Source organism: Miscanthus floridulus, chromosome 11, assembly GCF_019320115.1.
Source record: "Miscanthus floridulus cultivar M001 chromosome 11, ASM1932011v1, whole genome shotgun sequence".
In the NCBI taxonomy this organism is placed as follows: domain Eukaryota; kingdom Viridiplantae; phylum Streptophyta; class Magnoliopsida; order Poales; family Poaceae; genus Miscanthus; species Miscanthus floridulus.
The window spans coordinates 83494950-83635214 of NC_089590.1; the positions used below are offsets into that span (position 1 = coordinate 83494950).

The 140265-nt window shown below is 46.2% G+C and overlaps 11 protein-coding genes, 1 long non-coding RNA gene and 2 pseudogenes across 18 annotated transcripts; 11 read left to right on the plus strand and 3 right to left on the minus strand.

The window, feature by feature from the left end:
* The first annotated feature begins 15965 nt into the window (after window positions 1-15965).
* On the plus strand, window positions 15966-16970 carry LOC136494438 (protein SMALL AUXIN UP-REGULATED RNA 51-like). Its single transcript, XM_066490605.1, has one exon. The coding sequence runs from the start codon at window positions 16045-16047 to the stop codon at window positions 16549-16551; it is 507 nt and encodes a 168-aa protein (XP_066346702.1). The 5' UTR covers window positions 15966-16044; the 3' UTR covers window positions 16552-16970.
* A 6441-nt stretch (window positions 16971-23411) lies between these two features.
* On the minus strand, window positions 23412-25717 carry LOC136492898 (uncharacterized; annotated as a pseudogene).
* Window positions 25718-34003: 8286 nt separating this feature from the next.
* LOC136492321 (uncharacterized) lies at window positions 34004-37277 on the plus strand. Its single transcript, XM_066488380.1, has 2 exons — window positions 34004-34049; window positions 36742-37277. The coding sequence occupies exons 1-2, from the start codon at window positions 34004-34006 to the stop codon at window positions 37275-37277; spliced, it is 582 nt and encodes a 193-aa protein (XP_066344477.1).
* A 4274-nt stretch (window positions 37278-41551) lies between these two features.
* Window positions 41552-42437, plus strand: LOC136491319 (uncharacterized). Its single transcript, XR_010768022.1, has 2 exons — window positions 41552-41739; window positions 41827-42437. It is a non-coding gene; the product is annotated as an uncharacterized lncRNA (long non-coding RNA).
* Window positions 42438-42521: 84 nt separating this feature from the next.
* On the plus strand, window positions 42522-49107 carry LOC136493631 (nuclear pore complex protein NUP88). Of its 2 annotated transcripts, none has more exons than XM_066489730.1 (9): window positions 42522-42975; window positions 44096-44247; window positions 44511-44633; window positions 44779-44923; window positions 45491-45552; window positions 45809-46022; window positions 46776-47687; window positions 47918-48167; window positions 48255-49107. In XM_066489730.1, exons 1-9 carry the CDS (start codon window positions 42568-42570, stop codon window positions 48521-48523), a joined length of 2535 nt encoding a protein of 844 aa, XP_066345827.1. In that variant the 5' UTR covers window positions 42522-42567; the 3' UTR covers window positions 48524-49107. The 2 variants fall into 2 exon arrangements, with proteins under 2 accessions (XP_066345827.1, XP_066345828.1); XM_066489731.1 differs by lacking the exon at window positions 42522-42975 and adding an exon at window positions 43222-43316.
* A 1041-nt stretch (window positions 49108-50148) lies between these two features.
* Window positions 50149-54278, plus strand: LOC136491404 (probable nucleoredoxin 3). The gene is made up of 3 exons (XM_066487686.1): window positions 50149-50743; window positions 52058-52549; window positions 53514-54278. The coding sequence occupies exons 1-3, from the start codon at window positions 50660-50662 to the stop codon at window positions 54117-54119; spliced, it is 1182 nt and encodes a 393-aa protein (XP_066343783.1). The 5' UTR covers window positions 50149-50659; the 3' UTR covers window positions 54120-54278.
* Window positions 54279-59443: 5165 nt separating this feature from the next.
* LOC136491405 (26S proteasome non-ATPase regulatory subunit 1 homolog A-like) lies at window positions 59444-65360 on the plus strand. The gene is made up of 13 exons (XM_066487687.1): window positions 59444-59703; window positions 60770-60833; window positions 60927-61032; window positions 61127-61238; window positions 61303-61471; window positions 61604-61738; window positions 61819-62165; window positions 62262-62397; window positions 62474-62722; window positions 62806-63026; window positions 63107-63365; window positions 63522-64265; window positions 64895-65360. The coding sequence occupies exons 1-13, from the start codon at window positions 59555-59557 to the stop codon at window positions 65228-65230; spliced, it is 3027 nt and encodes a 1008-aa protein (XP_066343784.1). The 5' UTR covers window positions 59444-59554; the 3' UTR covers window positions 65231-65360.
* A 236-nt stretch (window positions 65361-65596) lies between these two features.
* On the plus strand, window positions 65597-69967 carry LOC136491406 (uncharacterized). 4 transcript variants are annotated; one of them, XM_066487691.1, is made up of 6 exons: window positions 65597-68096; window positions 68186-68332; window positions 68407-68481; window positions 68568-68635; window positions 68719-69478; window positions 69639-69967. In XM_066487691.1, the coding sequence occupies exons 2-6, from the start codon at window positions 68251-68253 to the stop codon at window positions 69650-69652; spliced, it is 999 nt and encodes a 332-aa protein (XP_066343788.1). In that variant the 5' UTR covers window positions 65597-68096; window positions 68186-68250; the 3' UTR covers window positions 69653-69967. The 4 variants fall into 4 exon arrangements, with proteins under 4 accessions (XP_066343788.1, XP_066343785.1, XP_066343786.1 ...); XM_066487688.1 differs by having other exon boundaries at window positions 68719-69967; XM_066487689.1 differs by having other exon boundaries at window positions 65597-68332; window positions 68719-69967.
* Window positions 69968-71708: 1741 nt separating this feature from the next.
* LOC136491407 (YTH domain-containing protein ECT4-like) lies at window positions 71709-75674 on the plus strand (annotated as a pseudogene).
* A 15-nt stretch (window positions 75675-75689) lies between these two features.
* On the minus strand, window positions 75690-79169 carry LOC136491408 (serine/threonine-protein kinase STY13-like). Its single transcript, XM_066487692.1, has 3 exons — window positions 78915-79169; window positions 77408-78400; window positions 75690-76360 (listed from the first exon to the last, which is right to left on the minus strand). Exons 2-3 carry the CDS (start codon window positions 78313-78315, stop codon window positions 76021-76023), a joined length of 1248 nt encoding a protein of 415 aa, XP_066343789.1. The 5' UTR covers window positions 78316-78400; window positions 78915-79169; the 3' UTR covers window positions 75690-76020.
* Window positions 79170-89114: 9945 nt separating this feature from the next.
* On the plus strand, window positions 89115-92455 carry LOC136493632 (coniferyl alcohol acyltransferase-like). 2 transcript variants are annotated; one of them, XM_066489732.1, is made up of 2 exons: window positions 89115-89639; window positions 91246-92455. In XM_066489732.1, the coding sequence occupies exons 1-2, from the start codon at window positions 89199-89201 to the stop codon at window positions 92182-92184; spliced, it is 1380 nt and encodes a 459-aa protein (XP_066345829.1). In that variant the 5' UTR covers window positions 89115-89198; the 3' UTR covers window positions 92185-92455. The 2 variants fall into 2 exon arrangements, with proteins under 2 accessions (XP_066345829.1, XP_066345830.1); XM_066489733.1 differs by lacking the exon at window positions 89115-89639 and adding an exon at window positions 89703-90551.
* Window positions 92456-102726: 10271 nt separating this feature from the next.
* On the plus strand, window positions 102727-105402 carry LOC136492322 (uncharacterized). Its single transcript, XM_066488381.1, has 7 exons — window positions 102727-102916; window positions 103048-103229; window positions 103450-103522; window positions 103879-104014; window positions 104277-104634; window positions 104863-104950; window positions 105047-105402. The coding sequence occupies exons 1-7, from the start codon at window positions 102727-102729 to the stop codon at window positions 105400-105402; spliced, it is 1383 nt and encodes a 460-aa protein (XP_066344478.1).
* Window positions 105403-107689: 2287 nt separating this feature from the next.
* LOC136494056 (coniferyl alcohol acyltransferase-like) lies at window positions 107690-109577 on the plus strand. 2 transcript variants are annotated; one of them, XM_066490196.1, is made up of 2 exons: window positions 107690-108223; window positions 108353-109577. In XM_066490196.1, exons 1-2 carry the CDS (start codon window positions 107777-107779, stop codon window positions 109295-109297), a joined length of 1392 nt encoding a protein of 463 aa, XP_066346293.1. In that variant the 5' UTR covers window positions 107690-107776; the 3' UTR covers window positions 109298-109577. The 2 variants fall into 2 exon arrangements, with proteins under 2 accessions (XP_066346293.1, XP_066346294.1); XM_066490197.1 differs by having other exon boundaries at window positions 107690-108184; window positions 108353-109576.
* A 1704-nt stretch (window positions 109578-111281) lies between these two features.
* Window positions 111282-115263, minus strand: LOC136491409 (probable protein phosphatase 2C 44). The gene is made up of 5 exons (XM_066487693.1): window positions 114760-115263; window positions 112878-113129; window positions 112488-112770; window positions 112223-112377; window positions 111282-111870 (listed from the first exon to the last, which is right to left on the minus strand). Exons 1-5 carry the CDS (start codon window positions 114883-114885, stop codon window positions 111730-111732), a joined length of 957 nt encoding a protein of 318 aa, XP_066343790.1. The 5' UTR covers window positions 114886-115263; the 3' UTR covers window positions 111282-111729.
* Window positions 115264-140265: the final 25002 nt, after the last annotated feature.

Genomic DNA, 140265 nt, shown 5'->3' on the forward strand with positions numbered 1-140265 from the left:
TTTAAAATCAGGCAACGGAAAAAAGCTTTCAAGCACTCACTAGCACATAATGCAACAACATGCTCGTTCAAGACCTGCATATGTACTCTTGTCTCCTCTCTTACCTCCTTCCTTGCCCTCTCCTCCTCTAACATCTCCCGTCTCTCCAATCCCCATTTGTCAAGCCCAACATCGATCAAGTTACGAATACCGCACCGTCTAACAAACTCACGCATCTTATTTTGTGATGTTTAACGAATAGGTTGACGTAGTCAGGTCCATATCCCCTCTTCCGTACAATTACTTACCTTCCCTTCAGTTCATCCAAGAACTTAGCTTGACCCTCATAACATTCCCACCTGTATTTCCTAGTGCTCTGTTCAAACAAAAAATTATATCATATATGTCTTAGCAAAAGAAACAAAATACGATTTCATATTTACCACAAAAATAATCAACCTCATCATAGTCAACCATATGGCCGCAATAATATCCTATTCCAAGCTCTGAAGGGACTAGACCGTAGTTGGATTTAACACCACATTCGCACTTGACTGGAGGTGCTTTGTAAATTAACCTTTCTTTTTTCTTTTCCTTTGCCTTTGGTGGCTCCGGCCATTGATTCTTAGGACTGTACAACCACTTCTTGAAATGACACTTCGCAAATCCATAACGCTACAAGAGAATACATTAGTACACACACACCTATAGAGATAAACATTTAAACAGATACACTTTCCACTTACTTCGTGTTTGTTCGGACACATAAACTCCAACGTATTCTCAGGGTTTATCACAGCTCGATCTCCGCATTCGCACAGAGGAGGTTCCTCGAGTCATCTAACTATGGCTAGGTGCTTCTCCTTAACCGTCATTGGTGGGGGGTTAGGGGGTGGAACCCACCGCTTGAAGTGCTCACGTGGATGTCTTCCTCTGCACCAATCATCGAAAAGGAGATACCTAGGGTCAAACGTGTCTGCACCATCGATCCACTAAAAGAAAAAGCACCTCTCATGATCCTACACAACAAGATTCCAACAAAATATTTATAGCCTACTTATACAAATGAAGAAAAAAAAAGATAGTGGAAATAATTACTTACATTAAAATGACTGCATGTGTAGAAGCAACGCGCCGCTGTGTCTGGATGTCTCGATTGAAACACGTCGGTTGGGAAACCACAGTCACAGTTAGGGACAGGAAGGTCCAGAGGGACGGGGGCATCTTTGCTAGACGTGTTGGGGGTATAATTCTCGAGGACGACCCCGCTTTCGCCAAAACTCCTCCCGATACATTTCTTGCATCTAACAAAACGGTTGTAATTTAACAAACAAAAATCAAAACATCACAAATTAATGTCAATGAGAACCATAACTACAATACAGCCAATTTTGTTCTAAGAACCGAAAGCAATTAACATTAAACCCTAAACATAGGGTTTCCCATTTGATGCACAATAATGAACCCATAACATAACAACATGCGCTGCGATTACCTAGGTTTGCTAGCTTTTTTACGACTTGGCATCATCCTATGGTTGTATAATACAAATATTAAAAATTGCATGAAACCCTAAGTAATGACAATTCTTAGGTTAAAAAATCCCACTAATATATACCGAATCGATGTAAAAAAACTAAGAGGGAAGCGATGATACCTTGCTCTCGAAGATCTATGGATCAAATCAAAGTTTTTAAAGTTCAATATGCCGATTCGTGAGGTAGGGCAAAGTGGGAAGAGAAAAAACCCGAGAGGGAGGAGAAAGAAGAGGAAGAAGGCTCGGGTCGGAAGGTTGGGGCCGGGGTTAAAACACCACCTCGGCACCATAGATCATGACGCCAAGCTCGGCACCAAAATCTACGGCGCCGAGCTTGGCACCAAGATCTACGGCGCCAAGCTTGGCGCTAGGATCTATGGCGCCGAGCTGTCTGCCAAGTCACCGCCACGTCTGCGTCGAGCCTAAGAGTTCGTTGCCAGCAACGATGGCGCCGAGCAGTGTAAGTTCGGCGCCAGCAACGATGACGCCGAGCTAGGGGTCTAGATTTTAAAATCTTACCTCCAGGGACATATTTGTGAAAAATTTTCAAAAAAAAGGCTAAAAATAAAAAAAATGGTTGTGTTGATGTGCCCGTGACATGGAAAGCCACTCAGAAAAAAGAAGCAACATAGGGGAGAAATTGTGGGGGCCATAAGTCATTCTCACATTGTCTTCTTCCTTCTTGTCTCCGATCTGAAACAATGAAAATTTATGCACGTGAAAATTCTAATCGATATATATATATGACCTTGTGGTTTATAACTTTTTTGCTAGCCAAAATAATCGATACAATATTCAGATCTACAAATACATAACCGAGCATTATCAACGTCAAGATGGCTTCAGGCTTCAAATGGAAAGGTTATAGACTATAAAGCTGAAGATTTGGTCAAGCTCTATATAGTTTTTATAAATTATATTCACACGCGATCATATATGATAAAAGATATAATTTTTTAGAGATGTATTGTGCGAGTGGATAAATCAGAGACTTTTTATTAGATACACCCTACATAGCAAATTTTCAAGAAAATCATAACTTTTTTTATGTGACCTTGTACAAAGATAAAATTTATATAAAAATTAAAAACATCCGATGAGATCTACAACTTATCACCTTTTTGTTTCAATCTATTTTGCTGGCCAAATAATTGATATAATTTTCAGAGTTTCAAACATATATATATATATATATATATATATATATATATATATATATATATATATATATATATATATATATATATATATATATATATGAATATGAATATGAATATGAATATCAAGGTGACTCCTAATAAAAAAGGTTGTATGGTAGAAAAGTATAGATTCACAATTTTCATACCCATTTTATCTCTATCTGAATTTACATGAAAAAGTTACGGTTTCTTTAAGATAAGATGCCGTGCAAAAACGAGAAATTATGCCCATTGAATTGGCAAAAATTGACATTCCGCCAATTTAACTGGTGCAATTAAAATATCGCCAGTTCAAATGGACGACATGAGTATATATCATATACTCTTATAAAGCAAAACCCCACTTGCAATTTTTCTCAATCCACAGCCCTTCACGTCATCATTGCCTCCTGGCCCACGCATCCACCTCCACCCATGTGTCACTAACTCAAGCATATGTACGTAGTATTGTTTTCTTACACTGCTACATGCGTGACCTTGGTTAAATATCCTCTCCATTCCTCCTCCACTTCCTTCACTCACGCATGCATGGCCACAATGCCTTTTAGTGCTTTAAGTTTGATCCTTTCTCATTCCACTATTACATGCATGCAACATGCAAAACATGCAACTCCATCCTAATTACCTTCATAAATAGCCTCTCCGCTCCTCTACTTCCTCCTCTCACGGCACGCTGGCCATTGTGCCTTGTTGTTTCTACCATATTACTACTCATTCACTTCCTTGCTCTCTCTATATAGTGCTCCACACACACTAAACGAACAGAGACAAACCGCAGGCAAGTGCTCAGATCTTATGCTTCTTCTTTCGATCAACCTATTCTTTTGCTTGATGATTACTTTATCCACTGTTGTTTCCTAGGAGCAAAGTTAACGTATGGAGAAGTACCATGTTCTCACATGTTGCAGCACATCAAGGAGACTATGGTGTTCCTTTTACACCATTTTCCATACCAATCCCGTTGGAAAATGCCACATTTTATCCTTCTAGGGGATTAATTGACATTGATCTTCTTGTATACTACTCCTTCCGTTCCAAATCATAAGGTGCTTTGACTTTTTTTATGCATCCATTTTACTATGTATCTAAATATAATAATATGTCTAGATACATAGCAAAATTGATGAACCAAAAAAATCAAAGCGAAGAGGGAGTACTTTTTTCGATGGCGCAACTCACTTTGTAATACCATATTTTAATTTTACTTTTGTGCAAGTTTGTGCTTCTTGCATAATCAATTTATTTGTCATTTACAAGATATCACTTTCTAAAATCCCGCAGCAACGCGCGGGGTATTCACCTAGTTTCTATATTTTTTATTCAGACAATTAGTTTTTAATATAAGGGAATGGATTGATTTTTTTTAGCAAAATAAGGGAATGGATTGATGAAAAGAAAATAAAAAGGCCATTCGTTGTGTGGGCGTCTTTTATGTACAACCCAACAAAGAGGCAGGCAAGCGGACCCGCGAACACAAACAAGAGCGGCTGTGGCGTCCATCCAATCCGCATCTCCTCCTAGGCCGAAGGCAGCCCACGGCCCAGCTTGACCCAAAGCGGACGTTCCGTTTCCAGGTCAATACAAGCGTCATCACTCATCAGAAACACCGGAAGTCTCTCGGCGGCGGAGTCGGACGTTCTGCGCACGGGCAAACTGCGGCGACTGACTACGACGACGAATGTTTGGCTCTTTGCAGCGGCCCGCGGACGACCGGCCAGTCCCAGGGTTGAACGGCGAATAATGCCGGCGGTAAGAACACGCGCGCGGCCAGCTGGCTGATGTCAACGGACGACATTTCCAAAAGGTCTGAGAAGATGATGATGATGAGCTTGCATGCTAAGCTAGCCACGGATCTGTGGTGTGCATTCCATGTTCATACAATCATGCACCGTGTTCGCTGATGCTAAAACTTAGCTTATGCTAAAATATTATGAGAGAAAATATTGTACCATAACTAAAAAATAGTTTTAAATAAGCTAAAGCGAACAGGACGATGCATTCTACTACCAAGTAACCAGTCTTCGTCCTCGACGTGACGACTGGGTCACTGGTAGCGTTCCAGATGAACCCTTAAAGTTTTGTGCATCGTTGTCCTGCACTGCTTTCTTCGTATAGATAAAAGAATTCCTTGTCACCGACGCTGAAAGCTCGATCGAGCAGCAGTCGGCCGCCAGTGCTGTGCTGTGGTGGACTATTACTAGTACAAGTTTTGAAGGTGACGGTGAAAAGCGAGGGAGGGTAAAAAAGTGCAGAGATGACAAATGAAATGAGTGGCAGCCATTGTTGCCTGCGTGCGCTTTTCCTGTGCTTGTACTAGTCGAAAGCGAACACTACTTCAGTACTGACGGAGAGACGCAGCATGCGGCATGCGCATGCCCGGCCTGCCTGCGGACCAGCGACACACCGCACGCGCGCGCGAGTCGTCGGCTCGTCGCAGCTGTAGCAACTGCATGCATTTTCGACTCGGGACTTCGGGAGAAAGCTCTCGTAGCTCGACAACTTTTGCCCGTAAAATCAAGCGCACATGCTGGACATTGCATTGCATGCATGCTTTTTAGGGGTCGTCGTCGCATGTCGCATCAATTGCCCTCAAAAGCACGAGAAATTTGGTGCTAACGCGCAAGGGTTTTCCGGCCAACAGACGTCGACGACCAGTCGCAGCAGCTAGGCTCGTCCTTCTAATTTTTCTTTTTTTTGAGAACACGACGTACTTCACGTCCTTGATAGCTGTGGTCCGTGGAAATGTGGATTGTGGATGGCTACAACATTTAGTGTTGAAAGAATAATTAGCTATAGCCCAAAAACACGTGCTGGTGATGAGCCAAACACCCAAACTGTATATGGACATGATATGCTATTTATTCAGTTCTCCGTGCCCGGCCCATCGATAATCTCAAGATCAATCTATTCACTCTGCAGTCTGTACATTTGTGCGGTCATAGAGGTGAGTATACGTGCGTGTTTATGAGTGCTTGCATTTGTACTGTGTTTCAAAAGAAACAAAGTTTATAATAGTTATCGTTATACATCTATTTGACAACCTTCTCGAGCACAAATATATTGTCAAACTTATATGCAGCTCTCATGCGTCACCTTTTAGCTAGCATGCAGGCAGATCAACCAATTTGATTCTCACAAGACCCAGAGCTTCTAGAGAACGAGAGATCTACCTCCGATGCTTATGGATGCAAGCATCATGGCTTTGAAAGTAAGTTACGTCGTTACGTGCATGTTTTCTGCTGAAAATTCAGCAGCAAACAAACACATGCACCTCAGCTGAAGAAACTTGCAACAATGACGTCTCGTAGCCGCCCAACATATTCAGCTTTCAGATTTGACACATTATTTTCGCTCGTGCGCAACCATCTCTCGCTGAACGTTGTGTTGGGCCTATATTCCCAGGAGGAGAATAGTATAATTAAAGAGATCTCTTGTATACTAACTCCGTGGAAAAAGATACGTAACACTATAGTTTTGTCCTAAAATCAAACTATTTTAAGTCTAATCAAGTTTACAGATTTTATATAATTAACCAAATAGGTATATCACGGAACTAATAATGCTTGTTTAGCAATATAAATATAAATATTCTTGTATATAAACTTAGTCAAATCTAATATACTCTCTCCGTCCCAAAAAGAATGTCGTTTTTTACTCATATCATTTATTTTGTTATGATTTATTTTATCATTAGAGATACTTTAATAATAATTTATTTATTTTATAATTTACATAATTTTTTTGAATAAGATAAACAATCAAACACGATGTCTAAAAGTAAAAAATATCACTCTTTTTTTTTAACTGAGGCAGTATATCAATGTTCTCAGCGGGAGTACTGCATGGTCGGAGAAAACTATAAAAATGGTTCGTCCGACCAAACAAGGACAAAAACGAACGGGACCCTATGATGTGATGGGTGTCCACGCTTTCAAAGTCCGGTCATCAGATTGACCGTTGGTTGGAGACAATAGACAATCACACTTTCAAAGTTCTCCTACTACTCGTACTACTACTAGCTTGCTAGGGTTTGACTGTGTCAATTAAGGTGGTGTTTAGATTCTGTGGGTAAAATTTCGGTGTGTCCTATCGGATATTATATGGGATGCTGTACGGATACTAATAAAAAAATAAATTACAGAATCCATCAGTAAACTACGAGACGAATTTATTAAACCTAATTAATCTATCATTAGCATATATGTTACTGTAGCACTTTATTGTCAAATCATGAACTAATTAGACTTAAAAAATTCATCTCGTAAAGTAGTCGTGATCTGTATAATTAGTTATTTTTAATATATATTTAATACAGTATCTAAACATGTTAAAGTTTTAGCTAGAAACTAAAGGAGGGCTAATAATTTTTAACCGCCAGCAGTAGAACTGCTGCATGCATGCTCTGCAGTCTCGAATTTCGATGCTTTGACCTGGAGCTCGGCCTTCCTGCTGCGGAAAGTACTGTTGCCTTTGCATGCAGCGTGCAGCGTGCACCGGCCTAGCAGATGAAAAGTCAAACTTAGACCAGGATCTTTTTTAGTTGAGCGAAATTTTTTGGGAAATGGTATTATATTATTTTCATTGTTATTTGATAATTAGTGTTCAATTATAGTCTAATTAGACTTAAAAGATTCGTTTCGTGAATTTCGTCTAAACTATGTAATTAGTTTTATTTTTTATTTATATTTAATGCTTTATGCATGCGTTCAAAGATTCGATGTGACGAGGAATCTTCAAAAATTTTGCAAAATTTTACTAACGCACCAGGTAAAAATCTCAGATAGCGTAGGACGTACTGGCTCATGTTACCTACCGATGCAGGTATGGATCAAATGTAAATTAGCAACGCGGCATTACCAAGTATTCCTTCCGATCCATTCCTGTCTAGGTATAATTAGAAGTTGATTTATTTTGAACTAGCTATTTTAGGTTCGCAGTTGCAGATTATTAGTGATGTCACCAAAATAAGGCACCACCAATTAACCTCCAGAAATATATTGCTAGTAATAGTAGTAAACACTAAACATATGCCGGTCACCGTAAACTTTTTGAGACCTAATCTGAATTCTGATCCTAGGATAGGGCCCGGAGGTCGATGTGGGTTATCACTGGCCACCTTTCATTTGCATTTCCATTGAGGTTTAGGATTTACGGTCTCGGACTGCGTCACTAGTGTTAGTTTTGTCTAGGGCTGGGAATGGGTCAACCTAATTCTGGTACTGTTCTTTATCATGGGAAAAAAATCAAAAGTTTTTTTACTGGGCTGGCACTGTTCCTTTTTCGAGTAAAAAAACTTATCAGGTTGGTACTGTTCATCCGGCACCCGATACTGTTGATCTGCAGTGTTATGGGACTGTGGAAACGTCGGATGAACAGTAACGCGGTGATGTGAAAAGGCCTCAAATTTAAAGTTCTTATATAGATATGAGATGCCAGATTGAAAGGCACTACTACAGAATACTTATCCGTGTCGGGCATTTTGGGTTTCCCGCGGCGGGCAAACCGGTCCGCCACCGCCGAAAGGCCACGGTAAATCGTGGCTTCCCGCGGCGGACAGCTTTGCCCGCCGCGGTTAATCGTTCAGGAAAAACAAAAAAAAAAGAAAAAAAGCCCACACGGGCTTGGATCCGGGCCGCACTGAACCTAGATCCCGCCGCCGCCGTCGATCCACCGCCGTCGATTGGATCCACCGCAGCTCCAACCCGCCGCACCGCCGGAGGGAGAGGAAGGGCCGGGGTGGGCGCCACGCCCACCGGATCTGCGCCGCCGTCGATTGGGTGGGAGGGAGACGACGCCCCTCCGTGGATCCGTGCCGTCGCGGCAGGTTGGGGCCGCCCCTCCGTGGATCCGTGCCGTCGTGGCGGGTTGGCGCCGCCCCGCCGTGGATCCGCGCCGGACGGGCCACGCCGCTGCTTGCCACTGTGCGAGGAGGAGCACCCGTCGCCGCTGCTCGCCACCGTCGTCGGGGATCTGTAAGGGTGCGAGTGTGAGAGGGACAAGATCCACCATTGATCTGAGAGAGAAGAAAGAGGGCTCCACACCTTGCGCCGGATCCGCCGCCGCCGCCGGGGCCTCCATGCTGGCGTCGGGGCCTCCACGCCGGCCGGAGGAGGGAGAGGAAGGGGAGCCGTCGGGGCCTCCACCGCCGGCCGAAGGAGGGAGAGGAAGGGGCGCCATCGGGGCCTCCACCACCGCCGTCGGGGCGGCCTGGCCTGGAGCGCGTGCGGAGGAAGAGAGTGGGGAGGAAGAGAGGCCGGCTGCGCCTAAGTATACCTATATATACGTGTAGACGAATATCGGGCCAGCTTGGGCCTGATGGGCCTAGGCCTTTTCCGTGGCGGGCTTTTAACGTTGTCCGCCACGGTAAATTGATTTACCGTGGCGGACACCTTACCGTGGCGGGCTTTTAACGTTGTCCGCCACGGTAAATTGATTTACCATGGCGAACACCTTACGATGTCCGCCACGGTAAATAGGATATTTACCGCGGCGGACATCTTAATATGTCCGCCATGGTAAATCGATTTACCGTGGCGGACACCTTCGATGTCCGCCACGGTAAATAGGGTATTTACCGTGGCGGACATATTAAGATGCCCGCCACGGTAAATCGATTTACCATGGCGGGCAAAAGTGCCCGCTGCGGTAAATAAAAAATGCCCGCCGCGGTAAATCGTGGGATTTACCGCAGCGGGCAAAAATAGGTGCCCGCCACGGAGTGCAAAAGTGCAACGCTGCGCATATTCGTTTGTGTAGTAGTGAGGTGTCATGATAACACATTAAGGTTATTAGCAAATAGCAACTCGTCAAGTTAAATAAGTTTGCAAATGAACCATGATTTTAACATTATAAATTTTCACTTCAAAATATGATATTCCTCGATCTACTTCCGAGCATAAACGTGCTTACAAGTTATGACCAATCATACTTATTCAGAGAAATGAAGAAGACCGACTAATTAAAAAAGTTGTTATGTGACGATTGTGCTGGCCCATGTTACCTATTGGATCAATAGGTTCTAGCCACATCGGCTCATTTTAGACTTTCATTCCGGCTACGTTGATATATTGACCATGTGTTTGTAGGTCGGTCAACTACCCCAATGGATCAACCCGACACATTTCCATCCCTAGTTTTGTTCACCGATCTACACAGGTTTGCAGAGAGAGTCACGGTGTCCACAAACATAGATTGGCATTTGGGGACATTAGATTAGAAGAAATCCTAGTGAACTATGGCCCTGTTTGATCCACGGGGCTAAACTTTAGCCCAGGGCTAAAAATTAGCTCTAAGAATGAATGGGCTAAAGTTCAGCCCATGAGGCTATTTGGATCCATGGGCTAAAGATTAATTATGTACCCTACTATGACCTATTTGCTCCTAATTAATACTCATGCACGGGACTAAAAGAGTGAGGGTGAGGGTAATATGCGTCTTTTGCCATAAAGGGACCACTTTTAGTCCTCTTTAGCCCACCTTAAAGAGGCTAATGGAAAAATGGTGGGTTAAAGTTTAGCTCTCACTTTTAGCCCTTCTGAATCCAGAGGGCTAAAAGGGAACTAAAAGATGTGAGCTAAACTTTAGCCCTATGGATCCAAACAGGACCTATAGCAGCATGCATGACAGCTGTGACTTGTGACGGTCTGCAAGAGAGAACATATTACAGTACAGGATCCTCGCGCATCACGAGAGAGGTTGTTAATTCTGTTTTCGCTGGATCTCAAAGTTTTAACAGTACTAGTACAGTACTTCTTAAGTAGTGTTGCATTGGCTAGCTATCGGAATACTTCCATGTTCCTTGCTTTGCAAATTGTCGTGTCACGTTTAATTTCCGTTCATAAATATGTCTCGATTAGCAAGGCCGGCAACCAAACGAAGTATAATTCAGAGGAACGTACGGTATTGTACCCGCCAGCAGGGATCATCGTGATGTCAAGGAGGAATCCACATGACCTGCATGTTGTGTCGACCAAGAGAAACTCTCTATTCAGGCTCCCACTGGTTACTTGACTACTAACGGCTTATATATCTTGGTTCACAGGCCGGGTATAGAAGTAGTCCTACTTGAACAACTAGCCATGTTAATGCTATGGCCCGTTCGGTTCGCTGAAAAAACACTGTTTCGGCTGATTTGTTGTGAGGAAAAAAATACTGTTCCGACTAAAAAAACAAACTGAAAAAGACGGATTATAAGAGAAGCGAACATGGCCTATTAATTAGTGTCTTGTTTTTTTCGAGAACGTGCATGGCACATGTTTCTAATTAATATCTCGTCACTCATGTCTTGTTGCTGATATGGTTATGGGTTGAGCTTGTTCGGGTTTATTTCACCCAAATGGCGTGTAAAGAGCTTGTTCATTTTGGTTTATCCGAACAAGCTATAAGGTGGTTAAATGCAATGAGACCAAAAAAGGGACCAGGCAAATTGCCAAAGTGCTTCATTAGGTTGCGATAGTGAGGGCTCCAATGTGGGCTGCACAGCTAGTTGGAACTACCCACTCTCCACTAGCCAGTTTAGACCTTGTTTAGTTCAATTTGTCATGGCAAAAGTTTAAACTTTTGCCGCTAAACTTTAGTCTTGCTTGAGGTGTTTAGATCCATGGCAAAAGTTTAGGCTAAAAGTGCAAAATGAGGTATCCTTCACACCCCCAATGCTTTTCGTCCAGTTTGAGGTGCAAATGGCAAAAGTTTAGCTCCTCCCTTTTGCTCCACCTGTTTAGATCCATTTGCCCAAAACATGAGTTAAAAGTGTTGGGCAAAAGTTTTGCCAAAGAAAATAAACATGGCCTTAGTAAGCCTAAGAGCGAGAGTCCTCTAATAACGATGGTTCATGTTAGAGTAATCAACTATGCAAATTATTGTGCTTTGATCGGATGATGAGTCGCCATTTATGATAATGGTGGTATGTTAGTATTGGGAAAAACACATGAACTTTCTAGGGATGACCAAATCTAAAGAATGATGTTATATATATAGGCATACAGCAGCATTATGAAGTGGAGGTACTTCCACTTGCGCTTGACTAGCGACAACCAACTGTGTTCGCTTAGTTGGTTTAGCGACGAAATATAGATGCTCTCATTAGTGCCGATCTTACTGGAGCTGGAGCATGCGTAAGTCTGTCATCACGTGCCTCACCGCAATTTGCGAGTAATCTAGGACAAAGAACAGCCCGGAAATATAATGGAGCCAAATATGGCTGCACATTGTATTGGCTGGTTGTCACAGTCGTACAAACCATCTCGATCGTCGCCGACGCGCGAGCGCTGATCAGAACACATGACATACAAGCCTGGCCGCCTGGAAGAATACCCTAGTTTAGTAACAGAAGCAGCCACATGTCAACTTGTCAAGGCAGTCAAGTTGCGATCACCCATGCAGGTGTCGATCATGTTACCTCGCTCATCTCTTGGTTCAGGCAAGAAAACGAACGCAGATGCTTTGTTTCATCCGTGTGCTACGGGCCAGAGGGTTATCATTAGGCGTACGTTGGCAGATGAACATGTTGTTTTAATATACTACCAAATTACATCGAGTGTACTCTCTATTTCAAACTATAAGTTGCTTTGTCTTTCATAGGTACATGTCAAGCTATGTACCTAGATATATGTTGTGTTTAGATACATAATAAAATCAATATATCTAAAAAGATAAAACGCCTAAAATTGAGGGAGTAGCTTGTAGCTTATCGATCGACCGATAGCGAGGAAGAGGCCAAATTCTCAGAGCAGACTAATAACAATGAAGAAAGGTGAAAGAGGATCGATCGGAATCTGCCGCTCACTCACTAACTAACTAACCGAACGCGGCAACAAATGATTGGTTTGTTCTGCCTCCCGTCGTGGTCGCAACTCGCAAAGTAATCGACCTTACCAACTAATGCAAATGATGACCTCGATCGCGATCAAAATCCGTCACCACCAGCTAGCAACTCCTAATTGATACAAGAAGAACAAGACGACGACGATGACGACGCAACGAACACGAACCCGTTGGCATTGTGATTTGGGACACACTTGCCGTTGCGCCGGCCCGCGTTTAACCACCAGCCATGGCGGTGTTCAGACTTTGGTTAACCAACCGATCTGAGCAGACAGACAGACTAGAGAGTAGAGAATATATACTCCACCGATCATGATGTGGTACGTTTCGTACGGGACAGCACGCGGTTGCGCCGGTGCACGCAGGACGACGATGGAGAGAAGGGTGGGAAGGACGACTCCGTAGATGCCAAAATCTGATGGGGGAACAAGCCAACTTTTTTTTTTCTTTATCCAAGTCAATGCTGCCATTGCCAACCGCCAAAATGATTAGGGCAAGGCAATTAGTGCTAATTAATTAAGCTTAGGAAATTAGTGCTAGCTAGTAGTATAATGCTTGGCTTGGCTGGTGTTTAGTTGGGTGAATTTTGGAGTTCGTGCTACTGTAGCACTTTTGTTTTTATTTAACAATTAGTGCTCAATCATGGTCTAATTAGGCTCAAAACGTTCGTCTCGCGATTTCTAACCAAACTGTGCAATTAGTTTTTTTTTCGCCTACATTTAATGCTCCATACACGTATCGCAAGTATTTTTTTTAATTTGACCTTGCAACTGAACACAGGCTCAGGAAGAACGAGACGTACAGTACGATGGAGCGACCTCGTAGACACGACGCATGCATGCATATGCAGGTCTCGCTGGATTCCTGGCCGCCCAAACCGCAAGAGGCTCTGACACGCCCGACCTGCTGTAGATCTGTTGCAGTTGCAGCTGAAGCTAGCCAAGGGGGACACTTTTGGTCAACTAGCGGTTTTCGGAGCAAGGCGGCCGGGCTGTTGCTGGTTGGCAAAACGATCTGGAGATCAGCAACGCTTCGTTTGACTGAATATTTCAGTCCAGGTGACGGTAGATTTGCGGTGGTCTTGCATCCATTTTCCCTTCGCTAGATCTGACTGAGCCGCCGTCAGAAAAGCAACGAGTTTTGAATAACTTTTGCACATCCACAGACTGACCCAAAAGCCAGCATTTTGTCCAAGATGGCAATGGCATGGCGCGAGAAATCTATACAGCGTCTCCAACACGTCAACTAGGAGAGAGCACTGCTAGTTCTCGTTCAGAAGTTAACTTTACAAACCATACATATAGGGGTTTATATCTATTCCGTCCGTTCGTTCTAAGACTTATCCAAGTTTGGTTAAGTTTTTTTCTAAAAAAATATGGAGTATATTTTAAAATGAGTCTGTCTACTACACAATCATGAGTTTTATGCAGTTTCAACACATAAATTTTTTTACACCATATGATTAAGATCCACATTTTTTTACTAATTACTAAAACCTTTTTTTCTTTTATCTTGAATCTAATTCTACTTACTTTCTTTTTTCGAATCTTTTTCAAAAAATCGATTTCTGCTTTTTTGGAAACAGCCTCCGCCCTTCTTCTACCTCCAGCCTCCAGCCTTCTTCTACCTCCAGGCTTCTTCTACCTTCAGACAATCATAAATCACAAGATCACAGATCCACAGATCACAGGAAATATTTTTTTTTCTATGGAAGGACAAATCACAGATTCGAAGACGAATACGATGACGAGATGCAACGAACTTCTGAACTTGCCAATCTGCGTTTGGACTTTGGAGTACCGACTCACCGGTAGTGCAGTGCAGTGCAGCGTGAAGTGTGGAGAATGGCGGTGAAGACATCACCGTGGCACCGTGGCATTGCAGTGTATTATTTCCGTCAGCTCTGCCGGTCTCCAACACGCGACCGTCCCGTTCATGCATGCCGACGCTGGACTGGACTAGCACACGGGCACGGGCACGGCCACGGCGGCGGTGACTCCGAGCGCCAGGCCGTTCCACGTTGACTCGGCGGCGCCAGGCCGTTCCACGTTGACTCGACGGCGCCACACCACTCCCGGCCCAAGTACGCCGACCGACCCCGTTGCGTTCCTGGTCCCGTAGTACACCAAAAATCCATATGTTTTTTTGTGCTAAAACACACATGTATTGTATAGCATTTCTGTTTAAAATTTGAAATAAATGCAATGTTAATATATTTTATTTGACTAGTTTGATATTTTAGGCACTCTCAAATTTAAAGCTCCGGAGATAGGTAGAGGCACTTTGTGTGGCTGAATATTTTAGCTCAGTTGACTATAGATTTGTGCTTCCTTCGTTCTAAATTATAAGATGGTTTTGGTTTTTCTAGATGTATAATTTGTACTATACACTTAGATATATACTATGTCTAGATACATAGTAAAACCGATAAATCTAGAGAGCTAAAATGTCTTATAATTTAAAATAGAGAAAGTAGTGGTTTTGGATCCATTTTTCATGGATTTTAGCGAGTGACCGAAAAGCAACAAGTTTTGGGTACCTTTTGTGCATTCACACTGACCCAAAGCTAGCATTTTGTTCGAGATTGCAAGGTCACAACGTTGTAGAAAAATATATCGAGTGTCTTTAGCTAGTGGAGGATTAAAAAAAAAGGACCCAGAAGATTATGACTACATAAAATATTTATTTTGAAAAATGCGTTCCTTTTTTTAAATAAATTCCCTTTGTGCTTAGCCGAGCCTAGGTGGTGATCAAAGGTCGTCGTGCGGTGGATCCACTACCGTCTCCAACACAAACATGGGCAGCTCTTGTTGTTCTATGTAGTAGAAAATGAGGCAATTTAGGATGTCTCTAGTGGTAAAGTCACTATCTATAAGAAACATACACATCAACCGAAGATATAGACAACATATCCAATGGATAAATTGTAACTCGTTCTTGAAAGTTAACATGGGTCCACATGTCATAGAGCTTCATTAATTACTTCTTTAATACTAAAATAAGATATTTTCAGTTATCCTAAGTCAAACCATTTTGAGTTTGACCAAGTTTGTATAAAAAGAACAACAATATTCACTATGAAATGTATTTTCATGATTTATGATTTTGATATAGTAGACATTAATAATCTTCTCTATAAATCTGATTAAATTTAGGACATTATTATCCTCTCTGGGTTTGAAAGATGAAAGGACCGACGAAATCATGCCTAAGAAGATGGAGAGAGAAGATGGAGAGAGAAGAGCTTTCTTGACCGGTTAAACTAATCGACAGTTTGCTTGAATCAGCAGGGAGAAATTCACCAAAAAAAAACTAAAGTGGGACCCACCCGAGAAAGAGCCTAAGCTGGGGCGGTGGGGCCCATCGCTCTCCTGCCTTTAAAACCCCCTCGATGGTCGCGGCAGAGCTCCACCACACCACCACACCATCAAAACAAACTCGTTGAGAGCGCCTCAAAACCAGCAGAAAATTTCCCCAGATCGTCCCCAGCACAAAGAAGAAGAGCAGATGGAGCAGTCCGGCGCCAAGAAGTCGAACAAGATCACCGAGATCGTGCGGATGCAGCAGATGCTGAAGAAGTGGCGCAAGCTCTCGGTCACCCCCAAGGAGCCAAGCTCGCCCACCGCCGGCGGCGGGGGCAATGCCGGCGAGAGCAAGGCCAAGAAGTTCCTGAAGCGGACGCTTTCCTTGACGGACGGTCCGCCCTCGGGCTCCCCTCCGCCGCCGCCCAAGGGCCACCTCGCCGTGTGCGTGGGCTCCGCGATGCAGAGGTTCGTGATCCCGATGGAGTACCTGAAGCACCGCGCCTTCGCGGCGCTGCTGCGGGAGGCCGAGGAGGAGTTCGGCTTCCAGCAGGAGGGCGTGCTCCGCATCCCCTGCGAGGTCCCCGTCTTCGAGTCCATCCTCAAGGGCGTCGAGAAGAACAAGAAGGACGCCGCCTTCTGTTATTGCAGCGTCGAGTACGCCGCCGACGAGGTCGGACCTGGCACGCCCAACAACCCGCTCTGCAGATAGGTGGAGCTCAAGAACAAAACAAAAAGGAATATTTTCTTCCTCTTTTTTTTCCTTGTTCTTTGTAACGTGGTGTGGTGTGGGATGAATCCATAGTATCTCCCCCCGCGGATTAGAATTACTGCCTGATTTCTATCTCTGCTGAACTGAGCTGATCTGGACTGGGTAATGCAGCCCTCAATGGTTGCAACGAATCATGGAAAAATGATGTGGAAACGAAGGGTTTTCTGTGTTCTATTGAAAGGCAATGAGGAGGAGCTACCTCTAAACTGAAAGATTCGATTTTTTAAAAAAAAAACTTTCCGTTTGTCCTTTGTCATCCTTGATTTGCAGTAATTGCTATTCTATCTTTATTTAGTACTTTTTTTTAGAAAGGCTCTTTATGTAGTACATCACTAGTTGTTTATAAAGAATCTTGACTAGTTGGGTATACCATAAAATATGATGTATATTATGTACTTCATCAGTACATTTATGTAGTACTGATATTGTAATGAAATGGTTGCTACTTTAAAATTAATTTGTGCATAGTTTGATGGACTCTGGAATATCAGTTGTTGTTTAAAGTGATAACCGATTGTTGCTGTTTTTTTGTTCGGATGAGAGCTTTTGACTACTGTACTTCACATGAAGGCAAAGTATGAGATATGCATCAGTCAAGACTTACCTGAGCGGAGAAATGATCAATAGCTCTGATACTGGTATGCTGCAAATTTGCAGCAAGTTGTTTGATGTAGAAACGCAGCTTTTGAATTCCTGAAGCATTGTGCTGATAACTGATGTGTACATGTTCCCATGAAACCATGACACAATTAGTATGTTTTCTGAGAAGGGTATGAACACCGAGGTTGCATGAGATTTCATCTCCTCTCTACTAAACCTATTCAATCTCCATATTCCTGATGAATGCATATTTGTTTTTTCAGGATTTCAATCTATTTCTAAAGAAATTCTTGAAAAGATTGAATTCATCCATTTGCTGCTAGAAAAGTTCTTACTCATGCGCCGTCGTTGCTTGACATTTTTCTTCCCTTATATGCCACTGTCCCTATGACGGACTTAATTCCAATAGCACATAGGGGATGACAAAGCTAAATTATTTCCATCCCTTGTGTACCATTGTTATCTATACAATTTGACGTCAGTGGCATTGGCATAGAGGAGAAAGAAAATTGTGGCTAAGAGATGAGAACTTTTCCATTGGTAACCAAGGAATGGTGGATAAGAAATTATCTCAAGATGATTGTCACAATATCTTCACTTTGAAAATGAAAAAAAAACTTTGTAAGCACAAGAGATCTGAGAAAAATCACTCTTGTCAAAGTATGATGGTTTTTTCTTTCTCCAGAACACTCAGGAGATCTGAGTTTGATGTTTCTTTGACCTTCTTTTGTTTCATTTTGCTGTTTTATTTTCTCCTTTTATTAGTGGTGATACTAGTTATCTAATGGTCTATTCCTACTTATCCTTGAGAGTTCTGTGCTAATTCTGCACCTTTTCAGGTCAATGTTTTGTTTTTTGTTCGCTGTTTTCCTCCTTTCTCGTTGGCTTGAACCCAAAGGAAAAGCGACGGTCCTTTTTCTAGATGAAAAGGAACTTAACGGCCCAATGATTTCATCTGTCATCTTACTAGTGCATTTTTCCCATTAAACGTGGTGAGAAAATTAGTCCTTCAAATTATGAAGAGATCTCTATGTTACTGCAAGGAAAGCACTCCACCTTCAAATAATCAAGCTTCTGATCGCTTCTCGTCCTTATATCTTGGCCTCTCAAAAAGGTCCATCCATCAGCTTCGCCTCCCAATGCAAGCGCATGCAGTACCTCACTGGAGGTCTACTACGCCTAGTCACCTACGTTGAAATTTGGGTTAGAAGCACAAGGTCGTTCGCCCCGAGGAACGTAGATGTCGCGATCCCCTGAAGTCCAACCCAATTATATGCAGCTTCTATATTTTGAAAGCTTCAGTCCAACTCAATCATCCAGTGTATACGTTATACGAAATTGTGAACAAATGAGCCGTTTGCCAAAAACTTGCCGCAAATTCTTCGCACGTGCTTCTCAATGAAGAGGATTTCGCCTCCGAAAGGAATGACTTGTACCGGGTCAATTATCTATCATTTGTCAAGACTGAAAGGTGAAGCTGTCAAAGATTTCTGAACCATTCAGATTTGCGACTCAATCGCACTGTGAAATTTCCTCATTTAGACTGTCTTTAACCACCGCCATCTTCGACCGTTACACATCTGGGAAGTGGAAACTAGTTGGATTTCATGCCGATCCCCATGAGCCTTTCGAAACTGCAAGAACCGGCCATGTGAGCGCAGGCGAGCATGTGCTCGGCACGTTGCGAAGTGCCAAGCAAGCAACGGAGAGCGTCCACGTAGGTTGGGGGGCAGGCAGACTTGTGTTTATGGCCATGGATGATGGGTCGCCAGCCAAGCCTAGCCATTGCCCAGCCCAGGTACTGCAAGGACGTACCTGCAGGTGCGGCTCCAGTACTTGCATATGCATTGCGTCTGCGTTGGATCCCACGGATCCATTGAATCACATTTACCAAGGCGCGCAGTGCAGTGCAGTGCAGCACACACATTGCATCCATCCGCAAACTACCCGTACTGGTTGCCGGCTGCCGCTGCTTGTTTTTCGGCAGTCGGGTCGCCGCATGTGGGATTCACCGTTCACGCGACTGTCGATGAGGAGAACCGGCCGGGCCGGCCTATGCAATCATAGACAATAGATAGTACTGTTAGTTTCCGTGGATCGACTAGGGTAGATCTATGCGGATGTACTGTTGAACATGATGAACTAGAACAGACAGAGAGTGGGAGAAAGGAGAGGAGACTGAGGAGTTCACAGACCATCGGATCCCGTGAAGTTGGAGCTCGATCCGGCCATCGCTGGTTCGTTGATGGAGGCAGCACACAGGCAGCGGCGATCGGTGAGGAGAGGTGACGCAGTGGAGACGGTGATGCAGTGCAGCAGCGACGGCGAAGTTAGTGGAGCTTCCCGTCGCTGGCTGCGCGCCCTCTCAGATCGGTCTAGGGTTTGTCGGTGGGGTTTGCAGCTCACGGTGAACCTCGTACCTCGAGCCGTCGGCCCCCCACCTCTTTATATAGCGCAGTGCGACGGGGACCCACCAACCATGTAGGGTTGGGCGCCCCCGATCAGGACGCGTGACCAAGACCCAATAGGCCATTGAGCTTATTGGTTGGGAGATCAATCTAACATTCTCCCCTTTGATCTCACTATTACTTTTATCTTTAAACTTTAAACTTCAATCCTTTTATCCTTACTCATTTCTTCACAGATGATGCATAGAGCATGTTTCATCGTCACGGTCAATCACCGATAGATTTAACAGCTACAATGCACGTCTCTTATCTGAAATAGTTACTTTAACTTTTGGGCCTTTTATAGTCCAGGAATCATAGGCTTTCCCTTAAACCCATGCCGGCTACATGTTCTCTGAACACGTTGGGTGGTAAGCCTTTTGTAAGCGGATCTGCGAATATCTTTTCGGTACTTATATGCTTAAGACTTATCATTTGATCCCGGACTTTATCCTTCACAACATAATACTTTATGTCAATGTGTTTGGCAGCACCACTTGACATATTGTTGTGAGCATACTGTACTGCTGGATTATTATCGCAGTATAACTTCAGTGGTCTATTGATGTCGTCAACCACCTTCAAACCGGGTATGAACTTCTTTAACCAGTTCACCTGTCCCGTTGCCTCATAACACGCTACAAACTCGGCATACATTGTGGACGATGTAGTGACGGTTTGCTTTGAGCTTTTCTATGAAATAGCTCCCTCTGCGAGAGTAAACACATATCCAGATGTGGATTTTCTATTATCTCCCGCATAATCAGAATCTGAATATCCCACTATATGGAGTGAATTAGATCTTCTATACGTCATCATGAGGCCTTTCGTTCCTTGCAAATAACGCAAGACTTTTTTTACCAATTTACAGTGTTCTATTCTAGGATTGCTCTGAAATCTGCCAAGTAACCCGGTAACAAATGCCAAGTCAGGGCGCGTACACACTTAAGCATATTGCAAGCTTCCGACAGCTGAAGCATATGAAACCACTTTTATTTGATCGATCTCATATTGGTTCCTGGGGCATTGAAAATTCCTATATATGTCGCCCTTGACTATCGGAGCAGGTGAGGGACTATATTTGTGCATACTGAATTTCTTTAAGACTTTTTCTATATATGCCTTTTGTGACAGTCCTAATACCCCTTTACTTCTATCTCGGTGAATCTCGATCCCTAGAACGAACGAAACTTCATCAAGATCTTTCATATCAAATTTTGAGGACAAAAACTTCTTTGTTTCCAGTAGTAGACTGACATCACTACTAGCAAGTAAGATATCATCCATATACAGGACAAGGAAGATAAATTTCCCATTCTTAAACTTTGCGTAGACACAATTGTCCTCAACATTATCTTTAAATTCAAAATTCTTTATTGTCTGATCAAACTTTAAGTACCACTTTCTTGAAGCTTGTTTTAATCCATAAATGGATTTCTTTAGGCGGCATCCCAAACGTTCTTTTCCTTCCATGACAAAACATTTCGATTGTGCCATGTAAACATTTTCTTCTAAGTCTCCGTTGAGAAATGCCGTCTTTACATCCATCTGATGTAATTCTAAATCGTAATGTGCCACTAATGTCATTATGATTCTGAAGGAATCCTTACATGAGACTGGAGAAAATATCTCATTGTAATTAATCCCTTCTCTTTGTGTAAAGCCTTTTGCCACAAGTCGAGCTTTATATCTCTCTATATTTCTTTGAGAGTTAAGTTTTGTTTTGTAGACCCATTTACAGCCTACTGTTTTGGCTCCTTTAGGAATTATCTCCAAATCCCAAACTTTATTTGCATTCATTAATCTCATTTCATCTTCCATGGCCTCAAGCCACTTTGATGAATGATCACTTTTCATGGCTTCTTCAAATAAAGTTTGAAATTCTTCAGTGTTGTACACTTCATAATCAGCAGGAATAACTGATTTTCTAACTCTTTGAGACCTTCTAGGGGCCTCCTCATTTGACACATTTTCTGTTTGAGGCTGTTGTTGCTCCCCCTCATGTGTGGCAACAGGTTCTATAGGATCCTGAGGAACAGGTTCCTCATCATCATTCATTGTTGCCACAGGCGGGATAATAACAGGTGCTGGCACCACAGTGTCTTGTACTATCGGTGCAGCAACGACAGGTAGTGAGAAAAATGGCTCATGAATTATTGGAGTGGGTGCATACACCCGCTTCTCTTCAAGGTCAATTTCTCGAGCTACCATGCTCCCCCTAATCATTTCATCCTCTAGGAAGACAGCGTGTCTCGTTTCCACAAACTTTGTATGTCTGTTAGGACAGTAGAAACGAAAACCTTTTGACTTTTTTAGGTAGCCAATGAAATGGCAACTCACTATTTTGGGATCTAGCTTCTCAATGTTTGGGTTAAAAACTTTAGCCTTAGCAGGGCTCCCCCACACACGCAAGTGGTTAAGTGAGGGTACTCTTCCTATCCACAACTCATACGGTGTTTTGGATACTGACTTACTTGGTACTCTATTGAGAATATGAATGGCGGTTTTTAACGCCTCCATCCACAGACTCATCGGTAAAGTGGAGTAACTTATTATACTATGCACCATATCCATCAGGGTACGGTTACGCCTTTCAACTACTCCATTATGCTGAGGTTCACCCGGTGTTGAATATTGGGCGACTATACCATTCTCCTGTAAGAACCTTGCAAAAGGTCCAGGAACTTGTCCATATGGGGTATGCTGACCGTAGTACTCTCCCCTACAGTCAGACCTGACTATCTTAATCTTTAAATCATGCTGATTTTCAACTTCTGCTTTAAATATTTTGAATTTATCCAACGCTTTTGTTCTTTCATTAATTGGATAAATGTAGCCAAAACGAGAGTAATCATCTGTGAATATTATGAATGAATCATAACCATCCACACTTTTCATAGGAAAAGGACCACATATGTCTGTGTGAATAATCTATAGAATTCCTGCGCTTCGTTTGGCATCTTTCTTAATTTTCTTTACATACTTTCTTTTTATGAAATCTCTACATTGTTCTAAATCTGAGAGCTCTAATGGAGGAAGAATATCATTCTTAACTAGTCTTTCTATTCTCCCTCTCGAAATATGACCTAAACGACAGTGCCATAATTTCGACAACGCATTATGAGCTCTCTTTCGTTTTCTGTTTGCATTGTTCGATGAGGATACATTCTCATTCACATCACATATGGAATTCACATTTTCACGAAGTGATAACAAATAAAGCTCGTCTTGTCGGAAGGCAAGACCAATACATTTATTATTAAACAATATCTGACATTTGCCATTTTCAAAATGGCAATTATAACCATCATGGTCCAACTTTGATACACTAATCAAGTTTCTTTGCAAAGAAGGTACATAAAGAACATCTCTGAGAAAAAGTATGAAGCCATCAGCAAGCTCTAGAGGAAGATCTCCAACGGCCTCAACATTTGCTTGTACTCCATTTGCGACTTTAATGAAACTTTCGCTTCTTTGCAAAGTTCTCATCGAACGGAATCCCTGTAATGAATTAGCAACATGAATAGTTGCACCTAAATCAATCCACCAAGTATATTTTAAAAACTTTACATACAAGGATTCATTTACGAATGTAATAATGTTCTCACCTTTATTTTTCATTATCATCTTTAGGAAATCAAGACAATTCTTCTTATAATGTCCCGTCTTCTTACAGTAGATACATTGATCTTTATCCACTGGGAATTGCTTGTTCTGAGACTGTTGCATGGGACCCTTTCCAGATGACTTGGAGGAAGAACTGTTATTATAGTTCTTTTTCTTATCTTTTAGGTAGTTGACAGTACCACCTTTTGAAACTTTTATTCTTTCCTCCTCCTGCACACACATGGCTATGAGCTTTTCTAAATCCCATTTTTCAGGTTGTATGTTGTAATTAACAACAAAGGTGTCAAATTCTTTGGGTAAAGAAGAAAAAATCAAATGAATAAGAAACTCATCCTTGAGTGCCAAATCCATTGGTTTGAGCTTAGATGCTAGATTGCTCATTCTCAGTATGTGCTCTCTAATGCCACTGCCGCTACCAGAGTACCTTTCTGTTACCAGCTGCTTGATTAGCTAGGTTGCATATGTCTTTGAAGAGCCAGTGAACTGACTCTTTATTCTTTCTAGGTACTCTATGACCGTGTCACGGTCTGAAATTGAGCCCACAATAGTAGGCTCAATCGTGTTCTTTATCACTGCCAAACACTTCTTGTTGGCAGTGACCCATTTCCTATGCTCAAGGTCATAGGACATCTTTACGGGAGCAAAATCCTGCTCTCTGTTCTGCCATGCAGCATCAATCTCATCTGTCTCCCTCATCGATGCCACAAGTTCTTTGGGACACGGTGTGGTGACTACCCAGTCCACCTCAACGAGGATGAAAGACATGTCTATCTTTTTCTTCCACTCAATATAGTTATCCCCTTTGAGAGTTGGGATATCTTTGATATAAGCCATCAAGGAGTATCCTCCTGAAAACACAATTTCTCTTTAAAGTGAGAACATAATATATATAAAATAAAACAACAATAATTTGCATGCCTTAGTTTCAATGTTGGTCAAAATTAAAACATACAATTGTTTTATACATTAAATCCACATCACCGTTGGGCAGAAATAGAAATAATGCATAACAAAAAACCATAATTACATCAACATTATAATATTGCTATTAATCAACGTTGGTCAGAATAATAACAACATTATAATCAATTCATATTCATTTCTTGGGTCTTAAAATCAAATTCTTCCGTTGGTTTAAATTTAATTAAAAGTCCATAACAACTTTAAATACGCAGCGGAAACTTTGAATAAAATTCTCATGATGATATTTTCCAGAAGCAACTTTACTATTTACTGAACAAAAATATCATTGGATAAATTTTGTACAGAAATTAACATCAAAACTTAGTTCAAATCATTCGAATATGCATCAAAATTTGCTTCTGGAAAATAAAATTGAATTTTTTGCTCTGTTCAGCGGCGGCCCAGCGAAATGCGGCCCATGGCCTGCTTCACGCGCGCGCGCCAGCGCTCCCGGCCCAGCTGATTTCTCGTGGCCCAGTAGAGCCCACGGCCGGCTCGCGCGGACGCGCGCGACGCCTCCTCCGCGCCCAGGCAGCAACCTAGGGCTGGGCCGCGAGTTCCTTTCCCCACCTGGGCTGAATGTGGCCCGATGTGCTGGTGGCCGTTGATCTCTGACCGACGGTTCTCCTCGCTTTTTGGCCGAATAAAAACTCGCCCCGGCCACACCCCTCTAGAAACCCTAGGTTCATTCTCTCCCTCCCCTTCTCTCTCATCGCGCAGCGCAGCTCGGAGAGACCCGCAGCAGCAGCCGTCCTCAGTGGCCGAGGGAGAAGAAGAGTGGCTCCGTCCAGCGCCCTCTCGCCGGCATGCGTGCTCGCCTGAGGCTGAGCACGCCGCCGTCGAGGGGCCGCATGGTGGTGCCCTGTTGCCATGACCGCGCGTGCGAGGTGCAGTGTGGATCTCGGCTCTATCCCGCGCACCGTTCGGGAGCGACGCCACGGTCTCCTTTCCGCGCGGTGGCGATGCCGCCGGTGGTGGGTAAAAGCCCAGGTAGGCTTCCTTTTTAGGGTTAGGGTTTGCTTCTATTGAATCCGAATCGAGTTCGAATTCACTTTTCTTTTCATTCATTTTTCGTTGCTTTTGATTCGGAAAACCAAGATCTACACCCTAGGCTGACTAACTGCTAGGGTTAGGGTTTCTTTTTTTTTTGTTGAAACCGTGTCCACTTTTCCCGTACCCGATCTGATTTAGGGTTAGGGTTCGATGTTGAGACCATGTCTCAATCTGTTCGCACTTTTCCCGTACCCGATTGAGGGTTAGGGTTTGATTTCTTTCTTTCCTCAATCTAGATCTACCGCTAGAAAGGCTCTGATACCATTGTTAGTTTCTGTGGATTGACTAGGGTAGATCTAGGCGGATGTACTGTTGAACATGATGAACTAGAACAGGCAGAGAGTGGGAGAAAGGAGATGAGAGTGAGGAGTTCACAGACCATCGGATCCCGTGGAGTTGGAGCTCGATCCGGCCATCGCTGGTTCGTTGATGGAGGCAGCACACGGGCAGCGGCGGTCGGTGAGGAGAGGTGATGCAGTAGAGACGGTGATGCAGTGCAGTGGCGACAATGAAGTCAGTGGAGCTTCCCGTCGCTGGCTGCGCGCCCTCTCAGATCGATCTAGGGTTTATCGGTGGGGTTTGCAGCTCACGATGAACCTCGTACCTCAAGCCGCCGGCCCCTGAAACGATCTCGATTTTCCTCGAAGGGAAAATCCACAGATACGATTTATAATGTAGTAGATCACGAAAGCAATCCATCTCATTATCAATTATCAGCTGATATCATAGTCATACATCGCAGATTTACAAGTTTACACAAGCTATACAACACTGGTTAGCACACCCATTACATCGATTAATCTAGAGAAAACGCACACACATCTTCATCAGAGTCGTTGTAGCGCATCAGCGGGTGAAGGCTCCTCCTTTACGGCAGTCATCAGAGTTGGCGTAGAATGTCAGCGGGCGTAGACTCCATCTTCTCAACCACACTTGAGCGTAGGCACGAGACCATCTACTCCTATTCCAAGTCCTCGTGGTCTTAGTAGATTTCGTCCAAACCTGTCCAAAATCTATCAGTACGATTTGTACTGGCCACTGTCTCCCACCCTATGCTTTTGCGTATGCTTTGTGGTAAGTGGAATGCAAGGGTAGATGAAAAAGCCTATATATGGCTGTAGGTTTCCCAATGCATGTTCAACAAGGTTTTATAATAATAGTTCATCAAGTTTTAACCCATCTCATCCACACGTTCACCCATCCCATCACACACATCTCACCACACTCTCACTCTCTAGGCGGCAAGGTCGACTCCCACTCGTACCTTGCCTCAACGGCCAAAGCCGGATCCAACACCAAAACCCAGGGGGGAAGGTAGAAAGGACTCCTCTCGCTAGTCAAGTGAAGCGTAGGTCATAGGAATGTCCATATCCGCGGACGCGGCTATACGTATAGATTGATCGACTCTGCAGAGCGTGTACACCTAGAAATCCACAAGATCACCATCATCGGCGGTGCCCCGCCTAGGCTGATGCCGACTGCCTCCCAACCGGTACGGTACCACCCTACCACTCAGCCCTGGGCCACCCCGGAGTCCACCGAAACGCTGAGACTGTGAGACGTAGTACCGGGCCCCCAGGGTCACTACGCTGTCTTGGGAGGGTGTGGGCCCCCATGCCCGTACCTCCCTACACTATCACCTTCCAACCTAGTAGTAGTGGCACCGCCCTAGTCAGTCGGGTAATCGTCTCCCGCCCATCAGGAGCGAGTGGTGTGCATGAAGGGTCCTATGATTCCGGTTCTCAAGACATACCAGTCCTTAGGGGGACCGGATAGGATATCTTCTCAAGGGGATAACCAACACCCCGTGCCTCGACGGCACCTCCACCGGGGATAACCAACACCCCGTCTGCTCTCACATGCACCCGCCACAGGTACCTCCCACGAGGGATGCCCAGGTCGCACCCCACCGGCATGACTTGCCCCAAAGACTCGTCGTAGGATCCTATCCGATAGACTCAACCCTCACCACACACCCAAGACGCACGCCAAGATCTCCCCAAGTTCATTATCCAATTTTACCAAGTTATCGGCACCACGTGCCTTATCCACTCATGTTATCCCTTCACCAAGCATCACATCACAGGTATAATGCGTAGTGAAAGTAAAGCAGTAAGTAGAATGCGAGCGTCTAGCCTAATAGCGGGTGTGCAGGGGAATAGGTTGCGACAAGGTAATGGCTCACAAGCAATCTACCATGCAACCTATCACAGTTCATTTGCATAAAAGTAAAGCACTAGCATCTACATTGTAGCATGTCTAATAGGTTCTACGAGGTTGGGTGGGACGTGGGACACCTGTTAAAGGTCTTTTCTGAGATCCTCGGTGCACTTGTAGTCATACTCCTCCATGGTACTTCCTCCACCCGCATGTCCTTCCTCTAACGGTCCCGATCCGATCATCGCTATACTTGACGCGACTACCTCGAAACAGCGACAAGCGAAAGAGCTATCAGACCACTAAACCTAGAAAGACTGCGGAAAGAGAGGCAACAAGGCGTAGAAGAACTACACCAGAAGAACACAAAAAGGGGAAATGACTTAGCCCTCTCGGCGGATGTCCGATCCCTGGGCCAAAGAAATGCAAGTGGTGATTTGCTAAGCACAAACTTAGGTCTTAGCCTAGCCAGTACTTCCTGGGTCGATCGTGTCGACCGGTACAACTTAAATAGAAATGGCATAGGCCCTAGCTCATTCCAAGCAAACACCACAGCTCGCGGTCTTCGATTCTTGCGCCATGGAGACTGTCGAGAACCAAAAGGACTACGAGTAGGAGAAGTTCCGTTCTCTCTCAATCCGTACACCATTATACTTGACGAGAACCAAGAGAGGATGGAACGGGGAGAGAAGAGAAGAGAGAGGAGAGGCGGTCTACTTCCAATACACACGCCATGGCAAGAGATGAGGCATTGGAGGGGAGCAACACACAAAGAACACGAGTGTCCAAGTTACTTGTAGGGTACCACGACCTAGGTGCACTAAATGCACTAAGACATCCCTAGGGTTCTTAGCGGTGCGGTTGTCACCGCAAGAACCACAGAAATGCTACGGTCGAAGAAGGTACAAGCATACAAGAGCTTAAGCACGAGAGAACCAAAAGAGGGGAACACAAGATTCACCTTCCTCTGATCCACTCGCCATGGCAACGACGGGAATCGGGGAAGTGGAATCTAAAGAGCAACAAGCACCAAACAAGCCAAAAGCTCAATCCACATCTTACTAGATCGACGGGGATTTAGAACAAGAGAGGAAGAAGAAAGAATGGAACCCGCACTCCTTCGACCATCTTGTCATGGAACGGACGAAAGTTGGACGAAAAGAGGCACGATCCACAACCCAAACCAACTCATAGGGCATCACAACCGTGCAACTAAACGGCACAAGGCTATTCCTGTGGCTCGTAGTGATGTGGTTGTCATCGCTAGACCTGAAGGAACGCCGTGGTAGAGGTGGTACAAACATACGAGGTGGTTAGGACAAGAACGAGAGAAGGAGAGGTAGAGCCCGATGGTCATGGCGAGGTGAACTCGCGGCTACAAGCTGTACCTACACGAGTTGGCTCCCGCTGGTACCACGATTGTCGTCCCCTATCTCATATCCCACTAGATTAGGTCTCACAGGGCTCGAATGGTGCGGATGAGAACCGCATCGATAACGATATCAAGTCCATGGTGACTGCATCCTAGGGACGTAGGTAGGAGCTTTCGATCATGGCACTACGAAGACAACAAAACACAAGGGAACGAGTTATGCTCGGCACCACGGCCACGGCGGGGTAAACCCACGACCGAGATGGACGAACACAACGTTTCCCAACCGGCTCGAAGGCACGGTCCACATAAGACACACGAACAACCCACGAAGGACCACAAGGCACAACAACGAACCACGACTCGACAACCGACCACACACGACGCGACGTGGAGTAGCACTTCTCCATAGCAATCACAAGAAGATAGATAGACCGGCGACGAAGGCACGACACAGGCATAGAATAAATAAAGATCATGATCATGTATAGGCAATGGATATTGATAGATCAAATAACAGTGTAGATAAATGATATTGATGATCAAGGTCAACAAGTACGAAAAGAACATGGAAAAGAAAGGCAAGGGTTATAGGCGTTGGTGGCTCACCGGCTGTTTGGGCAAGGCGCGGATTAGCGGGGAGGTGCTGCGGGACGGCGACCATGTACGCGTCCACGGCTTGAACGAGGAGACAGAGCACAGCGTTGCGGTGGCATGGATTCAGTGAAGACGAGGCATTGCAGTATGCGCTTATGCTTGCCGTGGCCAAGACGGGGTTGAGGCTTGGCGCAGCCATGGCTAGTGGTGGCGCTCCAGCATGGTGTAGCAGGGCAGCAAGGCCAATAAGGTCGAGGTCGCAGCTCCGGTCGTGGTTCCGTGTCGAAGCAGGGGCACGTCGTGGTCGGCTTCATGGTCGAGGACAGCATCGGTGGTCGTGGCCGCGGGCTCTGCTGTGGCCGGTTAGCGCTGTGTCGCGCCCTATCGAAGCCCTCGTGGTGGTGTGCGGTACCATGTAAAGGAGCCCGACGCGGTGCAGCTCCTAGAGATGGGTACTACAGAGGCGGGGCATAGAGGCCAGCGAAGCATGGTTGGCGTGGCTCGGCGAAGGAGAGGAAGGCGACGGTGGCTCATGGCGACGCGGTCGTGGCCGTGGCATGTCGACGCCATGGCCACGCTAGTCATGCAGTCGCACGGCGAGGTCAGGACGGCATAGGCAGGGAGGATGATGGCATCTGCGATGAGAAAAGGCGAGGCTTGACTGCCACGGCGAGGTGCTCGGCGCGGTGGAACACGGCGTGGTGGATCGGCTTGGAGCAGCGACTGGTAGCGAGGCCGTGGCTACTAGCAGGCCGGCGGCTTGGTGCTCGGTGCGTCTGGGAAGGTGAGGCTCAGAGAGCGCGGCATGCACGGGCACTTGGCTGCCATGCGTGTGCGCTCGACCGGCAGCCGTGGCGAGCGGTGGTGCTCTGATGATGGCTTCAGCCATGGGCATGGTGGTGGCTTGTGCTGGTCTCAGGCTTCACTTCTCTACTTGGTAGAACAGGGAACTGGAGACGAACGCCTCTGCGTTCCTGGCGCAACCGCGCGCGTGCACGAGACGGCGAGTCCTACGACCGGTGGTGTCGCCGGTGATGGCACGCGTCTTGCCCCAGTGGCTTGCTGGAGCTCGCCGAGATCAAGTTTGGGTCTTGAGTCGGTGGTTAGGGTCGTGAGTGCGACAGCGGCACCAAAAGCCACGGGGGTGCAGGGGCCCGGCGATATGGCGTCCGCGTACAGGTGCTATTGGACGTGCGTGCGCGACGGCGGCTAGGCTGAGAGCTCGATGTGGTTCCTTGGCTGCACAGGGCCGTGCGGTGGCGTGTGCAGGTGTCTATGATCATGCCGACGCAAGCGATCGTGGCGGCGTGCCTGTGTAAGGTGAAGGATGGCAAGCGGCTTCGAAAGCTGGCACCTTGGGCTTCTGTGTCCCCTGAAGGCGAGGGCAGAAGGGCGGCCGCTATGTGTTCGGTGCGATACCGGACGAGTCTGTCGGGAACCGCGGCGTGGCCATTTGGCTAGACGACGGACGACCAGGGCTTGGGTGGTCGGCAAGGCGATGGCTGGCGCGAGCAACACGGGCACGAGGGGCGCCATGCTACGTCATGCATGTGTGTGCGTGCAGGTGCCGGGCCGAGGCATGTGCGATAGTTCATGATCGGCAGCGGCGGCATCCATCCCTGCCTCTCATCAAGGAAACGGTTCGACGGCTGGGCCGGCAAGATTGGCGAACAGCTGAATAGCTCGAGCCTTGGCTGCGTCTGCGTGGTGTGGGCGGCGCCGAGAGAGCGCCGTTGTGCGGGGGTAGCGGAAGACACCGCTGGCTCGAAGGTCGGACAGGCAGACAACCAGGTAGCGCACAGAAAGTGAGGCTTTGAGGCTGAGGTCCTCACCGGAGGGCTCGACGGCAGCAGAAGGCGTTCCCGTGGTGGCTTCGGCCGTTGGCGAGGTGGCTCCCCGTGGCGGCGTCGCGGTGTGCTCCGGCGAGGACGACGACGTGGAGGACAGTGTCGCAGGGTGGGAGGTGCTCGCGATGGCGGCGTGCTTGACGACGTCCGTGCGGCTCCGGCGTGGCGCGGCGCTGCGGACTCCAGCTCCTCGGGCAGTGCGGGCAGGGGCAGAGGGTGCCGATGCCGCATGCGTGGGCGTCGTCGTGGTGCCATGGCGCTGGTACAGAGGCTCGGGACAGCGCGGCGTCACGACGTGCTCACGTCGCGGGCGGGGAAGGAGCTTGGCTTGGGGTGATGGATCGTGTCCGCGGCCAGCGAGGGGGGGCTCCAGACGCTACGCCCAGACTGGAGGGCAGCGAGGACGAGATGGCGGTGGCTTGGAGGAAGAAGAAGAGGGGCGGTGCACTGGGAGGAAGAAGAAGATGGTGGCGGCTCAGCTACTTATGGGCGCGGACAGCTAGGGTTCCAGGGCAAGGCCCCGGTGTCCATGCCATTGATGTGACGGGCGCGCGACGTGGCATGCATCCGATGCTGGGAGCAGGTGGGCATCCATCGGCGTTGGCTGCTGTTGACGGAAAGCAGCGGAGCGTCTCGGTACGGAGAGGACGAAGGAAACGGCCGGGCGTCGGGAAAGCTAACAGCGTCCGTGGCTCCTTCGCGTTGAGCGTACGCGAGTTTGGTCTGTGCGGCTGGCTGGTGGGGCCGGGCGTCGGGCCGCTGGGTGATGCACATGCAGAGCGCGGCGACTTCGTATGCGTGGAGCGAGCGGCTGTTCTTGGCTCTCGCGGCTGACGATCGGGTCCCAGGGATGTACAGAGGCATGCAACGACGGCGGCAGCTTTACGTGTGCGAGCGCTTGAGGACAGGCAGCTCAGCGGCGTGCTGCCTTGGGCTAGGCCACGTCGGTGGACTGGGCTGCACACTTGCTGTTGGGCATTAGTATATGTATGTGTACATGATCATATATACATGTATACATTGCACGGTGGCTTGTGTAGTGCATTCCAGATGGCTTCCTAATTACGTGGTTCCTGTACAAGCCACAAACGACTACAGGAGCATGCAGCTTCTATACGTGCTCCACGTTGTTAGCCAAATAGGCGCAGGAGCATGAACGCTTGTGCAGCCCACTAGCCAAGGATTTAGTAGAGATGATTTACCAAAAATTGACGCTAGGGTTCGTGAGGAGTGCGCCGGTGTTCGCGGCGTTGATGCAACAGCCGGTACGACGTGGCGATCATTTGGAGGCACGGGCAAGTGAGCATTCTAGGAAGGTTCCAGAAGGGAAACTTCGGGGCTTGGTCTCGTTGGTCCAGGTTTTAATAGAATGAGAGGATCACGGGAGAGTCAGAATAATCCCGCGAGGAATCCAAGGGAGTTGCTATAGATTGTGCTTCTCCAAAATGAAACCAAGACTCAAACACGAGGCAACAAAAGAGCTCCGGCAAATCTCTACAAACAATTCTATATGCATGCAACGTTTCGATAGCGGGTTTGACTCGTGTTTGACCTAACGTTTACATGCTTCACACATTGCAGGAAAATTTTTAAAAAGTTCGTATTTTTGGCTTCTCCAAAAACCCGGGTTGTTACAGCCCCCCACCTCTTTATATAGCGCAGTGCGACGGGGGCCCACCAACCATGTAGGGTTGGGCGCCCCCGATCAGAGCGCGTGACCAAGGCCCAATAGGCCGTTGGGCTTATTGGTTGGGAGATCAATCTAACAAGTACTACTGAGTTATCTGCTCTAGCTGTCGCTGCCTGAATATTGCAGATGATAGGGAAATTTTTCGTGAACGGGAAACCCATGATAGGGAAATAAGAGCAGCGTTGCTCGGCGCAACAAAGATGATGAGAAAGCGTGTCAGTTTTCTTGTGCAGAGAAAAGTACGAAATGTGAAAACAAAGTTTGAATTATGAGATGTAACCGACGTGTGAAACAGACGTCCTGTTCTTTTCGTTGTCACGGTTGCAAAAAAATCCAACAGAGTTGGAGCTGGAATGAAAGTAAAGGAAGCAATAATTTGCTGCCATATGGTTTATCATGGAGCTAAAGAAATATTACTAAATGGACCACGAAGGAAGCTTGAGTCAACTTTGCATCTTCACTTATTAGTATAAGATTCTTTTTTGGAAGGAATATCAGTACATGTTTGAATTCTGAAGAAATTCAAAGCTAGAAAGTTAGACCGAGCATTTGGTTGTATTTTGTAGCTGTTGATAATTAGTTCAAGGCAAAGAACGGTGGATCACCATCTTCAGTTGTCAGGCAAATGATCGTCATGTTTTGTCTGTCTGAAAAGAAGTTTCTTGTTGTAGCGTGACATTGCAAACAAAGGGTGGACCACAGCAAGCTGCCAGCAACAAACAACCACCCTGCTCAGTCAGTGCACCTGGCCTACTGATAGTTATTCAGTTGAAAGTCTGAAACCATACGTTGGATTGGAATGATTTCATGTTCAGCAAACTACAAACATCAGAGCGTGAACGAAATGATGTTGCCATGCAAGCGCATGTGGCAAGGCACCTCGATATGAAGGCAACATACAACTCGCATTACTTGCTCTGCCCTACGGATGGATGGCTAGGGAGATCTTGTTCATGTGCAGCTGTTTACAACTATCGATAACACAGGAGCATCAGAAGCTTATGCAAAGATGTTGTCATTCATTTGCACGTGACGGGATATGGAGAAGGATTTTGCTCGTGTTTTGGTTCCAGCTCGTGTCGGAGGTATGTGTGTCTAAGTTGCCGCTTGTAGAACCAAGATCGACAGCTGAAGAGGGAGGGATTACAAATGAAGGCACACAAGGTTCTACCAAAGAAAGAAGATATGGGATGCACATGACCTAAACCCTATAACACGTTTTGTGCCCAAGTTTCATGTGTGAAAAGGAACAAGAAGAAGAAGGCTTGATCTCGATACTAATCATGTGAGATTCTGAGAGGGTATCAAAGGTTTTATAACATGTTCGGTATGGTATGCCTGCTATGTCTCTGGAAATAGAATAGAAGTATTGATTACGACCGAAGTTTTCATAGTTGCTTTGTTTTATTTTCGATACCAACGACTTCCAAGATAGAAAGAAGCACAAGCCACAAGGTGACAAGCACACGTCGCCTAATACTGATATCATTCATGTGACAAGATCCTAGCGCATGTTTTCTACATCTTGCTGTCGTAGGGATGCCTAAACCCTGTAGCCTAAGCTTCAAATATGGATCTGTGTACAACCGGGCTTCACACAATATGCTATCAGAATCACCACTTCTGACCGACTGAACAACCAAGACGGATGAATCTGTTGGAATTAAGTGATCTCTAGCTCGAGCCATTACAAAGAGGTACGGGGTCAAAGACTGTTTCCCCTGGCCGAGTTAGTCGGTGGACCGTTTTCCCTGACCGAGTTAGTCGGTGAAAACTCCACACGCACGATGATTGGTAGCGCCCAAACCAACCAATGGTTGTGGCCTCGAGTCGAGCAGCGCCATATTAAAAGGGGTGGCCCGGCTTCTCCTTTGGCCAACGCACAACTGAGAAACAGACCACATGACATTTTCTTTTTTCGATCCTAAGAGGGCGCTGGATCGACCTGAAGGCTGCTGCCCTTCTTCCCTGACTCCGGCACCAGCCAAAGTGATTAGCCAGTGTCGCTAGCGTCCTGAAGGTTAACGCTAGACCACCAAATAGCACTATCCTCGTCCTCACATCCCTACTCCACCGATGGCGGAACCCCAAGGTTTGTGTTTCATGATCATGATGTGATCTTTTGACTAGGCTAGATCAGCATTTGTGTTGATCTCAATCATATATTGTGGCATCAAAGCCATGTTAGTCTAGTCATTGATCCATCATTTTTTGATCTGCCTCGGTTTAGATAATTAGAGGTTGATTTTGATCAAATCGCGCCTTAATCACTTATTGTTAATAATGATCACCCATAATGATGCATGATTAGGCCTTAATTGATCATGTTTATGAGTTTTATGTCTCTGATCTATGCCTACAATGCTCAGGTAGATCTAATTTTATCATGTTTAGGGCTAATTGTTTTTGTGTAATGAGTTTATGTTTCTGATTAACAAGGATTTGCCATGAATTAGGCCTAATGTGTCCTCTGTTAATGTTAATTTGATGCAAATCGGGGCTAGGGTTTCGGATCAAGCAATCGAAGGACGGGATGAGCGAATCAGTTCAAATCACGATGAAATCCCTAAATACCGAAACCCTAGATGAAGTTTCTCCCCAAATTCTCATGAACTCGAACCCTAATTTCCTGGTTTGAGGTCCGGATGACTCACCTTGGCCTAGGGTTGCCATTGCCCTCAAGTTTGACATGGTGGCGCCATTAGAATGTCAAGGGGAGGGCCGCCACCGCTACCGTGCGGCCTAGCCGCCTTGGCTTGAGGGTGAACCCGTGCGCCAACACTACGACAGGGCCGCGCGCCGCCATATAGCTGCATTGTTGTGTCACTGTCGAGCCACCTCCGCGTGTTGGCGTGCTTGAGGTCGTGGGTTTCCCACCGCCCTACCGCGCGTGTCGCCCTGAGGGAACCAGCTAGGAGCCGATTGATGACACCACGTGCTGCCCCGGGCACACACGTGCTCCGATGAGTGGGCCCGGGACGGACCCACCGTCTTTCGCTGTGCCGCCGTCGCCTAAGCTCGCCGTGCGTACACTGTAGGTGCCACCACCGCCCTCTCGTTCTATTGGCTGGCTACGCAAGAAATGTGGGGGAGGAGAAATAGAAATGAACCTAGGGTTTGGCTAATTTCTAGTTTTGTTCCAAGGGCATGCAATAGCGATCGTACGATTTAGATCGACGCCTCAGGATGCTTAGGTAATTAGTTGGGCCTGCGGGACACGCAGGGTCTGCGCAATTCGCGACCAGGCCTAGGTTATCGGACCTAAAGCCCATGCGGGAGCACAGGGGGCCGTGATGGGCTGGGCCGAATACGGCCTATTATGGGTCACCCTTTTATTTAACATTTTAATGAATTTTTCTTCTAGACCACTGATGTTTATGGGCCGAATTCATCACGTTTATAGGCTCTAATATTTTCAGTGCATTATGAATTTCATTATTTTTTCCTATAGCACTAATTTATGATTATTTATGCCCATAATAATGTCATTTTTCGCTGCAAATTATGTGTAAGCCCTCTGATTAAAATGAAACTAACAGAAAATTTTAATTGAATAATTTAATTAAGTGTGGCCTATGTATATATTTTCTGACCAACGTTGATTTTATATGCATGTCACAAGTTTATGATTATGATTATGGGTTCTTTTTCGTTTCTGCCCAATGGTGATGCAAATTAGAGCTGTCATTCATGTTTTTAATCAAACCAACATAGGGTTATTTATATGCATGACATTATTTAATTGTTACTAATATTATGTTGGTTTATTTTATTCAGCTAATGCTTCGCCTCTCACCCATCAGCTCACCAACTTCACTCCTCTCAATGGCACTAACTTCAAGTCATGGAAAGAGGAGCTTGAGATTTGGCTCGGGGTGAATGAATTGGACCAGACATTACGTGAGGATGACCCAGTTGCTCCTACAACTGAGGGTGATAATGATGCCACCCTAGCTGCTAGGATAGCCAAATATGAGGAAAAATTGGGGAAGTGGGAACGCTCCAACAGGTTGTCCGGAAAGGTCATAAAGAATAACATTACTCCTGCAATCAGGGGAGCTATTCCCACCTCAGATAATGCTAAGAAGTACCTAGCAAACATTGAAGAGCAGTTCAAAAGCTCTTCTAAGGCTGAGGCTAGTACTTTGATTATGAAAATGGTTTCAACTAAGTACTCAGGGTCCATCGACATTAGAGAACATATCATGATGATGGTTGATATGGCCGGAAAACTTAAGACCATGGATATGACCATCTCCAATAACTTCTTAGTGCACTTTATCATGACTTCACTTCCTAGTCCCAAATTTTAGGTGTTTAAGGTCAACTACAACCTCCTAACGAAAACATGGAATGTGAGTGAACTCATTGCTAAGTGTGTATAGGAAGAAGAGAGACAAAAGGTTGATAACAAGGATCAAGTTAACTTTGTTGGCTAAGGCAAAAGAAGGAACCATGGGGACAATAAGTCTAAAAAGAAGTTGAACTTCCTCAAGGCAAAGAAGCATAACTTCAAAAAGACTAATACTGCCAACGTTGAGGGAAGTACCAGCACTGATGGAGGTACCAAGGGGCCCAAGTGCCGCTTTTGCAAGAACTTTGGGCACATCTGAAAGGACTGTGATGGGTTCAAGAACTGGCTTGCTAAGAAAGGTACTCATGGTGTAATTACTTTTGTTGATGAATCCCTTTATGCTAATGTTTCCCCTAATGCATGGTGTATTGATTCTGGTACCACCGTGCACATTACTAATTTATCACAGGGATTCCTTACCGTCCAAAGGCTAGCAAAGGGGGAGCGCAAGCTTAGAGTTGATGTCGGACATGAGACTAATGTTGAGGCCATCGGCACTCTCCCATTGCTCTTAAGTAGTGGCTTGATTCTTAAGTTGAATAATATGCTACTTGCTCCTATCATGAGAAGAAACCTTATTTCTATTTTTGTGTTGGATGATAATGGTATTCATTGTAACTTTGGGAACAACGAATGTTTGCTTAAGTTTGATGATGAGATTGTTGGTCTTGCCCCTAGGCATGACAAACTTTATTTATTGCCTCTTAATGATTCCTCTGTGATGAATGTGTGCGATGTCACTAATAAGTGAAAGAGAAGCATCACTAATGAGACCTCGTCGAAATTATGGCACTGTCGTTTAGGCCACATTTTGAAGGGCGGAATGGAGCGTCTCATTAGAGAAGAGATACTTCATCCATTGGACTTCTCTGACTCAGCAATGTATTGATCGTGTTAAGGGAAAGTATGTGAAACAAATTAAGAAAGGAGCAATACAGAGTTTGGGACTATTAGAATTAATTCACACCGATATATGTGGTCCCTTCTCTATTACATCAATTGATGGATTTAATTACTTTATTACCTTCACTGATGATTACTCCCATTATGGACACATCTTTCCAATATGTGAACAATCCGAAGCACTTGATAAGTTTAAGATATTTAAGGCTGAAGTTGAAAATTAGCATAATTAAAAGATCAAAGTGGTAAGATCAGATTGTAGAGGGGAGTATTATGGGAGAGCTGCTCCATATGGACAAATCCCCGGTCTGTTTGCTCATTTCCTTTGGGAAAATGGCATAGTTGCCCAATATTTAACTCCTGGTGAACCTCAGCAAAATAGAGTAGCTAAGAGGCGTAATCACGTCCTAATAGATATGGTTCGAAGTATGCTAAGTAACTCTACGCTGCCAGTGAGTTTGTGGATGGAGGCATTAAAGACATCCACACACATACTTAATCGGGTTCATAGTAAATCAGTCCCTAAAACACCTTATGAGATATGGACTAGCAGAAAACCAAATATGAATTACTTGTGTGTGGGGGGTTGTTGAGCCGAAGCTAAATTATTTAATCCACATATTGGGAAGTTAGACCCTAAGATAGTAAGTTGTCATTTCATAGGGTATCCCTAAAGGTCTAAGGGGTATCATTTTTATTGTCCGGATCGTACCATAAAATTTGTAGAGACTAGACATGCAGTCTTCTTAGAACATGATGGCTTAAGTGGGAGTTCTGAGCCTCAAAGCATTGATCTCAGGGAAATATAGGATGATGTACCATTACCGATATTCCATAAGAACTTTGTTTCTATGCTTGGAACAATTACACCTCCACCTGAGCACTTAGCTCCACATCCAGCTGAAGACTCTAGTGCTGCACCTGCAGCAGAAAGTTCTGAAAGTGAGCACCCACTTGAAAATATAGGGGCGGATAGCTCAGCACCTAATGGTGAGGCAACTAATGATGAAACTGAGCCTATGCAAACTATGCAGACCCCTGTGACAACTAAAGAACCTATAAGAAGGTCACAGCGGCAAAGAAAATCTACCATTTCGAAAGATTATGTCGTGTACATGTATGAAGATAGGACTGGCGGATGATCTCAGAACATATAAAGAAGCCATGATGAGCCTAAACTCATCTAAATGGTTGGAGGCCATGGAGGATGAGCTAAGATCTATGAGCTCTAATAAAGTCTAGGACTTAGTAGAAATTTCCGATGGGTTCAAGCCAATAGGCAGCAAATAGGTCTACAAAACTAAATATGACTCCATAGGGAAGGTGGAAAAGTTCAAGGTAAGGCTTGGAGCAAAAGGCTTTACACAGATAGAAGGGATTGATTTTAATGACACTTTCTCTCCCGTCTCATCGAAAGATTCACTAAGAATTGTCATGGCGCTTGTTGTTCATTATGATTTAGAGCTGCATCAGATGGACATTAAGATTGCATTCCTTAATGGTGACTTGCATGAAGATGTATACATGGCTCAACCATAAGGTTTTGTTGTGGAAGGCAAGGAACACATGTGCTGCAGGCTAAAGAAATCTATCTATGGACTTAAACAAGCGTCTAGACAGTGGTACATTAAGTTTGATAATGTTATTTGGAATTTTGGCTTTGCCAAAAATAAAAGGGATAATTGCATATATATTAAGGTCAAGAGGAGCAAGTTTATTATCCTAGTACTTTACGTGAATGATATTCTATTAGCAAGCAGTGATAAGAACATGCTGCAAGAAACTAAGGGGTTCCTCTCATCTAACTTTGATATGAAGGATCTTGGTGAAGCCTCTTACGTTCTGGGCATTGAGATGCACCGAGATATGTCCAAAGATGTGTTAGGTTTATCTCAAACTACGTACATTAAGAAAGTACTTGAGAGATGAGTAAATGTTCATCTATGGCTGCACCTGTTGTGAAGGGCGATAAGTTTGATGACTATCAATGTTCCAAAAGTAAGATTCAATCTAATCAGATGAAGTTTATTCCTTATGCTTCTGCTGTTGGAAGCCTTATGTATGCACAAGTATGCACACGCCCTGACTTAGCCTATATTACCGGGATGCTTGGCAGATTTTAGTCAAATCCAGGAATGGACCACTGGAAGGCTATTAAGAAAGTTTTACGTTATCTGCAAGGGACTAAGAATTACATGCTCACGTATAAGAAGTCTGACAGCCTTGAAGTTATTGGCTATGCAGACGCTGATCACGCTGGTTGTGTTGATGGTAGAAGGTCGACATCAGGATATGTCTTCACACTAGCAGGAGGAGCCATTTCGTGGAAAAGCTGTAAGCAGTCCATAGCAGTAGGATCAACCATGCATGCAAAATTTTTGGCATGTTTGTTGGACAAGCCATATGGTTAAAGAATTTTATTCCCGAACTTAAAGTGGTTGATAGCATTTCAAAACCAATTACTATACACTACGATAATAAGGCTGCAGTGTTTCTTTCGAGTAACAACAAGTCAAGTGGTGCTGCCAAACACATTGACATTAAGTATTTTATTGTGAAAAATAGAACCTAGGATCAAACTGTCGATATGATGCACATTAGTACGACAATGATGTTAGCGGATCCCCTAACAAAAGGCTTACCCCCCAAAATTTTTAATGAACATGCTGCTGGCATGGGTTTAATGGAAAACCTCTAATGTTTCTGGATGAGGGCCGTAACACAACCAACTCCTATTATATTTAAGTTTCATCCTATCGAGGTAGGATGGTGTACTGTCGATACTTGTGTTGCATGGCGTTTATCCTGAATGTTGTATCACATTATTTCGGTATATTATTTTACTGAGTGTGGACTTATGTTGATTAGCCATTCGATCAAAGGGGAGAATGTTGGAATTAAGTGATCTCTAGCTCGAGCCATTACGAAGGGGTACAGGGTCAAACACTGTTTCCCCTGGCCGAGTTAGTCGGTGGACCATTTCCCCTGACCGAGTTAGTCGGTGGAAACTCCACACGCACGATGATCGGTAGCGCCTAAACCATCCAATGGTTGCGGCCCCGAGTCGAGCAACATCATACCAAAAGGGGTGGCCCGGCTTCTCCTTTGGCCAACACACAACTGGGGTACGGGGTCAAAGACCGTTTCCCCTGTCCGAGTTAGTCGGTGGACCGTTTCCCTTGACCGAGTTAGTCGGTGGGAACTCCACACGCGTGACGATCGGTAGCGCCCAAGCCAACCAATGGTTGCGGCCCCGAGTCGAGCAACGCCATATTAAAAGGGGTGGCCTGGCTTCTCCTTTGGCCAACGCACAACTGAGAAACAGACCACTTCGATATTTTCTTTTTCCGATCCTAAGAAGGCGCTGGATCGACCCGAAGGCCACCGCCCTTCTTCCTCGACTCCGGCACCGGCCAAAGTGATTGACCACTGCTGGCATCCTGAAGGTCGACGCTACACCACCAAACAGCTCCATCCTCGTCCTCACATCCCTACTCCATCGATGGAGGAACCCCAAGGTCTGTGTTTCATGATCATGATGTGATCTTTTGACTAGGCTAGATCATCATTTGTGTTGATCTTGATCTTATACAATCATCTCACAGATCTGAACTTCGTTCGCCGCTGCATCGACCAATGAACACACATGGATTCAGACGTTGTGACCATGCCATCCATGGCCCTGTTCGCTTTCGCTGAAAAAATAAGCCAAAACACTGTTCTGGCTGATTTGTTGGGAGAGAAAAACATTGTCCCAGCTGAAAAAATAAGGTGAAAAAGGCGGATTATAAGAGAAGCGAACAGGGCCCATGTGACGGAGGTACGCCAGAGGTTTTGGCTCCATGTTTTGCTGTCCTCTATATGGACCCTTTGAGTAACTACACATGTCCAGAGACCAGAGATAGGCAGGCAGAGAACTAGAGAAACCATTTAGAAATGTTCACAGCAGCTGCTTTGCCCCTGTTGCCAGGAATAGGATGCATGCAAACTGCAAAAGCATATGAATCCAGCAGACCATCTATTTTGAGCACATACAGATGATGATATCGCCTCATGAATCATGATCTGATCCCGACAAAAATGATGAAGGAGATTACCATACGCCTAATGCTATCCCTTTTTCTTGTTTCTATTTTTATTACTAGGCTGCTATATATTGTATTGTTGTACTGTGCAATTATATTTGGGCCAATTTCTAAACGGGCCGTTGAGGTGTCGTTTTGGGTTTTGTTGGATTGTGACGTGTGGCCCATTTTTTATGATCTCAATGCAATCAAAGCTGTAACTCCAGCCCAAATAACCTGCTCCCGACCGTTCCACTACACTCGTCGTCCTCGTCGCCGCCGATGACTCGCATCACCGCGCCGCCGCCGCCGTCCTCGCCCCCGGGGTCCCCGCCTCCCATCCGCCACTCCCCGGCGCCGGTAACCCCGCCCTCTCGACGCCGCGGACGCCACTCGCCCTCCCCATCCCTCGCGCTCACCCCCTCCGCTTCCACCTCCTCGAGGACGAAGCTGCGGCCCACTCCGAAGCGGGCCTACTCTCCGGCGCAGTGGGTGCCTCTGAACTCGCACCCCGCCTTCTCCCGACGCGACAGCGGCGGCGGCGCCGCCGCGTGGGGCACCGCAGCGTCGCGGCTGTACGCGTGGGACCCTTCAGCGTGCAGCGCCCACCGGATTGGCGTGCGGACTAGGGACCCGGACGCGGAGAATGGTGAGGTGGATGTCGCCGTGGAAGCCGCCGTGCCCTCCGAGGTGAGGTGTTTCCCCGTTGTTTTTGCGTTTTGCTGCTAGTGCCATACTGCCATGTGAAGTGCTAGGATAGCATCTGTCCTCCCCGTGTTCGATCTGATAGGGACGTATGCTTGAGGGTTCGATCTAGGGACGAGCTTAATACGCAATTCACTGCCACATCGATATCCAATTTGATAGCATGTTGGGTTTTTTAGTGTTCTGAGGGAGTGAGGGGTATTATAATTCAGACATTACTTTTTTGCTCTATATTATCTTCTGTGGTAGCTTGTACTTTCGAATTTGTAGAAATGGGAAGCTTGTTTTCAGCATCATACATGGCAAGATGGGGAAGACTGGAAGAGGCAGGACTACCTTCCTATCTCTGTTACCTTATGGCTTTAAGGGCCTTTTTCCCTCTTCCAATCATGTTGAGTGCGTCATAAAAACAGCAACAACACTAAGTTTCAACGAGGTCATTGTGTTAGTTCAATAACTGGATAACTAGTGTCATTCAGTAAAAGGATAACTAGTGGGCCTGTTAGGTATGCTCCAAGAATATTTGTAGCTGGTCATTCCTAGCTCCAGAAAGTCTTGGTGCTGGAGCCTTGGGCAGACTAGGGAGGGCTTTTAGTTGAGCCATTCTGTTGCTTTGGATTAAATACAGAAGTTTGGACCACTTTTATCTATCTTTTTTTTTTGAAACGAGACCACTTTTATTTATCTATCATACAAACTCCAAATCCTGCATGGATCTTGGAGCTGGAGCTCTGCCAGACAGCCCGTAGCACTGTACAGTAGTAGTATGTATGCAACATGAAGTATTGAAGTTTACACATGAAACTTGCACTACTTATAGTGATTTGACTCCAACAAGGATGCAGCATCCATCCCCATCCTTATTACTTTTGCAAAGAAATTTCTCATATTCCCTCCTTGTGCTGGTGTATTTGTGATACTCATGGGAGCTGAAATTCGTCGCGTTTAATGCAATTCTTCTGTCTACCCATTTGAATTATCTTAGCACTATTGCCTTATCTGACCTCAGTTTTGTACATGAAATTCTTTCATAATTATGCATCATTTTGTTACTGAGATCATATTCCATGTTATCTTATTCCGATATGTTGCTTTTGTTATACAGCTGTTGACACCAGAGTCTGATCTTGGTTATACGGTCACACACATATCACTTAACGCTGACGGTTCATCACTGCTACTTGTTGGATCATATAACTTAAGTGTCCTGTATGTACATGAGAGGGTGTCTGAAGATGGGGATATAATCATATGCAGGTATGTTGCTCCATTATGATTTTATCACATGCTGACAGCATTCTCTTTTTTACTTCATTTCCTAATAACTATTGTGGTTATGTAAGTTACAGAACTAAAATCAATGGAAAACTTGTGTCCCCTACATTCCATTGGTCATGCACTAGATTATTAATTATTTGAAGATTGTGCTAAAAAACTTGCGATCTTCTGCCCTATAGGTTAATTAGCTGTTTATCTATCTCTTTGCTACATTTGACTTGTACATATGAAATTCACAACAGGACTGCACCGGTTGCTTGTCAGATCCTACCCAGTGACAGCGATGGCATAAAAGTTCTCCAGGCATCTTGGCATCCCTTTAGCAACAACCATTTTGCAGTTTTGACATCAGATGCTGTTTTCAGGTATGCTACATGGATGTGTGCCATATAACCTCATTTGTCCAGTTTATAGTTGGTGTGACTGAGAAAGATAAGAAGTGTGTCTCACCCGATTTCTTATATTTTTCTGAATAACCCTTTTATTGAAAATCAAGAAACCATTCTGCAGGTTATTTGATCTCTCATCCGATTTAGAACAGCCAGAACAGGAATTTTATTTGCAGTCAATTCTACCTGGGAAATGTCAAAATGCTTCAGCGATTTGTCCAGTGGCTTTCTCTTATGGGAGTGATCATCTATGGGATAGATTTTCGGTATGTCACAATTCACATAAATAAGCATATCAAGATCTTATAGAAGTTCTTTAGAAAAAATTACTTACCAGGAGCGTTGATAACTTATGTTAGGTGCCAAGGAGAAAAAATAGAGTTGATTTCACATTCCTGGATTATTATGGTAACTACTAATGAAGATTATAACAAAGTTAGTTCCTACTTCAAGTAGATAGTGGCCTTGTTCACACCATCCTTAGGTCAATTTACTTGTGACATTTTTTTAAGTCTTAAGGTTTTTACAGTATTAATCTACACGATTTGCATTGTGACATCTTTGTAAAATGAACATGGGAATGTCGTGCTGTTTTTTGTTTGTGTGTTTAGATGGTGCATGTATTTTTTTTCTTTTTTTGCGTGAATCTATGCCCCCATTGTAAGTCATAGTAGAGTTACACAAATACATGACATGATTGCCGTGTATCAAGTTTGGTTTTAAGTTACCATTTGGACATGCGTACTCTTTGTAGCTATCATTTAGTTTTGTGCTGGATGGTTCGTTCTTCTGCTTGATTTCACAATTCACATGCAAACCCATCTTTTATGCAGGTTTTCATCTTATTCAGTGATGGTTCAATTTTTGTGCTCTGTCCTGTTGTTCCATTTGGAAGGTAATATGACGTTTTTCTGTTTTATTTGTTGAATTCTTATTATTTTCTATAATGCTTTATTATTTTCTATAATGCCTGGCATTGTTGAAGCTACAAATTGTTGAGCTAATTTTCTTTTGTAAATGGCAAATATGGTGCATCTATTAGGCAATGATATGGAAATGTCTGAGTATTCTTAAATTCGTAATATGCATTCTCTTTTATCTGTGGCCTGTGGGTAGGTTTTAAATTTTAAAATTTCTTTTTCATGATGCAGTGACTATAGCAAGAAACATATTCAAGAGATATATGAAGATGTTAATGCATTTGGATTGAAATCTTCAAATCCAAATGTTGTCACTAATTCACATTTGGCCATAGCTTGGTTGGAGGCAACATTTCCTGACCTGTTACATCAATCAACAGATACCAGTTATCTGATGTCAAAAGCTCATGCATATGCGCCAGTAGATGATTCTCTAACATTACAGGTCTTCTTCTACATTGATTTTATGAGATATTTGTCTGAGAACAACGGACCTTGTGCTATGCATCAATAACTGATAGACTGTGTGTTGGGTAACAAGATAATTTTCCAATGGATCAGTATTGAAAATGGTGAAGAAATTCATAGTTTATTTTGGAGTATGGGCTGGTATTTCTCACCTTTAATTTTAGCTAGTTTTATCAAATGTTGGGGTGTGGGATGGTTAGCTTTGTAACATGTCCTCATACTACATTATTGCATCTATTTGTGCATTGACATCAAGTTAATACTTTTTAAAGGAAAGAAGGGGATGGCTATGTTCCCAAATTATAGATGACACTTCATTTTGTGTAAAAAGAGGATGTAATCTCTACCAGTTTGGGTATATAAAAATCTACACTTTTGGAGGTTCACAGTATTTATGGATAACCGAACTCAAATATTAGAAGGTCACCTTACTTTCAATAGGTCTAACATCTATAAATCGATCTATTGTAAACCTGAAGTTTCTTTGATTGCCATTTATTTTTCTCATTGGTGTATCTTAATAGTTAAAAACATATATGTAATTTACAGTTTTTATTAAAAGGAAAGTTTTTAAATATCATGGAACTGAAAAACTACTCAAAAAGTGTTCATTCGTTGATATTTGGCATTCCAAATTTGAACATCCTATTGTGTATAACTTGTGTTCTTTGCTTTTAACGTGAAGCTCATGAATCACAATCTATGTTGATCTGGTTGAGAACCTATGCAGGGGCCTCTTTGTAGAGTTTGTGAGGAAAGTAATGAATCTGAAGGCAAGAACAGCAGTTGCGAAGGAAAAGCTGTAGGTTTTATGTACAGTTCTGCTGGCAAAGATTCAGTTCTTGTGACTGCCTGGGGTAGTGGGCAGCTCCAGATTGATGCTCTTGCAGATGAAATTCAACCGCAGTGGAACATTGGGGTTCCTTCTCGCCTTAATGTCGATTCACATGGACAAATAAAGAGTGTTGCCATGATATGTGACTCCAATTCACAAGATCCATTGGCTTTGAGATCACATCGACCATCTAGTACAGGATCAAACGTGAAGAGCAACATAGAAGCTGTTTGGATGGGGAACTCTCCTCCTTTGCTAAGGCTCGCAATTGTGGATTTGGCACTACCAAAAACTCCTAATGATAACTCTCTGTTATTGTTTCCTGACCCCCTTGTTCCAGAGAGATTTTATTGTGCGCATGGTGGGGGGCTTGACATGGTCACACTGCACTTCCTACCTTTTTCATACCCCGAAATGTCTTCGACACCACCCTCTGTGCATCCTGTCCTCACTACAGGCAACAGCGAAACAAGTTCTTTTCTTTCTGGATTTGTTACCATAGCTGATGCATATGGTCATGTACAGTTAGTTGGCATCACATGCTTGGGTGAGTGCTTTGTGGTGGAGATGAAGGGTTGGAAGGAACCAACACCTCTTCAGCTAGACATAGAATGCAAAAGCACCAAGGATGTGGAGCCTCCTGCAACTGGAATGATCAGCAAAGAGCTTATTGCTGGTCCAGACCCACCCATACTTCCATCTTCATCAAGCTTGAAATCGTTGACCCCTGACTCTATTGAAGGAAAATCCACGCTTCATCACTATATTAAGGTCTTCCATGAGTACTATGTGGAGTACGGGCACAAGGTAAGAAATTGCTACAATGATATTTTTGTATTCAACCATTATCGTTTTTGCAATTTTTTTCGAGGCCGTAAAACATGTTATCTGGAATTATTAGCCAAAGTTTGGTGGACAACTTGAATCACTTGATTCTGTACACTGTAATATAAATGTGTCATTACTGATCCAGTAATAATAAATGAAGGGATGAAAGGAAAACGCGCTGATCAAGAGGTTAATTTATTGGTAATTAGGTTTTCATTGAACTCAAGGAGCATGCGGACTATTTAAAGACTGAAATGGGAGACAAACAGAAACGCTTAGAAGCAGTGAAGAAATCACTTATATCCATAGAAGCCAAAGACGGAGACATTAACAAGAGGATAGATCGGGCCTTCAAGGTGTATGAACTGTTGGAGAAGCGAATAGATAGCTTCAAGATGCTTCCTGCTGCAAACAAGAAACCATTATCCCAGGCAGAGCAGGAGTTCAAGGCACAGCTTGGTCCGTTTATGTTTTATCTGATTTCGCATTCTTCACCTTGCAGTTTCATGTGCTAACTGAATTTGTATCTGCTAAAACCTTTTGCAGATAGGTTTGCAGATGTGGAGTTGGATGCTTTGCGCTCTTCCATTGCCGCCCTGAGTGCTAGGATGAAACGGTTTGCTCAGCAATCCATGGGCGGTGCAGCTAGCACAGGAGTGACACCATGGCAGGCACCAAAGGCTGGACGGAGCCATATCTCAGAATCCCAGATGTCACTGCTGAAATCTTCGCTCGAGAAGCTCTCTCTCCTCAACGAAGAGAACAATCTGAAGCTGCGCCTTATTGATCATGAACTCAAGGACCAGGAACAATAGGTTGGCAGGTCCATGCGACTTATTGTACAGGATCCATAGGAGCCTGTTTGCTATCACTTTCTGTGGGGGCGAAACCGCGAAAGGGTTGGGCCTGTGGACTGCCCTTGATTGCAGCAGCAGAACCTCTACACATGTCGCGAACTGCATTTGCATGTCCGCGTGGAAAAAATTGCAAAAATGATACTCAAAAGATTGACTCCTTATTATGATGACACTCGGGTGGATGATAAGTGGGTCCATCGGTGTGTATGAATGTGGGTTCAGTGTCAAATCTGCAAATGACTGATGTTTCGAGTCCCATTTTTGCAAATCGCCCGTCAGCGTGATGTAACTAGCACTCCAGAAGCACGTGCAAACCGCTTCACTTTTTCCTCCTGCAGATCGGGACCGGTAGGTTTGGTATTCTGTGTACTGCGTGGTCTGAAGCTGCAGACTACGATTGTCGATTGAGGGTAATGAGTAATGACAGCAAATGGTACTGGAAAAGTAAGTAGTACAGGCGAGATGGCCTGTGCCTGAGAAATGAGAACAGAGTGATCGAACATGATTCGAATACGGCTATCGTTTAGGGGACATGTTTACTTGCTGCTCTTGTGTCATTATTTGGCTTGTTGGCTTGTACTAGGATTTAGTAGCGACGCTTGTTTATTTTGCCCATCAGCAGTGGCGGATGCACGATGCGGGATAAAGGGGAGCTAAAATAATGAAGATGTTGATTTGCATGAAGATTTAATGGTGAAATCAAGCTTTTGCTATAGTGATTAGTGGTGAAATCAAGCCATTAGGGGGGGCTCCTGGCGACGTCGGGTACTCGATTGACTGCCAGGCCTGTGCCCGTGGCAAATAGCTCGCGGTGGCCGATCGTTGCCACACATTGCACTCTCGGCGAAACTTTTTTTTGTTTTTGAAAGGTTCTCGGCGAAACCTGGAGAGACAGGCGACGACGTGTTTAGAAGTTGTAGAGTTCCCATCGATGTCTGCAGAATGCAGAAAGGTGGTGCGAGCAGCAGTGGCACTGTCGGGAGCTCGACTGCTACGGCCTACGGCCTACGGCCTACGTTGCTAGTTGCTCCATGCTCGGAGTCACAGCACATGCGCCTCTGGTTCATTTTCCGGTACACCTGCTCGCTCTCTCCCGGCAAGGCAACCTGAACCGGGGCACGACGAAAGACGGAGCGAACGAGACAGGGAGGGAGGGTCGGAGGGAGCACTTACGCCGTCGCGCGCGCGGCCCGTCGCGAGCCCTCCTCTCGTGGCCCGCCTGCGTGGAACGGCCAGACTTGGACCACGACACGCGAGAGGGTGGCAGGCCGCGGTGCGGGGAGTGGAGGCCGCGCGATCGGTGGTGCTCTGTGGTCTCTGCAGAATGCCACTGGCCCACACCGGTGTCGTTTCAGCTGAGATCGCGCACAATTTTGACGCAAAACGCTTTGACAAGGTGAAGCTGCAACTCCAACTAGTACTCTTTAACAAGATGGAGGCCTGGAGTACATATAAGCGTTGGGCAGAATACTGATGTCTGCTCATCCTGCCATCTGAAAACAGACCAGAGCGTCCAGCCGAAGATATGCGATCAGGTGCCAATTCATCCACAGTTTCACACACAGATAAGTTGGCGTTGGAGTTAAATGTCAGCAATTCCACAAGTGACTTGTGACTGTAATACTGTGTAATCAAACTACACAAATTGCATTTGCTTAGCAGATAGCAGGGCAACTATGCGGCAGCACACAGCATATATGACAGCAACCGCGGTGAAAGGAATTTGCACGGGGCGGAGCAGCTTGCGGTCCGCATCATCGGCATCCATGCTGCTTGGAGGATGAGCACATTCTATCTTGCCTTCTCATGCCTCGCCTCAGCTCGCTGTCCATCTTTATCCTTAGGCTTACATATATATCCAAAGTAACCTTGATGTTTCCACCACGGCTGCTCCCTCCGCTGGGATACTGGAAAGCATATTGCTAGAATATTACTCGACCAATCGCACACACAACATGCCAAAGATGCTATTCCTATCCTATCCTAGCATACGGTAATCTTTAAAACCCCAAGCATCGATGTTTACAACGAAACCACAAAGCAGCAGCAGTTTTTCTTGTTCCGTTGTTAGCGCCACACAGACATACGGGAGAGATGGAAGGAGGGGAAGAGGTGAAGAAAGAGGTTAACATGTCACAGTTGGCTGGTGTTCAGTTTCTTCTCTCCAATGAAGGAAAGGTGAGAGGAATCATATAGTGTTTGGCAGCCCTGAACTTCAATCTTCTGTTTTGTTCCTGTTTTCTATATATGATGTATTTTGTTTTCTAGCTCTCTCATGAGAATTAATCATATGCCCAGAAACAAAGCTCGGCTTTCAGTTTACTCTGCGTCACTAGTTCCTACACCAGTTTGTGTTTACTGTTCCAAAACATGTTATGTGAGCAAGCCTTTACTACAATGAACAAGCATCGAACTTATATGAATCTTTCTAGAGAACTTTTTGTAGTGCTCTGTTAGCATCTACTTGCTAGAGAAGTGACGATCTTCAGATTAGGGTCCATGACGACGCGCGCGCTGTCGACGGGTGTAGTGCGGGTGGTCGGGGACGGTAACCTCCATGGCAGCGCACAGCGGTGAAGGTGGACGGCGAACTCCGGACGAAGTATGGCGTGGAACGGTGGACGGCGAACTCTGTTAGAAACGATAGGCAATATAAACGACGAAGAACAGTAGATCAAACACAGGGGATACGAGATTTTAACGTGAAAAACCCTCCCAAGGAAGAAGGGAAAAAACACGGGCACCAGCCAGCAAATCTTCACTATATCAGGTGAGGTTACAAACGTCGGGGATTTACAACTTTTCTTATCCCAAGACGATGGCTTACAAGAAGTATATATAGAGATGGAAAAACCCTAAGCCTCCCGGCGACAGGCCTCGCTTCGCTCCGTCAGAAGTTGGCCTTTATCTTATACATAACTGAATTTGGATCACAACTCAACAAACTCCAAGCAGAGTTCAGTGTGGATCGACTAGTTCTGATACCAGATTGTTAGCATCTACTTGCTAGAGAAGTAACGAAATGGAATTCAGGCGACAACGAATTAACGATGAGTGCGTTAGAACGACAAATTCAGAATTCGGATACAGGGTCCCCCCCCCCCCCCCCCCCTATGCTTCGCCTCCTTCTCCTCTTTAATACTATCCTATTACAGCCAGTCTGGGCCAGCAATAAATGGGTTGGGCTTCTTCTCCCGAATGGGCCTACGCACTGAGGGTTCTTCAGATGAATGGCTTGGCGACCTAGAAGCTGTTGTCGGCTGCTGCACAGTGTTAACATGCTCCTTCCTCAAGCGTAAACTGAAATATTCACTTAAGTTTAACATTGAGACATGCGTATCTGACCTGATTTTTCTAAAGTAATAGCACTTGCTGACTTACTGTTTCATTTAAACGACACTATAGTCTAAACAGTGCCATAGCACACGAATCTCCAAAGTTCTGCTGTGCTAGTTCTAATAAGAAAATGATTTCTTGTTTGTGAAAAAACAGGAAGTACCTCTGTCCTCCATTGAAGGGAAGACGACCTGCCTCTTCTTCTCAGCTCACTGGTGCAGGCCATGCAGGAACTTCACCCCAAATCTTGTCCAGATCTACACGGCGCTCCGGAACACCGGCAAGAATATTGAAATAATCTTCATATCACTGGACCGTGACGACGCAAGCTTCTGGGATCACTTCAAAGGCATGCCGTGGCTTGCGTTACCATTTGACACTGGCTTAAGGCAGAAGTTGTGTGCACACTTTGGCATTGAGCATATCCCAGCATTGATCCCTTTGTCAGCAACGCCATCCAGTGGGGTGGGATTTGAAGAGGATGCAGTGAAGCTGGCTGACGAGTATGGAGAAGATGCATACCCCTTCAGTGCACAGAGGAGAAGGGAGCTGGAGGCCATGGATGATGCCAGGAGAAAAGGAGGTAAGCTTCAGGAGCTTCTTGGCTGCAAGGAGAGAGACTATGTCATAAGTGCAGATGACATAAAGGTGAACAAAAAAAAAACTCATGAAATGCCTGTGTTAATAGGAAATATGTTTAATACTACATACTACATTTGCAAGTTTGATAAAAAAAATAGGACATGATTCAGGTGAGAAAATAGTCTAGATACAGACTTGAGAAACTATGTCAGTAGGTATGTCCTATGACAGGGAACATGGAACAAGAACAACACACAATCTTGCAAATAAAAGAAAGGCGTTATAGCAAGGATCCCAATAGTGCACATAATAGAAGCTAATATGCAAGCACAATCTTGTTCTTCCTAATATCTCTCAAATTTTATTGTAGAAGAATATATACCATAAAAAAACTCGACCTGAAGGGGTTAAGACTGTCCCCACAACATTTCAAATAAGAAGACCTTCTCACCAGGTCGAGAAAACCCCTGAATCCCCACCCCACCCTTACACGGTGGCTTTCCGTCGCCCAAGTGAGAATTGGGCCGGTGCCCCCCGGTGCTTTGGATATGGGACGGACGATGGGACGAACGAGGAGATTTTTTTAACCGCTCCCACGGTGAGTCGAACCCAGGACATGAGGAGTGCCGCCGGGGTACTCTGACCAACTGGACTAGAGGCCCTTTGGCGAAGAATATATACCATGTAAATTGGAAATGGAAGATTAATAAATATTGCTAATCTAGCTATGCTTAAAGCTGTAATCATATAAAGAATACAAAACTAGAAATGGGGAAAAGGGTGTGATATCTCAATAATGCATTTGCAAACTATGTAGCCACCATTGGGGCACGACAAATTTGCAGATAATTAGATTGTAGAGCATCATTAACCAAAAACACTTCTATAGATGATACGCAGTTGTTGGTAATTGTGTTGCCATACTAAGTCAATCCATGATCCATGTCTCCTTTGCATTTTTCATTATGACCATTTAGTTAATTTGGTTTAATTTTACAGTTCAATTTCTCCTATGACAATGTTTTTTCAGATTCCTATAGCTGACCTTACTGGCAAGACAGTCGGCCTGTATTTTGGAGCACATTGGTGCCCACCTTGCCATGTCTTCACCAAACAACTCAAGGAAGTTTATAATGAGCTGAAAATCTTGAAACCAGGAAGCTTCGAGGTCATCTTCATTTCTATAGACCGCAATAAGGGGGAATTCCAAGCAAGCATGAGTTCAATGCCATGGCTTGCCATCCCTTATTCTGACACTGCCAGGCAAAAGCTTACAAGAATCTTCACTGTCAAGGGCATCCCAGGACTCCTGATACTTGGTTTGGATGGTAAAGTTCTAAAAACAGATGGCAGGACAGCAATATCAACTTATGGTGCAACAGCATTCCCATTCACGGAATCTAGAGTTTCTGAAGTGGATGAAGCACTCAGAAAGGAAGGAGACAAGCTGCCTCGTCAAGTGAATGATCCAAGACACAGACACGTGCTTGAGTTGGACATGGCTAAGGCCTATGTTTGTGATGAATGCCAGAAGAAGGGGAGGTATTGGGTGTTCTCTTGTAAGCAGTGCAACTTTGATCTTCATCCCTCTTGTGTATTAGAAAATAAAGTAGACATCATTAAGATATGTATATAGTTAAAAGTATGAAGTTCTAGCATCAAAGTGGACTGGAAAATGTTTCTATTGTACTCTAAACTCTATAGGACTCAATGAAAGTAATGGGCAAGAGGTAAGTGCCACTTATGTTTGCGCCAACCCCGTGTTCCATTCTCGTATGAAGCGCATTGCCATTGACTTCTATTTCGTTCGAGATCAAGTTGCTATTGGTAAATTGCGTATTTCTCATGTTCATACTTCTGACCAATTTGCCGATTCACTTACTAAGCCCGTGCCTCGCCGGCACTTTAAAACTCATCGGAACAAGTCCTTAATGGCCAGCCAATCTTGCGGGGGCATGATTTAATTCTAAGCTAAACCTATTCAATTGCTGTAAAAAGGTCTGAGCCCTGCGTTGATAGAAAGAGCGCTCTTTTTATGAAACTAGAAATCTCGTATTCCAACTACGGGGACTACTAATTTCAAGTACAAAGCTCTCCTATGAATATGCTACTGCTCTTACTTTCTACAGTTCCTCGAATGCCATATCAACTTGGTATAAAAGGATGGATTCTAAAGACTTAAATAACAATATGTTTACATGATGGTTTTTAAGAACATTGTTGGATTCCTCATCAAATACAATGGACATTCAGTAATTCCCCCATACGATCATAATACCCCATGGAAAATCTCATATAGCTATTTCATCAAACACATGGCATGCAGCCATTAACACACGGACAAACATGAAAGTTGTACCTTTATTTCTAGGAATCATAGTATGACTGAAGACTTGAGTTCTAATGGCGCTACATATTGGTTTCCAAGTCGCAGTTTCAGAATCATAAGAAAAACGGTGGCTTCAAATTTGAAGAACGCAAACAAAGAAGCACATCATGATTGCAGAAAATCACCTTAGGATTAACAGTTAACTGATCAAATGTGGCCATGTATGGAAGCTTCACAAGAATTCTATGCTAAGATAAGAGGAATTCCTTTCCTTGCTCCAAGTAGCAGGCGGGCAGATTTGACGACAGGGAAATCGGGGTCCGGAATGGGAGAAAATGGAAATTTGGCCATCCTCCTACTTTACCGTCCCACGAATTTGCCATTACGAAACACGGTTATCACGCTAGAATGTCCTTTTGGTCTGCTTCGCACTTTCTATTCCTGAATTACCCCTACGGTTGCTCGAGCTCGGAACAAAAACATAAAATCGCGAGGCGGCCGCCAGGAGCTGAGGGCGGCGTCGGCAGCGGACGTACGTCGACGAGAGAGGAGATGGCGGTGCCGGAGCGCGCGCGCGGCCGTGGCTGCTCGCGGCCCCGTCGAGCGGCTCCCCGCCGGTTCCCTTGAGGCGGCGCGCGGGTGCCACGGAGGGCCGCGGCGGCGGCGATGCCCTGATGCGCAGTGGCGGCGGCGCCCCGACGCGCAACGGCGGCCGCAGTGCCCTGATGCTCGGCGTCGTCTTCATCCGCGGTTGGCGTGGCGGGTCGTGATGCGCAGCGGCGGGCTTGCGCGCACGAAGTGCGGCCGCACCCTGATCCGCCTCTGCGAGCAGCTCCGGCATCCACCACGGCGGCGCGGCGCCTCTGAATCGCGGCAGCAGCGTGTGACGCTCTTATCGTTGGCGCTCCGACCTGCAGCTGCGGCACGTAGTCGCTGCTCCTGCACGGGCAGCTGCTCACCGACGAGGGTGGAGCACCACCATGGCTGGAGCAGCCGGCGGTTGCAGAGCCATGGAGCTATGACGGCGGCAGCAACGCCTTGGCGTTGGGGCGGCGCCGTCGAGCTCGCGTTGGGTGGCGGTGTCGGTTGGCGTTGAGGCGGCGGCGTTGGCCTGGCGTGGGGGCCGGCGTGGGAGGCAGGGAGGGGTCGCTCCCGTGGCAGCCGACACGGGAGAGGAGCTGACGTCGCTCGGGAAGAGGCGGCGTGGGGCGGGCGTCGGAGAGCTCTGGGGCGGGCGTCAATGGTGTACGGGCGGCGCTGGCGGAGCCTCGCGCAGTCGCACTTGCGTGAAGGAGCAGCTCCCGCTCGGCCGATCCGTTTTCCGTCCGTTCCGTAAGTCCCAGGCATTGGCAAAGGAATTTTAGATTGAAGGGACAGGGGTAATTAGGAATAGAAACTGGGCCGTGGACTAAAAGAGCATTCTAGCGTGATGATCATCGTATTTAATAATGGTAAATGAGCGAATTTCATTCTTAGGATGGCAAAGTAGCTGAGCATCTCCAACCTTCTTCTAGTCCTAAGAAAAATTCATCTCCAACGGCTCTTAATATAATCTCCTAATATTTTAGGAGTGGAAAAATCCCCCTCATCCGCGTAACTTTACGCACTGCAGCCTCGCGCGTATCCTTCGACGGTGTTGGAGCGAGTTCGTCGTTTCCAGTGAGCGCGACGGCATCGAGGGCAAGGTTGTCGTCTCTGGCGAACGTGTCCATAGCACCCGCCGACACCGCCCAGCCGCAAAGGAGAGAATACCAGAGGGAGAGAGAGACCACGGACGGGAGCACGGAGCTTTCATCGTCCGCTGCTTCCGTCCGCTATGGACGCACAGTTGGAGCTCGGGGGAGCTCGGCACAGGCAAGGAGGAGACAAGGCACTGCTTGGGAAAGGTGGAGGAGGGTCTGGAGAGGCACACCGTCGAAGGAATCGGGAGGAGATGGCCGAGCGTCGGAGATCGACGAGGCTCGGTTGTCTCTGTGCAAGAACAGAGGGGGAGAGAGATGAGTAGCGAGGGGCTCGGGATAGCGGTGAAGAGCAGTGGTGCGGGATGACGAGCTCAGTAGAGTGGAGGGGAGCCGAAGCAGCATGTCCCTTGTATAAGCAGCCAACTGGAGGTGGAGCTTGGCTAACCGGCATGCTCAGTACCTCGGCATGGCCGCGGCGTCCTGCGTGGCAGTGGCAGCGTAACGTGCGGGAGCAACTTCCCATAGCGATGGGACGGGATGATGGGCGGTGGCAGCTCGGTATGGCGCGGTTGCGTGAGCGTGCGGCGTTAGCGTTGCTGCGAGCTGCTAGCGTTTGCTCTGTACGTGTACTGGTGTGCAGGGTAGGCATACGAGCTGCATCATGTCTGGGTGGTTGTCGCGGCTGGCTGATGGCGGCGGCGGAGGGAGCTCGTGGTCTCAGGGTTCGGCGCTCCCTGTAGTTTCCCGTGATAAAAAAAAAGCCGCAACATAATTCATGTGGACTTCAAATTTGATTTTTTAGATGTCATTTATTAGAAACTCTTGAAGGGCGGGCCTGATGCAAGTGGTAGAGTCTTACCACCTGTGACCGGAAGGTCCCGGGTTCGAGTCGCGGTCTCCTCGCATTGCACAGGCGAGGGTAAGGCTTGCCACTGACACCCTTCCCCAGACCCCGCATAGAGCGGGAGCTCTCTGCACTGGGTACGCCCTTTTTATTTATTAGAAACTCTTAGAGATGACCTTCTTTTTTTTCTTTCCAAATCTTTTTAGAGTTGCCAAATTATGTTTTTAGAAAAAAAAAATAGGGAACTCAGATGCTCTCGCCCTCGTCATTCAATTCTCATGGCAGATGTGCCCTTGCAGTTTTTACGGATGGGCATGGGCCTCCTTTGCAGTTGGCCACCTGGGCCTGCCTGTCGGTGACTCAAATGGAGCCATTCAGGTGATTTTTTTTTTAATTTATGCAGGTGATTTTTAACGTTAGGGAAACTGGTTCCAGCTTTTATATGAAAGAGCTTTGCATTGGTTTAATGTCAACTTAGTTTTTTCTTTATTTATTAGAAATCTCTATCATACTCCCTATGTTTTTAATTATAAGATATTTTGAGTTTTATAGATACATTGTTTTTAATATATATATATATATATATATATATATATATATATATATATATATATATATATATATATATATATATCTGAGTGCATGACAAAAATATGTAGGTAGAAAAAGTTAAAACGTCTTATAATTGTAGCAAGTTAAATCACAACCTTATTTAACAAGTTGCCTTTTTTGTGTTTGTTTTGAATTACTCATATTTTTTATAACAAGAACTCAAAAGAACTTTTTTTGAGAGGCCAATAACCCAACGGGTAGTGACAACCAATTTATTATAGGAAATTTGATAACATTTTAACAAAAATGTTATTTCATAGGTTAAACAAATATGGACTAGTGATTGCATTTTGATACTCAGACCTAGGAAATGCATCATCATCTCAAAGAGTTTGGTATCTCTTGATTTGCTCTTTACCTTAAATTTAAGCTTCCGCATTGTGTTTGTCTTGTGTCGCATTTATATTTCCTAGATTACCATATGCTAGTTGATAGTACTGACTCTAGATTACAAATCTCTTTTGGGGTTAGTTAAGGTAGAGTGCACTATAAAAAACTATGATGCACTCCATGGTAGTTAGTTTATGCACATCATATTTGAGGTGGACTCGAATTAATATGGATTGGATCTCCAACTTGGCTTTGACGCCCATGTTGGTCTTTTCCGCCTCACGCCTCTCTTCAAGCAACAATATCATTAGATAGCAATCTATTACCATAGTCATAAAAAGGAGGACTTAGGAACATGCACCTTGGAGATTTAATTAATATACTTGAACTCTAGGAATTGGCCATTCTCCATAAATGATGTGTGTATTCAAAGAAGTGATGTTCTTGTCATCGAACCTTGCTGTAAGCCTGTAAGCCCCCTTTAGCCATCAGCTGCTGCTACTGGCCGGACGTAGTCGCGCTAACAGTGGCTAGGGCACAGTCCTAGCTGGAGTTAGCCGGCAATCCACAACCAACTAGGCGACGATCAAGAGTGGTAGAACAACAGTGAGGAACTTTCTCGTGCGGGAGAAAGAAAACCAACAGAAGTATCGTAGAAAGTGTGCAACCCACACATGTGTCTAAGAGTTGGTGTGGAGATTTACTGAGTGTTTATCTTTAAAAATTTAGATATAAATTTTTTCGAGGGCTAGTTTTTTACCAAAAAAAATGAATTAGAGAGAGAAACTATTGGAAATCCTCTTACATCGTTAAACATTTCAAAGTTTGATGAGAAAGATTGATGCAATAGGATAGAGCCCCCTTTAACTATTGTTCTCACCTATGGAGCAATCAAATATATAAAATAAACTAATAATATTTATGATGTATAATAAATATTATCAGATTAATCATTGCATATATTTTAAAATAATATACTTGTTTGAGATATAAATGTTATTAATGTTTTCTATAAATCTAGTCGTACTTATACTTAAGAAAATTTGTATGGCACAGAAATCTAGAAGCGACAAAGGATTATATAATTTGGAATATATTAAAAAAACCGAATTACGTTGACATATAAACCCTTATATCGTCTCTATATTTGCATACCGCACCTTCGTTCCTTATTGTTTTCATCAGTTGTCGTCGACTCATCCAAGCAGCACCCGCGATACCCAAACCCTCGCACCTTCTCGGCGGCGGCGGCGTACGGGACGGCAGAGGTGGCCATGGCGGCGGTCGCCACGGTGAGCTCCGCCAGTGGGCTCCTTGCTATGCTGCAGGAGCCGGCGCCGGAGCTGAAGCTGCACGCGCTCGCCAGCCTCAACTCCGTCGTCCACCTCTTCTGGCCCGAGATCTCCACCAGCGTTCCCACCATGTGAGCCCAGCCTCCTCCCCTCCTCGCTTCCGCTGAGCGTGCCCGGTTGCCGCCGCTGCAGCTGCAGTGTTTGCGCGATTTGTTCAGGCGCCCACCTTGGTTTGGCTGAATTTCTTAAGTGTTTCGATCTGCTTCTCTTATTGATGATGATGACTCTGGAGGAGACCTTGATCTAGATGCTTTTTCTTTTGCGCAATTCGTTCAGAATCAGGCGTTTGTGCAAGGTAGCCGTAGGTCACGGGTTGGTTCTGATATGTTAGATGCGGATTCCAGAGGCCCAATTCGCGTCCGTGAGCAAGAGTGTGATAACCATACTTTCGTACAGTGATTGTAGCTGAATTGGTGCCAGTCTTGTACTTCTTTTGCCCTTACTTGGATTTAGCTTGGGTTTTAGTGGAGAGGCTAAAGCAATTCGAGGCAACTATATAAGGAAAGGATATCAGTAGGAGTGAGCTGAGTGTAGATAATTCAGAATTTTTTGAAATACATTTTATAATTGCTGTGTGAAACTGTGAAGTGAGGATGGGAAGGCTTGGTCTTCACATATGAAAGGAAAATGAATACATGCATCATCTTCCTTCAACAATTTTGTTTAATTTGTTAGGGGCTTCCGGCTTCCCTGTTCGGTTCGGTTATGCATAATTTGGTTGCAGTATGATAAGCTTGTTATTTTTGGTGGTTATGTGTCTCGATAGTAGTAGCTTTCTTATATATATTATGAACCTCTTGTTTCTGGAATGCCTGTTCCACATGGAGCACCCTTCTTTGTTTGAATTATTAACCACAATTTCTGTTTTTAATTGCTGTACAGCTAGTTAGATTTCATTACATGCCTATGTTTGTTTCATGGTAGCTATCTGACTTTTTGATACAAATGTAGCTTTAATTTTAATTCTCATTTAGTTTGTGGAGCTACTCTGCCCCTTATTTTTTGCGGTGAAGATGATTGGATCATCGATTAAAGTTCATGATTGGACAAGCACAAAAAGGGTGCCTTTTCTTGTATTGCCCATTTCCAATGATTTTAACCACTAATTAGTTTCCAACTGTTATCTATTTCCTGCAGCGAGAGCTTGTATGAAGATGAGGAGTTTGAGCAGAGGCAACTTGCAGCACTTGTTGTTTCTAAGGTATTATGCCTCAATAGTTTTTTTATTCCTATGAAAAGATCATTCTTCTTTATTGTTAAATGTTAATACTGATGTTTGTTGTATATCATGTAGGTATTTTACTACCTGGGCGAGCTAAATGATTCACTGTCATATGCACTTGGTGCTGGACCCCTATTTGATGTTTCCGATGATTCTGACTATGCCCATGCTCTTTTAGGTGAGAAGGGTCATACGTTTTGAGCTATTATGAATGATAGTTTTTATCATGATCTTTTGGTCATCATGTTGAATTGCTGGTTATTCTTTTTCAGCCAAAGCATTAGATGAATATGCCAGTATCAAGACCAGAGCCTCTAAAGCTACAGAGGAGGAAGAGAACATTGATCCTCGATTAGAGGCCATAGTGGAGAGGATGCTTGAAAAGTATGATAAGGTGCCGTCAATTTGTCGGATGGGTTATGAATCTAATATAAATTCTTTGACTCAGGTGTATTCTTGATGGGAAATATCAACAGGCCATGGGTATGGCTGTTGAATGCAGAAGGGTGGATAAGCTGGAGGAAGCAATTGTTCGGTGTGATAATATTCAAGGGGCTCTATCGTATTGCATCAATCTTTCTCATCAATATGTTAATCACCGTGAATATCGTTTTGAGGTATTTAGTCCTTTTGCTTTGTTGGAGGCAAATGCATGGATCTTTTTAGATTTTTGTGTCTGTTTCTGGCATATAGTAGATGCTGCTAAAATGAAATTAACTGACTTATCAAATATCTTACACTTTTTGCAGGTTCTCCGTTGTCTTGTTAAAATATACCAAACTTTGCCAAACCCAGATTATCTGAGCATTTGCCAGTGTCTTATGTTTTTGGGCGAGCCCGAAACTGTTGCAAGCATATTGGACAAGCTGCTTTCTGGAAGCAAGGTACATTTTTGTTCTTTCTTCTGCTGCATTATTAATGGCATTTGCAGTTGCTTATATGAGATGTCATGCTCGGTCTCCAGGATGATGCTCTACTTGCATATCAAATTGCCTTCGATCTTGTTGAGAATGAAAACCAGGCTTTCCTTTTGAATGTGAGGAATCGTTTGGCCTCACCGACTCCTGAGCCATCTAACCATGAGAGCGAGCCAGCTGTACAAGATGGTCAAACTGCCAGTACTGTGGGTACAGGCACAGAAGCAGCTGGAGATGTTCAAATGAGAGATGATACAACTACACCAAATGGAAATGCTCACACTGTGGATCCAAATGAGGTAGCACATGCTGACAGGCTTGCAAAAATTAAAGGGATACTGTCAGGGGAGACTTCTATTCAGCTGACATTGCAATTTCTATATAGCCACAACAGGTAAAGCAATTATTTCTTGCTAAATGGTGGCAACTGGCCTTGAGCATATGCCTTTTCCACCTGATACTGATGTGGTGTGGTTGGTTGTTTCAACAGATCTGATCTTTTAATTCTGAAGACAATAAAGCAGGCTGTGGAAATGAGGAATAGCGTTTGCCACAGTGCAACCATATGTGCCAATGCAATCATGCATGCGGGAACTACTGTAGATACCTTTCTAAGAGAGAACCTGGTATATGTTTTTTCTACTTGCTGCCTCTGCATTAATTTTAGCTGTTGCAATGTTTCATGTTGGCATTGTGTTCCAGGAGTGGTTAAGCAGGGCAACCAATTGGGCTAAATTCAGTGCAACTGCTGGACTAGGTGTCATTCATAGAGGCCACCTTCAACAAGGCCGGGCTTTGATGGCTCCCTACCTACCTCAAAGTGGTGCAGTTGGCGGTGGCAGTCCATATTCAGAAGGTGGTGCCCTCTACGCACTAGGTCTGATTCATGCCAATCATGGTGAAGGAATCAAACAATTCCTCCGTGAAAGTCTTCGCAACACCAGTGCAGAGGTGATTATTGTTTATTTCTGTCCTTTTGTTTTGTTATTCATTTCATGCATATTGTGCTAACTCCATCCCCCAATGTCATACAGGTCATCCAGCATGGTGCATGTTTGGGGCTTGGGCTTGCAGCTTTGGGCACAGCAGATGAGGAAATATATGAGGACATAAAGAATGTCCTTTACACCGACAGTGCTGTTGCTGGTGAGGCAGCTGGTATTGGCATGGGCTTGCTCATGGTTGGGACCGCCAGTGAGAAGGCTAGTGAGATGCTTGCTTATGCACATGATACGCAGCATGAAAAGATTATAAGGTTGGTGCTGTTTGATTGCTGTACAGTGCTTATGCACTTGATCTCAAGAACAATCCTCTGACAATTCTCTCTTTCTCCAGGGGTTTGTCACTGGGAATTGCATTGACAGTATATGGCAGGGAAGAGGAAGCAGACACCTTGATTGAACAAATGACGAGAGATCAAGATCCCATATTACGTTATGGTGGTATGTATGCATTGGCTCTAGCCTACAGGGGAACTGCAAACAACAAAGCCATCCACCAGCTGCTGCATTTTGCTGTATCAGACGTCAGTGATGATGTTCGGAGGACTGCAGTTATGGCTCTTGGATTTGTTTTATACAATGAGCCCGAGCAGGTTTGTGGAATACTGGAATCAGTCGCCAGATTGCATTATCTTATTAATTAGATGCCTTTTGCCTAAATCTGTTTCGTTGATTATCATACATGAGTTGACCCACAAGCATCAATCCCATTTTTTAACCCGCACATTACATCTGCTGTATTTTTGCAGACTCCAAGAATCGTATCCTTGCTCTCTGAATCATACAACCCACATGTTCGCTATGGTGCAGCCTTAGCTGTTGGGATATCATGTGCAGGGTCTGGATTAAGTGATGCAATTTCCTTGTTGGAGCCTCTTACATCAGATGTTGTTGACTTTGTGCGTCAGGGAGCTCTCATTGCCATGGCAATGGTAATGATCCAAACGAATGAATCCTTTGATTCTCGTGTTGGAGCATTTAGGCGTCAATTGGAGAAGATCATTCTTGACAAACATGAGGACACCATGAGCAAGATGGGTGCCATACTAGCTTCTGGTATCCTCGATGCTGGTGGTAGGAATGTTACAATCAAGCTCCTCTCAAGAAACAAGCATGACAAACTCACTGCTGTGGTTGGTCTTGCCGTTTTCAGTCAGTTCTGGTACTGGTATCCTCTCTTGTATTTCATCAGCCTGGCCTTCTCGCCAACAGCCTTCATTGGGCTCAACTCTGATTTGAAAGTGCCAAAGTTTGAGTTCCTATCACATGCTAAACCGTCTCTCTTTGAGTATCCCAAACCGACAACTCAGCAGACTACTACTTCAACAGTGAAGCTGCCAACAGCCATTTTGTCAACTTATGCGAAGGCAAAATCTAGGGCAAAGAAGGACGCAGAAAGCAAAGCTAACCAGGAGAAGGCCGCAGAAGAGGCGTCGGGTTCTAGCTCAAGCAAGGCAGCTAAAGCTCAGGAGAAGGATGCTGATGCAATGCAGGTAACAACTATATGTCCTCTTCATTGTGTTAACATCCATGGGCAGTGGCGGACCTATGATTTTTTCATGGGGTATGCCGCAACAATATTTCCACATGTAATTCGGTAAAACACATTTAGGAAATTGATAAACAATCAAAGTATTTGGCCCACGGTACACAGATACTAAATAACACAATAAGACTCAAATTTACTTTTTTTTTCTTTCATATCTCAATCCCTCTTCATAATTCAACAAAGTACATAATGCATCAACAATGTACCCATCAATCAATTTAACTAATTCGCAGCTAAATATATCTACATCTAGGCATCTAGTCATGTTATATACTGTCACCTAGGGGCTAGGGTTTGCATACCTTGTGAAGTCTCCACTGATCATGGCAGCCCGAAAATTCAATGATCTTACTCAAACTAGAAAAAAAAAAGTATTTTTGAAAAGCCACTGCAGTGCCAGTGAAGACCACTGTGATAAGCTCATAAACAATCAGTGTATTTTTTTTATTGGACATTTGGTTATAATTTACTGCCATGATCTATAATCCAAATGAATTTGCTATTTTACCTAAACTGGCTTGGAGCTATTTGAAGTTACACCGTAAACTTAACTGACTCGATCTTTGTTTCAAGGTTGACAATGCCACTGAGAAGAAAGCTCCTGAACCAGAAGCAACCTATCAGCTCCTGACAAACCCAGCTCGCGTGATCCCTGCCCAGGAGAAGTTTATCAAGTTCCTTGAAAACAGCCGATACGTCCCTGTGAAACCAGCGCCTTCTGGATTCATCCTCCTCCGAGACCTGCAGCCCACTGAGGCTGAGGACCTTGCACTGACCGATGCTCCCACAACCGTTGCAGGAAGCACCGGCAACACTGCCCCTGCTGCTGGCCAACAGGGGTCCGGATCATCCGCCATGGCTGTCGACGACGAGCCACAGCCGCCGCAACCCTTTGAGTACACCTCATAAGCATAGCCTGGGTCTTTTGTTCTCTCTCTCTCTCTCTCTCTCTTTTCCCCCTTTGAGTATGTAGTGTGCGGAAATTTGTTGTTGGCTGGAAGACTTTTTGTAGAAACATGAGCAGAGAATTTTACTTTTATTGGCGCTATAGGGTCAACGTTGGAAATCTGGGATATCACCTGGGTCAATCCCTGCGCTCCTGCTTGCTCTCTTTTTTCCCGTGATGTAATATGCTCAAGTATTTTCCCTGGAACGCAATTTTGCCACGGTTTCATTGGCCCCGTTCGCGTGTCCTTAAACCCAACTTATCCATTTCTTTTTTCATCCAGAATAGTATTTTTCTCTCACAGATTTCTTGAGAATTCCTCCGAGCGAGAGGGGCCTATCTGTTGCAATGCTGGTATTGCACAAATGTCGACGCTGGGCACCTGTGAGCATATACTTGTCTGTTTCCTGCTGAATTCTATGTGCGTTCTATCCTTGTCTGATCTACCTTCGTAATATGGAGCTTGAATGCGAAGTCTCTGATGACGCCGTCAAAACTAAAAAAATACACGTAGTTTCGGGGTCCAGCCTTGCAAATGTGAATGTAGCATTCTTGTCCTCGTTACGCCAATGTAAACAGACGCTGGTCCCGGTGGCCCGCGCGTCGCTTCCGCTGCGGAACGCCGCACCCCGCGCGCTACGCCGATAGGCTCGTCGGCAAGGCTCTGGACGCTGCTCCAACAACAAACATGCTACTGCTACAGTTCAAAAAAAAAAACATGCTACTGCTACCGTCGAAGAAGTGATTTTGTGTGAGACCGGAGTCAGCGGAAGACGAAACGACTGAAGTCCTCAAAATCTTGCTTTGGATCAGTACGAGCTGTTGGATGTGAAATGAGGGATGAGATGAGACCAGGCTGCTCTCCAGCATCTGAGAGGGCGGCGAGCCACCGACCAGGCTGCCAACCGCCGCCGCCGCACTCGCGTCTCCGCGAGTCCGCGTGCTTCGGCCAGGCCGCCGGCTGCCGAGCTGCGCTACTCGCCGGTTCGCGGCTTCTCGTCCTCTTGCAGCCTTGCTGTCCTGTACTCTGCCTCACCTCTTGCTACAGGTAACTGGGTATTCTTCAGTTCCCAATCTTTTTCCCTATTCTTACTAGGTATTTTGGTATGATTTTGCTAGATTGAAAATCAAACTGACTACATGTGATTTCTTGCTAGGTATTTTGGTATGATTTTGCTAGATTGAAAATGAAACCGACTACGTGTGCTTTCTTAGTTCTTATTACTATAGCTTGTCGTTTCGCATTCGTCCTCACTAAAATTTGCTTCACCCTCCGCCACTGGTGATTTGGTTGTAATGAAGGAGAGGATGAAGCTTCCTAAGACCTTCGAGTTCGAACCCTCCCTAACTGTCGCGGAAGATTTGGATGAGTATGCTAGATTCGGGTGGTTTACTCGTGACAGGGTTAGGTGCTCTGGTGGTGAAACGGAGCCTCGGCCGAAGACCGGTGAGGCCGTGGTGTATCGTGATTTTTTCGTTGCGGGGCTTCGCGTTCCTACACATCCCTTTGTGGATAGAGTTTTGGAGGTTTTTGATGTTCAGCTGCATCATTTGACTCCAAACAGCATTGTGAATTTGTCCAAGTTTGTTTGGGCATGTCGGACCTTTGGCGCGGAGCCGGACTTGGATTGCTTCTGCAAGTATTACGAACTTCACAACCAGGGCCCGAAGAAGGTTCTGATTGGTGCGGAGGAGAGGCTTATGGATGGTCAGTATGCTCGATGCATGTTTCATCCCCGTCGCGAGCTTGGGGGACATACAAAGGTTGAACTGTCCTATGCTCAGCGTAACCGCTGGGACGATGATTGGAACCGTCATTGGTTTTATATCAGGACTGCTGGTTTGAAGCGAAAGGATAAGGATGGGAATGAGAAGGACTTGGTGCGATATCCGTTGGCTTCGTCGATGGGTACCTTTAAGCCGAAGAGCATTATACCACCGGTGAAGACCTCTTTGCAAGTGGCATGTGAGAAGGCTTTTGACTTGGCGTCTCGTGTATGCTCTGGTCGAGATTTGGTTGAGGAGTTCCTTGCTGCTGGGATTTACCCCTAGGTCGAGATACCTGGACGGATTTTACTTTTGAGAAAATGGAACTTCGATATCTTGACGAAGGCGTGCCTATGCCGTTTCCTCGGTTTGGTTTTAGCAGGCCTAAGTCTGAAAATGATGGTAAATTTGTGCGTGGCATAGAGGAAGAGGCCAACAAGATCCTTGGTGACTATTCTGACAAGGAACATGCTGCCCGAGTGGCTGTACTCGGTACCTGTCCGAGGCTGAATAGGGTTTTTGAAGAGATGAAGGTGACATATTCTGAGCGGCCTGTACCTGAGAAGTTTCGGCTTAGGGAGCAGGCGGCCTGTTTGTGGAAGGAGAATACCTCTGGAGCCTCTGGTGGTTCAAAGCGCAAGGATCTGTCGAGGAAGTCTGTGGCTTATCGTAAGAGGGTTAAGAGTTTGGATGCTGGGCAACATGAGGCAAAGTATCTATCTCCAACATTGTCTCCGGTTGCTGAGTTGGCCAAGGATGGGGAGGCCAAGGATACCGATCTGTGCAGCTGTGGTGATTCTTTGGACAAGAACGTGGCTGGATTAGTTCGTGAATGTCGTTTACCTTCCGTGTGCGATGATGACGTTGAGGACATGGAATTGATTGACGATGATGACTCGGGGTTAGTTACTAGCACTTTGCAAGGAGCTATTGCCGAAGAAAAAGAAGATGTGGACCCCATTGGTGATGCTGATCCGAAGATCGCTGCAGTAGCTTCGGTGGAAGTGGCTGCTGCTATTGACGTGTCAGGCGCTGCTCTTTCCAGCCCTTCTTCCAGCTGAGGTAGCAGGGCCCATCTTATTCTGGCAGTTCTGGAGGGGATTCTAGCACTTTTTCTACCTTGGGAGATTTTGACTCGAGCTACTCTTCAGGGGTTGTGGTGGAGGCTGGGGGCTCTACACCAACTGAATCCGCTGGGGTTGCTGGAGCAAGCGTGATGCCTAAAGTTCCGGCGGTGGGCGCGGACCGGGTAGGTCATGACATTGTTGAGGAACAGGGGGTTCGAGCTTCCTTCAAAGGTGAATAATAGACTTTGGTTTAGACTTGTTTGGATGTTTTTGCCTGCTTTCCTTGATTTTGTTTGCATTAGCAGGTGATCATGAAGGTATTCCCAAGAGAACTAGAGCTGATGAGGATATTGGGGCGCGTCTGTTACAGACAAGACATGGTATGTATTTCGTTGTCTTTGCTATTGGGGTGGGGGTTTCACAACATTGGTTGTAGATGCTTCTTACACGGTTCTCTGTGCACCAGCTTTCGAAAGTTACTTGGATAGCTTGTCGTGTGGTGATATTCTTCGCCTTACCCATGAACATGCTTACCACCCGGCTTTGGCCTGTCGTTCATTTTTTCTTTCGTTTTCGTGTTTATTATTTCTAAAATAAAAAAGAGGGTGTTTCACTTGCAGACTTCTGTCATGGCTAACTATCTGAAGGTTAAGGTTAAGGGTGCACTTGATCTTCGCAAACAGAGTTTGTCTGACCTACAGGATAAGGTTACCTCCCTTGAGGGGGAAGTTGCACAGCTTCGCGAGGACAAGGCCGGTCTGGAGAGGTCTCTGAAAGATAAGGAGAGCGAGAATCAAGCTGTCCTGCAGCTTCTTAGCAAGGATTATGAGGCCGCGTGCAGAGACAAAACCTCACTAGAGAAGGAGCTTGAGAAGATGCGGGATGCTGCGATTGCTAAGTCGACTGACCTTTCCAAGAACCTCGGAGAGAAGGTGCTGGAGCTTAATTATTTGAATGATGAGAAGACTAAGCTTGAGGGCCAAGTTCGTGATAAAGAGGATGTGATTGAGGGCCTGCGGGCTCAGGTTGCTAAAGAGACAACTGCATCTTTTGATCTTAAGAGCCAGGTTCAGTTTTTGGAAGACAAGATGGAAGCGACCAAAGCGCAGGGCCTGGAAGCTTCAACGCTGTATTGCCAGATGCTTCAGAGGTTTGGTGGTCTTGGTGGAGGTCCTTCCGATAGCGCATCTGTTGAGGATTTGTTTGCTTGGATGAAGTCTGAGTTTGCTGAGCTACCGGATTTTATTGGCAAAGTTGGGGACTTCGGAACTTTGTCCGGTGTGACCAACCTCTTATCTACGATGGAGAAATTTGGATGCGGGCATCTCCAAGAATTCTTGAAGAAGAGTTATGTGTTTCCGTCTCCTAACGAACTCGGTGAGCCATCAAGGACTGAATATTGCCCGGCGATGGTTCTTTTGGGAGTTTTGGGTTTCGCACGGGAGAGATCATGCCCGAAGTCTTGCCGAGGCTCGCCGCACCCCTTCAGTTGTTTGTTTTGCGGTAGAAATTCTTATCCTATTCGGTTGTGTTTCAGGTGAGGAAGGCTAAAGGGAAGATTGGAGAATCTACTTCTGGTGAAGATTTGAAGGATGAGCCCCCTACGGAGGTTTAGACTTTGGGATTTAGTTAACGGGGGTGTATCCTTTGTGGATATTGGTGTAAATGTATTTTGTAACTAGACTAGACTTTTAACCTGCGCGGGTTCGTTGCATCGAGCCGCAGGAGGTGATACCTTTGACTATGATGCGAGAATGGATTTTATGTGAATGGTGAACTTTGGTCACTTTATCATAGAGCTCTCCCTGCCAGAACATTTACCGACTTCTATGTGTGACTGAGAGTATGAATTAATTGGCACCTGGTTGCATATCTTCGGTTGAACAGTGTGGTCTGTTTTCAGATGGCAGGATGACAGTATTCTGCTATACTCTCTCTATGTACCCCAGCTTGTGAAAGACAACTAGTTGGAGCTGCAGCTTCACCTTGTCAAAGAGTTTTGCGTCAAAATTGTGCGCGATCTCAGCTGTATCGGGCGGTCGGGCCTACCCATGCCGCGCGCGCGACGGCGTGGGTGCTCCCTCCCTCCCTCCCTGTCTCATTCGACCCGTCTCCGTGGTGCCCCGGTTCAGCTTGCCGGGTGCCCCGCGCGCCGCTTCCGCTGCGGAACGCCGCGCCCCGCGCGCTACGCCGGTAGCGCCCTGCGCGGCTGCGCCCGCGTGCCGAACTGCCGATCCCGCGCGGCTTGCACTGCGGGTCTGCGGCATGGGTCGTTGGGCCCGCGTCCCGCTTGACGCTGGTACCGTACCTCTGTCCCCGCGGCCGTTCCCGCGACGAAATTTCTGGGCACGTTCCTTCCCTAGTACTAGTACCGTCCTCGGTTCCAGCCTACTCCGTACGTACGTGCAGCGACGTGCGTCGCGTAATCTATCGGCCCCGGAGAGGCGACGTCTGGTTCTGAGAGAGTGAGAAGCACCCTCGTCTTGTCAGCCTCAACGCGGGCAGCACTGCACAGGTCTGTCTCTCTTCTCCTCTCCATAGTCAAGGTCCCAAGGACGACGACTCACGACTCACGACTCGCGAGTCGTTCGCTTGGCAAAGGCTGCGCCTCCCACAACATGATGACATCGTATCTTCCACCCTGCGCAGCTGCGCTGCCTTCGCCTCGAATCAACCAGATGCAGGCGGCTCCGGACTTGTTCTCTACGCCGTGAGGATAGCGCGTGTACTACGCGCTAAGGCCACGGTCCCTGCGCTCTGACTCAGACATCACAGCTTCCACCACCCACCCTTCGTTCGGCATTGGCGAGCACATACGATCCGGAGCCTAGTCCTCGCTTTTCAGCTCCCTGCTACCCAAACTTTCTTCCCAAGAATGAGGGTCCACATCACCACGTACGTCGCCGTGTCAAGATGGTTTGGGGAAGGCGAAAATGACAATAGGGCCGACCAAGGCCACGAGTGACCATTGCCGAGCATTCACACATCTTTATCTTTTCCCTCTCGATGTCGACCTTCTTCTTAGCTTTTCGAGGGTTTTCACATGGGACTCATGCATGAGTTCCCTGTTGCTATGCAAAAACCCTTCCTAGCATAGCAGTAGCAGCTTGTCATCGATTCGCACAATGTTTCCACAGAACACGTACAGTTCAATTACTAAAGAGTTTAGTTGGGATTAAAAAAATCCAGCGTCTCAAGCATTGATTTTTACCGAATGTAACCCACCACACATACTAGATTATTAGACCTAATTTGGGTGGCTAAAATGACAAGATGCCATTTCTCCCGTCGGATCCAACGTGGCCATGCCACAGAGAACGGGCTTACCATGTTCTAAAGATAAGGAACCAAAGTTAGAGCCCGTTTGGCCGGACTCCGAGTGGCTCCGGCTCCTCTGATTTCTCCCCTATTCATCTCCTGTAGTGACATTGTTCACCGAAGCCGTTTTTCAATCTGTGCCGGAGCCGGAGAAACTCATTTTGTTTTGTTCCTCTGGCTTCAGCTCCTACACACAAGTATCGGAGCCAGGGCCGATGCGAGCCCGGCCAAACGCGCTCTTAAAACGAGGAATCACGCAAACTGTCTCCAGGCACCCTTTTTATACTCGGCCACCCACAAGTTTCAGTACTCGTTCAGAGACCACTCGCAAACCCTCGTCTCGTTCCGCTTGCGTCCCCAACTCCTGCGTCCGCTCTCGACACCGCAGCACGCCAGCACCGCCCGCCGCTCTCCGAGCACGCCTACGCCGCTGCAGCGCTCCAGTCCTCGCTTCCTGCCTGCTTTCGTAGGCGTCCTCATCGTCCTCTTGCTTCCGCCTCTGGAGTGGGTATCCGTCTGGACTTGGATTGAGCTCTCCTTTCGCGGGTAAGGAGAACTCTTCTGTTTGCCGTGATCCCTCGTCTCGAAATGCTACTTTGTTCGATGGATGCTTGATTCCGCTCAGTTCGTGGCGGATTATTTGCTTGGCGGAGTGCTAGTGGTAGCTTATTTGTCCAAAATTTCTGAGTGGGGTTCAAGTTCAGCCGAACCCCCATGCCCGACGTGAAGTTCTCCCGTGATCAGCTTTCTAGGGACTGGAGTTCCTGTGTTGCTTCGCAGGGCATTTGATCATTTGTGTTTGAGCAAATGTTTAAGACTTGTGAAACTTCGGCCGCAGGTGTCGCTTCATGATGTATCATGTATCCCCTGTTCAGTGCTCTTCAGTCTTCACTGAAGAATCAGCATTGCTGTGCTGTATGGCGTGTAATGGGGAACCTGTTGCCGATGTCCTATTCACATGAAATTTCTCTCAATTTAGCCACAGAAACTGTAACGGACCCGTTTGCACTTATTTATTCAGTATTATGAGAACTTCTTTAACTAGTTCGTGTGTTTGGTTTGGCATGTTAGTCGCATCCCATTATTAGTTTACTTTGCGCTCATCACAATGCAACTTCTACTCCTCACTCAACTTACTTATGGCTGTTCCTTTTCATTAGTTCATATGGCGCCATTGGAGTCACAGATTGTAGTTGAGAAAAACCCTTCCACAAGTGTGGATGCCAAAGAGGTTATAACAGTATAGTATAGTAATGCTTGTTCCTTGTTTTCCTCTTCTTTGCTAAACATGAAGTTTGACTAACAGTAATATTTATTGTCTGTCAGCTTGTTTTGACAAAAGATCAGAACACATCTACCACTGTCGTTCAAGGTGCAAGCTCCTTAACGTCACCAAAAGGTGTTCATGAGGAGGCTAGCTTTATGGGTAAAGGTGGAGAACAACAGTTCTGCTACCAGCCCAATGTGTATGCCCCTCAGCCACACACACCCTTTTCTGGAGGTTAGACTACGTTTTTGTTTCTCTGTGTTGATGCTTACACCTACCTGTACATTGTTGCACGAGACAGCATGCGCTGATGCTGCATAGTATGGTTTAAAATAAAATCTGCCCCGCTTTCCTAAAAGACAATTTCACGCCCTTACCTCTATCCTGGTCTTATGGTAGGGCAGAATTACCTACTATTTGAGTTTTTGCTTTTTTTTTCTTTTGGTTTTATTAAGGTAGGATATTGTCCCGTTCATGATTTTCTACTTTTTAGCGCCCATGATAGTTTTCTCTGCGTGACGATCTAAGCTTTTGCTTTCATCATTTCATCTACAGGATACTTGAACCATTTGGGTCAATGGGAGGGATACCCATATGCTGTGAGTGCAGAGGGACTTGATGCTGCATACCCTGTAAGCCTGTTTCTTAATTTTCTTGGTCATGTTTACTTAAGTGATTTTACTGCAAAACTAGCTACTCATGTATCTCCTCAATATGCAAACAATTCACAGGTGATGTATGGAGCTTATTCCCCTTTGTCAGCCATTGGAGACAGCCAGACATATTTCTCTTTGCTCTGCTCCATGTCAAGCCCTTGCTACCAGCCACCTGCTTCAAGCACGGGATATTCAAGTCCTGGTACTGGAATATCACAATTTGATCCGATGCACCAGTATTACTTTCCTGACGAAGTTCGTTACTCACCAACTCCTGGCTTCTATCAGCCTTTTGGTTCTTTCAATGGAAGTAAGAATTCATTTTGTTGATATCTTTGTGGCTCTTTATAATATGTATGGAATTTGATATCTGTTTTCATTGTCACATATTTTACTATATTATTCACATGCCATTTTGTGAATTTGTTACAGTTCCAATGCAATCTAGTGGTGTTCCTGGATTTTTTGAGCAAGGAAACATACCCCTGGCTTCTAGAATGGTATGCGGTCATTTAATTGCATTTTAACTTGTTCTTATTAATTGATTGTATTAGTGTTTATGGTCCAAAGATGGTTCTATAATAACTAGATTTTATAGTTTCACTGCACTTTACATGCCAGTTATGCTGTTTTGGAACTAATAGCATGCATTCTTTTAGCATCAGGAATCCATGTCTAATTCTGGATCATACAAGGCATTCCAGCAAGGTGGTAAATTTGGAGGCACTACACAAAGTTGGAGCACTGCTAGTTGCAGATTCGGCACTTTCAACAAGGGCTTCAAGAATGAGAAGGGCTCTCTTGACTTCCTGAATGAGCAATGCCGTGGCCCAAGGGCCACCAAAACACAGAAAGAAGTGGGGAGATCTTCAGCTGAGGGCAAAAATAAGAAGACATTGCCAATAGTTGATTCTGAGAAGTACAACCACCCTGGTTTTGTCACAGAGTACAACGATGCCAAATTTTTTGTAATAAAATCCTACACTGAAGATCACATTCACAAGAGCATAAAGTATAATGTTTGGGCCAGCACTCCCAGAGGGAACAGGAAGTTAAATGCTTGTTATCATGAGGCGAAAGAGAAGGAAGACCGTTGTCCTATTTTCTTGTTTTTCTCGGTATGGTTATTCACTTTACCGCTAGATTTTCTTTTTAATCTTTTGCTTTCTTGCTGAGGGAGAAATAGAACAATCTCCATGCCTATGGGTGCCAGCTTACCATATGATTTTGGCTAAGAGTCGGTCACTGTGCTCAAGATGACTTATGAATTTATAACTATTTCTTTGCAGGTTAATAGCAGTGGTCAATTCTGCGGTGTAGCTGAGATGACTGGGCCTGTCGATTTTGACAAGAGTGTTGATTACTGGCAGAATGACAGATGGAATGGCCAATTCCCTGTCAAATGGCACATTGTTAAGGATGTCCAAAACAACATTGTCCGGCACATCATCCTGGAGAACAATGAGAACAAGCGAGTTACAAATAGCAGGGACACGCAGGAGGTACAACTGATGCACATAGCCCCTATCTATCTTTGTGTTTCTGGGCAATTTTTGAACAATAGTTCATTAACTTGACAAGCTAACTTGCAGGTGAAACTGGAGCAAGGTCTCAAGATGTTAGCCATCTTCAAGAACCATGAAGCCGAGACAAGCATCCTTGAGGACTTCGAATTCTATGAGCAACGAGAGAAAGCTATGCTAGATGACAGGCAGCAACAGAAGCAACAGTGTTTCAAGACTGGGAAGAAGGTGCAGACCAGTGCACCAGTGGACATTGTGACTGGTATCTCGGACGCTTTTGCAGAGGCTGTCCAACTGGAAGAAACCAGTGACAGAGAAAACAAACCAATGATTGAAGATCGAAGAAGCCATGCTGAAAACAGCGGAAATGGGAGGCCTCTTGAAAGAAAGCGGGTGATTGCTTGTTCTCCTTTCATGACTAATCCAGAGTAGTAGCTGGGTCCATTTCTGATGGTATTTCAGGGAGGAGAGAATGAGGGTTATGCAAATATTGCAGCAGCTGCTTCTTTTGTACAGCACGGGGCTAGAGGCATAGGCATAGACCTTGTTTCACCTTCAGTTAGGGAGGCTATATAGTCTAATTACTGAGCTTCCTAAGTTGTCACCGTTTTCCTCCACTTTCACTGCTTGCTTCTGTAACTTATTTCCACTGACCCCCCCTGAAGAATTGATCAAGTGTTTTAGCCAATTAGCCAGGAAAAAGGAAAATATTATTCTCTATTAGTCCTGATCAAATTCTACACGTTAGCTAAGACGGACACTATCAGAACTCTTGTCATCAGAACAAATCATTGCCAGGAAATTATACATGCTATATACTCATAAGCAACAAAGTGTTTGTGCATATTCCAGTAGGAGGGTTATAACATGAACAAAGCAGCAGGATCACAAGGACATTACAAGAATAGGAAGCCTGCATGATGTTTCGACAGGACATAGGCTAGCCCTAAAACATCTCAAGTGTCTGAAAACGCGAACTAGGTATATTTCTAAGGGCAGGAATATTTCAAAGACAACAGGCTTACACCTGAGTATACACACACACAGCCATACACTCAGGTGTGCTTTCTACTTCAGCTGAGCGAAGTCTGGACACATGATAAATACACTCAATTATGCTTCCATGGAGTTCTTTTCGACTCTCTTTTGTTTGATTCAGTCGGTAGTCATCGGTTGGGAGATGCAACACCGAAATCGGGCCTTGCGGACAGTGCTCAGGATCTCCATCTCAGCATGCTCCAGCATCCTCACAACGTCAGTGAATGGCGGACGGACATCAGGATTTGGATCCCAGCACCTGGTCATGATCTCAGCAAGGGTGGGCAGGCAGTCCTGGGGTATAGCTGGGCGGACACCCTTGTTCACCACAGCGAAAGCGGCCTGCACTGCTGTCATGTTAGCAAAAGGGAGCATGCCAGTTATGAGCTCCCACAGCACAATGCCAAAGCTGTAGACATCAACTTTCTGGTCATATGGCCTATGCTGAATCATCTCTCTGCAAGATTAAAAAACAATATGTAAACATCTTCAATTCTTCTTTTATAACTTTGTTAAATGTGTATGCATGAATGACTTAAATTCAAACAAGAAAAATGTACGGCCCATGGGCAGCTGGGTATTACCCTATACAGTCCACCAAAAGCATCATAATCAACCATTACAAAAGTAAATTGAAGAAAGACATAAGTTACTACTCCCTCTATTCCAAAATGTAAGTCGTTTTAGTTTTATCCTAAGTCAAATCTATCAAACTTTGACTAAGTTTGTACAAAAATTTACCAACACCTATGACATCAAATTGGTTTTATTAAAATCCACCATGAAATGTCTTTGAAGTGCATTGATTTCTTATTCTGGATCAGTGGATGTCAATATTTTTCTATGAACTTAATCAAAGTAAGAGAAGTTTGACTTAAAACAAAATTAAAAGTAAAACATCCTACAGTTTGGGACGGAGGAAGTACTATGCAACATCTGTTTTAGAACAGTGGTGCGAAAACTACTAATTATTTTAATTAACACTGGCGCGAAAACACCTATTTCTATAAACTTTACAGTAGGTGGTGTTTTAAGAGCAATTCTTTTCTTTTCAGTAACCACTAATTATTTTTGCCAACAAAAGAGGAATATGTGAAATGTGGTAAAGTTTTCAGTTTGTCTTAACACATCTGGAGATAACAATGTAATAAACCCAAATCTATTCTGGGATCAAAGCTTATGTTAAATATTCAAAGACAATGCATGAATTTACATTCTTTCAGTCCCAAAGCAGCTCAACAGATAAATAATGCCAAAAAAAGTAGCAAAGCTACAAACAAAAATAATTCCTGGATAAGCATCATTCGAGCAACCTGCAAACACCTTAAAATCATAGAAGTCCAGTATAAAAAATATATGTGGAATTACATAACCCATACTTTCATACTATTGAATTGATCAACACTAAAGTTCAATATATGATGTGACTTTTAATTTTAATTAATATCATGTGGCTAAAAAAGCTCTGTAAGCAGCACCAACAATGTCAGAGTGTTCAACTTACGGTGCCATCCAACGGTAGGTTCCCGTTTCAGGTGTCATCCCCTCAGTTTTTACTTCAATCCGAGCTACTCCAAAGTCAGCTATCTTGATAGATTTATCACCAGATATCAAGAGGTTATCTGACTTAAGATCCCTATGGATGAACCCAAGACCATGAACATATGCCATCCCCCTTGCAACATCCAATGCTTGCTTAACCGCCAGTTTTAGTGGAACTGACCTATTCTGCCTCTTCGCCAGAAACTGCCTAACTGAACCACCCTTGGCATACTCCGTCACAATGCACCAAACCACTGGCTTCCTGCATGCTCCTACAAATTTAACAATGTTCTGGTGCCTCAAGGTTGCAAGCATCATAACTTCTTGCACAAACTGCTGCTCCATTAACCCAGCTCTCTCCGGATCAGCCTCTGGCCTCTCCAAAAGCTTAATTGCAACATCTTCACCGTTGTAGGTACCCCTGTAGAGCTTTCCAAAGGCACCCTGTGCAAAGGGCATTCCCATGTGGAGCTTGGCCAGATCAATTGTCCACTCCTCATAATCCTTGAGTATCTCAGTCGGGTACCTTGGGTCCATCAACGCCTGTGCTAGCGCATCATCGCTCAAGGCATGAGACACCCGTCCATGACGGAAAATACTGTGCCCGCCGACCGAGTAATTGCCAACAACAGGTCCCTTGAGGCCAGGATGATTGAGCATCCTAGTATGGGAGTCGCAGGACCCTACGCTGCTATTGTCCACAGACATTGCAATGGAGCCACCATGTGTGCTGGTCTGCATGCTGTTAAGGCTATCTATCGACATGTTTGAGCCCTCACCGAGCTTCCGGTAGTATGCCATGTCGCAAAAATTCCCACCATTGTCACGGCCACCAATCATGCCAGCGAAATTGGGGCCTTCCACCATCATGCAACAACCAAATGTTCTCCTTTTCTCGGCAATTCACCCGTCGCCCTGTTATCTTCCTCACACCGCTTGGCTGTAAAGACACAACCTGCACAGCAAGAGTACATCAGAATTAAGAGCTAAATTCTAGGTGTTGCAAGCAGCTGCAAGTATGTAAATACTAACTACGGTCTAAAATTACGAACATTTAGAGTCAAAAATTCAAGAAACGCTTGACACAGCTGCAGCCACCGAAACTAAAACCGACCTGGAATGGGGAACTTCACTTCTGTCAGCAAAACGGCCAGAAGCCGACTAATTTAAGCAAGAGTGCAGCCAGTAAGCATCCCAAACCCACTAGAAAACCATGGAAACCATCACGAAAGCAGCAGGATTTCCAACAAATCACCAAGCCCTGCCCAACGAAACAAAGGGGAAACGAAAAAGAGAACGCGCAAAACCAGGTCATATTTCTAGTCTGAGGAGCCTAGAATGGCTAGAAACCAAATCAAACACAAGGAAGCAACTAGACACCTCCACCAGAACCCCACCCGGACCAAATCCCAAGCTCAGACCACCTCCAGAAACTAAATCAAGCTGAGACGCGGCCCACGAAATCGCACCTCGCGAAGTCCACGGTTTCCGGCGATTCGAGGGTCGATCGGGACGAGGCAGCGGCGCTGAGGAGGGGGGCCACGTCCGGGAGGCGGCGGCGCGGGCGGCGTCCGCCGCTCGGGACGGAGTCAGAGCGGGGAGACGGGGTGCGATGACCAGAGACCAGAGGAAAGGGGAGGAGAGAGAGAAGGCCTCAGGAGGGGAGAGGACCGGAGGAGAGGGGGGAGACGAGACAAGTGGGGAGTCGCCTCTCGCTTTTCTCTCTCCTCCTGGTAGTAAGTGCGGGGTGTTAGCAAGGGTGAGCTGGTTACCATAACCGAGGGTGTTTCTGTAAAGTTTTCCTCTGCTGCCTTCGTGCTTCCTGGAGTCTGAAAAGTTGAGTCCAGGGGCTTATCTGTGAATACCGTACCGTCTGGAGGATGCACCCGCGAAAATACTCCGGTAACAGCAGAAGCCCACGTGATGTGACACGACTGGAGGCCGTTGGTGTCGGTAATCAAAGAGGGAAGCAGCATGCTCCATTAATTTTGGCAGCAGGCCCGGCTCATAGTAATCTCGAGGGCTTTTCGTTAACAAGGTGCCAAATCCGTGGTACTACCGGTGGGGCCGTGGGCGCACCACGGCGTGCGTTTCTATCGTACTCGTACGCCACGGCCTCGCCCGCCCTGGGCGGCTGCCCGGCTGGCTTGGCGCGATCGCACGCCACTGCTGGGCTGCTGGCTGGTTGGTCTGCCTGCGCCCTGCGCGCGCAGGACGGAGACGAGCGAGCGAACAGCGAACCGCGTGAGAGTCGCGTCCGGCTCGTGACTGTGAGCTCTCGCCAAGGGGAGGGGATCGTGCGCGAGTCGCGTGCCTCACGCTCTTTACACACCTGACCTGGCCCAGCGCTGCGGTTGGCTGGCTGTTTTTATTTATTTATTTATAATCGGGTAGGCTAGCTGCCTGCCTAGATGAGGTTCTCTTTAATAGTGTTTGGGTTTCTCTAAAATAATATCGGAGAAGCCAAGAAAAGCTATATTTTAGTGATTTTGGCTTCTGTCTCTAATAAAACGATTTTGGCTTCACTGTTTTTTTTACTGGTTTCGGCTTCAAAGTCGTTCATGTGTGTGCTCATTAAGCCGGTGGGAAAGCTACAACAAAAATCCTATCAAAGAGACTCTAATTTCTTGAGCTACAGTCTGCTTCTCAAACTCCATTGAGTTAAGAGCTCAGTTTTCGAACTACTCCATCGGTTCCTCCAAACTGTAGGGGCCTATTTGAAACATAGGAATTTCACAAGAATTCCGTAGGAATTTCACAGGAAAAACATAGGAATAGGAAAAAATTCTCATGTTCCAAACAAAGCCTAAATTATTTTATTTTTTCTATGCATATAATTTTTATTATACATCTAGATATATACACTATGTTTAGATATTTAGTAAAAACTATATAATCTTGAATATCCAAAAATAACCTATAATTTATAATGGATGTAGTACCTACTAAAATTAGCTCTCACGAATCTAAATATATACCTCACGCATCAACTAGTAGCAATTAATAACTTAACATGAACTACTAAGCTAAGGTAGGCAAAGCTCTTATCAACTCTGGCTTCTCCGTGCGTTGCAGTATCTCTTTTCTCAAAATGAACAATGAACTAGAGTAGGTGTGGCTGATAGACATGGGGCTAGCAATGGCAGCTCTGGTGGAACAAGTCATCGAGAAGCATGTTGTGTTTATGTTTTAAAAGGTGAATTTTTTTTGCTGCAACAAGCAAATTAAGATGTCACTACATGCTGCTTTGTTGGATTTAGTTTTGTATCGACGTTGCATTTAGTGTTTTTTTATTCATAGCACGATGGTGGCTATATTTTTCCCCTTCCAAGTCATGTCTTTGAATCTGGTGTTTCAGTAGGTCGATGGGGATTATGTTTTCCCATGTTGCAGCGAGTGGCATGCTTGAGATTTAATGTTTTTTTTGTGATGTTGCAATGCTATGAGAAAGGTAATCACAACATTAAAAGTTACTTTTTCCAACACATGAATCATCTATTAAAACATTCGAAAATTGTCTTTACAACACCCTAAAAAATCTCATGCAATAGGGAGAAACAATAGACACAACATCATAAAATAGATATGACAGCATCATCGGCCATGCGGGTTTGAATCTACAATAGTTAAGGGATGAAAGAGGACCTCTAACTTTCATTGTCGAGCTCACCGGAGTCGACCTGGGCGTTCGGTTTTAACCGACGGTTCGGTTCCGTTTTTCGGTTTTTCAAAATTTTGGTTTCTAGAAAATGACCCCTGATCGGTTTGCTAAAATTCCAAAAACCGACCAATTTTGGTTCGGTTTTTTAGTTTGATTTTTCGGTTAAAACCGAATAAACCAATGCAAAAAAACAACAGACAAGATTTAGAACCGACAGCGCGGCACAATATATTATTTGAAGACTCAAGACTGTTACAAACTTAACAATTCAATGCTCAAATCAAATATTACAAATTTGTAGTTCATTCTTGATAATAAACCACAGTACTCCATCAGTTTTGATAAACAACAGGAAAAAAAAACAGGTTCCAGACTTCCAGCTAGCACTTCCATGTTGGTGAGGAAAAAAACAGGTCCAAGCCTGTTGGTGAGGAAAAAAAATAGTTTCTAGACTTCCAGCCCAGCAGGCATCAACAACAGCAAGAGAACAATGCTCCACCAGGATGTGTCCAGGCGTCCAGCACTCCAGCTAACCAACTTACCATTATCAAGATGCAATAGAAATGGCCAGGGCACCAATTTCTACAATAAGTGATCATGTTACTGCAATAAACTATCAAGATAAACAATAGAAATGATAACAACTGAGACTTAGCATTAAAAATTACCTTCCTCAAGCTTGGCCAATGCTTCTGTGTCCTCTTCAACACTGATGTAGTTGTTTCCACGAAGCCAGTCATTTGTACAAACCAATAATTTTTCAATGTCCTCCCTCTATGGCCCTTAACCAAGAAAAAACCAATAATTTTTTTGTGCAAATTTCACTCACTATCAATAAAATGTGTTGTAACACACATGTAATTATGACTGTTCTTAGCCGTCCATGTGTCTGTTGTCAGGCTAACTCTTTCACAGTTGTCTTTCAAAATTTTCCTAAGTTTCTCTCTTTCATCATCAAACACTTTCACACAGGCTCTAGTGATTGTTCTTCTAAATGGCAAAACAAAACGTGGGCATGCTTTTGACATAAACTTTCTAAGGCCACAACGTTCAGATAACACAAAAGGTTGCTCATCTTCTATTATCATCTCAGCAAAACTCCTCCTTAACTCCTCAGGATCAAATTTCCAAGTAGATAGAGTACCAACACTACTATTGCTAGGGCTAGGTTGTAGTTGTAAAGTACCTTGGTTTGTGAGGATTCTTCTTGCAGATTTTCAAATGAGCCTTCATGGAGGACGTACCATTTAACTTTGTGTCACAGCGGAGTTGCTTGCCGCAGTACTTGCACTTGGCTCTCTTCTCCCCATTATCAAGTTTGATCCTGCTGAAGTGTTCCCAAACATCTGATCTTGGAACCATGGGCTTCCTTTTCTTGCTTTCCTCATCTCCCACTTCCTCTCCATCCTTGGACTGCTGCTGCTCATCCTGCTTGTCATTCTCCCTATTTACAACTTCATTCTCATTCACTTGAACATTCAGATGCGCCACTGTTTCTTCAGTGTCCCCCATCTACAAGACATCAAAACAAAAAACCAGCCATCTACGTACTTAGTCAGGGTACAAACTAACTAAGTAATCAACTCGCATTGTCACAAAGCAACCAACAGGCATCTGGATCTGTTAGGCATTAAGCAAGAACAAGAAGAACTAAAGACTTACATTAGAGGACTGCTCTGTTCTTGCGGCCATGGTTGAGGAGCTTGACGACGGTCGACGGTGGCGCCGCCGCCGCTGGCCGCCTGGCGCCCTGGCCTGCTGGGTGCGCCGCTAGCCGCCAGCCGCGCCTCCAAAGGGTTAGGGTTAGGAGCGAGAGTGCGAGGCTAGAGGCTCTACGTGCGGAATGCGGTGTGACTCGATTCGATGCGGGGAACTAGGGAAGTGAAGTGGTGCCGTGGTGCGGGTGCGGCCGTGGGTGGTGGGCCAGTGCCTGGTGGGCTGGCGCCTGGTGGGCTGGCGGCTGGCACTCAGCGCTCAGCGGCTCAACACTCACTCCGTTCAGCGCTCAGCGGTGAGCGGCTCAGTGGTTTCTCGGTACTTCGGTTCGGTATGGCATAGAAACCGAAGCCGAAGCCAAACACCGAACTTCACAGAACTGGAAACCGAAACCAAACCGAAAAACCGAACTACCGACTTTTCGGTTCGGTTTCGGTTTCGGTTCGGTTCGGTTCGGTGTTCGGTGAAAAAGCGCCCAGGGTGACACCGGAGGAAGGAGGGAGAAGGTCGTCATAGGTGGCCTGCATCCACCCCCACCATGCCGCCATGGACGAGTCCACACGTACCTATGGGGGGTTGTAGCGACAGTCTCTGACCTTCTCTGTAGGTGGCGACGCGAGCACAACCCCCCGCGGGAGACTAGGTTAGCCAATGGCAGTTGCAGATCGGAAAGCAAGATCGATTGACACATTTGAGATTTGGCAATTGGATTATGTTGATGTTGCAACGGTAATTGTTTCAAGTGCTATTTTATAATAACGTTGTGCTCATTGTTCATCTGCCGCCTCGACTTGTCAAGGTCGAGCAAAGACCGATCTGGTCCGTGCGTGCAACGAAGATAAGATAAGGGATGGGCTGATGTTGCACGCAACATGGCAGTAATGTTTTCTTAAGAGTTTTTTTCTGTTTTAATTAATCCAACGCTTGCTATGGTGATAATGATATAAAAGCGTCCGATTTACCGCCAGTGTTGGACGTCCGGACGCTAGAAGCCTAGCCTAGAAGTGCCATTCGTGTCCGCGTAGCCGCTCTGCTACGGCAGCCGTAACAGCTCCTCCGACAGGGAGTGGCTCGAGTGGACGCGCCAACGGCGACAGGGGATCGAGTGGCTGTGGCTGCTACCCTTCAGAAGCTATAGACAGGTCTCACGCGATGGAAATCCTCTCTGCAGTCGACAGCAAAGGAATTGGTTCCGGTCTACACAGCCTACTACGATGATCGGGCTTTGCCGCCCGTGCTTCTGTGACGTACGCGCTCTGCAGTCGACAGCAAAGGAATTGTGTCCAGCGGGCCGCCACCAGGTGCCGAAGTGCGCGCGAGAATCCACCAGGACCCTGCAAGCTCGGCGAGGACAGTGGGCAGACACCGTCGCACGGCACGAGGGGCTAGGTTTGTCCATGGGCAACAGCAGCCAAGCCACTGCCTGGTCCAGTGCACCCTAACTCACAAGGCCACAATGCACATCACATCACCACCTTCCGCCTCACGTACGAGTACGACGACAAAACCGGCTACCGGCCGCCGACATTCAGGATCACTCACCAAGAATGTTTTCAGTCGTTCGAAAAAGAAAAAAAAAATTGTTTTCGGCGTGGCTTGCTCACTGCTGTCTATAGGCCGAGGCCCATCTATGCCCAGCTTGCATATCGTCAAGTGGCCAGCCGTCCTGGGCCACTCTTTTAGCCCTGGAAAGCCGCAGCCCGCTGGGCTTAATGTTCTAGATGTGATCAAGTGTTCATTTGGAAACGGTAATCTACTCAAAATGTCCTAGGTGATCACATAGAAACTAACTCAAAATATAAACTTGCGTAACGTGAAAAGTTTTGAAACTTGGCATATCTGTATGTACTTATTACACGAAAAGCGCTGCGTTCGGCTGGCTGGCCAGCCCAGTCACATTTTCACTATTCACGCTAACCGTGTTTTCAGACAGAACAGTATTTTTCTCTCACAACAATCAGCCGAAACAGTATTTTGGCTTATTTTTCAGTCCTGCCGAACAACCAGTCGAGACGCACAAGCCATTTTAAAATTTATACGAAAATCACAAAATTTATTACATGCATGTGTACTAGAAGACAAATTCAGAAATTTTATCCTGTAGTGCATATATATAGGTGAAATTTGTCATTTCCGTTTGAATGCGTCAAAAATGATTTTGCATCACAACCTTTCGTTGTGAGTACATATATGGATGAACTATAGATGCGTCAAGTTTTAAAATTTTGCGCGTTACACAAGTTCATATTTTAAATTAGTTTTCATGTTCCCCATCAAAGACGTGGTTTGTTTGACTAATCCTACCCAACTAGTTGGGTAGGTTCACTAATATACCGGAATCTCGTGATCAGTTCAACCATTTGATATGCGCTTATTACCTTACTTGCGCTCGATCGGCCTTTCTGGCGAGACAAATATTACTAAACATGGCGCTTGCTAAGCATATAGATTGGGTGGTTGTATCGTCACCTGCACAGCTGCACGCCTTATTTCTTACCAAGGTGATCAGTCATGGGCTAGCTTGTTGTTGAATGCATGGTCATCCACGTACACGGAGAACCGGTCGTTTTGGCTGCTAGCGTGCAGCTGGAAGTAGGGCGCAACCATACAACGGATTAGAGAGCTTAACATTTTGGACCGTCTGTAGCACAGCCATTTAGTTCCATTGGAAAAAAGAAAAAAAATAGAGGAATCGTGTAGGATTGAAATCATATCAGAAAATTTCCTATGAATTTCTTTGGACCAAAGGATTTGGTTTCTACAAATTATATGAAATTCCTATGGATTAGAATGGCTTGTTTTATAGGAATTTTACTAAGAGGATAAACCTCATGGAAAGTTTTCTTTGCGTCGCTCTCTATCAAAAGACCTGTGTTTCCCTACACTCTATCCAAACATTCTCAATTTTTGTAGTTTTCTGTGTTTTCTCAATCCATAGGATTCAAGATGTCAGGGCATATATTCCTAAGTTTTTTCTATTCCTGCATTTCTATAATCATGCGTTCCAAAGAGGCTCTTATTGTCAAAAAAAAAAATGTTGCAGAGATTTTTTTTCCAGTTTGTGCAAAAGAAAAAAACTGCATAATCCCTATATATATGCAGGTGTGTTCAGTCTCTTACATCCTCACATTTACCGTTCTCTGTCTAGCATCTCTCTGACGCATTTACGTTTTCGTTCAAGCACACCGCATGGCAATGTTTTGTACCGAAATTTTGCAAATTTTTATAGCTACACTAGATATCCAATAATTCTTTCACTCCTCGAGTATAATGTATGAATTGAATTGAATGTGCTCCACATCGCAGTAACCATCGACCCGTATATATTCTGCGTACGTTAAAAACAGTATGCAGATGGTATGCCTTTTTCATGTGGCCAACCAAACATAATATTTGGATTGAACAATGCAAGATCGTGTGTCCTTTTTCTTCTAAATATGATAGCTAGTTTTTGATTGATTTTGTATAGATATGCCCATTGGTTGTAACCAACGAGATATCCCAAGGTTAAAGGCCAGTCCTCAACTAGATGAGTGAGCACCCTGTTCACTTGAAGCTGATGTATCATGACTGATAAGCATGGCTGATACGATCAAGCGAACAGGGTGGAGGTTGCTTGTTCATTTCAACTTGCTTTCACAATTCTCTTTCTTTTGACGATCTCTTGACTACCTTTTCTATACGGAGGAGGAGGATCATCTGGCGAGCAAATTCAGCGGCCGGCTTAATGTAGTCTTTTGTCTCCACGCGGTTAGGTAGCTTGAGATTAGTTCAAGCTTCACTTTGTGTAGTAGGTAACCACCAATGTATCTCTTCTAATTTTAGAAAAGAAATTTTATTTGTTCTCCTATAAGAGTTTTGCACAACCAAAATATTAGTATAGTTCTAAACTTCGGCTATTTCTAAGAACTCTCAAAGAACAAAACCAAGCCAAGATGCAACTTAAGCACTAAGTCTCTTAGCGAGCTGATCGTTGACCAATTGGTTGAGTTCCTTGTGGTGGAACCTGTCCACCCGGATTCAACTCCTCGACTTGGCACGGGTGCTTGTATTTTTCTGGATTTATTTTAGGATTTAACGGCGTTATGCTTTCAGTGGTAGGCGACGTCCCCCTCAATAGCGAGACTCCCATGGTGACTTCGTGAATCTCGAGATCTACTAACTCAGTCCTTCGGAGGTGCTCATAGAGGTAGGGTTTTGTGTACATGTGTTCATAGGGGTAAGTGTGCGTGCGTGTTGTGGGCGTCTATGTTCTATTGTGTAATTCTTAAAAAAAGCACTAAGTCTCTTAAAGATGGGTAGGGTTTATGTATGTGTTTTCATAAGAGTAAGCGTGCGTGCATATTGTGGACGTCTACGTTGTACTGTGTAATTATATAAAAAAAGCACTAAGTCTCTTGAAAGATGAGCACATCGATACTTGACGAGGATGTCCATGGTTATGGACATACTATAGTGTGTGACAAGCCCACTTTAGAAGAGACATGTTGCTCTATTTCTGCATCATGTTTCAGAAGCGTATCCAATATGTTGCCCTGAAATAAAATAACCTACCAATAAGAGTATAACCTTATTTTTTTAACCAAAGGTCACAACATTTCTACAAAGCTAAATAGAGCAAAAAAAAAATTGCGCTTGCTCCCACACAAATTTGAGATTACATATACCGATACCGATCGATGTACTCGTTGAAATCAAGGAGTCCCACAACATGCCTCTAATAACTTGGGTGTCCGAGTGACCATGATACGTTTTTGTTTCTAAACCATGCATAGGAAGTATGTTGGTAATGACTTATTAGCCACATTAACTAAGTGGTGACCATACTAAATGATTTCTAATGAAAAAAGTTTCAGTTACAAAGTTTTAGATCTTGTAGAGCTCTATAATTTTGATAAAGGGTGTGTCTCCATTCGAGAGATTTTAAAACTTTAAATAAATTGATTATCAAAATATGAGAATTTTAAAATGAATAATTGGTACTCTAAATGTTTTCAAATAAAAAAGTTGTCAACTATAAAGTTGTAGATTGTGCTGACAACTATAACTTTGTTATAGATTATGTCAACGTCAAATGTCGTTTGAAATTTCTAAATTTTAAATTTAGAAATCTTAGAACATGCAATGAATATTTAAGAATTTAAATTTCTTCAAATCAGAAACTTGTTAACAACAAAGTTGTAGATCGTGTAGTTCCATATCGAAGGTTGTTTAAAAATTTTAAAATTTTAAATCTAAAAGCTTAAAATGAATTTTTAGTTGAAGCACTAGTGCTTCTTTAATCCATTCAAAATCTTCTTTTTTTAGTTTATTAGAAAGTAGACTCTAAGTCACAAACTACATTCTAAATTATTACAATGGCGTAAAAGTTGTTTCTACGCTCTAGATGTTTAATTCGTCTACTAGAAAAAATATTTGACTACTAGTATTTTTATAATTATATAGAGTCATCAGGTCGTGGGTACGAAGTAGCCTCTCCGTAGATTTTGCGGGGGAAAGGCTTATCTCGGTTTATCCCTTTCCCAGACCCCACTCATGTGGCAGCCTCCGGCATTGGGTCTGCCCCTTTTTTATATATATCGCTTATAGTTAACTATTAATGTATATATGCTATATCTTTTTTAATAGAGATATATAGATTTATGTAAAGTAATAGCTTACATAATTTACCATCGCGAAGTACGGGTATAATTTTAAATGAATTGTCACTGTAATTTATATGTGATTCGTTAAGATAACATTTTCATGATTAATAAATTATAGAAAATGTATTTATTGTTTATGCATCCATGATTAAATATTTGGTCTACATGGTGGGCAAGTATATACAATTACATTGAGCTAATTTTTATATATAATAGTGCTACAGGCAGGCCTTTTTAAAAACATATATGGTCATTAGATTTTGGCAATTTAGATTAGATTAAGATATTATATTATATTATTTTAAATATGATAAAAGTGGATAATTTATTCAAATTCAAAGTCTATTGTAATTAACGAACTGAGCATAGCTCAGCTGGTTGGGTTCTCATGGTGGATTTAAGTCATTGATTTGATATGGATGCTCGCATTTTTCTGAATTTTATTTCAAAATTCAATACCTTTGTTCTTTCAGCAGGGGGTATACACGTAGACAACGAGAGTTTACGGTGACTTCGTCAACCTTAAGCTTTGTCAGTCTAACTCACTTTCTGTGGAGATGCTAATAGGAGTAAAGTATGCGATATAGTACTTTACTAGTAATACTCCAGTAATACCTCTCCTATATAAATCCACTCCGTGTGCCATCTGCAGTTCGAAGTTCGAACCAAAGCAAGTGCTTCCTTCTCTCTACTCTACTCCCTCACTCTGGCACGCACTCGTCGCTCGCAACATGGTGAAGGAAGGCACCACCGACGGCGCCTGGCACGGGCACGGCCGTGATGAGGTGACCATCACGGCCGTCTCGACGGTGGCGCCGGCGCTGCCGGTGCAGGAGCACCGACTGCCGCTGTCGAACCTGGACCTCATCCTCCCGCCCATCGACGTCAGCGTCTTCTTCTGCTACGTGGACCCCGCCGGCGGCCGCAGCCACCACCCGGCCGCGGTCCTCAAGGCGGCGCTGGCCAAGACGCTGGTGGCGTACTACCCGCTGGCCGGGGAGGTGGTGGCCAACGCGGCGGGCGAGCCGGAGCTGCTGTGCAGCGGCCGCGGGGTGGACGTCGCGGAGGCGACCGCCGACGGCACCCTGCTGCGGGACCTCCGCCTGGGCCTGCCCGACGAGAGCGTCGAGCCGCTCGTGCCCAAGAAGAAGGCCGGCGTCATGTCCGTGCAGGTTCGATCCATTCATGTATCCTTTCAACTTTCATCTCTAGTAGAAAAATAAAATAAAAAATAAAATTTACAGTAATATGCACGGTTATTATTAATTGCAAGCCTGCACAAAACTAGTACTACGTTGGAAAAAATACAGTTCGACTGCGACGACTGGACTTGTTGGTAACCTGGCATCATGTGGCAATATAAATACTCCAGTTACACGTACGTGCATGTACGTGCATCGTGTGTATATAAGAACAGTAAGAATTTAAAACAAAAGCTTGTTTATAGATTCGGTCGTCGGTAAACCGTTTAACCGTCTGATCATGGTGAAACGCTATGGGTGTCTCCCATGTTGACCGTGCACGAGTGGGCGGCGTCGCTGTTGTGGCGCCCAAAATGCACGTTACAATTTGTGGTGAGAATTGGACCCGTTTGAACTGCAGATTTCTATGGCCGTCTACGTCTAATCATGAACCAAATATCTGCATAAATTTTGGTGGCGCGTCTCAACTGTGGCCGTGCTTTCCGAGGCCGGGGACGTACAAAAACGTGTTTCAAAGAACTCCATTTACGAGAAACGGACGTGCACCATGTACGTGCGCCGTGGTTACCTACGTGTACGGTTACAGAATTTTATGGTTCACCAACTCACGAAGATTCATTTCGAATTTTCGATCCACCCAAAGTTCACCTATTAATAAGAAGAAAAGAAAAAAAAAAGATGATCTCCGTTGACAGATTTTAGGGAGATTCCATGTGGCAGTCAACTACTTCAATCATGTATATCCACCTCCAGGGCTCCAACTACACATTCTTTAACTTAGCAGTATGTCATGCCGCGCCACCTCACCAAGCGTCCGGCTTTTGCATGGAAACGTTCTTTTCCTTACGACTACGACAATATGGCATTTTCTACTCTGCATTGGTACGTAGGGCACTTTCATGCATGTTTCATCAACCATCCTACCGGCTTTTAAATATTTGCACACAAAACTTATTTACATGAGTACATATTGTTTTGTCCGACTAACTACACTAACTTGTGGGAACCACCGCCACGGCGCCACCTTAGAGCTTTGTTTGTGTGTTAGAGTGGTCTGATATGAAATTTTTAGCTTAAATTCCACACCGAACTACTTTAACACACATGAATTAAGGTGAATATATGAACGTCATATCCAAACGAGATCTTATGTAGCAGCACAGGTAAGGGTTTCCACAGTTCCATCCATTATATATAGCTAGCTAATATGCTACTAGGGTTCAAATCCTGCTGGTGTTTAGGATTTGCACACATAAAAGTGATTTTAATAATTTATTTGTAGACATGTTGTATGAAGCAATCTCATAGGTGTGCAATTGGTGGTGGATTGGTGTTTTTGTAATAACAAAAAAAAAGGGGGCTTCTTGGTATCGAGGGAGCTATTTTTGCAAAAACCATCCAAATTTTTTAGTAAGAATTGCGGTACTCAGCTTCCTATCCTAACACAAAGATGCAGCTGAATAAACTTGTCACGAACTGTTGCAAACTACACAGCACAGCACTATACTTGTACATGCACTTGTGCTATAATCATGACATCATCACTCATCACTGTAGTTCTAGCACATGCGCGCAGGTGACCAGGTTCAAGTGCGGCGGCACCGTCGTCGGGTGCACCTTCGACCACCGCGTCTGCGACGCCTACTCCTACAACATGTTCCTCGTCGCGTGGGCCGCAGCCGCCCGCGGCAGCTCAGCGCCTCCGGCCCCGTCCTTCCACCGCTCGTTCCTCGCGCCGCGTGAACCAGCACCGCTCAGCTGCACCGCCGGCAACCGCGCGGATCGCCTCTTCGTCCCCGTGAGCCGCGCGCCAGCCCTGCCAGACACAGCCGCCGCCAACCGCATCTACCGCGTGTCCGCTGCCGACGTCGCGGCGCTGCAGGCCTCGGCGGGGTCCGGGCGCACGAAGCTGGAGGCGTTCACGGCACACCTGTGGCGGCTCTACGCCAAGGCCGCAGCGGCCTCGCGGCGCCAGCAGCAGTCGTGCTGCATGGGCGTGGTGGTCGACGGGCGCACTCGCCTCCGCCGTGACGGCGCCTTGAGCGCCTACTTCGGCAACGTGCTGACCATCCCCTACGGCGTCATGGGCACCGGCGCCCTGAGTACCATGGCGCTCGCCGACGTGGCGGGCGACGTGCACCGGTGGGTGGCGGAGGCCGCGACCGGCGAGCACTTCCGCGAGCTCGTCAACTGGGTGGAGGCGCAGCGGCCGGAGCCCACGGTGGCGAGGGCGTACCTGGGCCGCGGCCACGGCGGCGAGGACGCGATGGCCTGCGTGGTGTCATCGGGGATGCGGCTCCCCGTCGGCGAGGTGGACTTCGGGTGGGGCCCCCCGGCGTTCGCGTCGTACCACTTCCCCTGGCCCGGCGGCGCCGGGTACGTGATGCCGATGCCGAGCGCGCGCGGGGACGGCGACTGGGTGGTGTACGTGCACGCGGCGCCGGAGGTAGTGGAGGTGATGGAGGCGGAGCCGACGGTGTTCAGAGCGTTGGATGGTAGCTACATTTTCGGGTGAGTTAGTAATCGCCGCCTGGTCGTCTGGGATGCTAGCAGTTGCTGCCTGGTGGAACGTGATGGCGCCATCGTGCCATCGTCGTCCGTGCATCTGTGTGTATATATATGTAGAATGTAGGTGTCTGTTTCGCGGTTTACGTTATGGTGGTTCCATCCGTGTTACCGTGTACGTGTGTGCTGTGTGTAACACGTACGTAATGTGTGGTGTACGTATACGTACGTGTGGAACTTCGGCTCAAAGTGTAATTAATATAAGTGTGGTATTCCTATCACGTTACCTATCACGACGGAAAATCTCGGAGCATCTCCAGGGCACCAGGGGCCTGTTTGGTTCATTAGTTCAGGACTAGAGATTAAAATATGGTCCTTTACCCTGTTTGGTTCAAGGCACTCAAAGGGACTAAAAATCATTAAGGCAGTTGAACAAAGACCAAAATACCCCTAAGATAGAGCACGGCACCGGCTTGACCGGACCCTAGCTCACCGGCGGGTTCACCTCTCCATCCCGCGTCGCCCTGTGCAGGTTGCACGGTCCGCGGCAATCTCGAATGACGGCGGCGGCGCTACTGGTGGCTTTCGGGGGGCTAGCTCACGACGGCGGCGGTCGGATCCGCCGATTTCAGTGAGGAGGTGATCGGTGCGCGTGCGCATTGGCACTAGGGAGCTTTGGCGGGGATCTACATTTAGGATCCTGGCTCGAGGGGGCCGGGGAAGGGAGGGCGCCGCCGGCGGCTCCTTGAGGAGGAAGAGAAGCGAGCCCATCAGCGGCCGGGCCTTCTCTGACGGCCTCGCACAACACAAGAGGAAGGGAGCGCGGTCAGGGACGTGGGGGAGCGTCGCCGCAGCCGCCGGTGGGGAGTGTAACGCGAGGTCGAGGGTGAGGGAGCGCGGTGCGGGGTCGGGGCTCAGGGTGGGGAAGCGCCTGACGCAATAAAGATGGGGCAGGGGGTGTCTTTTTTGGCAGCGTAGTCCTAAATAGCCACCCTTCGAGGGACTACAGGATTAACCCACTTTAGTCCTTCTTTTAGTCTCTCACTTTGATAATTTAGGGACTAAATGGGACTAAAACGGGGACTAATAAGTAGTCCTATGGAACCAAATAGGCCCTAGATAAATCGCTTTGTAAATATAAATATGGTTATTATTAAGTAAAAACCGTCTCCAATAGACTCAATAGATGGCTCTCCAGATTTATTAGTTCGTCGTCCCTGAAATTCCGGTCTCCATTCATGGACAGCCAAAGCTGCTCGCCATCCGGCCCTTTCCCGCGCCAGACGACTCCTTCCCGTGCGCTGCCCCCTTCTTCCCAAGCGCCGCCCCTTCTTCCCGCACGAACACGATCACATGCACGATGTCTGCTAAGCTTCCTCCCCCCCACTCATGGCCTTTTGCGCCCGTTCCCCAACCAATCACCGACGGCACGAGATGTCCCTGCCGCTGTGACCCCATGGTCCGGCACCTGGGCACGGGGGTACGACAACTTGGCCGCCCGGTCATCTTCTCCGATGGACCAGATAGCCGGCGCTTCCATGGCTAAAGGAAGCCAGTACTCTATTGGTTGCGAGGGCCATGTGGATCTAGAATGGATGGAGAGCAGAGAGGTCGGATTGATGCGGCGTCGAGTGATTCCTCCCACCGACTTCAATGGCCAACCATCGTAGGTCCCCTCCCCAAACGTGAGCCAGCCGCCACAGTTCCGAGCCTCTTCCCTGGCGCGCGCGCTGCTAATGATAGCAGCGCACACACGCCCGCCCCGCCCGTGCCTCTCCACTGTTCATCTTCCCCGGCGAGTCGCTCCCCCCCACCCACCTCGACCACCGCCCCCAGGCCGCCGGCGACCTCGCCGGTGAACCTGCCGTCCCCTAACTTCGCCGGCGCTCGCCCCCGCTGCCTACCCCGCTCAACTGGATATCATACCCCGCCCGCTCGGCGGCGCTGCCGCCGCCTCACTCGCCGCCGGCCAACCCGCCACCACCACCGTATCGCGGCCGCCGCCAGGCCGGCCGGCCGAAATCTATAGCCGGGGAGATTCTCAAAGCTTCACCGGCCGGTCAACCCTAACCCTAACCGCCACCTCCGCCGCCGTCGCCGCCGCCTCGTCCACCGCCCCGGCCGGCGGAGAACTCGCCGCCGGCCGCTCCGCCCACCGCCCACCGCCCGCCCGCTGCCCCTGCCCCCGCTCCCTTCTTTGATTCCGGCGCGCGGGGCGCCGAATAGTGATTGTGCCGCAGCTCCCCTTCCCAGATGCAGCACAGGGCGGAATTATCTGGTGAGGTCTTGGTCATTTGTTTTCGTTTGTTAGTATGTTCCTAGCAGTGGATGAATTTTGCTCCTCTCTATTGAATGGATTGTCATGATTGGTCTCTATATTTTGCTCGTCTGTTTAGTGGATGGACTTTGGTATATAGAAATGGGTGGCAACGGGGAGTATGTAGCAATTTCAAAAGGTGTAATGTTTTGAGCAGTTGAACTAGCCTCATGTCCTCAACATATTACTTACTGAAATTGGGAATTATTGTTTGTGCAAACTGAGATTACTGAACTAAACTGAGATTATTGTAGCAAACTGAGATTATTGATTGTGCAAACTGCAGTATACTTATATGAAGCAAACTGAGATTATTGTTTGTGCAGCATTAATGCCAAGCAATAGGCAATGACAGATTTTTTTTAAATAATATTTTTGCTGTATTGCAGCTATTCCATCCTCCTGATAGCAATTGGCAATGGCAGACTTTTTTTTTAAATAATATTCCTGTTGCTTTGCAACTATTCCATCCTCCTGATTAATCTTTGGAAATAAATCTTGTATGGTTGTCTCCATTGACATATAGCATGGAAAGTTCAGGTTAGTTCAGTAACTTACTGAGCAGCAGTGAGAGTCTATATCTGACATTTGTGTTATCTGGTTCAGTGAGTCTTGGCGTACTCTCCAAGCAGTAGAAAGCTCTATAATTGTGGCAGTTGGTTGACAGTGAATGCATAGTACATCGCCAACCATAGAATTTTAAAAACCAAATGATTAATCTTTGTTATTTGCTATCACAGGTGCCATGGATTCAGGAGGATATTTCACTGACCTGACTACAAATGGCTTTGGAATTCTTGGTCAGTTTCAAAATCCACCTTCTGCTCATGAAGCAGTAGCACAAGGTGTGGTTCAAGTAATAGGGAAAGAAAACCAGAAAAGAACAAAAAATTTCACAGTTGAAGAGGATGGACAACTTGTGAAAGCATGGCTGGACAAAAAATTATACATGCACCATAGAATTCATCTTCAGAATCCATCGTTGCACACCTTAACCTGTAGGAAAGAAGGAAAAAATTCTCTAATCAACCGAGATAATTATCTATCAATTTACAAAATTATCTATGCAGAGGGCCAAATTCAACAAACCTTCTAGTCGGCTGGGGCAGCCACCAAACAGGCTGCCGCGATTCCCCTTCAAGCCGTGTGGCCGGCTGGATGTCGCACTGACCAGCCCCTGCATGCCTTGATGGGCGGCTGGGGCAGCCACCAGCAGGCTACCGCTGCCGCGATTCACCGTCAAGCCGTGCGGCCGGCTGCATGTCGCAACGGCCAGCCCCTTGCGTGCCTTGATGACTGGGCACAACCCGACGACATGCCTAGAGAGTCGGGCACCACCTGAAATGACACGAAGCACAAGAGAGCCGTGCTTGCATATGGCATGACGTAAGTCCCACCTGTAGCTTCAACTCTTCAAGTCACAAGTAGCTTAGAGCAAATACAATAATACATTTTGACTTGTCTTATAGCCAAGACATATCAGCAAATGGATACGTCAAGAGAAGAAGCTTCTCGCAACGTCTAGTGCCAGTCGCTTACACAATTCCCTATGGTCATGGGGCCCACCACCACTTGTTCTCCCATGATGACCCACCCCAGCGAGGTTGGGGATGAGCGTCATCCCCGCCGTCTCCTCTTGCTCCGCGAATGTGGACGAGGGGCGGAACGATGAGGCGTGGCCAACAGCTGTGCAGGGTCGGAGCTGGTAAAAATAAGGACGACGCTCAATCTGTTGCTCCACCGATGAAGTTGTTGCTGCCCTAGGGAGCCTCGCCGTCTTCTCCTGCTCCGCCGACGGGGACGAGTGGCGGAGCGACAAGCTGCGGCGTCCACACCCGAGTGTCTGCTTCGCCAGGAAGGGTAGCGCTAGCAACCTTAAACAATGGCGCGGGTCCACAATGCTAGTGCCTGCCGTTCAATGAGCTCATGGAATGTCGGACCATCCTCTCGCCACGCAGCGGTGGACACCGCCGCCAGGAGGAAGAAGGAACTGGTAGGGGCAAATGGACAAATCGCAACTCTTCTCTCTCCTCTACAGCAGAAATGAATATTTTATAAGACACAATGTTCACCAACAAATTTGGCAAGAAGCAAAGTGTCCACGAGCCAATCACAGTTATTTCCGGTCCTATGACAAAGAGAGGTTATTTTCGATGTCCCGTGGTCAATTTTGCCTAGTATGTATTGTTCTAAGAAATAGGACAGTGTTGGTAGGTTTCACAATTAATATGGTCACATACGGAATATAATTGTATGCTATCGTTAGCCACATGGGGGAGATATTTATGCGATCCACTTCTGCTACAAGGAAGCGAGGCGTAGAGCGTGTTATAAGTTGCTAAGCAGAAACATAATATAGTGATCTATGAAATCAATTTCTATCTCCACTTCATAAATTTAAGATACACTTATATCTAAACTTTAGAAAATTATAGAATATCAAATTCCAAGCTAAATAACTTACAGCCTGATCGGTTGGCTGGTTCGTATCGTTGCTGGTTTGTGAAGAAGTACTGCTGGCTGGTTTGTGTGAGAGAAAAATACTGTTCTGGCTAGAAATTTACAATCGTTTACGACAAGCCACAGCCAAACAAACAGGCTGTTAGTCTATAAAGTAGATTCTAATTCCTCCAAAATGGAAGAATCTAAACGGCCAGTCTTAGCTTCTTTGGCAACGAGCCCAGATACCAGAATTACATTCGGAATTGGACTCGTAGGATCGCGGCACATCAACCAATCAAGGTCGGCCATGATGATTTTTTTTGCGAGATCGGCCAAGACGACATGATGATGAAAAGATTCTACAAAGCGTGAGCAATAGAGTTCTAATTAGGAGTGCGCGAGGCCACTTAATTTGAAACCAAATTAAGGCGCAAATGTGTGTATGTAAGTGGCCAACATGGGTACCCGTTAAGCACTAGAGCCGTTGGATGGGCCATCAAGGTTATGTGTTGTTGGTGCACCTAACATGGGTACCCGTTAAGCACTAGAGCGTGTGACAATTTGCGTGCGCGCGCATGACGCGAGGAGGACCTCTATAAGGGAACTGACCGGCAGTGATTCAGTGAGATCACCAGCGAGCCTTCCCCTATATATATATATATATATATATATATATATATATATATATATATATATATAACAGGGGTGTTTGGACTGTTCCACAAACTCTGCTTCACGAACTCCACCGTAGAATAACTCCACAAAAAACTGGAGTTTGTAGAGCATCACTTTAGGTGCTCTTACAATTCTATCATTTTTTCTCCAACAGAGAGTGTGGAGCTAAAACCGTTTAGCTAGAAAACGTGGAGCGGAGCAGTCCCAAACACCCTATAGTAGTAGTGTACTATATTATGTGAGCTGTGAATATGCCCTTCCATGTCCTAGTAAAAAAAAAGATATAAACGTTTGTGTAATGGATGCCGCACCATCGGTTGGCAGCTCCTGTACTCGCACTAGTCACTATTAGGGGGAGTCCTATGAAGATATAGAGTTGGTGAGCATGGATGTGTTTATCGAGAATAACCTCTCATCATAAGTCCAAGCTAACCGTCGGGATGTTGTCATCGGCAGGGGTCATCAGGGTCTCACTCACCAATTAAGTCACCAGGCGCTGAACTGAGCTTCACCAACTCGCAGGAATCACCATCAGATCGATAAACATGTCGTTTTGACGAGTGCTATAGCTAGCTGTAGGTTTCGTCTAGCTTGAGTGTACTAGTGTAGGTGGCTGTCCCTGTTGACGCAGGTCGTCGATCCGTCGTCCTCTTTCACGGGGCGAAAACAAACGAGCGATAGGGTCAACCTAGCTATACCGGTTCTTGATCCCAATTCCTATAGCTAGCGTGACGTCGACAGCCACCTTTCGGCTTTTGGTGACCTCTGACCACGCTCTTTCCGTGCCATCGATCGCGCTCGAGACCTCCAGTGCATGGGGGAATAATGGTGGTTAGACTAAGTAGCTAGCTAGGTTATGTTGCTAATTGTAGCTTTATTTGCTTCGTTTCTGTGTATGCATGTCGATCTGCGATTGGCGCAGGGCTCCAACATTTCCTAATCGACGCTAGCTTAAATCACGACGTCGTCTTCCTATATATTACATTATTCTGCTAGCTAATCGTGTAATCGACCATCTCGATCGCCTTTAGAAAAGAGGGTCGGATCTACGCCTCCTCTTTCTGGCTACCCGTCTTCGTCGCCGTTAGCGCACGCCACGTCTCCCTTTTTAACTTGATGTCGCTGCAGGCGATCTGGTTCACGATCACGAAAGGTTTCACGTCGTCGATATGCGGGCCGGGAAGATCGAACGCTCACGGCCGGGCAGATGAAGACGCCGCGCAGGGTCGGGGCGGGGATCCTGGTCTGGTTGCATGCGACGGTCAGGTGCGGACCCGTGGTTCGGCATCTCATCATGGATTCATCATGGCTTAAGCTTCACGGCTAGCTCACGCACGCACCGTGTCCGCCATGCATGTACTATAGCAGTAGGGGTGATAATCATAAGATTCATAGTAGTGCTCCCTATCTGATTGTGGAGACTGAGGATTTATGGCAATGCGTGTTGTTGATTCCACTGTACTCCTGTACATTTGCAATTACATCGCGTTTGATACAGATTCCTCCTGCTTCATCTTCTTCTATCAAATACTATAGCAACACTATTTACAACTGCACGGAGGAGTTGTTTCGAGTCCCGGACACCAAATGAACTAAGAAAGAGGTAAAGCAGGCGAAACTACAATTTTCCGCTCCACCAACATCAACTCTGCCAAGAGCTAGCTTGTTTGGGGGTCATATACGCCACGCCTAAGGCTAGATAACGAGCTGGCTCGGCTCGGCTCGTTCTGCCTCGTTAAGATAACAAGCTAGCTCGGCTCGGTTCGTTATCCTAACGAGCCAGAAAGTCAGCTCGGCTCGGCTTGTTAAAAGCTCGAGCTAGCTCGTTAAACTCACGAGCCAGGTATAAAAAATACACAAAATATAATATTTGCATTTATCTAAAGTTTGAGAATAATAATAATATAAAAGAAATACAACTAGACCAGTTACCAGTCAATTTATACGGTCTAGACCAGTTACCAGTCAATTGTAAAATGCAAGACATGAAGTAATACAAAAACTAATATAAATTTTGATACTTTTTTCCTGAAAGTTTGGCTCGTTTAGCTCGTGAGCGGCTCGCGAGCTGGCTCGAGTTGGCTCGTTATAGCTGACGAGCTAAAATTTTGGCTCGGCTCGGCTCATTATTATAACGAGCCGAGCCGAGCCGAGTCGAGCCAGCCACGAGCCAAGCGAGCTAACGAGCTTCGAGTTTTTCGTCCAGCCTTAGCCACGCCACAATGCCGCCTGCCGCAACTCCTACTCCTCGCCGCCGCCGCCGCCCTTAGGACCCCTCTCCAACGTGTCGGGGATAACAAGGGGAGTAGACCCATTCTTTTCCCGCAGTTTTTTTTCTAGTTGCTTAGGGTTTAGTCCAAATAAATCTTTCGGCGAAATTAGATGATTTTCGGTAGGGATCATGTTTCCTGTGATAACTTCGGTGATTGCCACAACAAGATTGTCATTGTAGACGTCGATTTTATCAACAGGTGGCCAAGTTTAGGCCATCATCTGCAAGGAGGGATGCTTATGGGCACCCCCAACGAAGACAGCTACTCTAGGTCATCGATTCCATCATCGTTGGTAGAAGAGAGGAAATCATGGTTTGAAGGTGATGAATCTGCATCCACTGCTCCTGACAATACAACTGTTGATATTTTTTCATCGATTCATATGTGTTTTGGACTGGTTCCAAAGCATTGGATCTTACGGCATGTCTAATGTTTTGGGGGTTGATCGTTGATTCGGCATAAGGACTGCACTTTGGCTCCGACTCGAAGTATGTCATTGGAGAAGAAGAAGATGGAAGAATCTGAATATAATATTGTATATTTGTTATTTTAGATTTTTTTTCATATGTAATTTGAGGATGCACTGTGTGGAGTTTTAATATAGTCCCCTTCCCTGCGCAAAAGAAAACAAAAAAAAACCTTCAACTCTGCCATGCTGGGGGCTAATCTGTGGCACCGCCGGAGCTGAATGAATCTGTAGCGCGGCTAGAGCTTAACGAATCTGTATCAATCGCGCCCTCGTTGCTTGCTTGCTTGCTTTAATTCTCCATTTTCGTCATCTTGGCTTTGCTTGCTATATATAATTCTCCATTTTCATCATCTTGGCTTTGCTTGCTCGGATGGATATGTAGCCTGTTCGGATGGCTGGTTCGTATCGTTGCTGGTTCGTGAAGAAATACTGCTGACTGGTTTGTGTGAGAGAAAAATACTATTCCGACTAAAAATTTACGATCATTTACGATAAGCCACTGCCAAACGAATAGGCTGCATCAGGAGTATAGCTTCCTACCTGCTTGCCGGCCTAAAAAGAATGTGAAGTGTCACATCCTAACCGTCACACAGGCACATAGGAGTATAGCTTCCTACCTGCTTGGTGTGGCCTTTGGCCTGTAGGCGTAAGCGACAGGTAAAAATGAGTCGTGCACGTACCAAGTCAGTGGTTGCTCGGTTCAGTTCAGCTGCCTCTGCACCTGAACGCCCGTTGCATGGGCAGAGTGTTTTTTTTTAAGGAAGGAACTGGGCAGAGTGGTTTATCTGACGGACGTTAAACGACACTTCTTCAGTTCCGAGCAATGCAACCAAACCCTAGGCTGGTTGGTTCCGTCGTACTAACTCTCCCTCTGGCAGTGTGGGACCTGTCCTTCTTGCGTGTTTCTCTCCCAACCGTTTGACAAATCACGCAAGTTTTTCGGAGTAATATTGTATCACCAAAACTAGTTTGCGCAAATAACGCAAGGTTTTCGGCTGGACCTGGTTTTCGTGAGTTTCTTTGTAAACTTGGCATATGGCCCCATTTAACACACACCTGCAGCTTTGAGATCCAGGTTGGACCTATAAATAAACTAAATTAAAGAGGCATGGACATTTACACCCAGTCCAAACTATATATATACAAAACGAATCATCTAAATGCTCTCAACATACCTCGCGCTCCAGAATCCAAGATTTCTAAGAGCAATATAGCTAGCTCTAAGGATTCTAAGAGAGCTCGAGGTTTTTTTCCCCAAATGGAACCGTTTATATATATATGTTATCAGTTAAGGGCGCGTTTGCGACCCTGGCCCGGAGGCCCGGCTGCGCCCGTGGGCTGCAAGTTGTCATGTTTGTCGTCGATGGCCCGCAAGGGAGCCTGGCTTCGCAGAGCAACACTCGACCTCTCCGCCTGGCTCTCTGGAAACGACCGAAACCCTCGTTTCTTCCGAGCCGCGCTCGTCTGCGACGCACGCGGGCGATTTTGGGCGGCGGCGGGGTGGCTCGCGCGGGCTCTGGCGGGAAGGGGAAACGTCTTCGCGCGCGTCCCCGCTCTCCGCTCCCGCTCTGGCCGCCGCGCGCGAAGCGAAATGGCGGCGATTTCGCCGGCCTTTATATACGGGTTCCCACTCTCCACTCTCTCCTTCTTCCACTCGGTGCTTGCTCTTCCACCTCCCTCGTGAGAGACCGGCGGTGAGTTGTGGTGCGTGGCGGCGGCGGTGACGACCTCCGGCTGGTTGTGGGTTAGGTCACCGGCGCCGAGTTTCTTCGCCGCTTCCCCGCTCCGGCTGCTGCTGGGACTCCGTGGCAGCGGTGTTCCTCTTCTTCTCCGTCCGCATCTGCTTCATCTTTTTCCCGATCTGCATCCTCTACTTCCAGATCTGCCTCCTCTCCGTTGTTTGGACCCCGAGCCAAGGTGAAATCGACCCCTAATCTTCTTTTTTGTGGTGCTTCTCGAACCTATTAGGGTTTCTTGTTCGTTGCTGTTCATGATCTGTTAGGGTTTCATACTTGTTATAACTGCTTCATGCTCCTATTAGGGTTACTTGTACCTTGCTGTTCTTGATCTGTTGGGCTCGTGATCTGTTAGGGTTGTTGATCTGTTTCAGATTTGTATTGTACCTTGCTGTTCATAACTGTTTGATGCAGTTGTTAGTGTTACTTGTACCTTGCTGTTCTTGATCTGAGTTTTTTGTTCCATCATTGGTCGATGATGTTGTCCACATAGTACTGGGAGGCATCACATAAAGATGCAGCCGTGCTTTTGTTGGCATGCATTCATTTCACAGTCATGTTGATGCCTAGCAGGGCTCATTAACTGAAATCATATTACATTTTTACATGCTTGTAGATGGATCTGTCTTTGAGCCGTGACATGCTGTGTAGGAAGGCAGCTGCCTTGACTGTTGTTATGGTTACCTTTGTATCCACTAGGCTGAAAAGGAAAACCCCTGAACCTGAAACCCCACTGCCTGATCCTATAGCACTGGCCCTGATTAGGGATGAAAATGAACAGCATAGACAGAGAACACTGAGAATGATATACAATTCCACTGATTCAGAGTGTATTTCTATGATTAGGATGAAGGGAGTTGTTTTTTTAAGTTAGTGAGAACTTTTAGAGAGAGGAGTCTTGTCACTGATAGGGAGGGGGTGTCAGTAGAAGAGCAGGTTGCCATGTTTTTACATGTTGTAGGGCACAACCAAAGATTTATGGTTGTCCACCAGTCCTTTAGGAGGTCCATCCAAACTGTCCACAAGCACTTCCATCAGGTGTTGTATGCTGTGGGTGAGCTTAGGAATGAAATGATAAAGCCAGCTAGCAATACCACTCACCCAAAGATTCTTGGAAGCCATACATGGAATCCATATTTTAAGGTAATTGTATACCCTGGGTTCATTAGTTACATTAGACCTATTGCAATGATTGACCCATGCTTTTTAGGATGTCATTGGCTTTATAGATGGCACTCATTTCCTAGCAAGGGTTCCTAGGCGCATGCAACAAGCTTTTAGGGGTAGGAAAAAGGATCCCACCCAAAATGTGATGGTAGTTGTGAATTGTGATCTAAAATTCACTTATGTTCTGGCTGGCTAGGAGGGCTCTGCCCATGATGCAACTGTTTTGGCAGATGCTGTAGCCAGGGAAGATGGCTTGAGTTTGCCAGAAGGTAATTGCACACCAACACTAATTACATATTCCATGGCCTATTAATACACACTCTCACAGTAGATGTCTTGTGTAGGTAAAATGTTCTTGGTAGATGCTGGGTATGCATGCAAAAATGGTTTCCTACCTCCCTACAGGGGGTTAGGTACCATTTGTCTGAGTATGGCCCAAGGAACAGGCCCACCAATGCAAGAGAGCTCTACAACCTTAGGCACTCATCACTTAGAGTGACTGTGGAGAGGGCTATAGGTGCACTGAAGGGCAGGTTTAGGATCTTGGACAACAAACCCTTCCACAAGTATAGGACACAAGTGAAGCTTGTAGTTGCCTATGCCATTTTGCATAACTGGATCCTAGGTTTTGGCATTGATGAAGTAGTTCCTGACGAGGAAGGTTTCACTACTTCTGCTGATCCAACCAACCTGCCCCCAGCCCATTTGGACCAAGACTTTGTTGACATGGCTGAAATAAGGGATGCCATTTGCAATGCTATGTGGGAAGGGAGGGGAACAAACACTAGTTGATGTAATATGTTCTTGATTTTAGTTTCTGTACCCTGCTATGGAACTCATGTGTGTCATGCTGATGTAATAATTTGGTGGACAAAGCTGAGACCAATTTTATGCCTCATTCATTCTGTTCTTGAAACATTCTGTTCTTCATGATCTGTTAGTCTGTGGTTAGTTCATACAACTGTTAATATTGTTGTCAGCCTGTTCTTGACTAATTCTGTTGTTGATTTCATTACATGCCAGTCCTAGGATGGATTCAGGTGCATTTGAGGGTGGGTTTGTTGCTGGTACTTCAGTGATGGAGCAGCTCATCAATGGTGGTTCTGCCCTTGTTGTAGCTGGTGCTGGTGCTAGTGCTGCTGCCCCTGTTGCAGCTGGTGCTGGTGCTGGTGCTGCTCTAGGTGCAGCAAACCCTATTGATGTTGTTGTTCCTGTAGCTGGGAATGGGGCTGTGAGGGCAATGAGGTGGACCAACACCACCTCTGGCTTTGTGCTAAGGAGGATGGCTGCCCTTGTTAGTGATGGTAGCAGACCTGAGAAGGTTTTCAAGGACAAAGATGTAAATTCTGTGGCCAAAGCCCTCAAGCAGTTCTGTGGGGAGGTTGTTAGCCCAACTCAAGTGTACAACCACTTGAGGAAGTGGAGGTAGAAATGGGCTAGGGTGAGCAAGTTGAAGGACCTTAGTGCTGCTCTTTGGGATGACCAGGCTCATGCTATCATGCTTGAGCAAGAGCACTACCTTGGCCACTACAAGGTAGCAGTTTGATCTCGTCTTTGCCTTGACTACCTATATTTGCCTTTCTTAAACTACATTTGCCTAACTCTACAGGACCATCCTAAAGATACAGAGTTTCTTAACTGCCCTATTAGGTTCTACACTAAGATGGAGGCTATCTTTGCTAATGCCATGGCCACAGGCAAGTTTGCACTTGGGTCTAGTGAAGCCTTAGGGCAGAACTAGGCTGACAGTGTTGGTACCAAGGCTGATGGTCCTCCTTTGACCCACACCACAGTTCCTAGTGAACAGGGAGGGGATAGCAAGGCCACTGAACTGCTTCCTACCTCCTCAGCTGCTGGCCCAAAGAGGAAGAGAGGGAACTTCTCTGAGGAGGAGATGCTCATGTTGACTAACATGTCAGATGCTGTGAACAATGTGGCCAATGCTCTTAGGGAGACTAGACCTGCCCATGTTGATGCCAATCTGTACCTTGCTGTGATGGAGATGCCTGGCTTCAGTGAGGAGGCACTTATTGTTGCCTACACCTTCCTCCTGGACAACAAGGCCCAAGGCAGGGGCTTTGTGAACATGAGTGATGCCCACAGGGCCCTTTGGCTTAGGACCTTCCTGGCCAAAAACTACTATGTGTAGTTCCACTACACATGAAGGGCTAGAAGGCCAGGAGGGGGTTGACTATAGAGATGTATAGTTCCTCCACCCCCCCCCCCTCACCCACTCTCTCTTCTTTTGACAACAGGACCTTTGTGCAGTCTGCTTGTTCTTTTGACACTTGACCTTGATGGTGTAGTTTGCCTAGGAGGGTGGCTAACAATAGGCAAGGATTTGGGAACATTTGAGCCCTTGGCTGTTGGACTGAACTTGGTATTGTAAGAAACTTATTTATAGCCTCTGTTGGCTACTTTTTATTTGATAACTAGTTGCCTTTTTTGTTGTTTATGCCTCTAGTGGTAACTATGGGATTTAAAGGCCTATGATGCATAAAACAAACTTGAGGTGGCTACCTTATTCTTGTTTTGATAGTTTACAGTGTTGTGCTTTCTTCTTTATTTGCTCAGTTGTACTCCACAGCAACAACATCCTCTTGTGATGGCTGATGGCAGTGAGTGCAACTGTTGTTTATTTGCCTCTTTATTTAGTTCTTACAATTCTTGGTAGCCACCAATGACTAAACAAGGAAAATAACAGCTGAGGCTAATTTTTTTATCAAGTTGCCGATGATGTTCACTATCATTCAAACTGAATGGTCGACTGAGGCATGTCATTCAGACCACTTATATGTTCTACATTTGGTTGGTTTCAGAGAATGCCTCCTTGCTATGTGGTCTTTGAAGGGAAGAAACCTGGGATTTATTTTACATGGTATGAGTGTGCTAAGCAAGTGCTTAGGGAAGAAGGGGCTATCTATCAGAAGTACAACAACTATGATGATGCTCTTAGAGATTTTAATGCAAGGGTACCTCAAGAACCCTTGCTGTTACCAATTCATGCCCCTCATGGGGATGCATCAGCATCCCATGAACTGGTGACAGGTCAAGGTTTTGAAATCTATCCTCATTCACCTGAGCTGCAAGGCTGTTGCAAAAATGTTGTCATCTTGATCTTGTTTATGGTTGTAGTTGGTCTGTCACTCAAGCTGTTCATGTGCCACAGCTGTTGTTTTAATTAGGCCGATGATGACACAATAGGATGACTGCATTAGCTGGCTACATGTCACTTTGATTCATGTACTCTCTTTTCTGTTAACTTGTTGCCCTTCTCGGCTTGCCAAACTACTTAATTCTGCTACTGTTCTTAATTTGCTTCTTTGATTATGCAATGTAGCCGGCAATATATGTGTTGATTAAATGGAATTAGTCTGAGGCCTATGTCTTTTGTATATTTTCATTCAAAGTGTTTGCTTCTCTATTGATCATGCTGTTCTTCCTTCTCTTTGGGCCAGGCCGAGCACAGCAACTGGCAAACACAATCTGTGCTTGGCAGTTGGTAACGGTTGGCGTTTGAGCCCGGCTGAGTATTGGGTCACAAACACCAGCTCGTCTGGGCCGGGCTGAATCGGTCCAGGTGCGCAAACAAGCTGCATTGCAGCAGTTGGGGTAGACCTGCCCCGGCCTGGTCCGTTTGGGCTGGCTAGGCCATGCTGGGCCAGGTGCGCAAACACGCCCTAAAAGACACAGTCCTGAGTTTAAAACTTGGCTAGAGATATTGCCAATTTGTAATGCGCATATGCCATCATTGCATTGGGAGCTTATAATTTCAATAAAAAATGTATGTTTAACTGATGCATGAAATTCAATAGCAAAATCCATTTTTCTTCCATTCCCCAACTTTTCACGAAGAGATCACTTTTGCTGATCGAGTGTAACGAATATGATTGCATTACAAATTTACAATGTCATTTTTTTCCTCGAACACGTAGAGAGCCACAAATCATTGTATTAAGACAAAATACAGTGTGTCACTTTTAATTTTACAAGAAAACTTACTTGTGGTTAATTTCACTCTCAAAATAGTATTCATCTAGACATGGACAGTACGGAGTATATAAGCATATACGTCCAAACTCTACAGAGAATACAGATGTTTTTTTTTATATAAACAGAGAATACAGATGCTGATCGACTGGCGATGATCTCTCATTATTTGTCTGTAGCAGAAGAGAATCCCACCAAACCTGCAGGACCAGCATAAGTGCATAAACAATAACATGGACAACAGGGTACTGAAATAATGTACACACCAGAACTTTTCGATTGGACAAGGAAATAAATAAAATAGCATTATACACGTAGTAAATTTTGCAAATAAAATAAGGCGCTACATTGTAAATGTGCAGTCTAATTAGTTTACCTAACCCCATCCCTTTAAATACTGATATCATATCATGGCGCCTTATTACAAAACCTGAAGTAAGTGAAGAACAAGACCTAGCTACTAGGGGTACTTCCTCGTTCCTCCATCCTCACCCTCTGAAGTCACTAGCCAACACGCATATCACGCAGGCAACATGGTGAAATTAGAAGCCACCAAAGAACACGACGATGGCCGCGACGTGATCGTCACGGTGGCGCCGGCGCTGCCGGTGCAGGAACACCGCCTGCCGCTGTCCAACCTGGACCTCCTCCTGCCGCCGCTGGACGTCAGTCTCTTCTTCTGCTACCTCCACCCGGCGCCCACCGCGGCCGCTCTCAAGGAGGCGCTGGCCAAGACGCTGGTGGCATACTACCCGTTGGCCGGGGAGGTGGTGGCCAACGGCGACAGAGAGCCGGAGCTGCTCTGCAGCGGCCGCGGCGTGGACTTCACAGAGACGACCGCGGCCGGCGGCGCCGAGCTGCGGCAGATCCGTCTGGGCGCCGTGGACGAGGGCGTTGAGAAACTGATGCCTGCCAAGAAGGCCGGCGTGATGGCGGTCAAGGTATGTATGATGATCGACGGCCTGGTGGTTAAGCTGCGTGTACGTAAAGAATGTTGCTTTCCCATAAAACGCGTTTCTCGTATGATGCGTTCATTTGCATTGCATAAAATTTGTCTTGATGACGACCGTGTTGTTGCATGGCGCATGACATGCACGCAACGCCCGCAGCTGACCAAGTTCAGGTGCGGCGGCGCCGTCGTCGGGTGCACCTTCGACCACCGCGTCTGCGACGCCTACTCCTTCAACATGTTCCTCGTCGCGTGGGCCGCAACCGCCCGTGACAGCTCTGCGTCGCCACCGGCCCCGTCGTTCCGCCGGTCCCTCGTCGCCCCACGCGACCCACCACAGCAGCGCGCGCCGTCCACCGACGCCCTCATCGACCGCCTGTTCTCTCCTCGCAGCGCCGCGCCGCCACCCGCCGCCACAGGCCGCTCCGTCAACCGGATCTACCGCATAGCCGCCGCGGACATCGCCGCGCTGAAGGCCTCGGCGGGGCCGGGGCACACGAAGCTGGAGGCGTTCACGGCGCACCTGTGGCAGCTCTGCGCCAGGGCAGCGGCGGCCTCCGCCCACCAGATCAGCCAGTGCTGCATGGGCGTGGTCGTGGACGGGCGCACCCGCATGTTCCCGGACGGCGCCATGAAGGCCTACTTCGGCAACGTGCTCACCATCCCGTACGGCGTCATGGGCTCCGAGGACCTCCGCCGCATGGCTCTCGCCGACGTGGCGGGCGACGTGCACCGGTGGGTGGCGGAGGCCGCCACCGGCGACCATTTCCGGGGCCTCGTGGACTGGGTGGAGGCGCTGCGGCCTAAGCCGGCCGCGGCGAGGGCGTACCTGGGAGGAACCGGCGGGAACGAGGCGATGTCGTGCATCGTGTCGTCCGGTATGACCTTCCCGGTGGGAAAGGCCGACTTCGGGACGGGCCTTCCCGCGTTCGCGTCGTACCACTTCCCGTGGCCCGCCGGCGCCGGGTACGTGATGCCGATGCCGAGCGCGCGCGGGGACGGCGACTGGGTGGTGTACGTGCACGTGGCGCCGGAGGTGGCGAAGGTGATGGAGGAGGAGTCCACCGTGTTCCAAGCCCTCGAGAACAGCTACGTGTTTGAGTGATTGACGTATCGTCGTGCATGCGCATGGTAAGTGTTGTGTACTAGCTACTACTTGTGAAGCTAATGTATGTCATGGATGCCCGCCGTGTCTAGAGTTGATTGGTATGGAGTACTCGCTACTCGCTACTCGCTACTCAGTAGTGCTACCAATTTGTCCAGTTGGTAGCTATATATGTTTCGATCAGAGAAAATAATAGTACTCCATGTCACGTGACATATGTGTAACAAATGTTACTTACTAAGGCCTGTTGTGCCTAGTTAGTGCCATCTTTTGGACACTATGTTCAACTCAAATAGTATGCATTAAGTTGAAATTGGCGTATAACTCAATTAGTGAGTAGGGGTATATATGATTGGAAACTTGTTTTGTTTTATGAGGAGAGGGGGCGAATAGTCCACTGGTACAAAAACAATTATTATAGGCAGCACTGTTTCGATTTGTACTAATATTTTTTCAAACACCAATGTGAAAGACCAATAAAAATGGTGGTGTTTTCTCGTAAGCATTATTTGAGAACCGCATGTGTAAATATTTACACTGGTGGTTTTCTTAAAACCACCGCCAGTATAAATCGATCTACTGACAATATACTTACACAAACTACTAGTGTAAAATATTTTTCACGCATTTGCAAATCAGGCAAGGAATAGCAAAAAAAAAAAAAACGTGAGAGGCCCACCAACTAGCCCCCAAAGTTCATGCCTCGCAAGTCACCACATGAAATACACACGTGTGTGGCTGACGAAGATCAAACCCACAACCTTAATCATAACACATTCCTTCCTTAACCACTACGGTTATGTTCGCTTCGCTGAAAAGCCATGACTGAAAGCAATGTTCGCTGATTTGTTGTGAGAGAAAAAACAATGTTCCTTTGTTGAAACAGTACGGCTCAATAAGATAAGCGAATAGGGCCTACGCCCGCCTCAAAGTCAATTGTGATTGAGTAACAACTACATTTCTTTTGTATTCACTTTAGTAAATATTGTAATCCATATTTGAGACCCTAAACGAATTTAAATAAAAAGTTTTAGATATCTTCAAGTGCTACAAGTTTAGATAATTTTTCTATTCAAGGTAATTTGGAAATTCAAAAAAATATGAATTTCAAAATCATTAATCTTAAAATATAATTTCGAGTCTCTAAATGATTTCATATGAAAAAAGTAGTCAACTACAAAGTTATAGATCTTTTCGAGTAACAAAACTTTCATTTAGATCATTTCTCTATTTGAGATCACATAAAAAATTAAAAAAATGATTTTAAATTATTCGTCCTGACACTATGTTAAGAAAACCGTCCATGTAAATACATCTTTACCGATGAATTTCTTATGTCTAACGACATCGTTCATGTATATCCTGCAAAATGAACCAATCTTGAGATGTCCACCTGGACTCCCGAATCCGATGGGCCGTTCAATCCGAATCAAGTCGGCCGCCAGCTCCGGGGCTTTCTGTGGGCTGGAGACGCCATGTCGCGTCTGGTGCTCAGGCCGACCTGGGGACGCAGAACACTTGTCTTGCCAGCACCGTGATGCCGTATCCTCTTGGGCCTCTGGCCCGCGGTCACGCTTGCATTGCCACAATGGAAGTGGGAGGGGACGTACGTGCACGGCATCACCGCTCACCGGACAGTGCTGCGGCCACTCCTATCCTGCGGTCACCACGGTGGAGATCGTGGATGGCTAGCTAATCTTGGCACCACTGCTGAAGGGATGGCCATTGACCAGACAGACCGTCAGGTTCAGACCTCAGAGTCAGAGGACACAAGAGTGGAGTAGTTGCCCTTGCCCGCAGAAGCGCATGAACTAGGTGGGGGGTATTGAACTGAACTTTCAGTTAAGCGACCAAGTATTAGCAAATATCAATAGTAGAAGTTTCAGTGCTAACGTAAGAAACACCTGGGACACGAATTTCACAAGAATCGTGTAGTAATTTCACGGGAATTAGTTCATCTTCATAAGAAAAACGCAGGATATAGGGAAAAAAATCCTTCATTCCAAAGGTGGCCTGAACTACTAATATGTTTCATTGAAATCAGATGCATCTACCCTACGAAATGCGAGCCATGAAAACTAAATCAACCAAATTACATATCAACAAGTTCCTTTGCCAGCATTTGGTCCATTACCATCACAAGCACACAAGCACTAAGGTCCTGACAGACTCCCCCAAGTCCCGGTCAACGGATGCACAGTCTACACTAGTGTATATATGCACAGGCGAATGGGCACCCTGCACACACTCACCAACCAGCTCTCAAGTCTTCACTGTCCTAATTAGTTCCAGACCTGTCCACAACTACGATAGGTACAGCAGATTCTATCAGGAAAAAAAAATCGGCAAAGGCAGATGATTACAGACACAAATTGTCTCAATCGCTATCATGAAGCGAAGATCGGAGATCAGTGCCGTGGAGAGGGGGTAACTCAGCAGCGGAAACGGATGACAATGCAAGAGATATCGTCCTTGCTCTTCCTTGCCAACGCTTCAGTAGTCAATTTCTTCGCTGCTGCCTGGGGATCCTTGATTGACTTTACGAGATCGACTGCTTCTTGGTTCTTCATTACCTGTATTTAGAAAGGAAATACAGAGTACATTAAACTGGTGTACGAACATACTTTTCAAAGAAACATCTCAAACATAGACGAATGACCCAAGAGCTCATCTTAATTTTTTTCATAAAGGTATGTTTTTTTGGAGACCATGGTGATTTGGTAGTGTCCAACCTCTTCTTGCCTGCTTATTGCAGGGAGAGAACATGTCGCAGATAATGCAAGAATTGGTCAAAAGTGATCTAAGTCAAAGCATTTCAATCTAGGCCCAGGGAAGTACAGGATTAAATAGAAACCAAAGTACAGACCCTTTTTTTCATAAGCATGAGAACAAACAAGATTAATGAAGGAAACAGCTGGCGCAAACCTTCCACAATCCATCACTGGCAAGTATGACAAACTCTATATTTGAGTTTATTGGTACATGTCTAATGTCAGGTTCAGAGCTCAAGTGGGCCTTGAGGCTTTGGTCACCAAATGCCCTAGCAACAGCAAGCTGGCCATTCACCCGAGGAACATCACCTGCAAACAAACCATGAAACATAATAAGGTAATTGCATCTTATTATCAATGATGAAACGATAACACAACTGCATTCAAAAAAAGAAACGATAACACAACAAAAATTGTACCAGGAAATGTCGTTACAAAACCACCGTGCTTTTCAATCCTCTGTCTTTCATTAGTTGAAAGAGGCTCGTGGTCAACAGTGAGCAGATTAGCAGCGCCTCTTTCACACACAACAGCTCGAGAGTCACCTACATTTGCTATCCACATATCCTTACCATCAACTACAATAGCAGTAACTGCTGTTGAGCCACCTGGTCCAAGTTGTTTGGCATTTTCTAGAATATATTTGTTTGTAGAGCAGTATGCATTCTTTATTGCTTCTTGAGGACTAGACCAGAAGAGAGGCTGCAGTAACCAGAATAGGGAAACAGTAAGGAAGGTATGCGAACGGTAAGGCTAAAAAGGATTTCTTGGTCTCCAACACAGAATAGAAAGCCAAAAGTAACACTGACCTCTTTCATTATGTTGCTAAAAAGGTTAGCTTTCAGGTAACTTGGCACCTTATCTCCTAAATGGCCATCAAAAATGGCAAAGAGACCAAGCTCATGGTTCTTCACATACTTGTACTCTGCCACATGGTAGTCTTCCATGTCATGGCCGGATTTGCCTTCCACCAGGTGGAATCCATGTGTAACTTTGTTGGTTGACAATTTACTCCTTCCCTTGCCGGTATCAGTAGATGACGAATTAAGACAGGCTGCATTCTGTATACCATGCAAAAGAACCAAATATAGTGTCAGCATATTCTGCCTGCAAGTGTTCTACACACATCGACAAAAGAGTGATTCTAGCAGCAAGTGTTCTACACACATCGACAAAAGACTGATTCTGGGAGCAAGTGTGCTACACACATTGACTAGCTGACTCTGGCAGCAAGTGTTCTATACACAATGAGTATGATTCAGGCAGCAAGTGTTCGACAAACATTGACAAAAAAGAAGGCTCATAGGGCCTGTTTGGATTGGACCCTGGAAAGGCAGCAATCCCAGGCGTCCATTTTTGGTGGCCTGGGGTTGGATGGTGTTGCCTGGCCACCAACCAAACAGGTCCATGACAGAATAGAGAATACACAAATGTTCCTAAAGTCAAATAAAAAGTATTGCTTAAACAAGCAAGCCTGCCAGTACAGCTAGCTGCAAAAATGTTGCAAAAGAACAGCTATGCTATTCAGAGACACTATAGGAATGTAAAATTGTATTAATAATCATTCATGAAGAAATTAATAAGCATATCACCCAACTAAGATCGGGGTGGAGAGCCCAAGGCCAAGAACAAGGAACTGAAATTGCAATGCAGTAACGGTTTGGCTTAATAGGTCAGCAACAGGTAGGCTACGAGTTGCACTCTTCTTTGTTTAGTATCCAAAACCTAGTAGACAACGCACATGGGTGCATCCTGAGTATCATGCTGACGGATATCTTCCCTGCTTCAGCTTGAGATATCCGCAACACTTCAGGAGCTGCTTTATCGGTGGTCCATGTCTCAACTGGTGATGCTTCTGATTAGACATGTGGTACAAGTGTCGAGCAATGCAAGTTGCTGATACTTGCACGCCATTTGCCGCTAAAAAGGGAAAAATGAAATCCACAGGATTTCATCTGTATCAAGTGGCAGCTTTTCCGAGGCAAGAAGATGAATAATAAACAAAGCAATTTACTTCATGACATGAATACATGATACAGCTCCTCCTACTCGTCTGCTTCTGATGATATATCATCGCCAGAACAGGCGACAGGCAGGTGGAGCTCAGGATTTGCAACGAGGGGTCCCGGTGCGGCTGTGCCTGTGCATCAGGCTACTTCTACTAGGAGACGCAGACTCGCAGAGCAAGGCTCCAAAAGGCAGGTTGATTACGGCTGGCGTGACATGCCTAGCCTAGGCCGCATGCGTACCCAGTCAAAAAGGAGCCCTTGTTGCAGAAGTCCGACTTTGCTTTCGTGGCCCCCAAACCTTGAAATCTTGTGACTCCAACTAGCAAGTTGCACCCTTTTAAGTTTAAACCGGTTAGTTAATTTCCTCACTGGTAGAAAGAATAAACCATCAAAATGATATCCTTTTTTTTTCTTCCCAATCGTGATAGTCTCCCTTGCACCAGAAACTGCCGTGATGTGTCGTCTGCAGAGCACCTAATCGATTCTTTCTGGACGATTTTTTTATGCACAGAAGAGTAACACGGACGCTTCGATTGACCAAATTTTCTTTTGCAGGATCAACATCAGGACGACGTAAACAAAGCACGACGCGTGAAAATAAAATAAAACTATATTTGTTTATCCAGACAAGCGGAGAAGAGCGGAGAAAGGGAGCAAGCGAGGTGAGTAAATTCAGGCGTACCCGGATCATGTTGAGGATATCAGGGCGCTTCTTGCCGCCGCAGGCCGAGGAGGAAGAAGCGGCGGCGGAGGAGGGGGAGCATGACGCTGACGACGACGCGGTCTGCCGCTCCATCCGGCCGACCATGTCAGGGAGAACTCGCCGGCGGGGTTAAGCTGATCGACAATCGCCACCCACAGGCCACAGGCCACAGGGAGTGAGACGGGGGACGGATGGATGGATGAAGACAGAACTTGCTCGCGGAAACGGGAGTCGGGACACAGCACACGGGGGGAAGAGAGAGAGAGAGAGATCTTTTGCGCTTTTATGCAAGGCCTCGGCTGCCGCCGCGTCTCGGTCTCGCGTGTGACGGAGGGTGGGAGGGGAGCCAGGCCTCCTCTCGTCTCTCTCGTCCCCGGTTGCTCGCTCTTTGATCCGATTCTGAGGCCGGACACTTGTGGTGTGGCTGTGGCCTTGTGGCGTGATGAAGAGGAGAGAGAGGGAGGGAGAGAAGAAAGAGGGCGGTTGGAGGAGCCGCGGGAAGTGGGTCCCACAGCGGAGGGAGCGGGGTGGTGGAAATCGGCACGACCGAAGAAACGGGGCCCCACTCGACTCTGCTGCCCCGGCTATATACAAATGCAAATATGTAATTTGGGTCTGGGCCGGACGTATTTAGTTTAATTTTACTCTAATCTATTTTAACATATGTGAATTAAAATGAGTGCATGTGTATCTAAACAAAACCTCAGGCGGTTTATTATGAGTGCCTCTAAAAGGCTCTAACTATATAAATCCTTTGTGTCTAGGGGTAAAAATGAGAAAGGTTGATACAGATTTTTGAAAAAAAAAACGGTGAGAAGGATAGAGGGACTATAGCAATTTATTTGATATTACGTAGAAAGCCATGCATGTACGTCGCCCATACACGATAGCGATGAGTTATTTTCAAAAATATATATTTGAATTAAAAAATTCAAGGATTTATTTGACTGCACTTTAATCCACTACATTGTACATATATTGAGAGGAACTAAGATAAAATTTATTTTGGATTAGTGCCCGGTTAAACAGGCTCTAGTATGGAAGGTTTTTACAATGGTACTCCAAAGTAGGTATCAACAAACAACTTATATAAGGTCATTATTTGGTTGTAATCGGTAGCATCAACCGCTTCATAATGGAACTCTAAAAGATAATAAATAATAGATATTGACAAATAGTTTTTGTTAATGTTCGACACTAACACAACATGGTATGATTTCAATATATATTCGTACAAGATATTCGCAAATGATCGGTAAAATTTGCAATTGACCATATCCAAGTAGGGCTCGAAAGCATACCAAATGTGTATGTATTTAATTTTATATATCGTATTTCATGTTATGAAAAATATTGTCATACTCTCTCAAGATCAAATAAATAGATTGCCTTGACAAATAAATTAGATTAAAAAAGGTTTACTGCCAAAGACCGGCTTAGTAAGGACGTTAATAAGCATTAATCTTCATTGTACGTGATTCGTTACGGTGAGGTGCCTGCTATGCAAGTTAGCATCACATCAATATCTCTGTTTTTTTTTTTTTGCGACCATCAATACCCGTGCTTTGTTCTGTTCTGTGTATTTTCGTTTTCATTGTTTCCCTTTTTTTTTCGAGACGACTCATTCTTTGTTGTTCTATCTAGAGTAAAAAGGCACTTTAAGTTAGGCAATGTGACACGACTTAAGTGAGCTCAAAATGCCTATCTTAAAATAAAGCACAAAACAACGTTTGAAAATCGTGGACTGCCTTGCTTCCTTTCTTTATTTCTGATTTCGTCTCGGTTATCCTTTTCCTCTCCCGAGCAGCTCGAAGGCTTCCGCGAAGCTTCCTCCGCCATCCCTCCTTGGCAAGTATCACTAGGCGCCTTATAAAAAAAAAGTATCACTAGGCGCACAAAAGCTGTGTGCACCGGAGGCAGCAGCATAATGGTCTATCATTTCACATGATTTAATAACAATCCTTAATAAAGCAAGAAGAAGCTGTCCATAACTTTCCTGTCTCTTTTCCTTGGCTGCCAGTTTTTCTTTTCCAGCTCAACAATAGCATGGGTGTCAGCAATCTGTTTGTAAAACAAAGAAAAATGCTTGGAAACGACACATGGCTTTGTCCAGCTATTGCAAGAAAACAGCAGCTGTTATCGTGGGGCTGTTACATCTATTAGCACTAAAAAATTAATAGCTAAAATTAGTAATAGTGGATCAAACAAGCCTGCTAATAAACCTATAAATTATTAGCTGGAGGGCTGCTAACTATTAGTTGTATTAGCAGGTCTAGAGTTACAAATAGGTTCTACTAAACTCGGCCTGCGGAGGTCATGACCGCCCTCATGGTATTGTGATCAAGAAAAATGTCTTCTTACACAAACCGAGAAAATTTCCGAACCCCCACCCTATCCATACACAGGGAGTCGTCACCCCGTGAGAAAGGGCCGTCTCTTAACCTATGCTTTGGCCTGGGGCGAGCGAGGTAATTTTTTTACCATCAACCTAAAATTTGCTCACATGAAAGTTCGAACTCAAGACCTAAGAAGTGCCTCCGGAACTACTAACCAACTGGACTAGCATCCTTTGGCCAAATAGGTTCTACTAGTTCATATGTATCTTTAATTTATTATCCAACCATTTATTAGAAGGTCGATTCAAACAGTATCCTATTAAAATTTAGCTAGCTAAAAAATAGTAGTTATTAACTACTAATTTTTAGTGCTAATGAATCCAAATATGCCTTGAGCCGTGCCATTTCATGGTCTGGCAGATTCAGGCAAGCAGCCACTCGCTAAGCTACAAGCATACGTACTCCAGGACAGCGTGGCGACCATTACGCTGGCGTTATTATCTCCGTGAGATTTGTTCGGATTCGGTGGAAGGCAAGCGTGGCTGGCTACGGAACGAACGACACATTTTCTTCTTGTTTTGGTGCGTGTAGCAAAATGGGCGGCGCGCGCGGTGGAGCTGTTGCTGGTTGACCTGCTCAGAGTCCTCTGGGATCGCTCGTCGGCTTGCCACCCTGTGGGCCGAGCTGTGGTGGATGGTAGCCTGCCGGTCAGAGGCCACCGCCCAGTGGCCGGCCGGCCGGCCCTGCCCTGCCTGGTCGGCCGTGGCCTGGGCCCACGTGTGCACGTCCTAGGATCACCGGAACCGGAGACACGAGGCCCGTGGGCTGGGCCCTAGCTGCCGCGGAGCGGGTCAGGTGACACGTGCGCGCGCCGCACGGGAGGGTGTGTAATCGAGTGGACGTCTGAACCGGTCTGCCGCTCGCTCGTGCTGACCTGCCAGTTGTCTCCACGAGTCTGGATACGGAGCCGTTCCCGGATCGTCTGTGGAGGCCGCAACAGCAACCAAGGTACTACAGGCGAGGGACGAGTGAAGATATTGTCGCGTGATGAGACTCTAATTTCAAAAAATAGAAAATCCTTCAATACAATAGCGGATGAAGATAATTTTTAAATATAAATTGTAGACCTCGATGAGATCTACAACTTTGTAGTTTTGAGTTTTTTCATTTGAGAACAGTAAGATGCTCGAAAAAATAATATAAAATTTCAGCACCATAATAATCGCCAGCTAGCGCTTGCCGCATTAGAGCACTAATATATTATTTGTATGGAGTTAAATGAAAATACTTTTTATACCAATCTCAATGAGATCTACAACTTTGTAGTTTTGAGCTTTTTCATTTGAGGACGTTAAGATGCTTAAAAAATAATATAAAATTTCAGCGTCTCCTGGAAATATCAAAAGTACTGTTCATACACAAAACCGCCCAGAAACGAAAGTTGAACTTTTTCAAGAGTTGGAGGACCAAAGTTATCCGGTTTTAAAGTTCGAGGTCGAAATCTATACTTTGGCGATAGTTGAAGGGTGTAAATTATACTTTACCCTAAAAATAATTACTAACCAACCCAATGTACACTCCATTACCAGAAAATGATGGAAGGAGTCGTCGGGGCCGCAACAGTGCCGTGATGGACTGCATCTAAAGGCCTCATTAAAAGTGCACACTGATTGATGAAAGAGAATCTTCTCATATTTGACACATTTCGGGGTAAGTCACAGCCGTACATCTCTTAGGCGTTTCATCAAGCTTAAGCAAAAGCGGACATGCCAACAATTGTTGCATAGGCATTTGGTGCTCAACCTGAACAAGGAATCCAACACAATCGTTGTTGTCATTACAAAATTTTAAAGTTGCGGAGGTAATCCCAAGTCACCTAGGGTGGGAATGGAGGTTGGTGGTGGTGACGTTGTAGCAAGGTTGTACCTGATCACCATTGATACAAGTTCTGGCTCGTCAACCAACTCAACACCTGCAAGGTGACATTGTGAGTCGTATCACCAGACAACTAGATTTTTTCTCATGGCGACTGTCGAGTGTTGCCACTACCCTCTAATCCATGTTGGGGCACTCACTAGCAACTGAGCTTCCTCGACTCACTAAGGCTCAGTCCCCTAGTTTCTGATCCCCGATGACTGCAAGAGCATTGCCAACATTTCAACTCTTGAGCAGTTCCTCATCCCCTGTAGTGATGAGCCGACGAGGAGTAGGAGGCGTCATACTTCAGGGTGATCCCCGACAAGGAAAAGAGCCAACGGTGGTGACGGGAGCAGTAACGGCGAAGGCTATGGTGAGGAGAGAGAAAATATTGTATTTTGTAGTGCTTACTACCAGGTCGCTAAGTTGCTCTCATCTTCATCAGTTCCCCAGTAAGACCCATCGTCCATTAAACTGTTATATTGGGGAGATGGATCAATTTTCTTGTTCCATCAGCTCCCCAATAGCCTCTTTTTTGGTGGCCACCAACATATCCCTCGTTCTTCTCAACTTAAGGAGTTGTATCTCCCCAATAGACTAGGGCCCACAATAACTACCTCCTCTTCCTCCCGCACACTATATCTGTGGTTGCCTCCCTTCATAATTCACCTTCCTCCGCCTATGGCCATGGCCACATGGACCTCCACGTCATGAGCCACCCATTGCAAGCTGCCTGGGCGTCGATAGTGAAGTCGTGCTAGCTGAGCTTGCTGCCTAGGTCTTCTTAGATCTAAACTCGGTCGCCATGCCATGACCAGATAGAACTTGGTGGAGGAGGTTAATGAGGGGGCATGGCTCAAAGAAAAGAAGGGGCCATGGCCGAAGGTAGAGGGGCAGAGAAACAAGAGGTTGCCATCGATGGCTTAGGCTAGCTAGAGGTAGAGGGTAGGGGGTTGGGCGTGTCGGTGGCCAAAGCCAGGCTTCGTCTGGGTATGGCAGATGCCGGTGCTGGGCTAGGGCTGGTCGTAAGCGCCTATACAACCACTACTGCCACCTCTCGCAGAGAGATAAAGAAGACATCACGTGTAAGGAAAATGGACCCTAGGCCCATTTACTTTGGATTTTGGTGTTCGATGACCAACACAACTAAATTGGACTAATGAGTTTGCAAGTAATTGTTTTGTAGTTTAATAGGGTGCAAGACGTGACTTGGACAAAGGCGATATGAGGATCCGACGATCAACACTATAAGCAAGACCCTAGAAGCACAAGAGAAGACCCAATATATCAAGTAAAGTCCAAGCACGAAGATGGGAACCAAGCCGAATACAAAACCACGAAGAAACAAGCTTGGTAGAGATGACCGGACGTGTCCTTCGTAAGGACCGGACGCGCTCGATGGGCAGTTTGAGACAACGGCAAGCGTCAGCAGGCGATCAGACGCTGAAGAAGAAACATGATTGGACACGACGATGACATTGTTCGTCATCTCGGCAACACCTTCAGCGCGACCGGATGTGGCAGATGGATGACCGGACGCACCAGGCAGCAGTGTCCGATCGGTTCTAGAAAGGTTCCAAAGAGGCGCAAATGCGACCGGACACGTTCGGTGGTAAGTGACCGAACTCAGCGCTGAGTCCGATCAACGCGTTAGCTTCAACGGTCAGGAAGACCAGACGCGTCTGATGTGGATGTGACCAGCGTCTGGTCACTAGCAGATTGTTGGGACACGGGGTCCAATGGCTAGTTCTCACTTGTGGGGCTATAAATAACCCCCCAACCAGCTATTTAAAGTGTGGAGAGCTGAGAAAACATACCAAGGGTGTTGATACACTATTTTAGTGATCTCCACTTACATAGTGCTTAGTGATTCATTATGTGATTAGCATAGGTGCTTTGCAAAGTGCTTAGGTTGATTAGACCACCGCTTATGCGCTTGCTCTAGGCTTAGGCCTAGTGTGGCCCGTGGTGGTTTGGCCCGAAGCTTGATAGTGAAAATGGTGGAGAACGTTCCGGGAGAGGCTTGCCGAAAGGCACACCAGAGACCCACTTACACATGGAGAAGGACCGAGGCTATCCATGGAGTTACCTAACCGGAAGCTTGCCCCTTGCAAGGGATTTCTTGTGAGGGGCTCCAACGAGGACTAGGGGGAAGCTTGAGCGCTTATCGATACCTCGGTAAAAATATCAGAGTCGTCGACGGGAGTTTGCATCTCTACCTCATCTTTACCTTCCGCATTCACATTGCTACCTTAGTTGATTGCTTTACTTTCCTAGCTTAGTTGATAGGCTAGTTGATAGGATTCAAACCTAGGTTGCATAACTCTTTTGCGATAGAGATAGCAACACACCTAGCAAAACTGTAGTTGTACATCTAGATATATTACTTTCTTACATAGGTTTTGACTAGGTGGAATTAGAGGCCATAGTTTAGACTAGATTTTAAGTTGCCTAATTCACCCTCTCTTAGGCGTCACGGTCCCTTACAAGTGGTATCAGAGCCGATTGACTCAATTTAGACCTTTGGTTTCACCGCCGTTGAGCCGACGCTATTTAGAGTGGTTGGGATGGATACCTCTAGGCCTCCGCACTTTGATGGCACTAACTTCCCCTACTATAAAGCTAGAATGGCTTGTCACCTTGAGGTGGTAGTTTTGGGTGTTTGGAGAGTCACTCGTGATAGGATGAAACCCATTAAGAATCTCGATAAACCCACAAAGTGTGAAGAAAAAGAAATTTATTTCAATGCTAGAGCTAAAAATTGCTTGTTTGAATTTTTTAGCATGGATGTGTTTAACCAAGTACTCACTTTAAATACGACACATGAAATTTGATTAAAATTACAAGAGCTCCATGACGGCACAAGTAATGTCCATGAGCAAAAACATTGCATAGCTCAACAAAGTTATGATTCTTTTGAAATAAATGATGATGAGCTTGTTCGTGACATGTATTCTCGTTTCAATCTAATTATCAATGAACTCAATTATATAGGATTAACAAAGCTAGGTGATGTGGACATCGTGAGGAAGATCATCTCTGTGCTACCACAAAAAAAATATGCAAACATCATTACCATCCTTCACAACATGAATAACTTGGGCACCATGACCCCGGCCATAGTCATTGGCAAGATAGTGGCATTTGAGATATCACGTAAGATGGGTCATGAACAAGCCTCTTCATCAAGCAAAGACAAAGCACTCGCTTGTAGTGAGCACAAGAAGATGAAGGGCAAGCAAGTTGAGACAAGCTCAAGCTCAAGCTCCTCAAGTGAAGAAGAAGAAGAAGAAGATGATGATGATGATGAATCAAGTGATGATGATCAATTTTCCTCCTCCACCTCTGACCTTGATGAAGAATCAATCAAACTTATCAACAAGGTGGAGAAGATGATCCAAAGGCTCAATGTCAAGGGTGTGTCCATCCAAATTGAAGATTTCATTTTCACCAATCAAAGAAATGAGCAAAGGAAAAAAGGATGCTATGGATGCGGCGAGTTGGGGCACTTTGTGGAAGTTTGTCCAAACAAGCCCACACCCAAAACAAAGAAAAAGGCTTGCAAAGACAAAGCCCTCACATCAATAAGGTCATGGGATGATTCTTCAAGTGAAGAAGAAGACCACCATAAGAGGCACGGGTACAAGCACTCATCATCAAGCACTTCACGAGTGTGCCTTATGGCACGAGGTAACAAAAAGTCTATCCCTAGTGATAGTGACAATAATAGTGATAGTGATGATGAGCTACCTTCTTATTAGCAACTTGTGCAAGAAAATATTAAATATGCTAAAAGTTGCACTAGTCAACAAGAGAAGCTAAAAATATTGTAAGAAAAGATAGATAGTTCACAAGAAGCATATAAAGCATTGCTTGGATAATATGAGACATTTGCTAATTTCAATAGTGAACTATCTATTAAAATTGAGCAACTTGAGGCTAGTGCAACAACAAATGCGTGCACAATCAATGATGAGCAACTTGTAAAGAAAAATAAAAAATTAAAAGAAAAGTTAGCTAGCTCACGAGATGTCTATAAAAGTTTGCTTGTTAAAATGGAAACCATGTGCAAACATTGTGATGAGCTAACTAATAAAGTTGCTAATCTTGAAGTCATCGGTACTACCCCCACCGAGGCACCTAAAAGAAAAGTTCAATCTTTGACAGGCCTAAAAAGGATGCCTCTACTTCTTGCAATGATTTATGTTTAGACTCACCCTTGTGCAACCAAGTTTATGTTAAGAAAGTTGTTGTAGATACTTGCACACAAGAGGTTGCAATGGAGAATGAGCAACTAAAGCAGGAAGTGGCTCACCTTACCAAGGACTTGACTCTAGTAAAAGGCAAAACGGAGCAAGCCCAACTTTATCAAGATAACACCGTCATGGGAGTGAAGGAGCTTGATGAAGGACAAATCGTGGTTTTGCTATGTGTGCCACAAGGAAGGCCACAAGTCCTATGAGTGCAAGGTGAAGAATAGGGGAGGAGCTAAGAAGAAAGAGAAAAACAAAAAAGAAACAAGCAAGCTCTCCAACACCTACACCAACAAGGTGGACAAAAAGGCCTCCACACCATATCTATTTAAGAAGAAGAAAAATGACAAGGTGGTGGACATCAAGGTGAATAAGCAAGCCAACAATGGGGCCAGACACATTTGGGTGCCAAAGGAGATCATTTTCAACATGAAGAGCACCAAGAAGGTTTGGATCCTAAAGGTGAAGTGAGAAGTCTAATGGACTACGGGGAATTTGGAGACTTGGCATAATTTTGGTGCATTTCATGGGGTGCATCATGATGGTTAGGGTAATTGCCAAGTGGGTTAGTGAATACTATGGACCCAAATTCCTCTCCCCATGTTAGGTAACTAGATTTAATTTCTTGCAATCTCAATTAGCATCTAATTCCTTGTCATGCCTAGGTTTGTATTTACATATTTAATCTTTTGTCATGCATACACTAGGTAAATCATATGGTAGGCTTGCTCGGTATCAATCTTATCCTTGAAGCAAACCTACATGGTTTAAATTGCTTAGGAGCACAACACATAGCTTGATTTACAATTATTTATCTAATATGTGCCAAAATTCAAATTATAGATAATTTCCCTCGATTATCACTTTTGAAAATGATTCTCACATTCATGTGATATCATCTTTCAAGTGGTATCTTTGATTCTAAAATCAATGTACATATCTCCTACAAGCATTCCATGCTTGAATGCATAAATTTAGGGGGAGATTACTCTACAAGTTGGATGCTTTGAGACTAACACTATTTCAAGCTTATCATATGTGTAGTAGTCTCATTGCAAGGAAAATGGAGTCTCCAGAATTATGCATTATGCTTCAAAAAATCCACCACATATTGCAAGTGGTGACAATCAAATTGATTTCTACATATGGTATTTCTAAATCGATATCATCATGTTGATTTCAATTTGCTATTTATATGCTTTCTCCATGCATTATATAGATTAAACTCCCTTGAGCAATAATTTGCCAATTATGCATATGCTTTGCCTTCCACCATATGTATGCATATTTTTAGGGGGAGCTTAGTCTATGTAATATGAGAGTCAAGTTTTGTGATCTATTCCACTCCACATTCAAAAGATCACAAAATTTGATCCAACCTTGTGCTACTAATGTCTTCCTTTTCGGTGTTTGATTCCAAAGGAAGAGAATTTGTAGAATCAAAAGCAACCCCGATCATAATAATTTACAAGTGGTAATGGTCTAAGATAAGGAGGATAGTGGATTATGGAGTTAGGGGGAAGCTTAAATCCATAATGCCACATGGGGATATTTGTAAGGGCAAGATAAGTTTCGAAAGATGTTTATATGTGGTATCTTTTAGCATCATATAACTTTGCCCTTTGCATTGCATCCTGGCAAGCAGATAGTTTTTAGTTTTTAGATTCCAAAATTTTTATTATTTGCTTGCTTTGGTCGTGTTGTCATCAATCACCAAAAAGGGGGAGATTATAAGAAAAATGGACTCTAGGTCCATTTATTTTGGATTTTGGTGTTCGATACCAACACAACCAAATTGGACTAATGAATTTGTAAGTAATTATTTTGTAGTTCAATAGGGTGCAAGACGTGACTTGGATGAAGGCGACATGATGATTCGACAATCAACACTATAAGCAAGACCCTAGAAGCACAAGAGAAGACCCAAGATATCAAGCAAAGTCTAAGCACGAAGATGGAAACCAAGCCGAATGCAAAACTGTGAAGAAACAAGCTTGGTAGAGGTGATCGGATGCGCCCTTCATAAGGACCAGACGCATCCGATGGGTAGTTCGAGACAGCAGCAAGCGTCAGCAGGCGACCGAACACTGAAGAAGAAACATGACCAGACACGATGATGGCACTGTTCATCATCTCGGCAACACCTTTAGCGCGACCAGACACAGCAAATGGATGATCGAACGCACCACGTAACAACGTTCGATCAGTTCCAGAAAGGTTCTAGAGAGACGCAAACATGATCGGACATGTCCGATGGCAAGTGACTGGACTCAGCACCGAGCTCGATCAACGCGCTAGCTTCAATGGTCGGGAAGACCAGACGTGTCCGATGTGGATGTGACCAGCGTCCGGTCACTAGCAGATTGTTGGGTCATGGGGTCCAATGACTAGTTCTCACTTGTGGGGCTATAAATAACCCCCTAACTGGCCATTTGAAGTGTGGAGAGCTGAGAAAACATACCAAGGGTGTTGATACACTATTTTAGTGATCTTCACTTGCATAGTGCTTAGTGATTCATTAGGTGATTAGCGTAGGTGCTTTGTGAGGTGTTTAGGTTGATTAGACCACCGTTTATGTGCTTGCTCTAGGCTTAGGCCAAGTGTTTAGTGAGGTTTGCACACCTCTTATTACTCAGTGCTTACATGCACCATTGTTGTATATCGGAGGGGCTTGTAGTCTTGTGAGATCACACCAACCACATTTATGGTGTGGCCGCCACCGTGTACCGAAGAGAACAAGGCCCACGACGGTTTAGCCAGAAGCTTGATTATGAAAACGGCGGTGAGCATTCCAGGAAAGGCTTGCCGAAAGGCATACTGGAGACCCACTTGCATGTGGGGAAGAACCAGGGCTATTCATGGAGTTACCTGACCAGGAGCTTGACCCTTGCGTGGGATTCTTTGCGAGGGGCTCCAACGAGGACTAGGGGAAGCTTGAGTGCTTCTCGATACCTCGGTAAAAATACCGAAGTTATCGATGGGAGTTTGCACCTCTACCTCATCTTTACCTTTCACATTCATATTGCTACCTTGGTTGATTGCTTTACTTTCCTAGCTTAGTTGATAGGCTAATTGATAGGATTGGAACCTAGGTTGCATAACTCTTTTACGGTAGAGATAGCAATACACCTGGTAAAACCATAGTTGCACATATAGATAGATTACTTTCTTGCATAGATTTTGACTAGGTGAAATTAGAGGCCACAGTTTAGAGTAGATTTTTAAGTTACCTAATGGCGTCATGGTCCCTTACATCGTGGACTCGTGACAGGAAGAAGACGACATCGAGGGAGAAAAGGAAAGAAAAAAAATAATCTGACATGTGGGTCTCATATATTGGTGGAGACTTTTGGTGATCTACTAAAACATCTTCTCTAATAAATTTGAAAAAATAATATTGGTGGGGCATCGATACCTATTGGGATGAAGTATACTGCTGAGTTGTTGGAGATGCTCTAAGGTGGCGTTGGGTTGGGAGACAAGGTGGGGGTGAGATAGTCCCGTCCGTGGTTTGTGGGATGAGACGTGTGGGGGTATGGCCCCCAAGACATGGGCCACACCATCGGAGGTGCCCTGGCCCACAAGATCAAGGCGTGCACGGCATTGCTCGGCGTGCACCGCAAGACATTGTATAGTACCAAATAGGCTACTTTACTTGTAACTCTGTCCCTCCAGACTATATAAGGAGAGGTAGGGGTCCCCTAGCGGATAGGATACATACATCTACTTGGTCGTTCAGATCAATACAATACACCAAAGACACAGGACATAGGGTATCACGTCGATCTGACGGCCCTAACCTGTCTAAATCGCTGTCTCTGCACCTTGTGTCACCATCTAGTTCCTAATTACGCACACCCCCACCGACAAATCTTCCATCGCGGGATACCCCTCGGTGGACTACCGAGTATATTCTGTCGACAGTTGGCGCGCCAGGTAGGGGTGTGCGCTTGATCCATGGTGAGCCAGATGGACCTCAAATCAACAACGCGTTCTCGTCATCAATCTCATGGAGATCCATGCCGGTCGACGACGACAATTCATCACTGCTACACCAGCCCCCGCGACAGCAGATCCAATCTCAGAACCACCTCTGAGATCGCCTTTACCAACAACTCACCGCCCGCCGGGTGTTTGCTATCAACACCGACCAGATAGCACCATACGCCGCCGACTAGACTTTCTGTCTAAAGCTAAGTCATGCTTTAATATTTTTCTAAATATTCTCCGATCTTCGTATATCGCCATAATATTTCTCTGAACTATTTTCTCCATATTTGCTCTCCAAACAATTTTCCGAACCCTCGAACAGTCATGTTGTTGCTCGAACGCCTCTAGAGATGGCCCTATCTCTGGCTCCTCCCTATATGTGCATGAGCATCTGCCCTCTGCGTTATGGGTGGTCGACAGTGGCTTCTTAGCGACGCTTGTTCCTCCTACACGTGCACGGGCTCCGCGCTTGATGTTATGGACTATGGGCTAGCTAGGGCTAGAGACTTAGCTATACACTAATTGGTCGGGTGGTTTATATTAAACATAAATATATTTTCACGTCAACTGATCGCCGAACTGCATACGCCGTTTGGTCACCATTGCTGATTTTTCTCCGGAGTTTATTTATTTGTGCGTCATGTACTACCCGTTCTACATGTTTGCATTGCAGGATCATCATCCAGGTGATCGAATCACCTGGTGCTCGGGCTTCCCCACCGATTAACTGGTCGGACCGCTCGGTTCATGGACTCCATCGCTGACTAGTTGATCGGACTGTTCGCCGCTCATGCTTCATCGCTAGCTACGCCGGTTACTCCTCAGGGCTCGGATTCTTCGTGCTCGAGGACTAAGTGGGCACACTTCATCGCACGGACATCGTCAGCTACGTTGGTGCTCAGACCTCGCTGCCAACACCGGGGACTCCTTGGTGCTCGGTCATCTCCAGTGACGCCGGGGACTACTCGCTCCTCGGTGCTCAGACATCGCCGCCTACGCTGGGGACTCCTCGTTCCTCGGTGCTTGGACATCACCAGTGATGTCGGGGACTCCTCGCTCCTTGGTGCTCAGACATCGCCGCCTACGTCGGGGACTCCTCGCTCCTCGGTGCTCGGTCATTGCCAACGTCGCCGGGGACTCCTCACTCCTTGGTGCTCGGTCATCGCCAGCGACGCTAAGGACTCCTCGCTCCTCGGTGCTCGGTCATCACCAACGACGCCAGGGACTCCTCACTCCTCGATGCTCGGTCATCGCCAGTGAAGCCGGGGACTCCTCGCTCCTCGGTGCTCGGTCATCGCCAGCGATGTCGGGGACTCCTCGCTCCTCGATGCTCGGACATAGCCGCCTATGCCGAGGACTCCTCATTCCTCGGTGCTCAGACATCACCAGCGACGCTGGGGACTCCTCGCTCCTTGGTGCTCGGACATCGCCGCCTACGCCGGGGACTCCTCGCTCCTCAGTGCTCGGTCATCACCAGCGTCGTCGGGGACTCCTCGCTCCTCGGTGCTCGGACATCGCCGCCTACGTCGGGGACTCCTCGCTCCTCGGTGCTCGGTCATCGCCAGCGTCGCTGAGGACTCCTCGCTCCTTGGTGCTCGATCATCGCCAGCGACGTCGGGGACTCCTCGCTCCTCAGTGCTCGGTCATCGCCACCAACACCGGGGACTCCTCGCTCCTCGGTGCTTGGACATCGCTGCCTATGCCGGGGACTCCTCGCTTCTCGGTGCTCAGTCATCGCCAGCGACGCCGGAGACTCCTCGCTCCTCGGTGCTCGAACATCGCTGCCTATGCTAGGGACTCCTCGCTCCTCGGTACTCGGTCATCGCCAGCGACACCAGGGACTCCTCGCTCCTCGGTGCTCAGTCATCGCCAATGATGCCAGGGACTCCTCACTCCTCAGTGCTCGGACATTGCCGCCTACACCGGGGACTCCTCGTTCCTTGATGCTCGGACATCGCCAATGACGCCGGGGACTCCTCACTCCTCGGTGCTCGGTCATCGCCAGCGACGCTAGGGACTCCTCGCTCCTCGATGCTCGAACATCGCCAATGACGCCGGGGACTCCTCACTCCTCGGTGCTCGGTCACCGCCAGCGACGCTAGGGACTCCTCGCTCCTCGATGCTCAGACATCGCTGCCTACACTGGGGACTCCTCGTTCCTCGGTGCTTAGACATCACCAGCAACACCAGGGACTCCTCGCTCCTCGGTGCTCGGACATCGCCGCCTACGCCGGGGACTCCTCGCTCCTCGGTGCTCGGACATCGCCGCCTACGCCGGGGACTCCTCACTCCTCGGTGCTCGGTCATCGCCAGCGTCGCCGGGGACTCCTCGTTCCTTGGTGCTCGGACATTGCCACCTATGCTGGGGACTCCTCGCTCCTCGGTGCTCGGTCATCGCCAGCGTCACCGGGGACTCCTCGCTCCTTGGTGCTCGGTCATCGCCAGCGACGCTGGGGACTCCTCGCTTCTCGATGCTCGGTCATTGCCATCGATGCTAGGGACTCCTTGTTCCTCAGTGCTCGGTCATCGCCAGCGACACCGAGGACTCCTCGCTCCTCGGTGCTCGGTCATCGCTAGTGATGTCGGAGACTCCTCGCTCCTCGATGCTCGAACATCGCCGCCTATGCAGGGACTCCTCGCTCCTCGGTGCTCGGTCATCACCAGTGACATCGAGGACTCCTCACTCCTCCATGCTTGGTCATCACCAGCGATGCCAGGGACTCCTCACTCCTCAGTGCTCGAACATTGCTGCCTACGCCGGGGACTCCTCGTTCCTCAGTGCTCGGACATCACCAACGATGCTGAGGACTCCTCGCTCCTCGGTGCTCGATCATCGCCAGTGATGCCAGGGACTCCTCGCTCCTCGGTGCTTTCTTGGTGGTTGGATCTTGCTATGTCTCGTCGGTGTGTTATCAAGCTGCTCCATGCTGTTTGGATCAGGGTGCTGATCTTGGGCAGCACATCTGGGGTCTTGATATGCGCATGTCAGATGACGTCAGCAAGCTTTCAGACTTCTTTTCCTTTGACCCTGCTACAAGATTCATTCTTCATCTTCCAGCAGGCTCGGGAACTAAGTGGGCACACTTCACCTTGTGGTGAATGTGCTTGCTTTTCATCTTGAGGCTATGCCCAAGGACTGGCTGCCTGCTCGGCTGGTCTTCTACTTTCTGACCCTGGCACCACGTGACTATGTCACCTACTATTAGGCTCGGAGACTAGCTGTGGGGGTATGGCCCCTAAGACATGGGCCGCACCATCAGAGGTAGCCTGGCCCACAAGATCAAGGGGTGCACGGCGCTGCTCGGTGTGCACCGCAAGACATTATATAGTACCAAATAGGCTACTTTACTTATAACTCTATCCCTCTAGACTATATAAGGAGAGGCAGGGGTCCCCTAGCGGATAAGCTACATCAAGCTACTTGGTCGTCCAGATCAATACAATACATCAAAGACACAGGACGTAGGGTATTACATCGATCAGGCGGCCTAAACCTGTCTAAATTGCTGTCTCTGTGCCTTGTGTCACCATCTAGTTCCTGATTACGTGCACCGCCATCGACAAATCTACCATTGCAGGATACCCCTTGGTGGACTGCTGACGATATTCTATCAACAAGATGATTCTATTTTTTGTTTGGTTAAGGGTCTGTTTGGAAGAACTAGGACTAGTGATTAGATAGAACTAGTGATTAGTTGATTGGTGATTAGTTCATACCTATTTGGATCCCGAGGCTAACAAGTACTAGTATCTCAACTAAAAGTCATTTATACTCCCGAGCATCTAGGCTCCTATTGTTCCATCTCACGTACCATCGTCTCCCTCTTCTCTCTCCACCTTATCCCTTCTCACCGTCTCCCTCTTTGCTCTCCTCCCATCCCCATCTCTCGTCCAACCACTGGCACACCCTGGCCTCACCCCTCTAAAAGGTACTAATATGGCTAGAGGAGGGTGAATAGCCTATTTAAAACTTCTACAAAGTACTAGAGCAAATTGGTTAGTAACACAAATGGCACAATGCGATTTTGCTCTAGCTCTATAAGGGTTGTAAGCCACCTATCCCAATAATTCTAGTTACTATGATCACTATCACACACAACAAGTTAGATCACTACTCACTAAGCTAGTGTGGTCTCAAAGACTAACTAAAGAGCCACACTAACCGAACTAACAAGCTCTCAAAGACTAACTACACTAAAAAACTTGACAACTAGTTTGAGGGAATGTAAATGAGTAAGTAGGGTGATTATACTATCGAATAGAGGAGTGAACCAATCACAAGATAAACACCAATTCAATCACCAGGAGAATACCAAAGGACAAGAGACAACTAATTTTTCTCCTGAGGTTCATGTGCATGCCGGCACGCTAGTCCCCGTTGTGTCGACTAACACTTGGTAGTTCGGCTGGCTAATAAGTACCACACACCTAGCCCACCACAAGAGGCGCCACAAGAACCTACCCACAAGTGAGGTAACTCAATGACACAAGCAATTTACTAGAGCTAATGTCGGGTTCATAAACCCAGGGTCTCTTGGGGACTGGCTTCCACGCCAAGGCTCAACCCAAGCCGACAACACGTAACTCATGGGCCGGCCCAAGAGTCTAAAATGACAGGCCGGAAGGGCAGTCCTAGTCACTGACCTAGAAGGTCTGGCCGAAGAGGAACAATGCGCCGCTCATCGGCTGCTTCGGCCCACCTCTCCGACTAGAGCGTTTGCTTCGACTCCAGCCGCCGCCGGACAGCCTCTCCGATCGGAAGGCCTAGCCCAAAACACTACTTCTGACTCTGACCCCGTGTCTCCGACCAGGGATCGCAGGAACCCTGCTCACCGCTCTTCTCTGACCGGCGCACTTAGAGCCGACTAGGGCCATCCAATCGGGAACGTCCGCTCGGTAGGAACCAGGAGACATGCAAAGAAAAGCAAGGCAAGGCTCACGAGTCAAAACCACTGTACCAGGGACCATACCCTACATGGAACAGTACTCTATGGCTAGCCTAACACAAATAGTATTGTAGGCACCGTCATCTCCCTCTACAGTATTATAGGCGCCACTAAAACTCCCATATGGTAAGGCCCCCCATGTGCCTCTGGGCATCGATAGTGTTATGGGCACTAGGATTTATCGTACCGGGTGAATGTGGTGAGACTCCTCACATGCCTCTAGGCATCAAGCAGTATTTACATGTACCAATGTCTACCATCCCTGAAGAAGGCAACATGACCTCCCACATGTATCTGACATTCTACAGTGACATCAACAGTGTTGTAGGCGCCTACCATTATCTTGTATCCATCGGCGTGGGCAACAAGGCTCGGTAGCATACGTACCCTCACCCTCTCACTTGTAAAGCCATCCCCTTTATCTATAAAAGGGGATGCGTCTCCTCCAAGAAAGGAGAGCCCTTCTTGCAGAGAACAAACACCAATCAAGTTCACTAGCTCACAACCACAGAACCGCCGGGTTCATACCCCAAGCACACGCTTGAACACATAGCTTATAGCGTAGCTCCTGTCGCTCTTGGCCCTTCTGACCGGAGCCGACTGGACCTCTTGTACACCCTATCTTTCTCCTTCTTGTTTGTAACCCCACTGCAAACTTTGAGCACCTGGGCTCAGGAATAAAGTCACTGACCGACCCAAACTGGACGTATGGCACGTTGCCTGAAACAGTATAAACCCTGCATCATTGAGTGCTAGGCCACCTCCAATCACAACGTACGACAAAACTACAAATATTTACTAGTTGGTCACATTCTACACTAACAATTGGCGCTGTCCATGGGGAAGACGTTGTACGTTCAACACTTTTTGATCATCGGATGGCCCACTTTTCTATCACCCTCGCCGTGGCGGGCTCGGGCGATACAATTCGCTTCGGCTCACTGGAGTTTTCCATACTCTCACCCGCTGGGATGCGGGTTCCACCCATCTTTGAGCCATCCTATGCCTTCCTCTTTGGAAGCCTGGACTTCGTTGCCGATCGGCTCGGCGTGCTACACCTCCGCGAGGAGGCTCATGTCCCAGCACCCGTTGGAGGGGTGCCCTCCATTGACTCCAGGATGCATGGCTTTGATGACACATCATCTACGCTTCTTTTCGAGCAAACTCTCTACTCAAACCCCACTGTAAGCCATATGCATACTATTATTTACTCTTTGCTTATTGTCTTCCACCGATCACCCGTAGGGACTGTATCGCCCACACCACAAACATCATACGATCGATTCCCCTATGGCCTCACGTCCTTCATGGATGCATACGCTTGGGGGCTCCGAAGGATGCTGGCGTCATCCCCCCTCGCATCCAAATTCGTAGGAATGCTAGGCTACGCTCCTATCAAACTCCCGAATGGCGAGGGTGAGAGCGATGGTTCTAGCATCGGCGACATGTCACCCAGCCACCATCCGTCCTAGGAGTGCGCTATGGCGGATGCTCCGAGACAGCCACTGGTGGTTGTGGAGTATGCGCAGACTCACACCCCTCCAGACTCGTGTGTGGGGGCCCTCGCGTCTGTGCAAGCGCACGCTGAGGAATTATGACATCGGTGGTAGAGCTAGCCACCGCCTGTGCTGGCGCAGTCGGTACAGCACATTGCGCCCCATACGTGTGGCCCGACGGGTGGCGTTCGTGGTCACGCCCGTCAGGTCCAACACGACATCGTGAATGAGGGGGACAATCTCCCCCAATTCACCCAGGTGGGCTAGAACATCGCTGCTGTGGCAATGCTTCTATGCGGCGTTCCTAAGCCCGTCGACCCTAGGAGCGAGCAGTCTACCAGAACCTCTGGGTTCTAGTAGAAGCCACCGCCATCCAATAGGCGGAAAGCTCCATGTCATGACTCTGACCTGCACCCACTCTCCCCACCGAGGGAACAGGGACATGTTAGACAGATCACTCCATTCGCTCGCCGCTACAGCCATTAGGCGTGGCTCGAGGGGCGGCAGCCCCACCACGGTCTAGCCTAGCGCCTACCCCATGTCGACCACCAGTACCCGAGTAGCCCGATCTACACCAGGATGCTCATAGCATCATCAGCAACCAGCATTGGGCCCAACACAATGATGACGTCCACCGTACAACAACAGACGACATGGATCCTAGCCGAACCCTCGAGGGGAGCGATGAAACGCGCCCTAGGCATGGTCACCGGCTAGATGACTGGAGCCCCAGCCCTGAGGGCCTAGGACCACGGGCCTTCAGTCGACGTATCCGGAGAGCACCATTCCTGCTGCGATTCCGGCCACCCACCAACATCGTCAAATACACCAGGGAGATAAACCCAGGCATTTGGCTTGAAGACTTTTGGCTCGCCTGTCAGGCTAGAGGAGTGGATGATGACTATTTCATCATTTAGTATCTCCCCATTTGCCTAGGGGAACATGTTCGAGCATGGCTTGAATTCCTCCCACACAGTGTCCACAACTGGGCGGATCTCAAGAGGGCCTTCGTCGGGAATTTCTAGGGGACGTATGTCCGTCCTGGAAACTCCTAGGACCTCAAGAGCTATCAGTAGGAGCCTAGTGAGTCCCTGTGGGATTACATCCGTAGGTTCTCCCAATGATGCAACTCTCTCCTTGATGTCGTCGATGCAGACGTCATCAACACATTCCTCTCCGGGATGAACTGCGAGTCCCTGATCCACAAGTTTGGCTACCTGAAACCCCATACCACCCGCGACCTGCTTGATGTCACCACTAACCATGCCTCTAGCGAGGAGGTGGTCGAAGTAGTCTTCGGTGGAGGCCGAGACAAAGGCAAGGCCAAGCGCGCGGACCTAGATGAGGGCCCCTCCACATAGAGGGGCAAGAAGAACAAAAAGGATCAGCACTGATTGAACAACACCACGATGGTAGCCACGGCTGATCACACATGCAAGCAGCCCCAACAAGGGCTGTTTGACCACTTCAACAAACTCATGGACAGCCCATGCACCAACCACACATACCCCGTCAAACACCTCTACAAGGACTACAAGCTCCTCAAACGTTTCCTCCGATAGACCGGCGGGCCAAAGGAGGGAGATAGCAAGGAGGAGGCGACCAAGAAAGGAGGCACGGTAGGCAAGGACAAGGATGTTTTCCCCAACACTGACGAATGTATCATGATCTTTAGTGGGTTCGATGCCATCTAGTCCAAACGACAGCACAAGGTTCGCTATATAGAGGTATGCGCCGCCAAGACGGCCATCCCCTCCTTCCTCAGCTGGTCAGAATCTCCGATCACCTTCAATCAGAGGGATCGTCCCTCCCACATTGTGAGACTGGGATGCTACCCGCTCATCGTCGACCCCATCATCCGCAAGAAGCACCATACCAAGGTGCTGATGGACGGAGGCAGTGGCCTCAACATCCTATACATCGACACCCTTGATGCCATGCGCATCCCCCGATCAGAGCTTCACCTGGCGGGCTCCCCCTTTCACGGGGTAATCCCAGGAGCATAGGCATACCCACTCGGACAGATCGATCTACCCTTCACGTTCGGTAGCCAGGCCAACTTCTGCTCAGATATCCTCACCTTTGAGGTGGTGGACTTTCTAGGGTCCTACCATGCCATCTTGGGGTGGCCATGCTACGCAAGATTCATGGCGATCCCCAACTACACCTACCTCAAGCTGAAGATGCCGGGACCAAACGGCGTCATCACCGTTAGTAGCGCCTTTTTGCACATCCTCGCGTGTGATCGCGAGCACTATGAGCTCGCCACCGCTGTCGTCAACTCGTCCGAGCCCTCACGTGCGACCGCGAGCACTACGAGCTCGCCACCGTGGTCGTCAACTCATCCGAGCTCCCATAGTTTGGGGAGTCATCGGCTCTGGTAGTCCTAGACTACAACAAACCAACTTCCTCGATGGCCTTCCATCCGCTCAAAGAAGCTAAGGCGGTGGGAATCGACCCCGCCAACCCAACCAAGATGGTTCGAATCGGGACCCAGCTCCCGACCAAATAGGAATGAGAGCTCATTGACTTCCTACATGACAATCGTGATGTCTTCACATGGCAGCCCTCTGACCTGTCGAGGATACCGCGGGAGGTCGCTGATCACATGTTGTGCCTTATTCTGGGCTCAAAGCCCACCAAGCAGCGTCTGTGTTGCTTCGACGATGAGAGGCGTAGGGCCATAGGTGAAGAGATCACCAAGCTCCTAGCATCAGGATTCATTAGAGAGGTATTCCACTCTAACTGGCTCACCAATCCTGTTCTTATCAAAAAGAAGACTAGGACATGGAGAATGTGTGTTGATTATACTGGGCTCAACATGGCGTGCCCAAAGGATCACTTTCCTTTGCCGCGCATAGACCAGATAGTTGACTCTACCTCGGGTTGTGAGATCCTCTCCTTTCTAGATACCTACTTAGGCTATCACCAGATCACGATGAAAGAATCCGATCGGCTCGTGACCTTGTTCATCACCCTGTATGGTTCATACTGCTACGTAACCATGCCTTTTGGCCTGAAGAACACTGGTGCCACCTACCAAAGGTGCATGCAGCAATGCTTCGCTGACCAAATCAACCCGCTCGATCAGCCTGATCAAGTCGAGTGGCCAAAACCAACAATTGCCATCTATTTTGATGACATGGTGGTCAAAACAGCCAAAGCTTGCGACCTGGTCATAGACCTGGCCATGACATTCTTGAACCTCTGAAGGTTCAACATCAAGCTGAACCTTGAGAAATGTGTTTTCAGGGTTTCAAAAGGGAAGCTGCTCGGATACATCATGTTCAAACGTGGCATCGAGGCCAACCCCAAAAGATCACGGCCATCTCCAACATGGGCCCCATACACAACATCTAGGGCGTACAAAGGCTCACCGGCTGTCTGGCTGCCCTAAGCCACTTCATCTCTTGGCTCGGCGAATGGGGATGTCACTCTATAAGCTCATCAAAAAGACAGATGCCTTCGTTTGGACTGACGAGGCCCAGCAGGCTCTGGAAAGCCTCAAAGCATCCTTGGCGTCAGCCCTAATCCTCGTTGCTCCCAAACAGAGAGAACCCCTCCTCCTCTATGTCGCGACAAGCAACCATGTGGTTAGTGCCGCCCTGGTCGTTGAAAGTGAGGAGCTGGGACACCAACTCAAGGTACAGCGACCCGTATACTTCATCGGGGAGGTACTCACTGACCCCAAGGTCTGGTACCCCTAGGTGCAAAAACTCCTATACGCCGTTCTAATGGTGACCAGGAAGCTCCTGCACTACTTCGCCGACCACGAAGTTGCGGTCGTCACTTCATGCCCACTTGGAGACATCATCCGCAACCGTGACGCCGCAGGGCGGATCTCCAAGTGGGCACTCGAACTCATGGGCCATGACATCAGGTATACCCCTTGTACCGCTATCAAGTCTCGTGTTCTTGTGGATTTTGTCGCCAAATGGACGAAGGTCCAGCTATCAACCCCAGACATCACCCATGAGTACTGGACAATGTACTTTGATGGGTCTAAAATGGCGCTTGACTCGGGGGCCGAAGTGATTTTGATCTCCTCAGACAGAAGTAGGCTCCGCTATGCCATCCGCCTCCATTTTTAGCTTCAAACAATGATGTGGAATACGAGGCCCTTATCAATGGACTATGCAACGCCATCAAACTCGGCGCTACATGACTCTTCGTTCGTGGTGACTCAGAACTGGTCGTCGATCAGGTCATGAAGGAGTCTTCCTACAAAAGCCCTTCATGACAGCGTACTACCAAGAGGTGCGCAAGCTCGAGGACAAATTCCAGGGGATCAAACTGCATCACGTCCCTCAAAGGGACAACGATGCTGCCGATTTCCTTACAAAATTGGCCGCCAGGCGGGATCCATCCCCAAGTGGGGTCTTCATCAACGACGCCCACGAGCCGTCCGCCCGCATCCTGGAAAGTCTGATCTAGACACACCTCGACACCCAACCGATGCTCGAGGGCTCTGACCCCGATGCCAAGCCAGCGCTCGGGGGCACCGATCCTAGTACCTCTATGACGACGTCACCCACGAACGTCGCCATATTGGCACTCGATTAAATCGACTAGTGAGTACAGCTACTTGCCTACCTCCTCGAGGAGGTTCTCCCACCCGAAAGGACTGAAGCCCGATGGATCGCTCGACGTGCCAAGACCTTCGTCGTGCTCGGTGATGAATGTCACAGAACCGACCAATTTATAAGAGCACTAGTACAAAAACAATCGCCGAAACGATCAAATTCTCGCACTTGAGCCTATATAAACCCGGTAGTCAACTGAAACACGAAGGATTTCAAACCAACTTGCATACAACCAAGATCACAGTAATTCAACATAACACATCATACGTTACAACATTTCACAAACGGTTTGTACATAGATTACAACACCTCAGAGTCATAGTTATTATAAAACAAGTCTTGTAAAGTAGCGAAGCAAATAGTTTAACTCATACATCCCGAGTTCAAATACAAGTACCAGCTTGCTGATCACAACCCACAAAAGCATCCAGATAAGATAAATAGAGATCATGTCCCGTGATCTAGTCTTCGTCACCCACCGGGTGGAGACAATACTTACAGAAGCCCTGATAAAGAAGGTCATCTGCAACAAGAGGGAATAAACCCTGAGTACGAGAATGTACTCAGCTAGACTTACCCAGTCGAAAACCAAAATAATTGACACCAAGGATCATGCATAGCTTAATTTAGTGGATCTAGGCATGACACTTTCTTTTTGCAGGAAAAGCATAAGTAATAATGATCAGCTCTTAACCTGAAACTAGCAGTGACTTTTAGCCATTAACCTGTCATCTATATTAGCACCTGTACTAAGCAATCATTTGATTAAGATGCAAACATTAATAACCATAGCAGGTATAAATCAGTGGCAACATTATCATCATCATCCATTTAACCATATCGTTAAATTAATTGAATCTACGTTGTCGCTGCTCAGTCAAGTTCTCACTATCCGGGAGAGACGGTGATTCGAATCGATTCCTATCCAGCTAGAGGGGTATTCCTAACACAAACCTTGCTTCCCCCGTCAAGGTCGCAAACAAGTCACCTTTGGTACAATTCAGGAGTCGCGAGTCCGATCAGTGCCACAAAATCAAAGAACCACTCTGCCATGAGTGCTCGGTGACTTAACCCGCCCTTAGGCTTATGCCAATGGCTCTCTACACATCCTTACTGCCATCTAGATTGCGACCACTGCTCGCGTCCCTGGCCTGAATCGAGCTACTAGGCTTTATGATCGGAATGAGTTATCCGGCCAGCTAAATGTTAGGCTGCGTTCAACATGACATAAGGATGTACAGCATATCGGTCCTTAAACAACATAGATGGAGTCACTATGTCCAAACCTACACAAGACTCTGCCCAGTCTTAATTTATTATTAACATGGTTCTTTTCACTGATAGCAAATATAGCCAACCATGATCCACCTCATCCTAAAGCTCACTAGGTGACAGGAATCACCCTGACTTCTACCGCACTAAGCATGGCTAAGCATTTAGTCCAGTTACTGAACTTAATTAGGATTCAAGTGCGATATCTGGACAAGGATAGATATATAATGCAACAATTGGTTCTAACCAATTCCTGTACTTAATGCATCATCAACGAATAAAAGATACTCAAGATATTTGTAAAATCATAGGAGACTTAATATGCTCTAGGGCTTGCCTTTCTAGGAAAGAGGACAGGGTGGTAGGTCATGGCACTCGGGCAACTCCTCCTCGGCGGGCTGTTTCGTCGATTGCCTGAACCTCGGGCTCCTCCTCCTGGCTCGCTCCCTCGAACTCCAGAAGCGTCACTCCCTCCGACACACCTATTGCATATATGCATAAGATAAATATCATGGATGCACATGAATGAAGTTAGGAATGCTCAGGGAATGCACATGCTTACTGCAGTCCGCATTTTCTGACTTAAGCTCTATTCAAATCACTTTAACTTACCAAGTTTATACAACCTAATGTATAATTGCTCATCTTCAGTTAAGGACCTAGCACCTGCACCTAAGCATGTTTTCAAGTTA

What these genes read in the sequence shown, in the direction of transcription:
- LOC136491405 (XM_066487687.1), top strand. Translation starts at nt 59,555, where the DNA reads ATGGCGGCGGTCGCCACGGTGAGCTCCGCCAGTGGGCTCCTTGCTATG. An exon ending in ACCGTGAATATCGTTTTGAG is followed by an intron (nt 61,472 to 61,603) that starts GTATTTAGTCCT and finishes CACTTTTTGCAG; the next exon opens with GTTCTCCGTTGTCTTGTTAA. An exon ending in TTTCTATATAGCCACAACAG is followed by an intron (nt 62,166 to 62,261) that starts GTAAAGCAATTA and finishes TTGTTTCAACAG; the next exon opens with ATCTGATCTTTTAATTCTGA.
- LOC136491406 (XM_066487689.1), top strand. Translation starts at nt 68,251, where the DNA reads ATGCCTAAAGTTCCGGCGGTGGGCGCGGACCGGGTAGGTCATGACATT. An exon ending in GGTTCGAGCTTCCTTCAAAG is followed by an intron (nt 68,333 to 68,406) that starts GTGAATAATAGA and finishes TTGCATTAGCAG; the next exon opens with GTGATCATGAAGGTATTCCC. An exon ending in TTACCCATGAACATGCTTAC is followed by an intron (nt 68,636 to 68,718) that starts CACCCGGCTTTG and finishes GTGTTTCACTTG; the next exon opens with CAGACTTCTGTCATGGCTAA.
- LOC136491409 (XM_066487693.1), bottom strand. Translation starts at nt 114,885, where the DNA reads ATGGTCGGCCGGATGGAGCGGCAGACCGCGTCGTCGTCAGCGTCATGC. An exon ending in TTAGCAACATAATGAAAGAG is followed by an intron (nt 112,771 to 112,877) that starts GTCAGTGTTACT and finishes TGGTTACTGCAG; the next exon opens with CCTCTCTTCTGGTCTAGTCC. An exon ending in CCAGTGATGGATTGTGGAAG is followed by an intron (nt 111,871 to 112,222) that starts GTTTGCGCCAGC and finishes TTCTAAATACAG; the next exon opens with GTAATGAAGAACCAAGAAGC.
- LOC136494438 (XM_066490605.1), top strand. Translation starts at nt 16,045, where the DNA reads ATGGAGCAGTCCGGCGCCAAGAAGTCGAACAAGATCACCGAGATCGTG.
- LOC136492321 (XM_066488380.1), top strand. Translation starts at nt 34,004, where the DNA reads ATGGAGAAGGATTTTGCTCGTGTTTTGGTTCCAGCTCGTGTCGGAG. An exon ending in GGTTCCAGCTCGTGTCGGAG is followed by an intron (nt 34,050 to 36,741) that starts GTATGTGTGTCT and finishes TATTTTATTCAG; the next exon opens with CTAATGCTTCGCCTCTCACC.
- LOC136491408 (XM_066487692.1), bottom strand. Translation starts at nt 78,315, where the DNA reads ATGATGGTGGAAGGCCCCAATTTCGCTGGCATGATTGGTGGCCGTGAC. An exon ending in ACCTACCGTTGGATGGCACC is followed by an intron (nt 76,361 to 77,407) that starts GTAAGTTGAACA and finishes TTAATCTTGCAG; the next exon opens with AGAGATGATTCAGCATAGGC.
- LOC136493632 (XM_066489732.1), top strand. Translation starts at nt 89,199, where the DNA reads ATGGTGAAGGAAGGCACCACCGACGGCGCCTGGCACGGGCACGGCCGT. An exon ending in CCGGCGTCATGTCCGTGCAG is followed by an intron (nt 89,640 to 91,245) that starts GTTCGATCCATT and finishes ACATGCGCGCAG; the next exon opens with GTGACCAGGTTCAAGTGCGG.
- LOC136493631 (XM_066489730.1), top strand. Translation starts at nt 42,568, where the DNA reads ATGACTCGCATCACCGCGCCGCCGCCGCCGTCCTCGCCCCCGGGGTCC. An exon ending in ATCTATGGGATAGATTTTCG is followed by an intron (nt 44,924 to 45,490) that starts GTATGTCACAAT and finishes TCTTTTATGCAG; the next exon opens with GTTTTCATCTTATTCAGTGA. An exon ending in ATGTGGAGTACGGGCACAAG is followed by an intron (nt 47,688 to 47,917) that starts GTAAGAAATTGC and finishes ATTGGTAATTAG; the next exon opens with GTTTTCATTGAACTCAAGGA.
- LOC136492322 (XM_066488381.1), top strand. Translation starts at nt 102,727, where the DNA reads ATGCTGTGTAGGAAGGCAGCTGCCTTGACTGTTGTTATGGTTACCTTT. An exon ending in CAATTCCACTGATTCAGAGT is followed by an intron (nt 102,917 to 103,047) that starts GTATTTCTATGA and finishes TACATGTTGTAG; the next exon opens with GGCACAACCAAAGATTTATG. An exon ending in CATGGAATCCATATTTTAAG is followed by an intron (nt 103,230 to 103,449) that starts GTAATTGTATAC and finishes CTGGCTGGCTAG; the next exon opens with GAGGGCTCTGCCCATGATGC.
- LOC136494056 (XM_066490196.1), top strand. Translation starts at nt 107,777, where the DNA reads ATGGTGAAATTAGAAGCCACCAAAGAACACGACGATGGCCGCGACGTG. An exon ending in GCCTGGTGGTTAAGCTGCGT is followed by an intron (nt 108,224 to 108,352) that starts GTACGTAAAGAA and finishes CAACGCCCGCAG; the next exon opens with CTGACCAAGTTCAGGTGCGG.
- LOC136491404 (XM_066487686.1), top strand. Translation starts at nt 50,660, where the DNA reads ATGGAAGGAGGGGAAGAGGTGAAGAAAGAGGTTAACATGTCACAGTTG. An exon ending in TTCTCTCCAATGAAGGAAAG is followed by an intron (nt 50,744 to 52,057) that starts GTGAGAGGAATC and finishes GTGAAAAAACAG; the next exon opens with GAAGTACCTCTGTCCTCCAT. An exon ending in TAAGTGCAGATGACATAAAG is followed by an intron (nt 52,550 to 53,513) that starts GTGAACAAAAAA and finishes ATGTTTTTTCAG; the next exon opens with ATTCCTATAGCTGACCTTAC.